The sequence below is a fragment of the Erithacus rubecula genome, assembly GCF_903797595.1.
Source record: "Erithacus rubecula genome assembly, chromosome: 20".
NCBI classification, from domain to species: Eukaryota; Metazoa; Chordata; class Aves; order Passeriformes; family Muscicapidae; genus Erithacus; species Erithacus rubecula.
The window spans coordinates 6,318,009-6,451,926 of NC_136672.1; the positions used below are offsets into that span (position 1 = coordinate 6,318,009).

Sequence of the window (133,918 nt, forward strand, 5' to 3'; positions counted from 1 at the left end):
TAAAAGGAAGACAGTCTTAAACTCACATTTATGGTTAAAAAAATAGATGGTGAGTAGACAGAATGTCAGCCTAATATTAGTCTCCTGACTTTTGGTAATTTTCTCTGTGTTACCTGATAATATTGTTGCTAAATTTTAATTTTTTTTTTTTTTTTTTACTAAATTGGGGTATGGAGCTACAAAAAATACATTTTGTACCTAATTATCTGGAACTACACTTCCTTTATGATCTCACTTGAGCAGAATGTGGTTTTTTTTTCCTGTACACTCTCAGTCTTTTCTCATGCTCTAATGGAGGTCTCCAACTTTCACACACATAGTGTCTTAAGAGTTTGACCAGCTAGGCAGAGAAGATCATTCTAAGTGCTTAGGACATAAGGAGTTAAGACAAGAAAAGAACAAAACATATCCCCTGTTTGAGAATTTTACAGTTGTTTTCCAATTTATATCAAGCTAAGAATACCCTATGGAAACAGAGTTGTTCCATGTGAGGGAGATGGAAAAACCATGATATTCAAAATTGCTCATTACTGAGGGCAGCAGTTCTCAAACTTTAAAGTTCAATAGTGAAAATACGATTTTATTTAAATATTTTCATTTTAATTCCTATACAGTCTCCTCTTTCCCCCCACAAATTCTGAAGAATGTAACAAACTAAACCGTGTACACTGTATGAACAAGATTTCCCAGGACTGAAAACAAAAGCTGAAAAACAGTTTGCTTTAGCTTAGCCCTCACTGAGTATTTGGATGAGTCTTAATAATCCATCTTCTAATTTGTCCATTTTTTTCATACTCTGGGAATAACTTTGCTGTTTCACCCAATGCATTATACAGTGAAATGAAGCTCAGTTGGAACAAAGCTGAACTCAAGTGAGACTAAAGAAGTGAACACATGAGATTGCTGTGGCACAGTAAAACTGTCTCAGCTGCTCACTGTGGTGTGCACACCAGCTGGAGAAACATCTGATTTCCTCACACTGTTCCATTCAACACGGGTGCAGTAAAACAGCACAAGCTAATTCCTGTATAGCTAAAGGTATGACAGGTCTGCAATATAAAGTTAAACAGCAAAGAAATGCTTCAACATCATGTAGTGAAACAGGTTCACAAAATAAAAAAAAACATGCAGAAGCTTTTTTTTTTTTTTTTTTTCTCCCCCCATTTTTAAGGTCTCCAACTGCATCCTACAGGCTCACTCACTGCCACACATGACTTGCCACACTATTAAGTGACTCCTCTCAGCTTTGGCTACAGAAGGTTCAAGTGGTAGAGCTTCTCCCAGGAGTTCAGATTCTCCTCCTTCATCACCTGGAAAAAACAGCTTTGGTTGAGGCAGCCAATAACCAGAACAGCATCAACACCACATGCACCAAGACAAGAAAAACACTAAAAAGACAATGTTGCCATATGTTGATATAAAAACATATTAAAGTGAATGTAAACAGAGTGTGTTGTAGAATTATCTCAGAGCCCAGCATACTGCTGGCCATATTCTTTATTTCTAGCCCAAAAAATAATGGCAGTTTCATAAGAATCTATATTTTACATGTTTCATGACTTATAACTCTTTAATGTAGAGAGACCTAATCTGCAAACTACCAGTTAGACACAGAGATACCCAAACATAAATGCCCTGGGACAAGAGCTGTAAATGAGCACATGTGAGACAACACCACATTCATGTCTATTGTCAACCTTTCCCACTCTTTCCTCCTGTTCCAGTTATTCCAGCTTGTCACAACTCCACCCACAGCAGCAAAGACAGCCTTGAGCATATTCTCCATTATTGCTCTTCAAAAAGAGCAGCTTTGTAGCTGCACTGGGCTCTGGGTGACAGGAGCTGACTGGGACCAAAGGTGACACTGAACTGCACAGGGACAGCCAGGACCATCAATCCAGGAGGCCACTTTAACCAGACAAAACAGGAACTGACCTCACCTTCAGGAAGGTGCCAAATCAAATTCTGGCTGCTGTTCTGGTTGGACTCCTTTGTAAGGCTGAGGGAACCAAACACTGAGTGGCCCCAAATTGCTCTGGTCCAGTTTGCTGGGCTAAGGCAGCACTGGCACTCAGCTCACAGGGAGAGCAAAGGGAGCATTTGGAATGTGGCTGTTCCTGCTGCCCTGCAGGGACTGCAGCACTTGAGCCTTACTGCACTGTGGCACAGAACTTCCTCCAGCCCTGCCTCCCACAGAAATCCAACACATCACCCCAGGAACCTGCTTGTCATGATTAGTGGGATGATAGGATTTGGGATGACCTTCCTGAGTTTTCCTTTGTAATGGTTTATGTGGGTTGTTTTTCTGTTTGGTTGATTTTGAAAGAACACAGACAGATTTAGGCAAAAGGTCAAAAGCAGGTCTAAGAGTTGTGACACTTTTTTATATCAAAGGTCTCCAGCTGCAGATTATAAACACAGAATCACAACAGCTCTCACTTTATTTTCCCACAGAGTTCAATTAAAAAAGGAGAAACATGTTTACACAAGAACTCTCTTATGGGCTAGATCATGCAAAAGTGCTATCCAAGAAAAGCAGTGATCAAATATGATGGGCATGCAGAGATAAGTAATCTACTTTATTCCTTCCCACTCAAAAATGAGTAAATTTTACACTGAGCATTCTTCACTTAACACGACTTGTTTTCAGTCAGGCTGCATATTTAACTAACTAAGGACATGTTTTCCAGAGGTTTGAGAAACCTGCCAAAGAAAGACTGAAAGCATAAACAGGAAAGTGGTGCATGACTCCAAAGCAGAATTTCAAACAAACCTGCTTACACAGTCATCCCAAAGGTCATAGTTTACTGGGAGGAGGAGGAGAAGCTGAAGGCATGTGTCAGAACAAACATGCTACAGTGTATGGTAAAGACTGCATATACTGACCACACAAATGCACTCATTGCAATTACAGCAGCACTAATTATGTGGTTAATACCCTTTCAGTATCAAGAGTGACTCATTTAAAGCTCAGGTTTCTTACCCATTCTGAAGTCAATGTATCCTTCTCCACCGCTTATCACCAATATTGATTTTAAGGGACTCTGGTTGAAGGACTCTTGGGCTTGTTTATCAGCTGTTAGATCTGTTCCACCACTACTCTGAGGACAAACAACCTGACCTGGGTGAAAAACAGAACATTTTTTTATGCCTTATCTCAGAGTAAAACCTTCTGTGCTTGGTCACTGGATGACAATGCCTAAAGCAGTTGAGGGCCTCTCAACAGGCTCACTTAGCACAGCACCTTTTTCACAGAGGGAAGTGAAGTCCTTGCCTGTGGTCAATCCCTTTTCCTCCCATTAAACAGGGCTGCACTTAGCAATCAGAGTCTTGTAATTAAAATACAGTACATTGTTTCTAAAAGTAGGAATTCATACTCTTGTTATCTTTGTCTAAACACTGTGTTTAACTAAGTGAAGAAAGGAAAAAAACAACAACAACAACAAACAAAAAAACCCAAACAAAACAAAAACCCTTTTCAAGATGGCAACAAAACCTCACCTGGTACTGCAACAAAGAATTTCACAGCATCCCGGTGGCCGTGGAAGCAGAGCTGGGCGTGTGCCATGGAACAGTAGGGGATGAATGTCCCTGGAGTTACTTTGTCACTGTGCTCATCTCCATACACACGGATCACACTCCCTGGACGGTTTCCAGAGCCTGCTGCTGATTTATTGGCTGTAAAAGAAAAGGAGATGTTTTCTACTTGAAAACATAAATTGCTGAAGTGGTTATTTGTTAAGAAACCTTATGGTACCATCTAAAAGCTAAAGCCAACTTAGATAAAAATGAAACAGGAGGGCAGCAATGCCAATTCAAGACAGAGCTGGAAAGAAAAAGATTGCATGCTTCGTTATTTTAAGTACATCAGAAAATGGAGCAGGATTCTTATTAGTCTAGCATAAACACCAGATTTCAATATCCTACTTTTGGGAAAAAATAATTTGTGACAGGACTGTACCTTTCATAGAAAATAAGTACCTCTGATGTGTTTCAGTATGAGCAAATTCCATGTACTTAAACATGTAATTAAATACAGTTTCATTCCAACTAATCATAATGTATGCCCCTCTAGAAACAGCCACCTGTGGGCATGAAAGAGCTACCCTATGATCATTCTACATCTAAATTTTACTGAGAAGTTTTAAAATACATTAAACCAGAGAAGTACTCATGCTAGACATACAAGCCATCTCCATTCCAAAGACTATCAAAGTAGTGAAAGAAACAGTGATTTGTAACAAGACAGCAAATGATGTGGATTAATGACAAAGTTATAAGATGTGGTATCACATTGGCTGGAAGAAAAACAGTCTATATGAGAGTTCAGCTGCAACACAGGATGATATGCTAAACTGCTGAGCAGATTGGTGGCCATTTAGCAAACATAAAACTGCTGCAATGCAGTAACTGCAAGTGGAAAAACATTTAGGAACATACAAAGGGTAAATCTATAAAGAGTGGGAAACAGCCTCAAAGTGGCTATTAGAAGCCTGAAAATAGGTTTTGGTTGAGGATCTGCACTTACCCCGCAGCCCCAGTAAACGTCCCTGGTGGAGGATTACAGCTAGTGAGAAAGGAGGAAAGGGGAAATGGATAGGTATGACAGTAGAGGAGAAGGATTAATGAGAACCCACCACTCATATTTTGGTTTTTGATAAGGTAGAGCTTAAAATTTTAGCTCCTAAAAAAAACCCAATAGATATTTAATTACAGAAGATTCAATCAAAAGTCACAAAGAACAGCATCTTGTTATAGAAGTTTCAGTACAAAATAGACCACAAAAGCACTGTCACGTTTTTTTTAGGTTTCTTATTGATTAGCAATGTTTCCCCTTTCTCTCTTTCCTTGGCAGGAGGCTTCAGAATAATATAGAACTACTCATGTTTTCAAGTACCCTTTTAGAACATCATCTGCTGCCCTGCTACTGAGACCCAGGGGACTGAGAGATGCCACTGCTCGTGCAAGGATGTAACTGCTTTTAAAAACCATTAATGTTTCTCACCAGGGTTCTCAGCCCCACTATAAGGATACTCCTAAAAGGCTGCTCTGACCCACAACCAACAGAACTGAAATGAAACTGAACAGCTTTAATAGGGATTTCTTCATGTTCACTTCTGGTTTAAAACAAACTCCTCTGGAAACATTAAATTAAGCTTAATGCAAATTAAGAGGTGTAATTTTTGAAAGCATGATTTAAAGTGTCTCAAAATCCATGACAGGAAGGCTGTCCTTCCTTAATACATTCATGCAAGGCAAAAAAAAGTTACTGAATGGATGGACAATGCAATGGAACAATATGAGAAACAATGCATGTGTTTGCTGTTCAACAAAGCAGATACAACATGAAGAGTTTTCACTATTAAATCACCCTAACACTTCACCTGTCACACTGCACTATTTTCTAGGTAACAACAGAACAATTAGGACTATCAAAGGTCTGCATTTTATTTTCTGAAACTTCTGTACACCTGTTATAACATCAGTCTCAGGCACAAGTGTTGAGGCTTTTTTTTATTGTTTAAATGCAATCAATTTACACAGAGATTATTCCCAAGCTTTACCTATTTAAGACTTGGTTTGTCCTTGAGCTGTTCTTTGCTCCTGAGATTCAACTGCCCTCAATTAGTTTCAGCCTATGACAAGAGTCTGGGGTCTGTTATTAAGCAAAAATCAGGATTTACATGATTGCAATTTGACCTGGATGTTAGTGCCCTGTTTGAAGAATGTGTTTACAGCTCCTATAACTCTGAATGTGTCCTTTAAAGCAGTCTGTGCTACTTCTGTTCCAGTCCTTTATACCACTTTGTGATGAATTCTCAAGAACTAAAGCCAATCAAATTATATTAGCAACAAAACCAACCTGCTCAAATCAAATAAAAATCCACTTTGTGATCACGTGGCAATCAAAAATAACATTAATTGGAAAACTAATGATGTCTTATATAAGCTATAAACTTCTATCAATGCTTCCAATGCTCAGAAGACCTCTAAGGCTTCGAGTATCCCTTTGATTCAAGCCAACCCTGCTCAAACAGCAGTACAGGAGGTTCTGGAGATGTGTTATTTTCTCAGAGTAATTGTAACCACATACACAGATTTAGGTGCTAAACATCACACAGTCCTGATCTGTTACAAAACTCAAAGAGTCAGACTTGGCAGTGAAGCTTTCTATCCATTAGCAAGCATCTGAATGCTGTTCAATACTCTTTTTTTTTATGCCTACAGCATATTGCACAGTGCTATGCATTGATATTTTACTTACTTTCTGTTAATGGAATGGAGATGATGACACCATTTCCTGTTCCTACCCATAAACGATTACAAGACACCATAAGTGCTGTGATTCTCACAAATGAGAATCCCAGTTTACCAGTACCTAAAAACAAAAGATGCTTTTCATCAAAAATTATGAGCAAGAATAATTTTAGTTCTACAACAGAGAACTCCCAAATCACACAGACAAGTAATTCCCTCCCACTTCAGACAGAAACACAGCAGGGGATAAAATTCAAGTTGTAAAGATAACCTAGAAGGTTACAGCACTGCAATTAAATTGAGAACTTAGACTCTTGTAGTATAACATTAGCCATGAGAAAGCAAAATAGATATAATAGCTCCTTAATGCTGCACAGTAAAATATTTTGGAGCTTACCAGCTTCTAAAACAAAAAACTGAGTTTACACATATAAGGCAGTGGTTTGTTATCCATTAAAATTAATTTCTCATTCATTAGCATGATGAGGGGAGCAGAAGGCAGCGACGTGCAATGCACAGCAGTGACTTGTGAAGGATTTCCCAGAGCCTAATTACTTGTATTTGTTGTATAATGTAGGTGGTCAAATTGCTCTTATACAGATATTAATGAAAAAAATCAGAAAGCTGACTAGACTCAACAGCAATAAAAATTCACTATTTTGAGGATTTTTTTTTTTTAAAGAAGCATTTTTCCAGGCAGGTAATGGATTCTTGCCATTTTTAGTTATAAAAAAAAGTATCAGTACTTAAAAAAAAGAGAAAGGTTGTAGTGTCTCTGTTGGTACCTGCCCAACTCAACCACCATTTTCCTCATTATTTCTGAGTTTTTAAGGACACTTTACACATTAGGTAAGGTCAAGACACAACCCATCACCCCCACCATGCTTCACATGACTTCGGCTTCTACTTCCAGACTGAATTTCGCACAAACTGACTTGAAGCAGCCTTTCCCCCCACCCTCCCACCCCAAAGCTGCAGTGAGAACTAGCAGGAGAAGGCAGCTGCAGGCAGCAAGAGCTCAGCAGTTTCCCAGGGGACTCACCAAGCATCTTGCTGACGTAGGGCTCGATGTCCACGTCCTGCAGGTGCTGGTAGGTGTGCGCGTGGTACAGGCGCAGCGTGGAGTCCAGGCGGATGGACACCCACACCCCGTCCCCCACCCACGCCAGCTGCCTCACCTGGCTCTCCCTCCTCGGGTGGGCATCAAAGGACTTCTAGCAAACAGTGGGGTTCAAATCACAAGGTAAAACCAAGGGAAGAGTAAGAAAGGTTTCTGTGTTACTCTCATGCGGTTGGAATTGGTAATTTAAAATCAAGCACAACTGTCTGATTTGCAAGATCGCAGAAGTGTTTAGCTCTGTCACAAATTGTATGTGATGCTCTAAAATTGCTGATTCCCTTCCCTTCCCTGTTCTCAAAGCTGTAATTTCCTACTCTGTCTTCATTTACACATCTCATCCCAGCCTGCTGCAGCTTCTGTCTCCCTTGAACCTGGAGCCTTTTTTTGGTCTGAGATCCTGCTGCCACAGCACAAGGTGGATATGTCCAAAATTGTCTTTCCTCCTTGTTCCATCATGACTGACTCTCATAAACAACTCCACCTGTGCAAAATACACACTATCCACCAGGAAAACAATCCATTTCACTTTTATATGAACTTCATTTCAGTTCTTACATATATATTTATAGTCTTCACAAAAGCAGGTTATTATTGGGTGATTGATATTTTCAGAAGAGCTGAGCAGTCACCCTCAAAAGCCTGGCCCATGTCTCAGGTCAATTATCAGGAGCTGAAGCACTTCCATTGCTCAAGGCTTGCAGAAACCTCAGCCACTTTCTGCTCTTCTGATGACAGACTAAACACCAACTCACACACTTTGTATAAACTATTCTCTAACTGGAAGGAGAGTACTTTCCAAATTGACACTTACAAACCTCTGCATGTGGGTGAACAAAATGAGGCACACAGAATAAGCTGGGAGCTGGCCTTGCAAGCTCTGCACAAGGACACTTTCCAGTTTCTGGCCAGCTAAAAGTGGAGAACTGGTTTCCATAAGTGAGAACTGTCTCATCACAGCTTTAAGTCTCCCCAAAAAACTATTTAGTAAAAAAAAATTTGCTAGGTAGCCTGTTTCCATATTGAAAACAGATGTTTCTGTAGTCTGAGCTGCAGCACTAAAACACAATTATTTTAATCACATTGGAACTTACCTCTATTTTCATGGCCTTTGGTTGAACAACATAGATTTTGTTCCTGTAGCCACACCAGACCTTGTCATGTACCACTGTCATGCACCGGATCGAGTGGTGCGGCCGGCCCAGGTCCAAGAGGTGATAGTTGGTCAAATCCCACTGACCATCTGCATGAACAGGAGCAAAACAAAAAGCAAAACTTGTGTTTACTTAAAGGAAAATTTAGAAGTACAAGCAACTATCTTAAAGGTCTTTTTCTTGAAGGAATTTGGAAGCCCCTATAAAAAGGGTGCCCATCAATAGGTTTAGGGTGTTGCTGCATGAACTCGTGTGTTCAGTCTCATGCCTGGCTCCAAAACTGAAATATCTTCAACAGCTTCCCACAGGCACCTGCTGCTGGCCTAAACATGGAAGTGTTCAGTGCAGAATTTTTTAAATTACACTGCAAGCCCTTAAAAAAGAAAATCTAAAATTTCTTAAAAAAAGAAATTTTAGTAGATCTGAAATCTACTAAAAGCATACTAAATTTGGTCATTCAACACCAAATAAAATTCTTCTGCAGACTGAACTAAGGGAACAAATCATCAATGGCATTCAGTAGAGAGGCTTAGGTATTGTAAGCCACTGCAGTGAGTTTTAAAAAAATAAACAACACAACAAAACCAAACCACTAAAAACAACTTCATCCCTGATGCACCTTTTCCAGTATTTGCATTACTGTTTTGCAACCTTTTAAATTATTTTAAATGCTGAACACAAGAATTTAAGCATCACAAGAGAAATGAACAGGATAAAAACAAGCTAATAGATAAGTTCCAGTTGCTCATAGTAAGACCTTCCCCTCTAGGTCCTATTTCAGGAGGCTGACAAATGGAGCTGGTTCAGGAATAGTTTGGGCAGAAGTTCTGAAGGGATGCTTACAAAATTCTCATTGAAGGACTTGCCCAGAGACAATGTTTAACACTAATAAAGCAGAAGACATGACTATTGAGCATAATGAAAAAATAGGAGAGATGATGATTAAAGGACTTTGAGATGGCTTTCCCCTATTTAGCTCAGGTCCATCCCATTCTCCATTTAAGAGTAAGAAAATATTCCATATGAATGCACCACACAGTGCAAAAACAGTCCTTGAATCTGCAACTGAAATAACAACAGATATTTCTCATGACAACCCAGAAAAAGGTCATTGGGGAACACATTATCAAAACATGGAAATGGCACATTTCTATCCTGACTGCTCCCTGGTTTCCAGATGCAACAATCCTTACCAACTCCCCGGTGAAAAATTGCCAGTGTCCCATCTGCCAGTGCAACCAAGACTATTCCTTTGACATGTCTGGGGAAAAGGAGCAACAACAACACACTCTGTTAGACTGCTCTGCTCAGAAGGCAGATTTCAACTAGGTATTTGATATTTCAGCATATTTTTTACAGTCACATTAGCCCCAGTGTTTTGATTTCTACAATATAGCTCAAGAGAAAGGATGTAACAAAGGGTCAAAATCCAGTTCAGAGAGCTTGAAATAAATCTGGCTTCAAAGCCTGAAGAAAACAGCAAAGATAGCAACCTATAACTGTTTTGCATAGCTACAGCTCATCCTTTGGGCTATGTATTTCCACCAGGTATACAAGATTCCTTTTATTTTCCTTACTCCCCAGAAGTTTTCCACTGTCCCTCAAAGAGCATGCAGGCAGTTATGGCAACTGACATTCCCAATATCTGAGGAGGAAATATAAAACTACTTTGGAAAGTATTTTAACAGAAATTCATTATGATTTACATGACATTCTTTCAGGACTTACACAATACTGAGAATAGAATCTTTAAGTTTAATGGCATGAACACATTTCCTCCACTGGGCCACTGATGAATGAACATACAGGCTGCAAAGACAAATCAGGAGGGATTAAAAGCACTACCATAGAAAAACAACCACAAGCAAAACCCTAATAAACTGAAATCCACAATCAAAGGGAAAATAAGTTCTCATCTTCCACTGGAAATTATGTATACACTGAAAGGAAGAACTACATGAGCTGCAGAATGGCTTTTTCAGAGGCCTAAAGCATTACAAACTCCCTTGCAGATCCATCTGCAGTAAAAATTACAATACATTTTTCTAGCATACTAAAATATTGAAAGTTATGGAATTAACAGACCATAACTTCTTTGACTACAAAAAACCCAGAACTCCTCTGCAGATGAAGCATTATCTAACAAAAAAGAGCTTGCTAATACTTCCTTTGAATTCTATAATGCCTAAAAATGCAGCAAAGTATTCAAGGTTTTGGTTCTCTTGAGATCATCCTATACTTAATCTTGTCTTGAGGTGGTTATCAGGCCTGTAGGCACAAGAAGCAAGTTGAAAGTAATTATTATATATAATGTAACAAGATTAGCAGTTCCTCACCATCCATTCTGTGCTCCAAGCCACATAGTTGGTAAAAGGCTACTCATTTTCTGTGCTTCTTCTCTCACTAGATCTTGCTCATTTGGCAGAACTGCAACATCCTTATATAACTCTGACTCAGTACTAGAAAAAAACACCAGCAAAAATACATTTAATGGAGTGCACAGATTACTCAGGCTATAACCCAGGTGTTTACTTCACTACTGAGCTCCTACACTGGCTTTTGAAGTACATGAGGTGTTTAAAAACACAGTAACCACACATGAAAGTACAATACAGATGAAAACCTTAATAACAATGAATTTCTTCAAGTGAACATTTACTTTTACAAGGAAAACCAGGTTCCATTCAAGCCTGTCAGTATTATTATCTCTGGTGAATGGAAGAAGAGAGTCACAAAGCACAATCTTGTACCAAGACTACTTATATAAACCTCAAGACACTTGAAAGGAAAAGAAAAAAAAAAAAGGAAAAAAAAGTAGTCCTTTTATCTCCATGCTATGTTCCTACAAACATTCTATTTCTTTTCTTAATATATTTGAAGAGGTATGAAGACTGAGACTAGGTACTTAGGCTGATAGACTGGAGATGCCTCTGTTGTATGCTGCACTCCCAAGGGATCTGTAAAGACATGCTCTGTGTAGACTCCAGTTTGTGCAATATCAGCTGTGTCTTCTCCTGTCCCTGCATTCACTTCTGTTGCTTCTGTTGCCTCCTCTGCTGTTGGAATGTTCTCATCTACTGAATTATTTTCAGTTGCAATATCTATGAAACAAACAAATTTGAAAAACTTTTTAACAGCTGTGATAGAATTGTTTAAAACAGCCAGAACTTGATACTTAAAACTAAAGTGACTAACTGTTATAGCCAGACAGTTAAAATTTCCATATCAGAATCAAGAACATCACATCAGGAATGCCCAAATTTTAGCAGGTTGGACTGTATAAACAAATGTGAAATGCATTTTAAGTATCAGCCCAGTGACTGATGGCTCAGATTGGCCATTAAATGTTTAACTAGGACACCAGTGATTGAGGCCAACCACCCCATACCCATTGACAATCATATCACCATACAGCTCTGCAGGGCATATGACCAAAAACAATAAAAATGTCTATGAAATAATCAGTTTCACTTAAGTCTCTATTAAGACTTGACAGAATCCAAGGCATTTATTTTAGTCATTATTTGGAAAGATCTGCATTTCAAATATTACATTAAAATCTTTCTCTACAGCAAGCACAAGAATTCTCCCAAAAGAATCTGCAAGAAGCAGCTGCCAATTCCCATTTCATGTCACCTCCACCACGTTTTCAGCTACAATTTACAGATGTACAGTGAGTTTGTGTTACCACAGCTTACACTGCTACCCTCAGTAGTTGCAACACTTATTTCCAGCAGCACCTGGAGGTGTTTGGCCAGCCCTGGCACACCTGCAGTGTTTATCACATACCTGACTGTTGCTCTGCCACAGGTGAGGCCCCATTGGTGTCGTGGGCAGCAGGAGCCCCTGTGAGACCCTCAGCAGTGCAGCCCACCACAGTGATGCCCCCCAGCAGGCTGTCAGTCTCAGCAGAGCTGTTGCTGGTCATACTGCCACACAGGGAGGATTTGTCCACTTGGCTGGAATCTGCTTCCTGGGACCCTTCTTCTCCTGCAGGGTAATCTGTTTCCCTTGCACCTGAAAGAGATTAAACTTAGAATAACATGATATCCTGAGCTCCAAGGGGACCCACAAAGATCCAGTCCAGCTCCTGGCCCTGCACAGACACCCAACAATCCCACTCTGTCTCAGAGCATTGTCCAAGCACTCCTGGAGCTCCTGCTGCCATGATCACTGGCCTGGGGAGCCTCTTCAGTGCCCCATCACCCTCTGGGGAAGAATCTTTCCCTGATATCTAGCCTAAACCTTCCCTGACACAACTTCAGGACATTCCCTTGGGCCCTGTCACTGGGTTTTTTTCATAGGGATTAAGCTGAATAATTTCTTTATCTCATAACTAAGCTTCAAACAGAATGAGCTCTCCAGCAACTGACAATAAACATGCAGACAGCCTCTTCCTACAAGGTTATTTTAACATGATCAGCAAGCACGGATCATGTTTGTGGATATTGTCACACAGCTCACAAAACAAAATCAAGATTGACATATGCTGCACTACAATGTCATTCACTGTATTTCAATCTGCACTTTTCCAAATAGCTTATTTCTATTTTCATTATATCTTCCTCTAAAATTAGATTTCATAACAATGCATGTACACAATGGCACCTATCTATATCTTTATGAATAATTTAGGTGCAACAGATCCTTTGTTCTGGAAGAAAAACCTTTTTCTCATGTTCAATCCTCTTATACTTTCAAGACTTAAAATACACTCAAATGCAACCAGGATTCCCTCTGCAGGGAGCTCCAAGACTTGCTGCTTAACTTCAAGAGTCTGAAGAGGTCAAAAAAGCAACCAATATATTATTCTTTTTGTGATGTTTTCAATTCCATCAAATATTGACACTGTTGCATAGTTTATAGTACATCAAACAAAATAGCTCCCCTTGGCTGCTGACATCTTTCTGATTTTTGGTTAATTTATGTTAACAGCCAAGTGAAGAGTGAAACAGTGGGTAGAAATGCAATACTTTAATGTACAACTAAACTCTTATTGCTGTGTTACAGTAACTTTTTATCACACTAGGTAACAAATCTATGTATTTTCATGGTATAAGAAAAGTTGAAAAAGAAGCATTTAAAAAGCAGAGCTGAACCAGCCCAAGTGTTTACCTGGCACGCTGGCAATACAAAGCACATGAGAATTGCAAACAATGAAACTGTCCAGAATATTCCCTGGTTGATTTGCATCAATAATGATAACTTTTGTAGCAGAATGTGTGCTAGTACAGATCCAAACTAGACTGGATAATTCTTCCTGATGTTTCAGTTCCTTCTGCTGATCCTGAAGGAGAACAAAGGCAGAAATGAACAACAGAAAGAGGGACAAGAATAGAATTATTACCTTTGATCTTTTATGGTCTTACATTTTCACCTACAGAAATATATATAAATATGTGGGAAGTTAAATATCTTCAATGCCATTGGAAAACTACACAGTTACTTGTTCTTTATGTATCTGAAGTATAAAGCTCCCTCATATTTCATACTTCTATTAAAAATATATAAAACATTATAATTACACTGCATAATTATACAGTCAGACCAGTATAAAATAAAAAGCATTACTGACATGCCAACTGCCACACTCAGTATCACCACAGGTCAATGTGACATCTCAAAACACTTCAAAATTAAGGCTTTATTTTTATGCCCTTAATATGAATTCCACTCATGGCAGTTAGAACATAAACAGTTCTGTCACAAATGGTTTTTAAAGGAGGCAGCACTGACATAAAGCAGTACATCATTTTGATGTAAAACTAATTTGCTCCTGAGATTTGCCAGTAAGGGAAGAATCAAAGTATTTAATAGCTGGATTCAATAATCCAAATATCCTGGGCTAACGACTAACAAAAAAAAAAAATCTATTTGTAACCAATGAACCTGATTAGAAAATACTTTATTATTCTACAATTACACAGTAAAGATATATAACTATATAAATTATTAAATGTGCCTTGCAGTGCTTACCTTGAGCTCCTGGTCTAGTTTATCTAAGCTGCTCTGGGATCCTGTTTGCTGCTTGTTGCCATCTGCATCCACACCACTCACATCATTGTAGAACACACTGGCACCAACCACAGACCCTCCATCTCGTGTCTTCCCTCCTGACAGGTTCACCCCTACAGCACACCACAGCTTGGGAAAAAAGAGAAATGTTTCACTTGAATCTCCAACTAAAAAAAAGAGATGCAAACATTGTTAAATATGCTAAGTGACATCAACATTATTATATATCCGAAATCCATTTTAAGTTACTATTTACAAATAAAGTCACATATATTTTACTGAGACATAAATTCTTCTTAACTGTGTTTTAAGAAGAAACAACTTAATTTAAAAAAGAATGCAATTGAATCCAAAACAAAAATATTGAAGATATAGTTTGCCCATGTCTCTCTATCACCACTGGAAATATCCTACCTTCATAGAGGTATCCTTCTCATCCAAAGGTCTCAGGTAAACAGGTACAGGCAAGTTCTTCATCTTATTTTCACCCTGTCCACCATTTGCCACCTAGGTAAAAAAACAAACAAACAGGAAAAATTTTACCTTTAAAAGAGGTTTACAATCTTTGGAACGAGTTGCTTGGAATTTATTAAACACACCTAAGAGTTTTGCATTGCTGTTTCCTTTAGAAAGATTCTTTACTGCTAAATCCAACAAAAAAAAAATAGCTGGAATCACTCAAACACAAGCTGTGAAATCATACCCTTATTAAAATATAACAAAAGATGAAGTTGTTATTACACTAGAAGACATCCTACCTGTTTGTACTTCTGAGGTAGACTCCAGCCAAAAGCCTGCACTCTGCCATCCTCCTTCTGGACATGAGCTTTGACCTGGCGGTACTGCTCCCTCTTCTGCTCCCGGCGTGAGGCCAAACTGGCTTCAGTTCTGGCCAACAACAGGACAGACACTGCTCATCTGTGCTCTTTAGAGTATCTTGTGCAATGAGAATTGCTGCTAAACTAGTAAGCAAGGTCTCTGTGGAAGCACTGGGTTACCAAGGATATCCCTAGTTTTTTTACCTATAAAACAGCAGGTTTCCTGTGGGCTATTTTTAAGGGATTGGTGAAAAACAGGTAAAACCAGAAAGTTTATTGCCAGCATTCTTAAAAGAAATTAATTTGGGTTGTGTAGCTTTTCTAGGAGCTTTAAAGGCTGTAACTCACAAGGATATATTGCCAAAAAAGCACAGGAGAAAAAAATATAATTGCAGATTCTTGTTACCCTGACTCTTAAGTGAACCTGAAGTACCTGTACAGTTATTGCCCACTACAACATTTGCCTATAAAAGTGTACCAAGTGTTGCCTCCTGTGCCTAAATGCAATAGTTTTCTGCAAGACAGTGGTATTTAGCAAATAGAATATTTCAGCCACTGCTGCACATTTCACTTTGCACTTGAGTCCTTTTGAGTCAACACTCACTTCAGGAGAGTATTATACTTCACCTAGCAGCATGCTAGTAATCTCAGAGAATTAAAGAGTAAACACCTGATAGAGCATATCTACTAGTATAAAACCAAAATGTCTTACTCTTCACTGAGGAATTCAAAGGCTTTAGATTTGTCACTGGGTAATTGAGATAAGGTGCTGCTTCTTTTCTTGACTGATGGAGTAATGTGTGAGGTTGGAGCATTGTATTTAACATTGACAGGAGGTTCTGGTTTCTTTGCTGTATTGCTGGATGAACTAAAGAGCCTGCTAAAACTAGAAGAAGAGAAAAAAGACAAGAGTCAAGATTTGTCAGATCCAAATTTGACTATGCAGGTGAAACACCACATATGCCAGCCTGCTCAAAACTTTAAAGTAAGAAACTGGAGCCCAACATAGCAGCAGCCACCACACACTCAGCAACACTCTCAAAGCACAAAAACTCATGTCTGTAAGAAAAATTCTAAAAGGATTATCCCATTTATCAAATCCAATGGAAACTTCATCTTGAATTAACACCTACAGGGAATCAACAAAATTGGGATGTGAACATCACACCTGGAAGACAGTTCTTTGAAGGACATTAGCTCATGCAGAGAGTATTTTAAAAACTCCACTATTTTCTAGGCAACAAGATAAAACAGTTATCAGCAAATCACAACATCAAAAGGATTATTTAACAAATATCTTGTTGTGAAAAACACTGGTTTAGATTTAAAGAGCTTGAAGTCAGCAAGGAGAATGTAACAATCAGTAAGTTGTACTTCACAGAAGGAAAAGAGCTGAAATAAATGCAATCCACACATGCTATTCAGGTTTTTACTTTTCATCATAAAAATGAATCCAGAAAAAATGTTCAGAACAAGAATCCTGGTGCACATTCAGCAAGAAAAAAAAAAATCCAGCACTTTGGTATTTAATGTCACAAAGTGCACAGCCACTCACTGCATGCTGCAGCTTACAATGCATTTTGTCTTCAGACCAGTCTTACCGAGTTGGTATGCTGGGCAACAAGAGGAGAAGGGTTAAGATATCTTCATCTGCCAAAAAATAATTAGCTAACATACACAAATGTGCCAGCTAATTGGTTAGGGTCTGTATTTATTTCAGCCAGTGAGTTGTGTTTCTATACTTACAATTGCCAAATGCTTGATCTTTTCTTCTCCTGCATGGCTGGATTTTCTCTGGATGCTCTAAAAGAAATGAATTTCAAGTTTACTGAGTAAGCAACAACTAAAAAAGGAAAAGGAATGGAAAAGTGTGTAACTGTTATTATTTTAAAAAGGATAACATCTTGAAAATAACAAAGACTACTACTTCTTTACTGATCAGAGCACAATATTGAAATTCCCACTAGAGAAAATAAAGTTACATAATAAACTTCATCCACACTTCTTTGCATCCCAAACAAACTGGCAACTTTTCAGACAGAAGACAAAAGTCTGCATAACACTTCATAATGAAAAATGCTCGAAGAAAGGAGCAAGCTGTTTTAAATTATTCTGCCCCCTATTTAATATTTTAACTATTGCTTTTTGTTTTAAAGCCTATTAATCTTCAATGCATGAGTAAATAATTGATAAAGTGAGCCACAGATAAGAGATATGAGATGATTTCCACAGCAGACAACAGCTAGAGAAGAACAAGCCATGGCTGTTGGGAATGTGCATTTTTCCTCCCCAAGGGTCACAGGCATGAGGACAATGGGAACAATTACATGTCACTGCTGCCCATGGCCAGCAGGCAGCACCACAGCCTCTGGTTCCTGTGGCCAGGGACAAGGATGAGCTGGGCTGAGGTCTGAGGCAGAAGACTTAGGTTTTTAAACCATACCTTCCAAAGAACTGAATATTCAGGATGCAAATGAGACCAAATCACCATCTCTACTGCTTATATTTAACACACCTTGCAGAACTTTAAACTGTTTTATCCTGAGCAACTCAAGTCCTTCCAAAGGAATTATGCTCAGCCAGGAGATACATTAACCCTATTTTGATATCACAAGGTATGTGTACACACAGTAATTTTTACTGCCCACCAGATTAACATTATTTACAATTATCAGCTTTGGTAACTGCTCCAAAACGAGCATCCCTTGAAAAAAATGTGTGCATTTCACATCATGTGAAGTAATACATCTTCACTGAGGTCTCACTCTGATAAATTATATCCCCAATACTTAAAAACAACCTTCCTCATGGGCACGAGGAAAACAAGCAGAAAGCAACGAGCCTGTTGAGCAGGCTAAAACCCACAAGGAGCTGCAGCTTCTGCCAGAGCCTTGTCACCTGATCATCTCAGTCCATCGCACGGCCTCCTGCAGCTCCATCAGCCTCTCCTTGTACTGGTTCCTCTCCATCAGCACTCGCGCCATCTCCACGCGCGTGAAGCGCTTCCGCTGCGCCGTGGGCACGTCGCTCTGCGCACAGGACACAGCTGCCAGCCAGCACCTGCACAGCCCCCCTGCCTCCCAGCACCTCTGCTGGCCAGGCTAGGGCACTGTTCCACATTCCCAAATCCATAAACTGTTTGAAATCTTTATTTTCCTCTCCTCCCATCCTTTGTATGCGATATAATGTGAATAAAAAGAGTTCTTCAAAAAAAGAGTGCGGTAATAGTGAGCAAACTAATCATTGTCAGTTTAAGTTTACTTGTGCTCTTTAGATCTTCTGTCATTTTTATAAAGGGAGGAACTTTACCACCGCTCATAAAGCAGTAAGTTTTAGTAGAATTCACTAAGCACATGGACTTTTAATGTCCCACTGAATTACACACACAAAAGCACACACACATACACTTACATCATCATCCTCTTTAGCCTTCTGTCTTGCTTCCTCTGCTTCTGCACGAGCTCTAAACACAAAGTAAAAAACAGCTGCATTAAATACCACAGTAGAGGTCTTATTTTCTCTTTATTACAATCACAAAATTAAACTTACTTTCTCAGCTCTTCTTCCAGTTCTTTATTCTTCTCTTCAAGCTTTTGTTTCGCTTGTTTTACAGCCTCTAATTCACCTTGTAGTACATCCTTCTCACAGGTCAATTCATCCACCTTTGCTATTAAATCATTCTTCACTACATTCAATGCATTTCTACACAAACATTGAAAACACATGGATATAAGGATGGTCTCAAAGTTCAGCTTCAGCTTTGTTTTATTTACACATTTTTATGTGTAACATTTATACACATTTTTTACACAGAGCTGCTGTAAAGGAGATACAGCTTTCTTAGAGGTCAAACCATCTCTCCCCAAAATCTCCAACATTGAAACACATTCACATTCTCTCTGTTAGAAAAAAGTACTGATAAATCAGTTTGCTTAGAATAAATTCCTCAACAGTGCTCCAGTGGATTTGATTTTGCACTTAAAGCTGAGTGTCTGATAGGGAGTTGATCTCATCAGGACACAGCAATGCATTTCTTGGAGCCTTACAAGGATAAAAGCATATTTTGCTTCTTAGGTCCTTAATTTCTAGAAGAAGACCAACTCAGACAAATACACCTACAAATTCAAAATACTCACACCCCCACTACTCTTAGAACTGAAAGCACACTTGTATAGTTTCAATTCTGTATCAGGATATTGAAGATATAATGAAGTAACTGGAAGTCAATATTTTTAACAAACATTCTCACTTACTTTGTCTCCAGCAGCTGAGTGTTTTCCAAAATAAGGTTTTCAACCTCACGCCCCATTCCTTTCCAAAGGAAACAAACACATGAAATTAGCAAATAAAATGAAAGTTTTCACAAAACTTATGTTTAACCATTGTCTAAAGTCAGCTAAATTTTAAGAATGACAAACTTGCCAGAAGAACTGTGAGCTATCTGAAGTTTCAGATCCAACCTACCTTCTACAATCTTTCCCTCCCACCACCTTCTCCCAGTCTGACTTCAATTAAAGCCCAAAGACATCCCTGATGAAGCACAGGCCAAGTAAATATACTCTGTATATTTAGATGATATTACAGTACTAAGTCAAAAACCAAACACAGCACATGTTGCAGAAATATTAGACCACCAAAAGTTAAGTTTAAAATGCTCAACTGTCTTTTACACCATGTTAGATACCAAAGTGTATCAGTTACAGACACAAGACATGCTGAATAAAATTCAGATTGTGAAAGCCCTGCAGATTTCCCCAGAGCAAATGATACCTTACCAAAGAAATTATGGTCTTTAAAGCCCATGCATTCCATGTAGAGCAAAAACAAGAACAAGAAACATTTCATGTGAGGTGTAGTATGAGCGAGGAGCAGTAAGAGATTTAGATTTAGGAAGTAAGAGCAAACTAAAACAAAGCCACCACCAAAAATCTGAAGTGGGATGTGATGTGATTAGAAGCAGGATTTATACAGAAAAATGATGTTGAAGAATTTAAGTTTGTCACAACCATTTCCATTGGTTAAGCCTCTTATAAAAATCAGTTAACTTAATAAAAGTCTCTCATTTTCTGTGAAATAATTTAGAAGCACAGTCCTTGGAAGAAATTCTAAACCATTCAGAAATTTCCAATTAATATGCTATTATAGGAAAAAAGTGAACATAACCATAACTTTTCAAGTAACTACTTCAGTGTTATTTAAATTTCTGGAAATTAATTTCTCACCCTATTTTTTGCATATCTAATACAATTTTCAGAATTTTAAAAAAGGTAATTTCAGGAGAGAATAATTATTTTGCATCTTGCACAGCAAAATAATTACCACAACAGATAACACCAGAAATTATGTTAATTCAAGATTAACATAATGAATGAAAAAGGTATCTTAATGGTGGAGGCCTTTTAAAATACTTTAGTAACACAATCTTCTAAGCAACTCTGGCAGCAGAAGACTTTAAAGATATTTGGATAACAAAGAAAAAAAAAAAGGTATCTATAAATAGACATGCAAGTCAAAGTTCCCTCTTTTGACATTTCCCTCTCTGGGTTTTGGATTAAAAGTAAATTACATTTACTGAAGTAACTTAGATCAGCCATATTTATCAATATCTGGAGAAATCCCCCATACTGCAGCCATCAAGAGATTTTACTCAAGTTGCTATTGCTTTTTAAACATCTGCAATATTCACAGATAAAAGTACATAGGATCATGTCCAACAGGTTTCAGGATCTTTTATAATGCAAGAACAAAAACTAGAAAGCCAGAGTGCAACAGCAATAAAAAAAAAAAAAGTTACCAAGCAGGGAAAAAATGCACAGAATGTATTTTATGAGAGCAGCAGCCAAGAATGCCTAACTGGAGAAGCAACAGATTTCAAAGATTTTTTGAAAAGAGAAGCATACACACCAGAATATTCCCCTGGGTATGCAGCCCAAGAGAAAACAGATTAGAGAATCCCAATTAACTACTTTTACATAACTCCATACTGAAGTTTAATGCTCACTTAGAACATGTCCAAATTTCAAACACACAGACTATCCTGGATGGAGGTGTGGCTTTTCAGGTTTTGGACTATAGTTGTTCTCAAAGTGAAATCACAACTCTAAAATAAAATTTCCAGACCAACACATTCTGCATAACAAATGCAGGTAGAACTCTAGGCTTAGTTTGCACACACTGGTGTTTCCAGCAATAGATTTACAGAAAATGGTGATAAACTAACTGACAAACCTTTAATAAGTTATACAAAAAGTTTATTATTTTTTGCCTATGAAAAACAAAGCATTAGAATCAGGACATCCTGACAAGTAGTTTGATTTCTTTAATCAATTTATCACAGCAAAGAGATGGATGTTGCTCCATGTTAATACTTCTCCAGTATCTATATTTTTGCATGCAGAATGTGTGATTAGTTGTCCCTGTGACAATGAAATGACATCCAAGAGTTTGGATGGAGTATGACAGTAAGGATGTGGAGAGCCTCAGAGTGACAATACAGAAAAACCATCTCAGACTGGAGATAGGCCCATTACTTCCAGTGAGTAACATCTGCAGAAATGTCATCTGTTTGATGTGAAACAGGGTTCTGGAGGAACACTGAACAATCAGAAATCCAGATTGCACACAGGAGTTTTAACAGTCCTAACAATCTGCATTTTTGCAGGCTCAGAGGACAGAAGCAAACAAGCTGCTGATTGTCTGCACACAACCCATTTTGAAAGCACCTGAGGCTGGCATCTGCATTTTACACATTCCACAGTACCAGCTTTCATTATTTCAAAATGAGGTCTGAATAATTATATAGCAAAAAATATCTTGCTATATTGTTTAAAGAAAGATTATTCTTCTGATGACCTTTTTGATCTTGCTCAACTCAAAACTCAAGGTTTTTTTTCAGTCAGCATAGAAGTAACAGCAAGCTGCTTAGGGGAAGGAGAAATATGGGTTTCCCCTCCCCTATCAATTAACAGTTTGATTCTCAAATTACCACCATTTCATTTGCTGCAATTCTCTTTCAAGTTAAAATCCCTAAGGAATGACAAAGCCAGGCCACTACAGATCAGGCATGACCTGAATAAAACTACTTAAAACTAGTGCAAGACAAAAATCCTTCCTTGAGATAAAAATCCTTATGTAAGAACATACAGGGAGAAATAGAGAATAGTATAAGAAGTGTCCCAAAAGATTAAGATCATTATACAGAGAGAAAGAACAAACACTTTCTTCTGCTTTTGCATTCCAATAACGACCTTAGGATGCCACTCAAACAATTTTAATGCAAATGAAGCCTGGCAATAATAATTAAGCACTTCCTAAAAAGGAAAATTGCTGTATACAGCATCTTTAAATAACCTTTCTTACCCAGTAAATCTGCACCTTCATCCACGTCTCCAATTAGGCCAGAACCAGCAGATGACAGCTCTTCAAAGAGTGACTCTGTGTTACGGTCAAATGCTTTGTTCTTGATGCCTTTGGTGGGAGTGCTGGCCAGAGAATTAAACAAGACATGAAAAAACAGGGAGATAACACTCTCACAACAAAGAAAAGCTTTCTCTGTAATTTTTACCAGTAGTTCACTAGTTCCCTCAAACAAACCCCACAAGCTTGCAGCTGGTTTACAAGTTCTAGGTTGTATTTTCAAATACTGCTTTGCCATCAAGATCTCAAACTTGAAGAGTTGCTGATACTGAGCTGGACAGGATTTTAATAAATTGAAGCATATCAAGTTTTGGCCTATAGAAATTCAGTTGTGTCAGGACTTAGTCAGCCCAAATGCCTGAAGAACAGACAGCTCAGCTAAACTGGAAGTCATTCAATATAATAAGAATGCAAGAGAACTGAATAGTAGGAGGTCAAAATATTCCTCTGGACAGAGAAGGGGCTCCTTTCACACAAAGCTCTTACACCCTTAAGATTCACCATGCAGGGTAATTCTACTGCTCTCATCATAAGAATGAAACAAAGACAGGAAAAAGGAAAATTCCCATACACAGCATCTTTAAACAACCTTCTAAAATTTGTCACCTTCATCCAATCACAACACACAACTTACCTGGAACCCTTATATCCACTGAGATCTTTATCCATATCCAACTCTGGAGTTGACTCAATGATTGCCTGAACTTCAGATTTTTCTTCATTTTCATTTCCCCCTGGGGCAAAGCAAGTGGTACATGGCCATAAACAAAATCATCATGACATATTAAATACATGTAGTAGCTCTTAAGCAATCACCAACTTATGACACTTCTGTTCAAAGACTTATCAAGGTAATTAAATGAAAAGACCCACAGATTTTGATACTCTAGTGCAGACACTGAAATTTCTAAGTGTCTCCTGAATTTAACACAAGTCATCCAACAGCAGTTATTTCCTACTATGTCTGTAATTGAAACCAAGATGTCCAACACTTAATGACTCTTTGTGCCTTTCCTACTGCCAAATAAATGTCATAAATAACTCTGATTCTCAAGAAAAAAGGACTAAAGTCACCAAGAAACAACAGACTTATCTCTGATTAATATTCTGTACTCCTTAAAATATTGAGTAAAACCCCCATTCTCATTTGTGGCACAACAAAAGATAATTAATAAGTGATCAAATATGAGGTCCAGAGTAACCCTACATTAAGAAGTTAAAGCAGCTCACCAGTGCAAATATTTCTTGTCTCTTGAGCTGCCTGTACTTCAATATTCTTGCTTACATCCAGCTTCTCATTTGACATCTCTGTGTCCTTTGCAAGCCCTTCAACATTTTCCTTTTGAGGGGTTTCAGCAGGCAGCACAGGAGCATCTGAAGCAGCTGTGGATGCTGGAGTAGTACATTTGGAGCCTGCCTGGCTAACATCAGAGAGCTCATCCTAGAATTGCACCATTAAAAGGGTTATTAGAAGATTTGGGCATATAAACTAAGGAACAGACAATAAAATCACTGTATTTTACTGAAAATTATGCAAATGCAAAGATAGATGAATAAAAATAATATTTGAAGCCAGTAGTCATCTTCAGCCTATGGCTGTTTCACTCTTGTTAAGGCAGTTATAGCTACATAAAAATGCCTTTATTTATAATAATAATGTTTGATTTCAGCTGACAATTTTAGGCACTACTTTTCTATTAAGTCTTCCAGAAAACAAGCAGCATTCTCAATCTAAGAGTCCTTCTAGCTGCACAATGAACTGCTTCATCTTCCCAAAGCTGTTATAAAATTAATGGTATGGAATATACATGGTACCTTAAAAAGCAGCCCTGAAGCACTGATGCAAACATGGATTTAACTGATATAAAACTGTAGTAATTAATACAATCATAATCACAGAATGGTTTGGGGTTGGGAGAGATTAATTATGGATTTAGTCCAGGTGCTGGACTCCAGACTGGGACCATCACTCAGAGCTGCATCAGGCACTGGGTGGGAGGGCAGAGTGGATTGTGTGTGACATAAACAGAGGCCACTACCTGAATATCCCAACAGCCCTTTTTTGGCTCTTCTCTCATCCCCTTCATTCACATTTTACCTCCCATTTATTCCCAGACCCACATCAAATGTCTGATTTATGACTTAAGCAGTGAACAACAGCTCACTGCAGAGAGGAAAGCAAGTCTGCCTGTTTGGGCAAATAGTTTCCAGCACACACTATTAGAAGAAAATGGTTGGGGAAAATAAAGATGTTGAGGCTGCTGTGTGCAAAATGAAGGCAAAATGATAACTTTTAATTAAAAGTTCTTGTAGGTCTTGTTTGGAAATCAGAGCTGAAAGCAAGGCTGCTGGACAAGTCTATGACATTTTTAAAGAGAATGTGACTGAACTTGTCAAGAACAAAACAGGTTTAGATTTTGCAAAGCACAAATTCACTGTGTGCCTTTTTGAGGAGGAAATGAAACTGAATTTTAAGGTTATTTTAAAAAACATAGAAGAGACTTGCATGTAGATATACACTGTCTCACTTGTACTTAGCATAAGATTGCTATGAATTGTAACTTACAGAGTTCTCCTTTTGGAACTTACTAAGGCAGAATTTTTATTTGTTTGGGAGCAGGGAGCAAAACACACATTTATGTATATCAGCATAAATGTAAAGTTTGCATCCCATAGTAACATCTCCACATTGAATTTGCAAGCCCTAGATACAAAAAAACCACTTAATGACAGTTCTCATTTTTATAATAAATTGCAGAATAACCAATTATTAATATTTGATTTTCTGACAAAAGTATTCAGAAATATAGACACCTCAAAAGGAATAAAAGAAAAGAAAAAAACCACTCTGCAATTTACCCAATTGCCTTGTGAATGGTGAAGTTGAGGCACTGACTAATGGTTCATACTCCAGTGAGCAGATACAGAAGGGAGGAAGTGCTGCCCCTCACCAAGGGCATCCACAGCTCACACAAATGAGGAATAAAACCTCAGCAGAGCTGCTGGCTCTGTTTAAACATTTCTACATCTTTGTATTCCAAGAGCATCCACTAACTGATGCAGCACAAACTCATCACTGACTTTTGCACACAAAGCTCAAGGAAAATTGCTTGAAAGCACACAAGAAAAAATAGGGAATAGAATGGTCCTTTCCTTAAGGGAATTTCAAATCATCCCATCTACTTTATATCTCTGACTTTATTATCTATGGTATTTTTTTTAGCTTACTCTTGAAAACCATGAAGATTAAACTATTATGAATGTTTGTTCTTAGAACTAAAGAAAAGCAAAAGCAATTTCATTAAGTGACACAGAGTTAATCAGAATATCTCAAAGCCTAAACATTTGAAAGTCAGTGCTGTGTTGACTTAGCAAAATTGGCTTTTTTTGGTCATGTTGCCAAAAGACTCATCCTGAAATAAAAGAAAAAAATAGTTTAAAAATTCAATCATTATATCTGAAGGAACAACCCATCTGCAATGCTGTGCAGGAATGAGTAGAAAAGAATGACTGGTACATAATTATCTGTCATCTTACAATGACATCCAGCAATGTCACTATTGCACAAGCTACAGAATACCCAGATTTTTTCATCTCTGTCACCTCCTCTTTGTGATACTTTTGGAGGAAACACTGACCATTAATGAAAGGTTCAGGCATTAATGGAAAATAGATGCTAGAAAGCAGCAGAACCTTGTTTGTGCCTTGCACTGGATGTTGAAAATATTCAGAAGTAATAGAGAAAAAAGTTTCAAATGCTGGTTTTGACTTCAATATATTCAAACAGGTTCTGACTTCAATATTATTCAACAGGTTCACTCCAGAAGTACTTTACATTCACAGCTACTAAGTAAATATGTTGTTTTGGACTAATTAACTTATTCTGAATAAACAGATTTGAATAACTACAGTCTGTGCTATTTTGTGAGTTCTCCTTTTAGCAGTGCATTATTTTTATAAGAATTATACCAAGAAGCCTACTTTGACAATATGGATTAGTCAATTTTCTGAGGGGAAAGTTACAATCAGAGCCCTTCCACCTCATCTCCACTTACTCTCATTCATAACTTGCATATATTGTACAGAATTTATATTTCAGTCAGCTTACCCAAAATCTGCCCATTTAATGATGTTAACACCTTAAGACAAAGGGAATTGGACATAGTCAAGATCCAACCTCTTGACTAGCATCCTTTTTAAGTGACAAATTTTTAGAAGCAAACTCATATTGTGACTCTGATATCCCTATAATTAACCACTACTTACTCTTCCCATTATCTCCTTATGACCTCCATGGTAAGTAAATGGATTCCTATTACCTCCAAATAGTTTGTGTAGTTCTGATCAGGTAATATTCCCCTGCTAGATAGGTATTAAGTTCACTTAAGAGAAAACTCTTCTCAGCTGTATGCCTCTCCAGAAATAACAGTACATCCATAGGCTACCAAAAAAACCTCATCAAGAAACACATACTGGGAGGATTTACACATTCCTGAGTTCTTCACCCTGCAGATCCTCCTCCTGCTGTGCTGTGAGTGCACCCCAGACTGCCAGACTCATCACACTCCAACACCACTGCACCCATTCCTGCAGATGTTTTATTGCACCCTCTTACAGCTGGAACATAGAACAATTGCAGGAATTATAGCCAAGCTACCACTAAGGGAAATTATGATCACAGACTAATTTAGGACACTTAGGTCATTCTCAGCTTTGTGTCTACCTGTACCATACACCTGGGAGTAGGCAGAGGTTGCACAAAGAGCACTGCCTGTGTAGCAATCAAAGCTTTCCTTCTAAAGCAGCATTAATAAAGCCAATTAGCCTGTTCCCACTACCTAGTAACATATCTAGTGTAGAAAACCAATTGAGACCTTTGGACAGAGTCCTTAGCCAGAAAGAAAAAGACCCAGTACTGAGAATAAGAGGAGAGCTAACCTGTATCATCACTCATTTGGAAAATGCCCCCAAAACTTTATTTCCTGTAGTAATAAAGTTCCCTCACAGCTCAGTGGATCACCCAGCTGTGCTGTGGAGCTGTTGCAGCCACCCAAGGCAGGCAGGCTGTGCTCACCTTGAGGCTGGTGTGAGAGCGTGGCTGGCTCAGCTCGTGGAATTTCCAGTGCTCTGCCGCGGGCGTTTCTGCCGCGTCCCTCTGCGCCTCGGGCGTCAGCAGAGCATCTCCTGCAGCCAGGGGAAAGATGCCCAGGGATATTGGACGCTCCTTCCTGTTGGAAACACAGGCAGGGTTCATCAACCATCTCACATCTGCCAGTTAATTTTTCCTGCAGGCTTCTGAAATCGGCAGGGAAGTGGTGAAATTCCGGGTTCAAACATCCAGACAGTGCTCAGTGCAGACGGTGCCACAGCAGCCAATAATTCCTCGTTTCATAATTGCCAGGTCAATTCCACGGCTTTAAATAGTAGTTATTGATTTACACTGCAGCTAATCTGCAGCAAACAAAAGTTTTACAGACACAAAACACCAACAGAAGCATAAAACAAAAGTGTTTCCTTACTTCAGATTGAAAATAGTTTTCAGCAGCCACTATTAAAAATACTGTTTTGCACCTTTTTTCTCCAAGATATAAGCACATAATTTCTACAACAGCAAACAGCTCAATCATCAACTGAAGCATTTGCAAAATCGTAAACAGCAAGCCTCTTCTCAAATCATTGGGTATTTTATTCCTGAAGATCACAGAAATTACATGGATTTGTGTAAGAGAAAAGAACTGAGTCAGGGAATTACCAATGTTACAACTGGCTCAACTAAAAATTGTGTAGTTTTACCCAAGATCAGTTCAACACTCTACTTCACCCTAAAGCTGCACAAAACCTTGTCCCAGCAAAGCAAATTATTTCATCTCAAATTTTCGCTTCTTCACTCTTTCTACTTCCCTATGGCAAATAGCATTTGGAGATTCCAAAGGTTTATGTAGTAACACTCAAAAGAAACAAAAAATCCCCAGGTCAGTAGCGTGCTAAGTGAACAAAAGGATTCATTCTTCCTGCTTCATTTGTCTCTGCTAGCAAGAGACAAAACCATTGTGTGCAATGCCATTCATAGGATGCTGTGGCCAGCCCTGAAAAGGAAAAATATCAGCCAGGCCTAGAACTGAGATAAGCAAAGTGTTTGTTCAGGCAGAACAATGTAAAGCAGAAAAAAGTGATTGTAATCAACTAGCACAGTTTTAAGCATAGTAGAGGCAGAAGATAAAAAAGTGTGCAGAAGTGATGGCATAGTTTTCACATTTTAGCACTATAAAAAGTCAAGTCACAACCACACTGTGCTTTCTTTCACAAGGCCCTAAATTAAACATAACCTAACATAACATAAAGCAGAATTAGTATCTGCATGCAAAATACATGCAAATAAATATATGAAAAGAAAGCTAAGCATTTTTGGACATATTTTTTGTTTATTGACTTTGAAGAAAAGTTAGTGAAGAAGGGATTTTATTCACCAATTAATCAGTAAACTCTATTTGGTAAATTTTACATTGTCAAAATCACAATGTTCAAACAGCAAACAACTGTAGTTGGCATGAACCTTTCCAGTTCAGGTGCACAAAGATGCTCCTTGTCACAAAAACCTTTGCATCTAATTCTCACATTGGAACTATCTTGGCCTTTCAGAAATATTATTCCAAATTAAGTCATTAATTGTGAAGTAGTTTAGCACAACAAAACAGGCAGCAAAGTGAGAAAAGCAAAATCAGTCTGGGTTACAAAATTCAAAACATCAGATAATGCTCCAGCATCTGCAACTGCTGGAATGAGAAACCCCACAGTGGATTCCAAGGATTCCCACCATTGTAACAGGTCCTGCTTTGCTTTAGATTTCCCACAACTCTCAGGCATGTGGGAACAAAAGACAGGCCACAGAAGCTGAGATTGTGTCAAAAGAGGGCTGAGAGCATTTCATTGGGTAAGAAGTGCAGGAATAAAAGGAAGAAAAGCTGCCTTCAGTGGCTGCTGGAGCTGCTCCATGGGACCTGCCCCAGGCAGAGGGTGCAGCACATTTCCCTCCTGCAGGATTTGCCACAGAGCTGATCTGCTCGGAAATCCTCAGAAGAGAGGATATTACATGGGTAACAAAACAGTTCACACATAGCACTGCTTTTTTTTTTAATTAGTTTGAAATAAATTTTATAATAAACATATTTTGATGTGTTAGAACAGAGGTCAGGTGCATTGCAAGGCTGTAGAGTGAATGAAGTTTGCAAAAGAGGCTCAGTTTGGAAATTCTTATTATGTGAGTATCTGCATTAGAAGAAAAGATCCAGTTAGACTGAAGCAATTTCAATTTATTTCACTGCTTGTTGAACAGAAAGTAAAGAACCTCTTCTGCTTCCCCAGTGCCCAAAAAATATCTGGAAATGCCACAGTGAGCAGAGTGGAAGCTCTGAAAGCCTAAACTAATGTTCTGAAGTGATGCACTGAAGCATTTACAGGAACCTCTAGGAACTTTTAGATACTCACTTCTAAAATCTGACTAGTGTAAAAAAACAAACAATTCTTCTACAATTAGATTCCTTCATCCTATATTTTTATCTCTTTTTTTAAATGAGTAAAGACTCAGAAAATGAATTCTAATTCATGTAATTCCTAAAGCAAATTAGAAGGGCAGGAAAAAGCATAGCTTCCCCAAACCCCTCAAATCCCTTAAATACTCCAGGGGAGAAAAAGCACATTACAAAAACAAAAACAAAAAAACAAAAAAACAAAACACCTACTTTTTAAACAACCTGACTGTTTAAAATGTAAAAATATCTTATAAGGTATTTCTTAGTTACTGAATATGAGGTTCTGTTTTGGTTTTGTTTGGTTTCAGAATTAGGAAATATTTGTCCTGGGTTTGTGTTTCCCTCCCTTTTATACGAACAGCCTTCCTAACTAGATGAATCGATAGAGTTTCACTTGAAATTTATTTTATTTCTTCATATTTAAATATTCATTCAAGTTTTTTATAAGCTACTGGTATAAATTGGTAGTTCTTTCATCTATTGATTGCCTTTAACCTTTGGAACAACACTTCTGTACTTACAGACCCAAATTAAAAGCATAGTACCATACAAAGTCTACATGCACCAAGAATTAAGGAGGAAAAGGTCACATAACACCAATTTCCAGCATTTTTCCCATTTAAAATAAAGTACACTATTAAATTTATAACCCCAGGTAAAACATATCAAGTTTTCAGACCAGAAAGCTTCATTTTAAAACTTTTCCAGCTGTTTTCCATCTGGAATTATAGCATTAAAACATGTCAAGACTACTTCTGGCCACAATATTCTGATGCATTTCTGTCTGCCACTGCTCCAGGCACGTAGGACAAACCTGGGGGGGGGGCTGGGGACAGACAGCTGGCAACTTGCCATACAAGTACAGAAACAGAGGAGAGGATAACATTTGGCTGAACAATAGTGAATAGGTTTTAAGAGCTCTAATGCTTAAATAATGATTTTTTTTTTCCCACACCAACCAATAATCAGATTTTTTTGAAAATAACATGATCGACTAATTACTATGGTTTTAACATCAATTAACTGATCTCGCATAAGCCTTTTGATTAAAACAGGTGCAGGTTGATAGTACAAAGCCTCAGGCTGCACACAAGATCAGCCAAGTACCTGACAATACACTGAACGTGAGCTTTATCTCTGACATTAACACTGCAGCAATAAACTGATCTCAAGAGCTTTGCACACAAGAGATACATAAATGACCTTTAATAAAAGGCAACGAAAAGATAGATTGCATCTCTGTGCAGCCATAGACACATTTACAACAAAACCTGACATTTATACGCGATTTATTTCTCTAATTGGTCCCCGTTTGAAAAAGCAGGACAGAAAGCAGAGGAGCAGCAGAGCACAGGCAGAGGGGGTTCAGTGGTTCAGAGTACCTGAGGATCCTCGGCAGGTTCTGTGTCAAAGCCGGCACCCCAGTGGAAATGGAAAAGTGCACGAGCAGCAGCACAGAGAGCGACACCAGGATGGCCGAGTTAATGACCACCGCCCCGCCAACGAAGCCAAACACAAACAGCAGCATGCAGCCCGGATTCATGGCGCTGCGCTGGCATGGTGGAACGCCGGCTCCGGGAAGGCTACGCAGGGGCCGAGGGGGGATCTTTGGAGGCAAAGTCTGTCATTCAGCCGCCACCACAAAAACAATGCCATCAGCAGCAGCGGCGGCGGCGGCAGCGGCGCGTTCCACTCTTCTGCAGCAGCTCCAAAGCAATGACATCACCGCTCTCCTCCCCCTCGCCCTCCTGCTCCTCTCAGCAGCGATGCAGCAGCGCAGAGCTCGGCCAGCCCGGAGTGCTCTCCCTCCCTGCACGCAGCGTACAGAGCTCCACAGCTCCCAGAGCAGCATCGCCTATTCGCAGCGAGCCCCGAGCAGCTCCGAGCAGCCCCGAGCCGCTCCGAGCAGCCCCGAGCAGCGCCGAGCCGCCCCGAGCAGCGCCGAGCCGCCCCGAGCCGCCCCGAGCAGCCCCGAGCCGCCCCGAGCCGCCCCGAGCAGCCCCGAGCAGCCCCGAGCCCCACGCGCGCCCCTCCATCGCTCCGCACACAAAGACGCGGCCGCGCCGCGCCCGTGCCGGGACAGCCGCTGACATTTTCCCTGCCTGCCCCAACACAAACACCTCAAAAACCTCAAATTGTTTAAGGCTAATTAATGTTCCAAGTATATCTCAACTGTGCTTAGCAGCACAACAGCAAAAGCCTCTTTCCACGGATTTCTACGCTGTTCTTTTACCGCATTCTAATCACGCAACAAATCTTTCTGATTCAGCCGAACCGTTGTTGTAGGATTAAAGAACAAAGTCTTGCAAACACAAATGAATGGAATTTTTTTTTCTCATTTCAGGGTGAGAGAGCAATAAATAGCTTACCTAATTCTACTGTGTGTTGTGGATTCTAGTTGATCACCCCCTGTTAGCTGATGAAGTTTGGTTCTTTCCAAGTGCTCCATATAATTGTGTATCATCTGTTTAAAAAGACAGAAACAGCAAGAAATTGTTAGTAACATTTCCTTGTACTACAACTGCATAGCTTTTGACTAATATATTCTCCCCTGTAATGCTACATAGTAAAAGCATTTAGAAACATTAAAGAAATAAAGAAAGAAAAATTATACAGTGTGCAAAACCACAAACCAGAAGAGAAGTCCATAATAAATTAAAAATACTGGAGAAACTTCCTTGTACATTCATGCACAGGAAATACCCTAAGGGTAAAGAAAGTGCATGCAATATTTCAAACATGAGTTTGGAAAAGAAGTACCATGTTCAAATCCATTTTTGAGCCTGAAACCTCTATGTCCAGCAGATATTACCATTTTTTTACATGATACATAATAGGCTCAATAGGCCTAATTGCAAAGTACTGTGAAGGTCAGACAATATGCCCCTCAAATATTAAACACTGAATCCACAGGATAATAATGAGATTATTTCTGTAGGCAGAAATATGAAGTCCCCATTTCTTCTCAAATACAAATAAGCTTTCTATATTTTCTACAAGGGAAGTTTGGTTTTAAATTATCTAGACTGACATCTCATTAAAAGGACAGAATGGCTGTGGATTTTCAGCACTCAAGACGAGCTCTGCTCTCTTTTTCCACAAGAGACAAGTACAGACCAACATGGTATTCCTGCAGTTATGACTTATTTAATGAGCCCTAGTGCTGATGGGGAGAAGGAGCAGCTTTCACTGCATCATTCCAAGGGCTTCATTTGGACACACATCTCTGAACTTAACACTGGGAAAGCCTGAGGAAAAGCCTATGTGCAATTTGGTATTTTTAGCATTTCCAACATTCAAGTTCACAGATGAACAGGGCTCTAGGAACAATAAAGGAAGAAAAATCACAGGTGTACTGAAGAGAAATTTAATGTACTTTTTCTTCCTGAGACATATTCAGGTCATATTTTAACATCTTCCTATAGGAAAAAAAAACAAACAACTCTTTTCTTCTGCTATTCTACTCAAAGTATACAAACACTTCAGAATAGTGGTATTACCAGGCAATTGTACAACTGGTTTATATAATGTTTTCTTTTAGGGGCAGCTGCACACATGACTACTGAACTCAGCAGGACCTGGAAACCTACATTTATGTGCTACTCTCAAGACAGCTTTGATGAATCTGAGTTTGACCTTCAGGTGCCACTAACCTCAGCTAGTGCCAGCTTCTCCTCAAATGCTGCTTGCCAGCATTAGCCACATGGGAATAAATATTCCTAATTTCAGATTTTTCTGATCAAACAAACTGGCTTAAGACATGCTGACTGATGGATGTGGTACAAATCAGTAACTTATGTTAAGTGCTGGTTACATAGAGATGTTTGTCTTACCAGCATTCACCTGAACTAATAAATATAATTCAGACCAGAACAAAATATCATGCTATTTTCAGAAAAACATTATATAATATACTTGGACTGCTGTCAAAAGCTTACAACATTTATCCTCCAACAATATGCAGTTGCACCAGGCCATCCCATTTGTTTTCTGATTTTTAATGCTTGCTCACACAGAGGCAAACAAAAGGACTCAAAGCTCCACCTTCAACTATCCACATTTGGTTTTTTTTCCATTTTCACCAAGCAGCCAGGTCTAGGTATTCCAATTGTTCCTTTGTACAGTTTTACACAAATTTATTATAATGCAGACAGTTTAGAAATTCTAGGGGGGGGATTGGTCGGGGTCATACCCCAAGAGTGCCTAACTTTAAAATGCACATTTAAGATATTACCTGCCTACAAACACTCCTATTTGCAGCACACCATTTGGTCTCTCAAAATAAAATTTTAAATAGAACAACTACTGTGTTTTCAGCCAGTGAGCAGAAGATGAGTGTCTAGTACCTCTCCAGGGAACTGCTAACACATAGGAAGAAAGAATAGGGTCAGTAAAACCCACACAATTTTCATGTTTTGCAAAGGACGTGGTTTTAACCTACTCTCTTCCCTCCTCCCAGTCTGTTGTTTTGTTTACTGAAATGTCTCATCACATTTATTACCCACAGAGGCTGGAGGGCAGGTCAATTTAAAGGATTGTTCAGTTTATATTGTTCTGCAGCTGAAAACGATGCTGATAATAAAATAAGCAAATTCCTAGAATCACATACTTCAGCACAATGCATATAAGCTATAGGAACTCAAAAATAAAATGAAAATGTGTAATGCTTCATGGTAACTTAAGATTAATAGAATCATAAGGTTCTATGTGCATATGCAGTTCAGCACAGCAATTTCCCCACAGATCCAGGCTGTATGTGCTTGTGGTGTCCAAAAAAATCAGAACAGTGGCACCACCATGTAAAGGCCACTCTCTGCCTTAACCCAAGGCTCCAGGGATAAAAGTTGACAATACTGGAATAGTGTCCACAAGGAAAAAGAGTCCCTCACTCTCCCTCCCCATGGGATTGGGAGCCCCATAGCTGGTGCTGTAGAGTCCTAAGATATGGTATGTGAATTCCCAACTTGCACAAACATCATTTGAAGGGTAAAGTAATAAACACTGCAGCTTCTTGGGAAGTAAGCCCACTCTAACTGCTCATGGGCAATAAAACTTTGAAGACTCACTCCAAAACCACTGGGATTTGAACCAGATGACATTCAAAAATCCTTTTAATCTAAATGACCCTCAAGCCTTGGAATATCCATGAAGTGCCATTCTGATCCAAAAACGTGTAATGAATTAATGCACTAGAATTCTGAGGACTCAAAATCTGATTAGAAGTTCTGCTGTTTTGAGATTATTCAGCTGTTGAAATAAAAAGGTTTTAATATTACTGACTTAAAAATAGACCTAAATGGATTGAATTGCTCTCCACTCAGCACAATTTTTACTGAAGTTATGCTGGAGGGAAGATGATAAATAATTGAGTATGTCTACCCATCTTCTCTTCAATACAAGCTGCAGTCAACATTTAATCATCCATAACCTTTCACTACAATTTGCTCTGCTGCCCATGAAGTCCACAAGCATTTTGAATGCAACCAAGTTGTTCCAAGGGCACATATCATACACACAGAGCATTTCAGCATAGTTGTAATTAAACATTGCTCAATTACCATTAGTTGAGGGGATTAGAGATAAACTCAGAACTTGGAAGAATTATCTTAGTTAACAGCATTTCACAGTTTAGGTGTTAATGATTTTAAGGCACATGTACAAATCAACTACAATACACTTTTGAACACATTACAGTATGAACATGAAATCCATTTCCTTTGAATGCAATGTCTTTCCACCTCATAAAAATACTCAGATTGGTTTCCTCACATGGTATGTGACAAGTTTTAAAACTGCAGAAGTGTTACAAGGTTTTTCTACATCTTAAACTTCAGCACTCAATAACAGACAATGAACATCCCAGCACTTATTTCATTTCTACCCTTACAAATACACAATCACAGAATAATGAGGTTGGAAGAGACCTCTAAGATCACTGAGTCCAGCTCCCAGTGTATACAAGTCTGGCAATTGTCACAAACAAATGTGGATATGCCATGTTGGGGATATTGTTACCTGCACCTTTGCCTTAACCAGGTTGAGAGCATCTCCTTTATACCTTCCTTGCTCTTTCACTCCTCCTTCCTTTTTGTGTCACTGTTTTAGCTCCCCCAGACAGGTTTTAGTAATTCTTTAGCTGTCAGACCAGGCTCAGTGCTACAGCCCTCACTGCTTATCCTGCAGATCCAATCAGGCTGGGCACAAGCAGCTCCTCCCTTTGGGAATGTGCACCCAACTGTGTGCCTATAGATCTTTCCCTGTCCCACATAATCTAGATTTATTGAGGTAATAGATATTTCTACAATCTCCTTGATTCAGTATCAAAATCCTAAACATACTTCCAGGTAAGTACCTTTTTCCTTTCAGGGTGTGTGGTGAGTTCCTCACCCAAGTAAAAGCACCAGTCCCACTGGAGAGCTTGATGCATCTTTATCCACACACAAGATGGTGTTGCTGGCAGATACATTAGTATGTCAAGATGTTAAATCCAGGTTTTATAGATCAAGCTGTTAATGCTCAGCATAAGGCTTTAAAAAAACTATTTGCTTGAACTGATATCCAAAGTCTAATCTCACAGACAATGTGACAGCTGCCCATGCTTAGCTATAATTGTAAATAGACACCTCCACTAGTCTTCTCTTCCTGTCCCCTGGCCAGGGACTTGCTGGGGATATGTTGATCCTAATGAACCTGACAAAGTCCATTCCCAATGCCAGAGCCAGGCTCACTGTTCTGTCACGTTGTATCAGTGCACAACACTGAGAAACTTCCATGGCCCAATTATGCTTCATTAAACTAAGCCCATATTCTGTGTCAGGGAAAGATATTGAACCACCTCAGCCTGGTGTTTCCCAAAGGAGAAAGAGAATAACTTCCTAAGTGGAGAAAAAAGAGGTTTATTTTGGAAACCTGTGCAGAGAGACGCCACAGGTATTAGTCAAATCACCAGGAAATCTCAAGTATTGCTTTGCCTCAGTTTCCCAGCTGAGTAATAAACATAAAAGCTTTAGCCAAGCCCTTAAAAAGCCAGAGCCACAGTTAACAAGTTATGCCCTTTAACTCTGCCGAAAAAAGAAAGATTCTCTACCTCTGACTCAGCAGGCAAAACCACACTGAATGGTTTGCTCTGGAAAGGCACCAGCAGCAGAGCATCATCTCAGCAGCAAAGGCAAAAAAGTCCTCACAGGTACAGAGAGCAGACAGGGCTGCTTTTATCCAGGCACAAAAACAAGCCAGATTCTATTAAACAGAACAGTATCTGACAGAATTCTTTTCTAAGTCAAAGAGCAGAGATTTTCAGATGTTTGTGTTACACCACTGTCAGTCATTCTGCTTTCCAGCACACTGCCCCTGGCATTCATTGCTTCCTGCATCTGGTCCTTGACAGTCAGAAAAAGATGGAGAGAAGATTTTGCATAGTTAGGTTCCAACAGTCCCGCCTCAGGAACTCCAGCACACTGCTCTGTCCCACGATCAGCACAAGATCAAAACCCACTGCAAGCACAGGGAAGACAAGGAACCAGAGCACAGAAGTCAGAACATGCTCAGGCTGTTCCATCCATTCTGTTCTGACCAAACATTTTATCCTCTTCACCACCTGCTACACCCCACCTTCCAATGTGCCATCTCAGCTGCTCAGGTTCTCACACCCTAATCCATTTAAAATCAAGCCAGTTAGCCCAAGGGCAGCCTTAGTGGGAAGGAGGCTTAATGGGAAATCCTGCACTCACAGCAGGCAGCCCAACTACCTCCCCAGAGAGCAGCAAGACAGACACTGATTTAACAGCAGGGAGATGGAGGGTCAAACCTGTCCCCAGAGCTGTCCCCTGCCAGGGCAGCCCTGCTACCTCTGCAGCTGCACACACCTCAGTGCTGGGCAGGCTAGAGCTGGAGCTGCAATGCAGACCCTGCCTCTGGCAGGCTGAGCTCCAGGAGAACTCCCAGCTCTCCACAAGACACACACTGCAGAGATTGATTCAGCTCCCTGCTCCACATCCTTGGGTGCAACTCCCCAAGGAAACTCAGTTTCAGTAGGTGTTGGTCCATTGTAGAATGACTGAAAATGGGTGACATTCCCTGGGGTGCTGAGCCAGTACTTTGCTGGGCACTGAACTCCAGCAAAGGCAGCCACAGACAGGTAGGGAGGGTTCAAAGGTGGGTATTGTGAAGGACATGGATACAGAACCTCAGGTCAGGAGTCAGAAGAGAGAGACATTCAACTCAAATATTCATCAGTGAAAGAAAGAATAAGGGGGAGTGAGAGGTAGAAGGAAACAAGTAACAAAGACAGGAGAGAAAAATTGCTAGAAATTAAGATTGCACAAAATGCAGTCACATTGCATCTTTAACACCACATCTGTCAAAGTAAGCTTCTTAGACCTAAATTTTAAAAAATAGATATATTTTTTTAATGCTTTGTTCATTATTTGGTCAATTAAAATAATTGCCATTTCAGTAAGTACCAAAGATGGATCACTTGTAATCCAATCCAAGTGGACTCAGAAGGAAAGAAATATCCCTTCCTAGTAAAACATAGAAGAAAAACATTTAAGAACCAAGTACTTGACAGAAACATTTGATCCAATAAAATTGATAAACCTAAATGCTGAAAATAAGTTGGATATCTGCCAAAATATCTGGCATTAAAAGAAAAAAAGTTACTACACAGACCTAAAGTGTTAGAATTTGTTGGGAGAAAGGGAAGCAAGAAATCACAAAGGGAATGAGAAGTTGGGCATTATTATCAGCCAGTCCTTTCAGTTCCCAGGGATTTCTGCCCCTGGTCTCAAACATGCACCAGACACAGCATTAAAATTCTGAGATGCTCTATCCTTTAAGGAGATGCATCTTTGCAAGATTCACTATGGTCTGAAAAAACATAAAAAAAACCCCAAAAAAATAAACTCAAGGAAGCAATCATATTGAAAGAAGTACAGAAAACAGGAGATCTGATTTTAGGAGAAGAGAGGTACACATACACCATGGTGCACTACAAATTATTTCATTATGAAGAAAGGATAGTCACCCCAGTAATAGTAAAGCCCAAGGAAACATGTCTCCCTACACCAAAGAAAGTGAATTTAAGATGTAAAAGCATTTAATAAATTGGAATCAAACCAGCAGAGGCTGTTGTCCATTTTGGAGCAAAACCTATGTAAAAAGATATTCAGAACACATCATTAGCATTTCGTTGAATTACAATACATTTCATCTTGAACTCCATTTTTTTCAATAAAAATCTGCCAATTCTACTGTGACAGAACCCACAGATTCTAATTACAATACCCAGAATTCTGCAAGCACCCAACACTCTGAAGTACTTCCAGATCAAAAGGATGCCAGAACTCTGTGGGCAGCACTAAGATTTGTCACTTCTCATTTTACTTAGATTTCCAGTTTTTAACAGATGTGCTATTCTAAAGCAATTATCTAGTAGCAAATGTGATTTTTAAAATGCTATGATTTCAGTAAATACATGAATATTTTTAAGAGCTTCAGAAGTCTTATCACACAAATGCTACAGACTGGTCCTGGCTCCAATTCACTTTCCAGCTGCTGTCAGAATAAAACACTTAAGGCTGCTGAAAGTATTTAAAATAACCAAATCTGACATCTGTATCTGCTTCCCCTTTCTCCACATGGGCCTTTTGGACTGGGAGCAGTCACTATGGCATTGCTCTCTTTGGTAGAAAGATCTAAAACCAGCTCTCTGACCTTCCAAAGGCAAAGCAAGGAGGCTGAGGAGAAAAACTGTGCTCAAGTGGGACTCCAGATTAATCAGAATAATCCAGAGGACCTAGTGACCTTCTCACTAAAATATATCATTTAGGCACAACCTGCTACTGAAAACTGAAGCACTGCAAGTCCTGTTTATATGCTTTGTACCCAACTTAAGCATTGTGGCTCTTGTTTATTTAAATTAACAAATTCAAACTTGCTTCATCTTCATCAACAAATCCCATTTTCAATAGCTATCAATAAAGTATGACAGGGAACTCTTTCAATTACAAATCCCAGTAGGCCAGGTTTTGAAAAGTTTTGTTCCTTCAATGGTACAAATAAAACCAACACAGAAAATTGACAGAAAGAGTATGAAAATGTAATTTCATTTCTATTTCTTTGAAGCTTATTAGTATGTTTTGAAGAATTGCCTTTGAAATATGGAAGAACAAATTCCTTTTTAAAATTTCTCAATACCTGATAAAGCTATAAAACTAATAGATGTGTAATCAAACACTGAGAAATAGAATATACACTTAGATGTAAATGAGGACAAATACATCACCAAATGAAGTCTGGTTATAATGTAGTGTACGAACAGAAATATTCAATAATTTTCTCAATTGCTCACAACACAAGGTTTTCCACAGATTGACATTTTTACAGATATCCCAAAATCATCCTGGTGTAACAGCCTACCTCTGTATGTCTTGAATGAAGTGCATTGTACTCCTTCTTGAGCTCTGCCTCCCGCTCCTCGAGTCTGCTAACTGGAAGAAGGAAAAAAACATAAATTAAAACTAAATTCATCGTTTTAGTGAGTGAGACTGACTTGCCTGGGACTAAGCAAGCAGATCAGAGTATTCCTAATAGTGAATAGCACAAAGCAGGATAAAAAGTATGTCAGTGTTTGTGTTTTTAAGCTCTTACCACTGAGCTTTCTAAGTACATCAGCAGCACAATCTTGCAATTTGCATTCCCCTGAAGAGCCCAGGCCCTATTTTCCCTGCTGATTGCTAGGCCAGTAAGAGGGGATTTTTCTGTTCAAGGCCAGTTTACTGCTCACCCCAATCCAGATTATTTCACATGGAAACTGCAGGAAGAGGCAGAGGCCACATCACTCAATCCCAGATGAAGCCATGGGCTGCAGCTAAGGTGCTACATCAGATCCCTAAAACACTTTCACACCATTTCCAGAGGTGTTTACCCAGGACAAACACAGGTAAGGTATTCACTAAAACAGGTTCAAGTCTATGGGATACAGAATCAAGGTTTCAGCTGGTATTCACTCACACTCCACTGAGCATTAAGGCAATAAATTTAAAGAGAGAAAACATTTGAATACTTCTGTAGGTATTCCAAGAGATTAAAAATATATCAAGTGGATTTAGGAGGACTTTAGACAGCAAGTTCTTAATAAAGGGAGAAGAAACAAAGGGGCTCAGCTCATCTGTGCTGTGTTATGAAACTGAGCTGAAACAAACTGTGATACCTCAATGCAATTAATTTCCAGAAAAACTAACAGAATTCAGAACCTTCTACACACAACTTACTGTGTCATTCAAAGACAAAACATTTTTGCTGCTTAGATGTGAATTCCATATTTTTATTCAGCTATTTTTGAACACAATATTTATGTGACATAAGCATGTGCATCAAATCGTGTAACTGAGCTTATACTACTTGCCAGGCTTAAATATCCCTGAGAAAGTTCAAATTTATAGTTCCATGTTTCCAGAGACACTGCCAGACACACATTATCTGAAGAAGAATGCCAAGATCTTCTCTTTCATTTGCATATTTTCATGTTGCCAACTGGGTCTTCTGAAAATTAATTCTCAATATACCATTTCTTTTTGATCTATATATCTGTATTTTGGCACAGTATTTCATAATGAATATGTTTTAATGGAAAAAAGTCTCTGCCTGAGTCAAATGCTGGAACCAAAATACATAATTGTGTACTCACTCAAATCTGTATAAACATTCTGAACTCTTAATCTAATCTTGCTCTTATAAGAACATTAAGTTCCTTGACACAACCTTTTGCAGTCCACCTATAAATATCTGGCCAAAATATTACATCAAATATTTATAACATTGCCAGATCGAATGCTTCCATTTCTGCCCTGTTATCAAATGGAACAAAAGCTCTTTGGATCAAATAGCAGCAGGGGAGGCACAAGTATCTGTAACAAAACATAGAAAAAAAAATGGACTTTACAGCACAATGCATGCATCTAAAAAATATATTTATGTGATGCAGAACACTATGGAATGGAAGAGTTCAGTTTACTGTTTTGAGGCACAAGGTGTTTTAAGTCTCCTTGTACACTTGAAATGCTGTTTTATGGAAGCCTTTGCTAAGAGACTACAGAAACAAGAGTCAGAACTTACAATTAACAAAGCTGTGATGTGACAGCCCATATTTTATCCACTATCTTTGCCTGATTGACATCCTAGTCATGAATTATGAGATGTTGGACAGCTGAGCTGCCCACCAGGGACACTCAGCAGCTCCCACGTGAGCACACCATGCCCAGGCTGTCACAGCTGCCAGAGGACTTTTCACATGGACATGTAACAACAGGACAAGGAAGGAATGGACTCAGAGTAGAAGTGTAGGTTTAGATTCTGCATCAGGAATAATTGTTCCCTGTGAGGGTGGTGAGGCCCTGGCACAGGTTGCCAGAGAAGCTGTGCTGCCCATCCCTGGCTGCTTTGTGCTGAAGTCACAGCTCCATCCAGCCTCACCCAGAGCTCCCACACAAAGCAAAGTGATGCACCCAACACTGATCAGTGAGTTTGTGTCTAGGGATGAATTCTACAAGTGCATTCTGGCAAAGTACTCAACAGCACATTTAATGAAGGTGTTACCAACACCCTTCCATGCAGCTGCCCAAAACCAGCTTCAGGAAATCCACAAAAGCATTTCCCACTGTTATGGATACAACACAGCCTACACAGGGGTTGAGGTTCCATAAAGAAGCACACCACTTTCTACATCTGTGAAGAAAGAAATGCTTTAAAATGTTTTAAAACTTTAATGGCCCAGTTATAATTGATAGCTAATTGAAGACAAATGTACATAGCTAGTGATGCTGTATAGTCAAGGGGGATATCTCCACTAGATCTGACCACTGTTTTCATTAGGTACAAAGGTTAAAATGATTAAAGGCCCAGAAGATGATATAACTGACATTAGCACCTTCTTCTGGCAGTCATTTCCAGCTGTGCAATACATGACACCCCTGGAGCTGGAAGTTTCAGTCAGAAGAGGATGCACACTAAGTGACATGTCCTCTACCAACACCACATCAAGTCCTCAGAACTGGTTTTTCCAATACCAGCATGATGAGCCACAGCACACCAGAAATCTATCCTACCCAAAATATGCCTCCTATCAAGATAAGATCTTGTCAAAACTAACAGAACACACTTTCCTCTTCCAACTAAACACTGTGCAAGAGACCAGATATTCCCTGAGGATCAGAGATCACCACTGACTTGAATATGGAGTCAGAAGAATTTAAAGGAACATTCCCATCAGCAGTAACAGGAAACTAAACAGGAGAGCAAAATGCCTTTCACTGGCACCCAGAAACACATTTCATACTGAATTGCCACCAGTTCCATTTTAATACACCAACATACAAAGGAGTGGAAGTCTGGCCCTGATAACACCCCAAGAGGAATGGAGCTGTGTGCTGGCACTGCCTGCCACATGCTGGGCCTGCCAAGTGCCAACCATAGTTCCTATCAGTTTGATTTAAGTAATAATACAAAAAGTACATCTGATATTTCTGTTTAAGACCTTTTTCCACTAAAATGTCAAATTCTTATAGGTGGATGAGAAAATTAGTTTGATTATACATATCCTAAAAGCAAAAGTATCCATTGTCTCTATTGGAAAGTGTCTTTACAAAGCCATTACAAAGCCTTGTTACATCAAGGAAGATCTTACATTGCAAGATTACATTGTTTAAGGTAATATAAGTGCAAAATATAACATGCAACAGAAAGCTGCACCACTCACTCTTAGAAACTTACATGGAAAAAAAGATAAAGATTCAAGCATCATAAGTATGAGCATAAAATGCAAATATTCTGGTGTTTTTAGGCTGATGAGAAGTCATCCCCCTGGAACATGACCTCAAACCCAAGGCCTAGTGCAAACTTCTCCAGCACTGTCAATGTTCTAACACCTTCAATGACCTGAGGTATCAACCTTGATCAAAGCTCTCTCACAGAAAACCAATTAAGCCTAAAAATGGGAGATTAAATATAATAGTAAACTAGAGAAACTGGAGTTTCTGTCTCCTGACAGCATTATGAGGAATTAGGCAGCCAAGCTGCCCACCCTGCCTGTTCAAAAGTCAGAGCTTACCTCCCAAGTCTGATGGCTTTTACCAAGTTTGGAACACCCTTCATCTGTATGTTGTCCTCTGCCTCAAACTCCTGATAAGCCTGAGGGGGAGAAAGAGAAACAGACCTGCTAGAATGGCAAATCCAAGCAGTGTGATGCCTTCAAGAGGAATTACAAGTTCCTCCTACACAAGCCAGGACAGAGATCCAGCTCATTAGTGAGCCTTTCCTGGCACCAGGACTGTCTGAAGACTCTCCTTGAACAGCTATCATCCAGCTCTATTCTCTAATGCAAAGTTAAGATGTAGATCCAGAAGGACCTTATGACCTCCTAAGCAATTTCCAAAGAGCACACACATCACTCATGAACTGAAAAGAGGACTGAGCTATCAGACAAGTGTTTAACCTGGAAGTGGTAAGACCTGCAAAACAAATCAGCACAGAAAACTGATTTGTAAAACAAGTGAAAAAATCAACCCCTTGACAAGACCAACATCTTCAAGTAGCTCTTACACTGTGAACTGCAGGTCTAGATCTCAGTTTAGTAAGTAGGGCACTGAAATTATGAAGATAATTTCACTGTCAAGAATGCTCTGTTGATAGCAAATATCAACAATGCAGCAGCAATGGTCTTACCCTTGACACTTCTGGACTGTTCAAGTCTGCACTATGGCTCAGGCACACAAAATCCCTGCAATTTGTTATCAAAAACCCAACACAAAACTTTAAAAAAGCCAAACTCTAACATTCTGCTGTAACATTTAATATAAAGACAACCACATATCAGGACATCCCTCACACAGGCTGAAACTCAAACAAGAATACATACAAGGAATTTCTACAGAATTTCAAGTCAAAAATCCAACTTCTTGCCCAGTCTCTGTACAAAGAAGTGTTTCACTGAGAAAATTTCTGATTGACTGCTTTGCAAACAGTGGGATGCTCCATTTATACACTTGGCTATTGACACGAGTTCCTGTCTGAGAAAATCCACATGAAGTCAGTGTGGACACAGAAGCTTTAGCAGACTGGATTTGTTTTAAAAGCCAGTGAAAACTCAGGAATGCAAGATTCTTATAGACATTTAACACCATTTTCTTAATTGCTGCAATATTTTGAGGAGCAGAATCACTATAACAACTAAACTCCAGCACATAAACTACAACACTCCCTTAATTTAAAAACACACAAGAGCAGTTAATCATACACTAGTGGATTTCAAGCTCTTCTCACCACTTTTGTATATTAACAGCTAAGCTTAAAGCAGGCCAACCACTGCTCTAATTTCCTGCTCCATTTTATTTTAGCCTTGAGTCCTGTAGCTTGGCTCAGTGCCTGCTCTGGAGCCATCTGTACCCCCTGCTCCATCTAGTGGGCTGCCAGCTCCCAAAACCACAGACAGCAGTCTTTGGGAATAGCACTGGGCAGCCAGGAAGGCACAGTCAGGAGGAAAACCTCCCCTTGCAGCACATCCTGATACTCACACTTCTTACAGAAGGATTTTTCAGGTGTACTGACTGATACCTGAGGCACAGTGTAGCAAAGGGCAGGGGGAATCTGCCTGGTAAACAAACCTGAGATAATGATGGACATTATCAGAGATAAGGAACACCCACACTGGGAACACACTAGCAAACAGTTCCACATCTGCTAATCAAAAAAACCCACAAGAACTCAAGCCATTCTGTTCCTCCTTTGCTGTAAATCAGATTAGTTCTGCTGCTGTCAGTCTGTGAAAATGGAAGAGGAACAATCCAGACCCCCACTGAACAAACCTGAACTTTTCAACTTCTTTCTAGGACCTACTGAAAAGCTTTCTTGTATTTCTTGAGATAAACAACAGTTCAACCATCTCTAGAAGCATCATTTATGACAGAGCTGTTTCACACCAATTTAGTTATTCACATCACCATCTGTGTAGATACACTAATCAAATCTCAAAACAATTCTCTGGGAAGTTTCTGTTTCTATTAAACTTCACAGCTGAAAGTTCACATCAGAGTCTCCCTGTCAAGCACAGATCCACATGAGCTGCATGATATCCCATGTGCAGAGATGTCTCAGACAGAGGATGCCTTCAGATAATCCATGAGTGGCTGTCTGCTGGGTGTACATTACAGCAACGCTGGTGTCCTGAGAGCTCAGAGCTCAAATATCAAATAACATTGGCAGAACATTTGCAACAAAACCTGCTCTTGCATTTTCTCTTGAAGGCAATGGAAGCAATAGCTCTGTTTAGCTTCTGAGGAAAACACATGTTTTTAGGTCAGCTTCCAAAGTGTCTATCTCATACCCCAAATAAAACCTCCACAAGCAATAGCTGTATGGTGTCACCTGACATGGGAAATACCATCATCCCAACAGTTGGGTCACAACATTTACAGCTCCAAAACCCAAGAGCTGTTTCTTGGGCTTATACTTGTTTGGGGTTTTTTTCTTTGCTTTGTTACAAATGTAGTTTTCCCCAAATGTAATATATCTTGTGCCCAAAGCTCAGGTTTGATAAACTCAAGCATGTAGATATATCTGTTGTCTTGTCAAATGCAGTTTGTTATCTAATTTAGCACCAGACAGATCCAGAAAAGGAGCCAAAGCTTTCAACTCCCACAGCCTACCACCTCCATCAGCAAGCACTTCAGTCATGCAGACATTGTGCTTTTCAGATTCTCTAATAAATAAGTTACTCCAAGAATGATTCCTCCAGGAAGCTTATGCCAAAGCTGTTCCATTCTTGTAGTAAGTCAAAATATACTAGACATTTTTTACTGCCAAAAATTTAATTAACTTATAGCCTGTAATACTTAAAGAAAACTGAAATTCCCAGAAAAAGAGGCAAGGAAGGAAACTAAAATAAACCTCTGTAGCCCCCCCAGAACTGAGTGGAACATCCCATGAGCTCTGAGAAGATCTTATCCCCTCCTGTAACTGGAAACTGAACACTATCCCAGCAGTATCATGTGCCTTCACAGAGCACTGCAGGACAAATGAGCTGTGTATTGCTATTAAAAGTTTTTAACAGCCCTCTATTTTCCAGGTCCAGGGTTGACATTTCAAACATTACAAGCAGAACTAGGGGGGTCTCACAACAGCAAAGACTTGAAATAATGTGGAAGCCAAGTATTTTCAAGTTCTTGTAAGAAATGCTTAAGATTGTATCAAAGACTGGCATTGGCCTCAGATACACCAGTGCAGAACAGAAGAATGTTATTTACTGAACACACAGCATCATTGTATTCACAGGTGCCCTCTGCTGCTGAGAAGGAAAAAATGACATGAATTCTAGGTAAGTCATAAACACAAAAACAGACATTTGCCAACACTCAGTAAAAGTTTACTATAGAACCACAGCCAGAACTTCTAAAAACTCTGCCTGTACCAACATCACTCCTACACAAACCCCCAGGAACTTTGTACTATTTAACTTATTTGACCTTGCACACAGCACAGACCCCAAGAGCACAGGCACTGCCTTCCCCCTCTCTGTCCAGGTACTGCTGAGAGCCAGGCCACACAAGGGACAGGGCAGGGAAAGTTACAGCCCAGAGCAGCAGAGCAAAATGAGATGAAAAGCTGGATCACAAGCCAAGGAGCTCCATCAGTGCTGCAAATTCCTGCACTCAAACAGAATCTGCAAACCCTTACGCCTCTGCTCTCCTTCAAGCAGCTGTAAAATTGAATTAATTATCCCAGGGAGACACATATTACACCATTTTTTGGCAACAAACTTGACTTGGGCAACTACCAGGACTGAGTGCTACACATCATGCAGGAGTGGCAGCTCCAGTGCATCTGCTCCCAACACCTGGGATTTCATCATCTGCAGGGCTCAGTCCTCCCAGCAGGGTCTTGTTATCATCTCCCACTCTTTCCACCTCCTCCTAAGAAAGAGCACAGCACCTCAGGGTGGTTCACTCATCTGGCAGCAACTGTTTCAATTTCTGATGTGGGGAAAAGTCAGTGAATTATGGAACAAAGCAAATTATGGACACAAAATAACCTCTTGATTTAATTTCTGTAATTTCAAACTTTATTCCAGCCTAACTGGTTGAATACACAGCTATGGATGCAAACCCACAGGGTAAATTTAAGTGCAAAGAAATACTTTTTTTTCTTTTGATTTAGTATAACAATCACTTAGACTGCACAAAAAAGCACTTAAAATTCAGGACAGAACAACCATAACTTCTTGAGCAATTTTAACTGGCACACAGGTTTAAGCACATACAATCAAGCTGAACTCAACAATGTAATTTAAGAGCTGCCCCAGATGACAGGGCTTCCCTAAATGATCAGCACTAACAGTGTTCAAGAGAATGAGTCAAAACTTTTTAACAGACAAAACTTGCTCTCTCAGGCTTTATTTGAGGAAAAACAGAGCACAGGCTCTTGTTCACAAGAAGTCTTGTAGGTAAAGTGTGACACAGAACCACGTTTTACCTGTTTTTCATTCTAATCTATTACTCATGTCACAAACTGATGTTGTGATCTCACTCTGCACTCCAAAGCCAGGTTTTATTTGTTTACTTGCTCTGTGCCAGACATTTGCAACTCCCATTACCAGTGATAAGACTGGCACTGTTTTGAATGTTGACGTGGCAACACAGTTGGCAATACCAAAGCCTAATTTAGATGCACAGGCAGTACTATAGGAAGTAGAAGAGAAAAAGAAATATAGCAAAAAGACTTGGAGCTGAATTAAAGTGACACATGAGTGATTGGGATTGTACAACATGCCAGCTGCCTGGTCTATAATACAAAACAAGGTAATGCAGAAAGGTTAAGCTGCTTCACATAGAATATAGACATTTGTATGGTTTTCATACCTTAGAAATTTAGAGCACTAAAAAAAACCAGTTCACTTGCATAATATTAATTAGATGTTCAACAAATGTGCTTATGTCCCCTTTGATCTTGCTCTGCATCAGCAGCATGTCAAATCTTCCCAGCAGTCTTTCATGTTTTCCCAGACAGCTTATCAAAGCCAAGCATAAGCAAACTCCATATTTAACCCAGCCCTATTGTTTTTCTCAATATACAATTTTGCCATCACAGAAGGTTTTTCTCTAATAAAAGGATTTTTTTTTCCCTCCAATAAATAGATTTTGGAACTATCTAAAAGTCATTGTTTTATCACTAGAGCTTTATGTAGTTATGATAGCTGTTTTTAGTAATATTACTTCTTACAAAAAAAGTAGTTCTAGCAAACCTCAGTGCTTCCATTGGAACAACTGAGTTTCTTGGGCAAATACTTTTATTATCACCATATATACACATACATATACACACAATACACAAATACAACTTTAAAATCATACATGTATTTGAAGGCTTCAAAGCAAAAATAGAATTTCACACCAAGAGATTCACAGAGCAATATAAAATGGTGTACACAATACATGGTAAATGCAATTTCTGCTAGGGAAACTCCAGGTATGCTGCCACATACATTGCCAGAAATCCAACTGATTTTTCTTTTTTGTGCAACCACTTTTTTTTTAGGATTGAACTAACAGAATAAAGCCATGGTTTACACACATCACACACCCCTGATCCATAATCCTGCCAGAGACAGGGTCTCCCATGAACAGCTGTTTGGGATGTGTGTTTAGAGCACAGGCCTTGTAGAAACAGTGTCTTTGTTACCAAAACAGACCACTTAACTCCTGCTACAATGTTTTATTTTCCCTCTAGTGAGGCTCTTAAATACAAACACACACACACCCATTTCACAAGAACCACAGGGTTTCTGGTGCAAGTCACTACAATTACCCATTTTAGCCTGATTTCATCTACAAAGAGACAATCCTAGGAAATAATCACCCTGGTCTTCACTAGGAAAGATTGCTTGAAGTGTTCCTCCACCCCTGCCTCTACAGAATCTGGGAATATTTGAACAGTGGATGTGAAGCAGATGATGCTTCTAAGATTTGCCAACACCATTCTGAACTGTCCAAATTTCAGTAAAACTCTGACCTAGATGCCACCAACATTTATCTTAACACTCTCAAACTAATATACTCCTGCCCTGCCAGAAACTCATCATGCCACTGAAAATTAAACTTTACAGGAACAGTGTTAGAGCTTCATCTGGAAAAGAGCTATAACTTGCTGTGTTAGGGACAGGAAATGTGGCTGAGCAGAAATAAAGGAAGAAAGAATAGTGAAAATGGGTTTTTTTGATGACTGGTACTGCTGTTAGAAACTGGTCATCTGTGAGCCTTGTCACAGTCTCACATTCCTGTAGGGTCCAGCAATAAAAGCTATATATTAACTGAAGAACACACCAACCTCACATCAACAGAGGTGGCTTAGAAGCTCCAAGTAGAAAATCTGATGATGAAATTTCATTCAATGCCTGTGTGGCTGGATAAGAAGCAGCACAGCAGAATGTCTAAACTACAACATAACTTCAAGCATTTCAAGACAACTGATTACTCTCCTCTTTTTCCAAAGCTTCCAGATTTTTTTTTTTAATTACACAAAACATCTCTAAAAAGGAAAGTGTTCTACCTAAACCTTTTTTTCCTATAAAAACTAAATGCCTCACAGAAATAAATAATTCAGCAAAAATTATATAAAAGTTAACGAGAATCACCATCAATGCTCCTCTCATCCCAGCTGTGCTTCCAAACCTGAAGATTACCTTTATTTTAGCACAGACAACTGTTTTATAGGAAGAAAATACTTATTTTATCATCACTAGCAAGGAGGAAATCTAAGCATCTCCTGAAAAAGATGCTAAATGTGAGAACAGCACTGTCTAAAAGGCAAACAATACAAGCAGCATATCAGAAGAATCAGATTACAAGTCACAAGCTCCTATCTGATTTGTTTGCCTAAATTCTAAAGAAAACAGACTTGCACAAGAGTTAAACCCAGTTATCTAAGTACAGGAATCAGAGGGCACAGATATTTAGCATATGTATTATCACTTTACAGAACAAAAATTAAAATGCACTGACAGCAGTTACAAGGAGTGCACCATGTTTTACTTACTTTGATCAGCATAGTTTTTTGCTTTTAGTTCAAGTTGTCGAGTTTGTGACTCTAATGCCTCCACTCTGGTCTGTAAGTCCTTTTTCTCTTGTTCTTGAGAATCTTCAAACTCAATGAATTTCTAAACAATAACAAAACAGTTCAGTTAGACTAAACAACTAATTATAGATTTTACAGCAGGTAGGAAGCAACATAGCAGCCCTTTACAGCCAGGAAGGTGCAAGGGGGTTTCCAAAATAACTGACTAGATCCACAGGCCACATTTCAACACAAAGAACTGTTTCAGACCATCAATCAAGAACCCAGCCTAGGTTAAACTGTGTAATAACTTTCAACTAAGTGCCAGCTACTCCAGAAAATCTGCTTGGGATTAGCATAAATATGAATTATTTCATTATTGTTTAACTTAATGTATAACAACTGCCAACAGTGCATATGAACACAGAAGTCTTGGTATCCTTCCTTTGACTGATCATCAGTGAAGTTATTTTCACCCATAAGTACAGACACTGCAACAGGGACACACCAGCAGTAGTGCCAACCAAAATTATTTGGTATCTTTTCCATTCCCACCCAATTCTGTTATAAATTCTCACAGTCATCATCAAATCCTTAATAACCATCTACAATCTGTCAACAACACAGAAAACTCTGTGCTGATCACCAACACCTTCTGCTTCCTTGATTTACCAACTTTGTGACTCCCCATACTCTGCAGTTCACTGATGAATGCATCAGTGTTTACACTCCTTAACATAAAAATGACCAACACAGCTTTAAAAGCACATTTTTCTGCTTATCTTACCCAAAAAATGAAGAAATTCAGTGTGTATTGCTGGCACAAAGAACACTACTAAAAGCCAGAGATGTTTTAGGTCTATGCTCTGATTGCAAGGAGAAGACAAAGCCCCCAACACAGGTTATGCAGAAGGTTCATAGAACAGGGGGGAGAAGATGACCAGAAACCTCTGCAGAAAAAATCCCAAACATCCACAACAGTTAAAGAGACATGGAGGAAAGGAGACAGTGAAGGCAGCAACTTCAAAACAGTAATCTGAGTTGAACATTTTTTCCTATGTATTGTTAGGAAAATTTAGTGGGGAAAATATTTCAAATGGTCACACATCAACTGTTAATGAACTATTACTACATTTTAGCCATTTTGTTTTAGAGCTTTTGTAAAAGCAGAAATTCATGACCTTATAAAAAGGGCTTCAGTGAACAAGGTCATCAGAAGTTTTGACTAAAAAGTACTTCAGATGTAGAAATGCATCAAAACCTATGAAGTGCAACAAGAGTTCCTTTCAGCAGAGCTGTCACAGGACTGGGCATGGTGTTCATGTGACTGTGCCTGAAGCTAAACCACGACACAATTGAGGAGCAGCTGACACAGCCCAGGTAGCTCTGCCATCAAAATCCCCTCTTCAAACACAGACAGGCAGAAATCTTTCTATTCCCTCCACAAGAATTTTTGGAATATTCATTAGGCAATATAATTTGAAAACCTCCATGTTTAAGCTTGTTTCATGTCTTCTTTGTAGTAACTGATTCAAGACTTTTGCCCCTTTAACATTCAAGTCATGTTGGCCTATTCTTGGCAGACTCCCTTTTCAAAAAGGGCTTCAAAGTCTGACGTGAATTTGGCACTGGGGCTAAAGACCAACATAGTTTGTTACCCTAAACATGGGAAAACATGAAAGAAGAATTATAAAACTGTAACATCTTTGTTTAATTGTTTCTATGACGTTTTCCCAAAAATGTGTCATAGCTTCCTAAAGGCCAGGGACAATTATAGTCATGAATAACAAACAGCCATTCAGAGCCATTACAGATTGATATAATTTTGCATTTCCTCTCAAGTTCTTCAATTGCAAGTGGTAAAACCGGTTTTGCCTCAAACAGTTTTGTTACCTTCCACTAGTTTACCTTTATTTTGTTAAGTTCAAATTACATTACTATACTTTAAAGCATTTCTGTAATTACAGCTGAGTATCCTCCCCTGCCCTACTGTAAACTATACCTGATCAGATCTTGGGATTGAGAACCTTGGACTTTGAATATTTTTATTTTATTTTACATTTCTCCTTCTGGTGATAGTATAATCACAGACACAGCCCCAGCAAATGGATCATCACATTCTGACTAAGACTGCACAAGTATGACAGAAGAACTAGTCAGATAAACCACTACAGCAGCCAAGGACAGGCTGAGCACCCGTCCTAAAATACTTTTTTTTTCCATTTACATTGACAATACACTCAATTACTGCATATCTCCTGCACTGTTTAATGTAAATCTAGCAGCATATGTAGGAACACATTTGGCATTTAACAGCCATCCTCTCATTTCAATCCCTACTGGTTATACAAAACACTGAGGCAGACAAAAATCTAGTTTTTCCCATTTTAAGTGATGCCCTATTTGGGCCACAAAGATGTATCTTACAACTCTAATGAGAAGTGTGAGAAATGAGATTTTTGGTAGTTTTTTATTTTAAGAGCAAGCTGAAGGACACGAACCTGTCTTTAAAACAATCAGACCAGCTGATATAAGAATACAGAAAATACAGCTGCAATGACCCTTAAAAGGTCACCTTGTTTCCAGGTTCTGATGCTCAGTGTTGGATGTCTGGATCCTAATTTTGATTAGGTTATGATGAGGTGTAACACAGGATGTGATGCACAGCTCCTCTTGCCTGCTACCAAAACCCAACCTGTGTTTGGCAACTCCCATTTAATCCTGTGTGTCATTTCAGACCTTTGTCCAGCCTGTTCTTAAAGATCTCATACAAAAAGTGTGAAAAAGTTCCTCACAAACTAAACTCAAAAATCTTTATGTAATCATTTTTAAACCTACTTGAAAGTTTTCAGTGACCTCTGGAACAAATAACTCAGACTACACAACAGGTCAGCATATCAGGAACCCTCTGCCCTGCACACAACCAGTCTGTAGCACATTATTAGCCAAATGAAATATCTCTTCCTATATTTATGTCATCTTCTGTTCCTTCACACTTTGGCTTGTTTTCCTGTCACAGGACCCAGGTGCAATGCTGAGCATATCTGATGTCAGGGTCCCACCCACTTGGCAATCTTTATTGCTCCATGACATGTCCTTCAGCAATGTGCATTGCAATAATGACAGATTGTCAGCCAATGGCAAGTTCTTGGAGCAGGGAGGAAAAAAAAATCACCTAAAAAGCCAGTTCAGATGGACTTGGGACACATAAAAACACATGAAAATGAAAACAACCTGATAGCTGTAAAACAGAGTGAAAGTTCTCTGTAAAATGCATCTTGGTTTTGTTCTCTCGAATGAAAAATACTTCAGCTCTTACAGCACAGTGTTCACTCAACACACAATCCTAAGGAAGATCTGAGAACAGCAAGAAGAAGCAGACATCAAGTTCATGCTATGACTTAAACCAATTTTAGTGGTGGCAAATCCTTTTTCATGCTTGCAAAAGATTTCAAAAAGAGCTTAATCCCACCAACAGCAGAAAATCTAAAAGATATCCTAATTTGGCATGGTTAAAAGGAGTAGATTTTATCCTCTTTCCAAGTGCACCCAAAACACATGCCAGCTACAAGTGCAGGTGTGAAACAGCACATTGCTGCAGAAGTAACTCTTATCAGGGTATAAAATAGCAGAAGCACAAATGCTGATTTCTCTCCCACTTCCCTTGGGGCAGTAATTGCTACCTCACAGTCACCAAGGGGAAGGTAAGAACTGGAAGTAGAACAGCAGAGCAGCTGCTTCCTCCATTATCAAAAAACTACCATGTTAAAAGTCAGACAAGTAATTTCACAGCAACTTCAAAGATCAAGACTGTGCCCAGAGGGTTGAGAAGTAGGCCCAAAATTTCTGTCAAGGTGACTTTTAAAAAAATTATTTCAGAAATCCACAGGCAACAAATTTTAAGATGTTTCTTTAAAATTTTTCTTTTTTAAGCACAGGAAATTAAGAAGGCAAATTACAAAAATGGGGTAAGGAGATCCCTACCCAAACAGTAAACTATTTAATGTTCATTAAGATACTGCTGCAAATAAATTTCCAACAACATAAAGTAAAAGAAAGGTGTGTTAATTGCCCAAAGAAGCTGTGGCTGCCTCATCCCTGGAGTGCTCCAGGTCTAGTGGACAGTGTCCCTGCCCATGGCAGGGGTTGGAGAGACATGAACTTTAAGGTCCTTTCCAACCTAAACCATTGTGTGATTCTATCAAGAGATGATGATCAGAAATATGGAACTGAGCAGCTCAAAATTCTCCATTTTGCCACCAGGTGACATAAGTAAACCCCACAGTGAAATAAATGTGCTAAGCCAGGAACTTTTTGCTTGAGGAAAATAGTGTTAAATTTCTGTTCCCTCCTTTTATCTCAACCATACTGCACTCATCAGATCAGCTCAGAATCAAAAAAATAATTCAACAACCATGGCTGACACTTGTCTCTCCTGAACAGACCAGGCTGTACCCAACACTTTCACACCTGTACAGCACAGTGACCTCAGCACATCACAGCAATGACCTTTGTGCTTACCAGGAAAATACAGTCTTTGGTCCAAGTGCACTTTGAAAGCACCAGGCAGCTGTTCTGAAGCATGAGCACTGGCACTTCAACTGCACAAAGCCTGTCCCCTCAAGTTGATTTAACATGACACACAGAAATGGAGATGGCAGTGAAGGACACTACCAATACAGGCACATACAGTTCCTGAAAAGCTACAACTACATAATTAACCCCATGCTCTGTTCCATCACATTGGTAGGGTTTCTGTCCTGCTCCCAAAGGCATTTTTTTATTTCAATCTGACAAATGCTACCCGTGCTTCAAGCCTGATGGATTAGTTCAGAAAGTATATATCAATCCCTTCCTATTACTCTCAATAGAAACATATTTTCTATAAGATTCTTTGACATCAGCTTGTGCTGGAAATAGTGTGGCAACACCAGTCTCCTGACTGGAGCCCATAAGGCACCATAAAACCACCACGTGTTTGACAGGAGGATAAGTGATCTATCAGTCCAAGGGTTGGGGGACACCCTTCATACTGCTGCACTTCATAACAAACTGAGTCCTGGAATAAACTGCAGACAGCATTTTGCACTCAGAACAGAAACAAATATTTGTACAGGGCTAATGTTTTTTAATTTCAGCTTTCACTGTCAATACTGTGTTCACCCTCAGCGTGGTTGTTCTTCTGATTTTTGGAAAATTTAGAAGGCAAGCACAACCAAAGAGATTAGCACAGAACAAGGGGTCTGGAAATAGACTTGTAAGAGGGCTTGTTCTATTACAGATAATGCTGCCAATCCAATTTCCTTCGGGAGTTTGGCAAGACAATGAGCTGGAGGAAGTCATCCTGCACAGCTGCCTCTTATTGTATTGCTTTATAACATCACATCATCTAATGCCTTGCAAGCTTATTTACGCTGAAGTGATTCTTGGTACAAAAACTAAAATAAAAACATCTACCATCCCAATCAGAGTCGATGTCACTGGAGAGTCCACACCACCTGTTGCTGCCTGCAGCTTTATGTACCAGCTCTGAAGGGCTTCAGCCTGGGCACTCTGCATTTGCACGGTTTTGCCAATGCACCGTCATTATCTCTGCCAAGATGGGCAGCGCGGGGCGCGTCCCGCGGGGCCGCGGCAGCGCAGCCCGCGCACGGCTCCGCGCTCGCCGCGCTGCCCTCCCGCGCTCCCCGCCGGCGCGGCGCCCCGCACGGGTTTGTTTCACCGGGGATCCCCGCGGGCACACGGAGCCGCACGGACCGGCAGCGACTCCCCGCCCTCCTCATCCTCCCGCCGAGCCTTCGCCACCCCAGCTCGTCCCCGGCGGCTCCGGGCGGGGCAGCGCCGGCTCCGGCTCCGGGCCGAGCCCCGGCCTAGCGCCGCGCTCACCTCCTCGGCCTGTTTGCGCAGCGCCTTCTCCCGCTCGTACTGCGTGAGCAGCTGCTCGTTGTCGTCCCGCAGCAGCTCCAGCTCCACGCTGGTCTCCTGGCTGTGCGCGCACACCGAGTCCAGGTTCTCCAACACGGCCACCACCAGCGGCATCAGCTCGGCCACCACCTCCTCATCGTAGCGCCCGATGAGCCGCTCGAACTCGCGGTAGATGGAGCCCGCCAGCCCCGACACCCGCTCCGACATCATGGCGGGGCCGGGCCCGCCGGGGTCCTCCTGGTACACCACGCCGTCCGCCAGCTCCATGGCGGCGGCGGGGGTTCGTGCGGGGCCTGGCGGGCGCTGCTCGGAGCGGCTCCCGGCGGCGGCGGCGGAGCCTCGGCGGGGCCGGGGCAGCGGCGCGCGGCTCTGACCTCACCCGCCGCGCCGGGCGGGGCCTGCCGCGACGGCGGCGTGGGGCGGGGCCGCGCCCGTGATGTCATCGGGGGTGTGACCTGCGCGATGATGTCATCGAGGGGCGGGGTCCGCGTGACGGTGAGGGGGTGGTACCGCCATTCGGGAAAAGGCGCTCGGTGCGAGCGGGTGGCTCCGGGGCACCGGGCAGTGCTGTCCTGCCGGAGACACGGCAGAGGGGCACAGAATCACCGAGTAGTCAAGATTGGAAGAGACCTTTAACAGGGCAGCAAGGCTGGGGAAAGGTCAGGAGCGGCTGGGGGAGCTCGGCCTAGAGAAAGGAAGTTCTTGTCAGGAGCCAGGTGAGGGTCGGGCTCTGCTCGCAGGAACAGTGACAGGACACAGAACACAGCCCGAAGCTGTGCCAGGAGAGCTTCAGGTTGGGAATTAGGAAGAAATTCTTCACAGAAGTGATGACTGGGTGAGGTGTCACCGTCCCTGGAGGTGTTTAAGGACAGACTGGATGTGGCACTAGTGCAGATTGACAAGGTGGTGTTGGGTCACAGGTTGGACTGGGTGATCCCAAAGGTCTTTTCCAACCTCGTTCATTCTGTGGTTCTGTCACCCAGTCTGACCATGGATCTGGCACTGCCACTGTAACTCCTGAACCACAGCACCCAGTGCCAGCTCCAGTGGGGTGATTCCACCACCCTCCTGGGCAGCCCCTTCCAATTCCTGGCCACACAAACAGTAAAAATACATGTTTATTATATTTAATCAGAATCTCCCCTGTATCAGTTTAAGGCCATTCTCTTTGGTCCTCTCTCTGCAGGCCCAGCAGAAGAGCCCCATCCCCACCTCACTGCACACTCCTGTCAGTAGTTCTGGAGAGCACTAAACTTCCTCTTCTCAGCACTAAACAAACCCAGCCTCATAAGACATTTTCTAGTCCCTTTACAAGCCTTGTTCCTCTTCTCTGGACATGCTCCAGCCCCTCATTGTCCTTTTTAAAGTGAGTGGCCCAAAACTGAACACAGCAGTGCCAAGAGCAGAGGGACAATCACTTCCCTGGTGCTGCTGACCACACTATTCCTGATAAAGGCCAAAATACCCCAGGTCACCAGAGTGAACATCAAAGGTTCTGGGGGCCCCTGACAGCAGAAGCTTGGTCCTTTTAGTCCCTTAGTGTGGGACCAGGGTGGGGAGCTGTGCTTGGCTTGTGGGATGGGGATATTCCATAGGCAGCTCCCTGTGTGCATGGCAGATGTGAGGCAGTGCAGTCTGACAGCTCCCAGGGTCTGTATTTATCACACCCACGGAGGCATAAATAGACCCAGTGATTCACTGGGGGATGGCTGAAGGAGTTAGGATCTTAGCTTCTGGATTTTGGGACTCTGCAGCTCCCAAACTGTTCTGGGGACTCTGTGTTGGCTGGTGTCCAGCAGCAAAAAGGCCTTTCCTTTCTAATAAGGTCTCCAGATAATATCAGAAATCCTGTTTTCTTAGCAATGATACAGCATAGAAGGCATCTTGCACTTGCTGAGAGTGATTGATTTTCCTAGGATTTGGAACAAGGAGTTCCATTCTGCACCATGTGTTCTGTCATGGGAACAATGGGAGCTGTTGGAGACATTTACAAAAATACCTACTGAGATAGAAATTTTACTGAGTTGTTTCATAGCTCTCATTTTATCATGGGGTTATTTAAGATGGAAAAACCCTCTAGGACCATCAAGTCCATCCTTTAACCCAACACTGCCAAGGCTACCACTAAACCATGTCCCCAGGTTCCACATCTGCAGATTTTTCAGGTGCCTCCAGGGGTGGTAATTCCATCAGGGCAGCCTCTGACAGGGCTTGACAGCACTTTCAGTGAAGAAATTTTTCCTAATAGCCACTCTAAACCTCCTCTGGTGCAATTTCTATTATACAAGTTGAAGTTGGGGAATTAATTTTTTTCACCAGGTAATATCACAGGTACAGCTAAGGAACCTGGTGGTGGAACAAAGAAATGAAAATGTGCTTTTAAAAAGGCAGAAAGCTTGAGAAGGGGTAGAATTTTAACTGTGGTGATTGCATTCAGTTCCACTGGAGAGCAGCAGAGCCTTGCACTGAATTTTCTCTCATTTGGACTGTTCTAAGGCAGGAGCTGTGCTTTAACTGCACGTGCTGCCTTGTCTGTTCATGCCCTGAGCCAGTGAGTCTGTGCAGGAATGACAAAGAAGAAAAGACTCCAGCCCTGTATATTGGATTTATTGTGAGTCCTGTTTAGAATCATCATCCTCCCAAGATAATATTTAACACGGTACAGGAAGGGCACAGGCAGTTGAAATACAATTTATAAATGTGGCAAAAGCTGTTTGACTTTTAATTATTACCTATCATTCCAGCTAAAAAATAATTTTTAAAAGACATAATGTATACTCTCATACACCTTCTCAAGTAAAATTTTTATTTAAATTATTGGAAATTATCTCTATGAAGGGATTATTTCTTCCCTTTTTCTCTTTGGCAGTTGTACACTGCCCTAACTTGAAAGACAGGTGTCTGTCAAGGAAGGAGGGAACCTCCCTTGGAATGGAAAGTGTGGACCCCTTCCCTCTAAATTATTATAACTTTGAAATTAAGGGGCTTTCAGGCAAAGAGATGGGAAAAGGAATAGCAGTTCTTTACTGATGGATATGGATATGGATATGGATATGGATATGGATATGGATATGGATATGGATATGGATATGGATAACAAGGCACAGAAAGAACAGCAATGGCAGCAACACTAAGCAGAAGCACAAACCCAGTCCCAGCCTGTCTCAAAAAGTGCCTGCAGCCCAGAAGGGTCCCTGGGCTCCTGTGCTGTTTGGTGTTAATGCTGCAGTTGTTGTTGTTTGCCTTGTTATACACACTAGTAAAGAACTGTTATTCCTACTCCCATATCTTTGCCTGAGAGCCCCTTAATTTCAAAACCATAATAATTTGGAGGGATGGGTTTTACATTTTCCATTCCAAGGGAAGCTCCTGCCTTCCCTAGCAGACACCAAGGTGTCTTTCAAACCAAGACACCAGCAAAAGCTCATTTACACAGGAACAAACTGCTCTGCTAATCATGGATTAATCTCAAAAGTGACAAAGTTGACCTGTATTTAATGAGGTTAAAAGACTTGGAGAAGATCACAGAACAGACCTATGGTAAAGCTGGAAGTTGTGCTTGCCCACCTTAGGGGAAGTATTAAGTTTTAATCATTAAATGACATAGATTTAACAAGGCTGTAAATAGATGTCCTATTGTCGCTTTAAACTTAATATTTTTAAAAGCATTCTGTTTCTAGAGACCTTTCTTCTATTTTTGTGTATTATTTTGCCATAGGGAAGATTACAGCCTTAGAGTTTGTTTCAGTAGTATGAAACATCTTAAATAAATCAAAGCAAGAGAATAAACTGGATTGACATTGTCAGGAGAATACTCAGAAACTCTAATTCCAAAATAAACTCAAGGAGGACTTGCTAGAATGTATGATACTATGATTTTTAAAATATCATCCATTCAGTCAGAGATCTTGGAAAATATGATGGGAAAAGACTCTAAATACAATAAAGCATGTTGGTTGAATAGATTTTTAGGTCATATCTGGAGTCTCCCACCAGAACTAAAATACCACATGGTTATGTGATAGATTGTGGTGAAGAGAAGGGATCCCAAGTGAGGAAATCAATGTTATCAGAAAGCTGAACTTTTCCCTGTCAAGCAGCAAAATCGTCCCCAGAGGGAAGCAAAATCTTCATTGTTTTGGTTTCAGGAATAACCAGGGAGTGGAGCCCAGGAAGTTCATCTCAGTTTGGAAACCAAAACGGGACAATCATGGATTTCCATTGAGATGCTTTATTCTCAATTTTCTCAAAGGAAATAAAATGCTCGAGGCAAAACAGCTCCGTGGTAAATGATTGAAGGGTCTTTTGACTCAGAGAGCTAATATAGTGTAACCAGAAAAAAACAAACAAAATTAATAACCTACTTTAAAGAGGAATTACAAGCAGAACAGTACGATAAGGAGATTTTTATTGCAATACCGTTGTGATCAATATGCAGCAGGCAGGCTGCAGGCTGGAAGCTGCTCCCGCCCCGCTGGAAGGAGGGGAGCGGCGCGGGCCGGGGCCGCTGTGACCCGGCGGAACGGGCCGGCGGGCCGGGCGCTCCGTGCGGCGGGACGGGCGGGCGGGACGGGCGCTCCGTGCGGCGGGACGGGCGCTCCGTGCGGCGGGACGGGCGCTCCGTGCGGCGGGACAGGCCGGCGGGACGGGCGCTCCGTGCGGCGGGACGGGCGCTCCGTGCGGCGGGACAGGCGGGCGGGACGGGCGCTCCCTGCGGCGGGACGGGCGCTCCCTGCGGCGGGAGGCCGCGCTGGAGCCGCGGCAGCCGCCCTGCCGGGGGGGCTAAGCCGAGCGGGGACCCGCCGTGACACGGCTTGGCAGAGCCACCGGCGCGGGACACGGGCTGCAGAGCCAGCGGGGAGCCCGCGGGGCACGCGCACCGAGAGAGACACCCGGGAACGCAGCGGGGTCTCCGGGCTGCGAGCCCCACCGAGGACACCGGCGGGGGACACCGTTCGCCACAGCCACCGGGACACCAGCGGGGGAAAGGGCTTAAGGTTTGCGAGAGCCATCGGAACACCAGCGGGTAAGCGCGGGGCGGGCAGCGGGAAGGGTCCCCGTGTCCCAGGGCAGGGTCACCGCAGCCCCCCGCATCCCTCACCTGCCCGCCCAGGTGTGTGCGGACACCTCCGGTCCTGCTGGTTTCCAGGTGAAAACTCTGCCTGTGGATTACTTTATTAAATTTTTGCACGGCACTGGAAGATGGATCAGTGCTGATCATTACCTTCCTCTCTGTTCAGAGCTTTTCTGATTTCAGTATTCACTGATTGTTCTTACAGTTGGCACATTTCCACTGCTCCAAACTCACTCCTGCAGCACTTGGGGAAACCTGTGTGCAGCCACTGGTTTGTCCAGACATTGGAGACCGTGGATTACTGACCCTCAGATGCAGCCAATCTAATTACACCGATAGCAGACAGGGCTGGGCTGGGCTGGGATCGCACAGCCCTGGAATAACAGACTCTGTTCTCTCCCTGCTCAGCACCATGGCTGCCATCGACGAGCGCACCTTCATCGCCATCAAACCCGACGGGGTCCAGAGGGGGCTGGTGGGGGAGATCATCAAACGCTTCGAGACTAAAGGATTCAAACTGGTAGCCATGAAATTAATACATGTAAGCTCTCCTCAACTGCTGTGTCTGCTTTTTTATATCACCTGTAGCCTTCAAATAGAGCAGCGTGCTATAACAAAAATGTAGCCTCTGTAACATTTAAGACTGAAATTGTGAGAAGTCATACTTGGGATGTTTTTTGGAAAAGTTCCAATTCCCAGCTCTGGCTAAATGCTTTAGACGTGCTAAGCACACTAATTTTAGTAACCTGATGCCCTTAGTCGGAAGAGAATATTCTTCCAGGTGCATCCTATGCCTAATAAATATCTTTGAGTATCTTTCACAAATCCCAGGTCACATAAACTGCCTGTATTGGTAACACAAACTTTTCTAAAATCAGTTATTGTTTAAGGAAACAGTTCAAATTTGTATTGACCAAAAGTGCTCCTAGGAAAGTGCTAAAAATACTGAATTTTGAAGTGCGTGCAAGTTTCAGGATTACCATCTCTCTGTGGTTAATCTCTGTGATTTCACTATGCTCTTAAGTTCTTACTGTAAGCTTTTTTCTCTGTCTGTCTGGTTTTTAACCCAGGCCTCTGAGGACCTTCTGAGGGAGCACTACATCGACCTCAAGGACCGGCCGTTCTACGATGGGCTGGTGCAGTACATGCACTCGGGACCTATCGTGGCCATGGTGAGTTCCTGGCAAGGAAAAACAACTGCCTGGGTGTCTTCCCTGCAATGAGATTGTGTCAGCTGTTGGATTCTAGTGTATTTTTAAAAGGATTTTAAAATCTGGATTCAAATATTTAGGATTAGGAAGATGTGCTGTTAACTCTTTTTCTTTAATCTTTCCTCATAATTTTTCTCTCCTTTGAGTCAGTTTGTTGAAGAAGAGGGCAGGGGCAAAAGGGAATCAAAACCAGGACCTTGAGAAACAGTAAACCTGCACAAAAGCCCCACTCTGAAGTGTTGTGTAGGAAGGAAGCTGAAAAAGGAGAGTGGAATATTTTAACTCTACTTATCTTTTCCTCCTTGATAATGTATTTGTAAAGTGGTTGAGATCTAGCTCTCCCAGTTTTGTGAGACTGACTTACTGAGACAGAAAATTGTTCTCTCCTCACCCTGGGTCAGGAGAGGGATTGTACAGAAGGGGATCGTGTGAGCAGGTGCTTCAAGAATCTGACAGAAGAATTGGAGATAAAATATGTCTCACTGTGACAAATATTCACATGGTGATTTGTGCCATGATGGACACCCCTGTGTTCTTGTGGGTGGTATAATTTATCTGCTGCTAAAATGTGAAAATCTGAATGTATTATTTTTTTTCCTTTAAGGTGTGGGAAGGTCTTAATGTGATTAAGACTGGGAGGCTGATGCTGGGGGAAACCAATCCATTTGATTCCAAGCCTGGCACTATTCGTGGGGACTTCTGTGTCCAAGTTGGAAGGTAAATTTTAAAATTTTTGTTATCATCCAAAGGCAGTAAATACCAAGTGTTATGTCATGATATTTGCAGGAACTGTGCTCCATCCTTCTCTGTCCTACACATGGAGCTGCCATTCCCTGTGCCCATGTCATATTAGGATCTAAGGATGGGGATCAAGTCATGGCTGTCCCCATTGACAAAAATGAGGAGCAAAGCTGGCACTGTCTAAACTGTGTCTTTTCCTACTTTACTGTTTCTTAAAGCTCCTGTCCATATTGGGAACCACTTCAAAACAAGAAGCTTAATTTACTTTAAAAATTCTCTTACTATTTTATTCACTTTTTCCTAGGAACATCATTCATGGCAGTGATTCTGTGGAAAGTGCTGAGACAGAGATCAATTTATGGTTCACTCCTGAAGAACTGGTTGATTACAGAAGCTGTGCTCATGAGTGGATCTATGATTAGAACCCAGCCTGCATCTTCTGATATCCCCATGTCCATGAGCAGCTGCCAGCCTCTAGCTATTCTGAAGAATTCCCTTGTAGAAACCTCAGAAAACAGTGAGATTGCTGTGTTGTGGATGTTAAATAGAGTCAGTGCTTACAGATGGAATTGCACATTTTAAAAGCTGCTTTTGGGATTGAGAGATATGAGGTGAAACACAGAGCAGATAACAGATTTTTGGAAGCACTTTATAGTCATAGAGGGTATTTTGGTAAGCATTACAAAAATAGGTAAAATTTTATTTTGTAAATGAATATGCAAATGACTCAGAGGTTAACTTTGCTAAAACATTCGAGGACAACTGATGGTGTGAAAATGCATTGATAATATGCCCAAATGTTGAGGATTTACTTGATATCAAGTCAAGTGTGTTCCATTCCTAAAACAGCTGCAGAAAAAAAGCCCATTTCTCCCCCCAGAACATGCTGTGGCCACAGAGAGCTCAGCTCTGGCTAAAATGACATCTGGCCTCCACATTGACACTGTTTCAATTGCTCTTTTTTCCTTCTACATGGGATTTATTTAACATTTTGAGATTAAAATTTAAATTTAATTTAGCATTTAAAGATTAACTGGCCAGGCTTTATGAAATGTCCTTTTATGTGAAAAGAAGATTAATGTGAGGATGGATGAGGGATATTCTACCTTCAGCCACTTCAGTGCAGCAGTTCTCTGACATTGCACAGAGCAATAAGTGGTGTTTGCTTTGCCAGTTGAACAGCTGATAATTTAGCTTTGTTCTCTTTTAGTGTCCTTATTGGGGGTTAGGTTTCTTTTCTTTTGTTCCTTCTTACCTGTAGAATTTTCCCCATGAGTTGCTGAGAAATGCTGACTGCTGGTACTTATGACTACTTAAAAAAACCAAACGGTTGGCTGGGCCCAGGTAAAAGAAGGGCAGGGGACAACTGCCCTCTCTCTCTGTGGCTTCAGGTAGGAGCTGCTGCTCCTTGAGAAAAGGAATTTGCCACAACCCAGCCCCGAGCTTCTTCTCCTTCTCCTTCTCCTTCTCCTTCTCCTTCTCCTTCTCCTTCTCCTTCTCCTTCTCCTTCTCCTTCTCCTTCTCCTTCTCCTTCTCCTTCTCCTTCTCCTTCTCCTTCTCCTTCTCCTTCTCCTTCTCCTTCTCCTTCCTGCTTTCCCTGTCAGACACCTATCTTTTCAAGACAGTCCTTTAGGAGCTGGAACTACAAAGCAAACAGTCCTTGGGTAGTTAGTTTCAGAAGTGACTTTAGCACTATTGTTTTGTATTTATTCAATGAAAGAAAGAAGTACAGTCATAATAATGCATAAGGTGTTTCAGTTTCAACAGCACAAGTTGTATTGGATGAGGAAGTCTGGATTGATATTATGTATTTATTTCCCTGCAACATTTTATTCACTAAGAACAAGAGTTTCGTGGAATCAGTTACTCAAGTTCCAGGATTTTTTCCCCACACTGAGTTCTTGTATCTGAATACTGAACTATGCAGTGAATGTTGAATTGAAGGCTTATGATACCTTATCATAATATTGACCTCCTAAAAAGAGATGGCACAAAATAAAACAATATTTGCTGTTTCTTAAGTGAAATAAAATTAAATTTTAAATATTTTGTCCTATATTAAATTAATGAGTATAAGGAGGGAAAACAAATTCTCTAACTATGAAGCTGAAGTTCTCTTCTGAAAATATTCAGTGTTATAGAAGATAAATTATTAGGTTAAAAGAAGTTGGAGAAAAGGGAGTATGTGACAAACCTGTTCATGAGATGAGTAGTCTCCAGTTTAATCTTTGCTTGAAAGGTTACTTGAGAATTCTTGATTCTACAAGATAGAGAAATGTGTTTTATCTGGAGGTGTGGGGGTTGTCAGGAAGCTGCTGCTTAGCATTTCTAATGTGAGGAGACTGGGAAGAGGGGGCGGCCAGGATTCCTGCATGGCTGAGGTGCCTGAGCAGCTCCGGTGTGAAACCACGAACTGACCCTGTGAAGCCACTAACTGGGCTCTCAGTAAGAGACAACACAGGGACTCCAGAGGTTATTTCATTGATATCCCACCTGCAGTGATGGTGAACGATTGTAACTTGCTCAGGCAAAGGTGCTCTAGCAACTAGGAAAGGGCCAAGTAGTAAATATTATAAAAAGTCACAACACACTCCCTGCTTCATGTTGTGACACGGGTTCAGGGACTGTGAGGTTTTGACCCAATAAAATCAACGATGATGTTCCTGGGTTACGGATCCCACATGGATTTCTGTGATAAATACACTTTTGAGGAGCCGCAGCCGTGCTGTGCAGTGCTGGCCACAGGAATACCTGAAAGCAGCCAACCCAGCCACAAATGAGTACAAAATTATTCAGTTGTGTTAAACATCCGCCGTCGTTTCAGTGCCTTAAAGGTTTAAGCCTTAAAGGCTTAAGCCACAGTTGCTGCGGCTGTAAATCAATTACCCGACAGGTGCCTGGCGCAGAGCGCGGGGCTCTCTCCGGGCCGCCGGCCCGGCAGTGGGAGCGCCCGGGCCGCCCGTCCCCTCAGCCCGGCCCGGCCCGGCCCGGCCCGGCCCGGTCCCGCTCGGCGCGGCGCTGGCGGTCCCGCCCCCGAAGCGCCGCCGGCCCGGCGGCTCCTCCCCTGCGCGGGGCGGGGGATCCGCGGCGCGCCCGCCCCCGCCTGCGCCTCTTCCTGCGGCGGCAGCGGCGCGGGCGGCAGCGGCGGCACCGGAGAGGTGAGGCCGGGCCGGGCCGGGCCGGGCCAAGCGGTGCCGGGCACGGGGGGTGCGAGCGGAGGGGCCGGCGGGGCTCGGGGGGCTCGGCGAGGCTCGGGGGGCTCGGCGGGGCCGGGGGTGGATGTTCCGCGGCGGTGCCGCGTGGCGGGGCGGTGCCGCCATGGCCGCCGCCGACCTTGAGGCCGCGCGTCCCCTCACGCCGCCTTCCCGCCCGCAGCGCCATGGCGGGGAACGGCGAGCGCACCTTCATCGCCATCAAGCCCGACGGCGTGCAGCGCGGGCTGGTCGGGGAGATCATCAAACGGTTCGAGCAGAAAGGGTTCCGGCTCGTGGCCATGAAGTTCGTGCACGTGAGTGACCGCGCCTTGTCCCCGAACCTCGTCCGTGCCCGGCCCGAGAGGGCTCCGCACACCCGGACTCCATCCTCACCCACACCCGCACCTCATCCGCACCCGCACCTCACCCGCACTCCATCCTCACCCACACCCGCACCTCATCCGCACCCACACCCGCACTCCATCCTCACCCGCACTCCATCCTCACCCGCACTCTATCCTCACCCTCACCCGCACCCCATCCTCACCTTCACCCGCACCCCATCCTCACCTTCACCCGCACCCCATCCTCACCCTCACCCGCACCCCATCCTCACCCGCACCCCATCCTCACCCTCACCCGCACCTCACCCGCACCCACACCCGCACCCCATCCTCACCCGCACTCTATCCTCACCCTCACCCGCACCCCATCCTCACCCTCACCCGCACCCCATCCTCACCTTCACCCGCACCCCATCCTCACCCTCACCCGCACCCCATCCTCACCCGCACCCGCACCTCACCCGCACCCCATGCTCACCCTCACCCGCACCCCATGCTCACCCGCACCCCATGCTCACCCGCACTCTATCCTCACCCGCACTCTATCCTCACCCGCACCCCATGCTCACCCTCACCCGCACCCCATGCTCACCCGCACCCCATGCTCACCCGCACTCTATCCTCACCCGCACTCTATCCTCACCCGCACCCCATGCTCACCCTCACCGAGAGTCCCTCTCCCCTGCGCCCCCGCCCCGCCGCAGCTGCTGGCGGATGTGTTGCAGCACGGGGCAGGCCCGGCCTCCTGCCCGCCACGCGGCTTCTCAACAAAAAAACCCGAATTTTGTTCAGAGGTTTAATGCAGCCCGATGGAGAGCTGGAATGGCCTTGGCTGAAAGGTTGTGTTGGGTAACGCCACCCCGGGATCCTGTACTCTGCTTATCGCTGAGGGTCACTGCAGTGCAAAGAAATCATATTGCCAATTCCCAGCGCTGCCTCAAAGAGCTCCTTTAAAGTTAAATCAGGAGATCTCGCTGGTAGCACAACAGCCCTGTGCCACAATAGCGCTGCAGCATTGTTGGGAACATTAATTATTAGCAAATCTAATCACTAACGCCATAGTCGTGCACCTCTAACACCTTTTGTTCAATGATATCACGATAATTATATTTAAAGTTACATCTGCCCTTTTAAAGGCCTCTGAAGACCTTCTCAAACAACATTACATTGACCTGAAAGACCGCCCCTTCTTCCCTGGCTTGGTTAAATACATGAACTCTGGACCTATTGTGGCCATGGTAAGTGGCTTGATTTTAGTTTAAGATTACTTTCTTGAATATATTTGTCTTGCTGTGTAAATTATTAAGGATATTTAGAGAGTGTTGCGGAAAGATTTTTTTTTTTTCAAACTACCTAGTTGTGATAGTGGCAAAAGAAAAAATTGAAATGAAGACAGTGAAATTACTGTATAATGAGAAAAGTGTGTATATAAAATGGGTATTAAAATGCCTAATATATAAATGTATAAGGCAAAATTCCTGAAAGCAAATCTTCTCCACCAAATACCTGTTTTGGGCAAAAAAAAGGTCAGGATCTGTGACACAAAACCCAGCTTGTGTGTCATTCATTTTTACATTTCCCCCAAAACAAGGTGCTTGCTCCAATATCAGCTCCTGGTGTGATGATGAGAGCAGAGAACACTCAGCAGGGTGTCCCTATTCCACCACCACACAAAGGGTTGGCAGTTGGTTTGTACATGACCTCTGAGGCTTGGTAAAGTATCTCCTTCACTGCAGTAACAGTGTTGATAGTCCTTAAAATCACTTCTAGTTCCTGTGTTTTTTTCCCTTGTCACCTTTACAGGCCTTAGAGAGAATCTAGACTCGGTTCATATCTTTAGTGTAGAGCCTTTGTTTCTTTGCAAAGTTTGGTAAAGATCAATTGTCAGTACCTTGCATATGCAAGATTAACAGAATGTTTGTTTTTTACCTTAAGGTATGGGAAGGACTCAACGTGGTTAAAACTGGCAGAGTAATGCTGGGGGAAACCAACCCTGCAGACTCCAAGCCTGGCACCATCCGTGGTGACTTCTGCATCCAAGTGGGAAGGTTTGTCTATTAATTGCTACTAAAAAATTAACAACTCCTACTCACTGTTCATCTGCCAACACAAAAGTGTTGGCAGTGTTTTATTCTGCAAAGGCAGAACTGGTGGTAGAGACCTTGGTGTGATGGTGTTTCATTTGCAGGTCACAGTGCCTAGCTGCAGCCTAGGGAAGTGGCACAAAGCTGACTTTATTTGCAGTCCAGCTCCTCCCAGAGCAGCATGTAAGCTCAGGCAGGGGCTGGTGTAAAACAGTAGCTCTAGAGTAGCCTTGAGAGCCACAATTAGCTCTTGGGGGAGTGGGGGTGAAATAACAGCAATAGTCTCCCCCCTCTAGATGCTTCATCCAAGTTTTTGCAAATTAAAAACAAGGTTGCTGAAAGTGTATTTTTATAGGGAACAATGTTTGTCTCCTCCCACAGGAACATCATCCACGGCAGTGACTCTGTGGAGAGTGCACAGAAGGAAATCAACCTGTGGTTCAAACCCAATGAGCTCATTGACTTCAAGCCCTGTGCCCACGACTGGATCTATGAGTGATGGGTTCCCACAGTGATTTGTGCCTTCCAACACCTCATCTCATTCCAGCTGCTGCCCTGGGAGCAACCACAGTTATTTTAGTGCTGAAAGTGACTGTCAAATAAATGGGTGTGAACTAATTCCTTGTGGTGCATTCATTTACAACTGACTCCATGTCAAATTTTCATAAAAATCATTTTAGTCACTCAGGAGCCACTGACACATGAGCCTGGCACAGCTGCTGGGCTCAGACAGTGGCAAATTTGCAGAGCTGAAGGGAGGCTGGAGTTACCTCCAACACAGCTAGAAGGAAAAAAGGAACAGCACAAATTTCCCTCCTTACACCAATACTTAATGAAATGAGACCAAGTGCAAAGCTTGGTTGATTCACTCTGTCTTATCAAACCTTGTGCTCAGGGTCTCACATTGTTTCTAGTCACACCAACATACTTCAAATTACTTAAAATACTCATATTTTTATAGATTGTAGATATTTTTAATAGAGCTAAGAAGGTGTTTTAAACAAAACAATCCCTACTCAGAAAAATCTTTTTAATCATTTTTATTTTGTGTAAAAAAGGCAAATTTAGTGAATTATTTTCATCTTGTACACAAAGTTATAATTTTAATGTTTTTCACATCCATGCTGAAAATCTGCAGTCTCGTAAAAATGAAAGGAACATTAATTTCTCCAAAAGCATTTTTTCACTGAGTTATGTACATTGCATGAGAAAGCTTTAAATACTCTCTCACTGACCACACAAATTACCAAGAAAATAAAAGATTAAATTTGTACAGATATTGATCTATATATCAAATACATACAGAAATGATGTAAAAACCCATTTGTTTAATCTTGATTCCCGCCCCAACATTTTCCCAGGGGCCAAAGCTGATGCCTTTTTTTGTATAAATGGTTGTGGCTTTTTATTTTAAATATGAAAAAAAAATCAAAAGGAAGAAAAATTCAGCTGAAATCACAGTTTTTAAAAATCCCTTCCCAATAAAGGATTGTTACCAAATATATTAGCACCATCGTACAAAGATCGAGGGAGGGTATTCACATCACAGGAAACAACAATAAAAAAAAACCCAAAACAAACACTGAAACCCATGTTAGTATCCGTAGAACAAGGAATCAATAACTGCTGTAGCTCTCCTCAGATGCAGCAAGGAACAGGTTAGAGAGTTCCACTGAAAATAATGAAATAAAGATCAGCAGAGAGATCTGGGATGAGAAAAGGCAGCAGCCAAGTCAGGGACGGGCTTGGGCTGCCCCATGGTCAGGAAAGCCTGCTGTGCCAAATGCCAGAATTAGTCCAACCCCACTGAAGGTTTTAGGTGTCCAACATTTGCTGCTCCTTCAGCCAGGTACCACAGCTTGAAAGCCAGGAGAACCATCCCAGAGGCACAGGAATGCTTTGCAAAGCCAGGGAGCTGCCACAGGGACACCCCACAGGCTCTCTGGGACCACATCCCTGGTAGCACCTTGCTCAGGTTTTCCCCAAGCTTCTCCTCAACAAGTGACTTCCAGCAGCTCCTTCCATGGTTTGCTCAGCACACATGTCACTGTACTTGACAATTACACAGTTGAGGCATTTGATGAACTCAGAGACACAAAAGTTTCACCAACTGCTGAAGTCACAGGGGTACCCGAGAACATACATCACCTCAAAGACTTTAGTGTTTGATGAATAACAGAATATTATAAAGACTGACAGACTTTAGAACAGATTCTTACATTTCTCCCAACACAGGAAATATGTTAAGGATTAATTTTCCCTCTTGACATTTGAAGACTTGACTCCAAACTCAGGGATGAGCCTGGGCAACACTCACTTTAGTGACCTGGCAATGCACCTCACTCATTAACTAGCCCGACCTTCTCTATTATGACACACTAATTAATGCACCAGTTTTTCTACTGAAGTCAGAAGCTGTTGATGAAAGAAGAAAACAAGACTGTGAGAACCTTGTTCCAGATGATGAGACAATCTACAAGTTGTTGCATTAAAAAAAAATAAATTAAATCAATAGTGCCATACTTACCAAATTAAATCAATGCTTGCAGAGCTGGATTTTACAGCAGATTAAATTGAGAACACAGGAAAACAATCAAGGCTCAAAGTGTCACTACAATGGTCTCTAATTCTAGTTCTCCAATCTAGGCTGTTCAAAATAAACATCATGGGTGGGTCAGAATCTGAGATAAGGTGTTTGAAATCTACCAGGTCCAACAAAATCCTTTTTATGGCTGTTTTAAGAGAGCTAAAATGTCTTTACCACCTGAAGTTATAGATTCTTGTAATCAGATTAACAGATTCTGTCAATAGAAGAAGCTGTTGTTAAAAACAGGTTAATATGGAAATTTTACCAGTAAGGGAGAAAAGAATTCCAGACATTCCTACACTACACAGGACATGTTTAGCTTCCAATAGTAAATACAAAACTTTACATAATTAACCCCTCTTGCATAGAATGAGGTAAACCTGTGCATATCACCAATACTATGTACCCAAACTTGGAACAATATTTTAGAAAATAATCAAATTGCTGGTTTTCAACTTTCTATGCATTTTTTTTTAAGCTCAAACAACAATACACAAAAATGGTCTCCTGGGGCTCTGTGGGTTGATATCCTTAAAGCATTTCTTATGCTGTAGGAATACAGATGTTAATTTCTGATCAAATTTCCTTTTTTAAGCCCTAATTTATGGTCAAGAGTCAGATGATCGTTGTACTGCTCTGAAGGGGACCTGTGAAGACCCAGAAGCACTTAGAACTTATGAGATAATTCCTGAGAGTTTAGTTAATGAACCTTACTTGTAAAAGCCAAAGCTCTTGATGCACATTCCTCCAGTCACAGCTCTGCAGGGCTGATCAACCACCTCACTCATCAACACCATTTACAAAAATGCACAAAGGTTAAAACTATGGAAAGATAAAATCCAAATTAAGACCTCCTGCAAAAATACCTTGTGTTTTTTGCTGTCATCATTTTCACCTTTTTATGTGACTTTTGCCTTGTAAAGATCTGGAAGCTGACTAATGGGACATGGGGCTAATGGGACAAGAATTCCAGACAACAGGCAAATCCAGTTTATGAATTACAGACTAAAGCCATGTGATTTTGATGCTGTTCTCAAGTCTCAGTGTCTATGTTACATATTGCAGCAAGACATGAATATTGCAGGTTATGCAGGACTGAACTCATTTTTAATCCACAATGTCGGGCTCCTTTCAGCTCACCTGAAACCATGTGGCACATCAGTTAGGAATGGTCACAGATAAATATTTAAGATGGTAAGGAAACAATTAGGGCTTTCTGAATGGAAAAGCAAAACAAAACAAAACAAAAATCACAAGAATACTCACAAGTTCCTTCCCACTACCAAGGGGGTCCTTAGTGACTGTCCATCTAAGCTGCTTCTTCAGTCAAAATCCAGAGCTACAACTAACCTTCCAATGAGAGAATTTCCCGAAGTTCCAGTTTGGCATAGGGCTCTGTAAACATTTGCTGAAGCATTCCAAGACTACAGACATTCATATACAGACAAGAGTTTTCTAGATCCAATCCAATGCCCACTGCAGTCGATGGAGACAAGGCTACTGATTTTAATGGGCACTGAATCAGACCCTAAGGAACGTTAAAAAACAAAACCTTATATAAAAAAAGGATATTTTAAACTAAATAAAAACACCTTGAAAAGTTAAAATCTTCCTCAGGCGATGGCTCTGTTGCACTTGGGGCTACTCACTGAGTAGAGCATTACAGGACTATCTTCCACATATAATTTATGCCTCTAAATCAGGGCTTTAAAGCCTTATTTTCACAATTAAAAAACCAGAGGCGTGACCAGTGCAGTTCACAAGAGTCTAAAAGTCTCCCAACTTGTACCAAAAAGGTTCATTTGTTATGACAGTTCGTTTGTATTTGCAGCTATATCTTCCTCCAACTGCTTCCCACAATCATGCTAAATAAACTTTAATCTTACAAAAAAATTAGAATTTCAGTTCTTGTTAACAATGCACAATAAATCTGAACTTGAAAATATTACAAAATTCTTTCAAAAGCTTCAAGTACAACACAAAAGTGTCCTTTGTTTTCGTTTTTAATAAATTGAAAAATCTTTTTTCACTAAAATAGTTTCCCCGCCCTTCCAAAAAATTCGGAACTGAGTCTAGTTCATCTACATGTCTCAAAGCCAGGCACAGTCACCTGAGCTGCACCATCCAAGTGGGAACAATATCAGTCATTCTTGGAGAAAGGTTCTTTTCCTATCAGCAGTGCTGTGCCCCCTGGCAGCTGCTCAGGGCTCCTGTTTGATGTAGTAGCTGGCAGAGCCGTTGCTCTCGTGGTCAGATGTCCCCTGCAGGAAGCTGTACTCCTCTCCATCCAGCAACTCCTCCTTCAGCTGTAAGGAAGTCACTACAAAGCAAAAATGCACATTAAACATCTGCAGCATTTTCAGTGCAATTTTTGCTTAAATTTACTTCATATTCTTGACATTGGGAGCATCCCAGATTTCCCCTGTTCGTATATTCCACATTTCAGCAATGCTTTAATGCTCAGGATCTCAGAGAACAGACACTTTGTGAGTGCAGATGGAGCCTTATGTTATGCTCCAATATTAACAGATTTCAACTTACTTACAATAATATATTCTCTACCAGATTTTCTCAAGAACTGAGTATTTTAAGCCACTTTGCTTTCTATTACACAAGTGAAAATCAGATTGAAAATGGCCAACAGTTAACCTACAATTCACATTATTTAGCCCAGTTACTGCAAACAGTTTGTGAGACAACAAAATATACTGACAAAGATTCTCAATCCATCATTAAAATTTTAATGATCCCAGGAGGTAAGTTTTGTTAAAGCAAAACATTTTCTGTAGTTTTAATCTTCCCTCTTCTTTTGTCAAAATTAAATGGAAATGAGATTAAGACAAAGATGTTTTGAGTATCAATGTCACAATTACTTTTCCAGTTTTATTAATGGAGATGATTATCAAAATATGAGCACAATGAAAAGAACACTGAAAACAAAACATGTAAACGTTCATTAAAGGTGCAGTACCCACATTAAAGGGTTGATTATAAAAAATAAATGCTTCTCTATGACCAAATGAATGAGAAAAATATCAGTTTATCATTATTGAATATAAAGTTTATATACATTGTCAATGTGCCTTGAAATGCAGAAAATAAGCAGTGAGAGGAAAAAACCCTAACCCAGAGCCTGCTACTGATAGCCCTGCAGTGATTTATAAACTATCTAATTATTCTTCTATAAATATTCTATGTTGAAACAATCTCTTGAGCTAAATAAAAATAAAATTTGAAAATTAAAATAGTAGAAGATGTCAAAAGTTGCTGCAGCATAATGCAAGCTCTCCTCATCTATCTTTAATAAATTCTTCCTCCCACCTACACAGCCCACAATCCCTTCCCTATTTTTTTCTCCCAAATACTTTTCCCCTGCATGATACCCAACTCTGACCATGATTCCTGGTCTCTGGGGGTCAGGGATACAACCCAACCCACCATGAACCTTGTGTTCCTTCTGTCTCCCAAGCAGGGAGCTCCTGCAGGAACAGCAGTTGCCATGGTTTGGATGGTCTCTGGCTTATTTGAACCAAAGTCCTGACTTTTAGATATTTAATGATATCTTACTTCATTTGTTGCTATTATACAGCTTTTAACTACAGTTCTCCATTAGAAAAGCTTAGTTACAGCTACACACCAAATTACTTGGAAAAAGAAAGAAGAAAACTAATGGAAGTCATTCAGCTGAAGGAAAATGAATACAGATGGGGCAGGTACTTCCTTTTTATATTGTCCCAGTGATCTGCCAGGGCACAGGGATAGACTGTGTCTGATGCCATGACATTCAGACCTCCCAAAACCAACACAAAACTCCAGGGTTGGGTGAATCTCTGGGAACAGTCTCCTCCTCTATCAGGTTTGCTGTAGGTTCTTTTTAAAGATGAAGCAGTTCAACAGGTGAATTTCAGTACTTGAGAGATCATTTCAGATGACTGAAAGATGCAAAGGACTCATGCACCCTAAAGCAGCTCCAGGAACTTGCTAGAGAGCAAAAGCACTTCATACAAACCAAGGTGAAGAAGTGCTGAACCTTTCTCCTGTGCTTATGACAACACAAAAAGGGAAAGAATTGAGTTTGAACCTTACTGAGATCCCCCATGCACAAGAAGTTTCAGAACAGATGCTGTTTTGTTACTAATCCTCCACTGGCTCCATTGAAAGCCACACAAACATTCTGCACTGTGCAGAATGTCCTACAGCTACAGCAATACAGGGCAATGAATGATGCTGAGGAATATGCACATAATTAATGAGTTCTGGCCAATCTCAAATATGTTCTAAACTGATTAGATGGTATCAAGGTGATGCCTCCTTCCAAGAGACTGACAAGGTATGGTCTTGCTGGCTACAATATAAACACAAACATCTTTGGACAATGACAAGGCTACACTACAAACAAAATTATTTCAGATGTGTATGTCTTTGAACTAAAGAAATACAATGCAGGTGTAGGTTTGGCACAAAAAAAATAACAATTGTGCAGAAATAGATCCTCCAGAACACTCTCCCCTAAGCAAGGCTCCTCTTTGGCACCAAAGACTGTTAAACACATCATGTACACACCAGCAGGAACATGAAGTCAAACTAAAGGGGGCCTTGAGAAGTGTTGAGAGGTGAGCAGAAGAGAGTAAAGGTTTTCCTCAGGTCCTAAAGGTGGAATGTGGGTTCCTTTTCTCCCAGTCTGTTAATGGCTAACACATGGCCAAACAAACAGTTCTGGATGTGTTCCAGAGTCAGCAGAAAGTGCTGACAGAGCAGACTAAGGCAAGCTTAAGGGAGTAATCAAACAAATCTGAAGTTAAATCTATCAGCCTGGCAACTGCCCTGCAGGGAGAGCATCATCCAGCCTGGCAGCTCCTACTGCCACAATGTATTTGTTAGCAGAAATTTGCTGCATTATGCTGCCAGAGATACCAGAAAAAGGGAAGAGAAAAAATTACCAGATCCTTGAAGTGAACTTGTATGATTGAAGATTGATTACATTATGTAAACTATACTTAAAGTTCAAAATTTTATTCTACTTCAATATTACTGATAGGAGTTTTTCTCTGCTCAGTTATATAGATGCACAATTATACTGCTTTAAATATATTTTCCTGAGTAATCCACAAAATTTCACATAACACATTCCAAAGATATTTTCCCAGATAAATGCATTTTTCTGATAAAAAAACCCAAAAAATGTTTATTTACAGCATATTTTCTCTGCAAAGGAGAGTACACAATAATGACCTACTTACATCCAATATTCTCAGATCCACATTACCATTCAGTTTTACAGGGTGCATTTTTGTTTTTTTAAACACTCTGCAGAGCCCCTCTGGGATTCTCAGTAACCCACACCACAACCTTCCTCCTCAGCAGTTCTAACCCAGCTGCAATCCTCTCCTATGATTCATTCAGTGACATGGTGCATCAGTGAGAATGAAAAGCTCTCCAACAGAAAAAAACATTGAACCAACTAAAAATTTAAAGGAAAAAAAAAAAGGAAAAAAGAAAGATTGGATGAGTCAGCACATGACACCCTGGAGCACAGCTCCCCACTGTGCAGTGAGACTCTGCTGTGAGCAGTTACCTGTTTGGAGGCTGGGCCTGAGCTCCTGGCTATTCCTGGGAGGCTGGAAGGCCCCAGGGGCTGTCTGTGCTGCAAGGGCTGGGTTTGGAGGAGGAACCAACTCGTCATGCCCAGAGAAGCTCCTCAGCACCTCCCCTGCCATGGCTGGGCTGGACAAACTGACAGGTTTCTTCCCAGCTCGTCTCTTCCTCTCTAAACATCAAGTCAAACTAAAATAAACGCTCGGGTTAAAGTGCATCAGGCAACTCTGACTGTTCACTGAGAAATGGCTCTGACTGACATTCACCCATTCTCAAAATCCAGGGCCTCTACAATGGCACCATTCACTTATTTTACAGGCTATGGGTAGGACTTCAAGGGCATTGTTTAATGCCATGACCCATTCATTTCATGCTCTACCCATGAAATAGAAATGCTGTGAATGATTTCTGCTGTAGCTACACTGCACAGTCACACACATTCTTCTGCCTGGACACCCAAGACATCTTGGCTTAGTTTCAGGCTGCAGCTGTTTCAGTGTGTGTGCCTAAGAAACAGAAGGATGCTTCTAGGGAAATAATCCTCTCTAGACAAAGTTTGTCACCTCTTAAAATATATGCTCTTAATTCCCTTAGAATGGCATTTCCCATTTTACAGTGCCTTACAACACAACCATTTCAGCACAGAAAAAAACCTTCCAAAATGCCCTCAAATTATTAAACACTGCATTATTGAAAAAATGTTATTAAAACATTTCCCATACAAATGGCCATGTTTCTCCTTTATCACTAAGATGCTCCCATTCTGTGCTCAAGGCATGTTCTCTGTAGTACTGAGGGTACAAGGTCTGTAACACAATCAGTGCTTTCAGCTACCATCAAAACTGTGGCTGCTGATGCTTCAGTCCCTCAGCACTGTCAGACAAACAAACAAAAGCCCAGCCCTGAAAAGGTGACTGATTATGCACATCCTAAAGATACCACCCTGCTTAAACATTCTTCTTATAAGTCAACTTGAGGATGAGCCTTTTAGAGAGATTAATGAAGCAGAATGGTGTCAGCAGAATCCCAACTTCGAAAATATTGAGGTCAGACTATTATTTCAGTAACTTTACTCTGATATATACACCCAAGAGGAAGCAGACAATACCAGCAGATATTGCATCCTTCATTATTAATTAATTACCCAGGCAGGCTGGCATGTTAGCCTTCAAGAAGTCACTTGCACAGCCTTCTGAGCAGCAGGCACACAGCACAGAACCCTACTCACTGAAACAAACACTACTGCAAAAGGAACTGGGGCAGATTCTCAAAGTGTTTACCCTGCAATCAGCTCTGCTTCCCAGGGAACACAGGCACTCCCAGGAGCAGGGGACACTGCAGCAGAAATCTGCATCATTACACACAGCAGAATGACTCAGTGACAGCCTGGGCTGTGTTGGGAGCACATGAGAAAGATGTGTGGAAATAACCCTGCCAAAACCAATCTAATTTAAGACACAGAATTTCTTGTTAATCATCTGTGGTGACTTTACATGGTACCATAAAAACATGGTGGTTGCAATTCATGGTTTTCTGACTGAAATCCTTTACAAAACAACTTGCTATTTTATTTACAAGTGCTGAACAAGAAAAAGCTTCAAAAGACATTTTTTGTGTTATTTCCTGTGACTCAGCACTTCCATTGCTGTAACCTACTTAGAAAAAACCCATAGGAGGCAGCCAGCTCTAACTGTTCCTGATCTTGTTCTCTCATCTTCTGGTGATTAAGAGGATTTCTTGGTATTGAGCAAACAGTCCAGAACACAATCAGAAGTTTTCCTTGCTTCCCCACACATTTACCTTAGGTTAGTGAGAAATCAGGAACAAATTTCCCTAGCCCAAGTTTTCTAAAGCTGGAATAAAGCTCCCTATGGCACTAAGTAAAAATAATTATTTTTTCAGGTTTGGGTCACATTTACTGTAAGACAGGTAGCAGAGGCATTAGAAAGGGGGTAAGGTAAGGAGTATGATCATCTAGAACAGCTTGCTAAACAAAATCTGCTCAGACAGTGCAGAATTACACAAAAACAGGTCCTACACAAAGGTAATTAACCATAGAGCCACATTTCCCTAGCTTAAAGCAACAGCACTCACACCTCTCCCTGGATATTCCCAAACCAGGAGTTTCCCAGTACCTGAATTCTACTGTAAAAACACTCCTGAAAGATTCTGGATTTTACTGTTTATTTCCTCCAACAGCAGAAAGGAAAACCAGTGCAATGTCTGGGGCACTGAACAAGAGGTTCTAAGAACTTCCCAGACATTTGTTTTATCTATGGCACCCACCAGCCAACTTCTTCTCATGCCCACAGATCAACAGAGCAAAGATTGTATTCTCAATGACTGGGGAAAAAGGTTCCAATTGGCCTTAATAGCTTCATTCACAAATCCACCAGGAAAATAAAGTTTGAATTCCTCACATTAGTTCTATACAACAACAAAACACTCTGGAAACAAGACTAAATTAGGCAAACTAATTTTATATTTTAACAATTCGATTCCAAGGGAATCAATTACTGTGGAAACTACCTGAACACTGCAGATTCTTAAAAATGTCATTACTGTGTTTTACTGTGACAAGAACAGCCACACACAGCAATGCTGTTTGTTTCTGAAAGTAACAACACAAAAGCTTAATTTACATAGATGCCTAAATCAAAAAATCTGGCAAACAAAAGTAGTATTTTTATTTCAAAGAGAAGCCAGTTAGATGATAATTTACATTTTCTACACCTCATTCTTTCTGATCCCAGTAACTTGTTTCTTATTCCTTCACCTGTGTTACAGAGAGCAGAGGGAAAACTGTGTTAATACCTGAGTATTCTGTACAAAGCAGTACAACTATCAATATAGTACACAACCAATAAATTATTTAACTGAAATTATGTCAGAATACAAAACTATTTTTACCATTGTCCATCTACAATTCATAGATTATTATTAGCAACATCTACCCTATCATGAGTTATAAAAAATATTCTCAATGAAAAAGTTCCTTTTGTGGCATACTGCACCTTTAAGCACAACACCTGTTTAGACACAAACATTTGCAAATAGAACAGGGACTTAGGTAGAGACCACAAACTTTAAAACAACAAGTAAAGTGCAAACACTATTTTGTCACCCACTTTTCTTATGTCCTTTGTACTGTTGTGATTTAGCTTTTTTCTTCTGTTTGGATGAACTTGACTGGCTATCTCTTGATGCTGCAAAAAATGAAAAATTCAAAATCTAGTCTTATTATTAAAAAAAAAACCAAACCACACTTTAGAATGTGTCAAAGCTGCTACACACTTACAGAATTTTTGCTTAGTGACTGAGCAAAGAAATTTACTGTGGAAAACCAACTTGCATTAAACTACTTAACATAAATGCTCTCATAAAAGGAAGTTCTTGGAATGCATTTCATCACTTATTATCACTTGATCTGACAGGACAAGTTTTGATGTAATAAATTAGAAAGAGCTTCTGAATTTGGTGGAACTCAGCAGGAGGAGAAACAGATACACTGGCAATCTTAAAGCAACAGAAATTCTCAGTGAGCTCCTCTAGAACTGACAAGAGGCTTCTCCCCTGCATCAAATCAGCATCTTCTGGCATTGAAAAACAGTAAAAAACACTCAGAAGTACTTTAGAAATCCAAGTGTGAAAGATTAGAACTTCCAGGCATTAAAGAGTTTTTTTCTATTTTTGTTATACCTAGGCACCTAACTTGAAGAGATGAGAAAACACGAAGCCCCGTGAGATCCCAACTGAGAAAGCAAGACTCACACTGGGGTGCAGGAGGCTGGAGCTGGTACCCAGTGAGCTGGCACCACCCCACAGGATACAGGTCAGGGGACTCACAATCCACCCACTGGTCGTACTCCTCCTCCCAGCCGTCGAAGTGGATGCGCAGCAGGCGGTGGATGATGCGCGTCACCGTGGCCACGCACACCAGCCGCGGCTCCATCAGATCCACGGCCTCCAGCTTCATGCCCACGTGGAAGCCGTGGTTGGGAACCTCCTGGGGGTATCAGCAGGGACAGGTGTGTTCATTAGGATAGTTTAATCATAGTGTTGAAACTGGGATTTCAATCAATTTGGAAAAAAAAACCAACCCCCGAGTATCGTTGAAGTTTGCCATCTGTTTAACGTTTCAGAGATTGTAACCTCTGTTTACTCAAATCTCTGGAAGTTTTAGTTTTTCAAAACCGTGCCATGCAGTATGCAAAATGTAAAGGAACTAATTCTAGTAGAGAGATGTATAATTTCATTACCTTATTGAAGAGCTTTACTGGTGCTGCTATTGAGTCAGTTTCCCTGAGGTAGTCAAACCATTTAAAAGGGAGTTTTGCATAACCTGTGAATTTTAAACAACATTTTCATACATAAGCTGCAAACTTCATGTGTAAGAACAACAGCAAAAATAGAACATTGGGAGTGTGCTACAGCTAAAAAAGATAACAAAAGTCAAACATTAGTATCAGAAACTTCCACTCTCTGAACTTTGATCTAAGTGACAAACAGCCACCTGGACATTGCTCATTTGCAATAAACAAGAAGAATGAAGCACTGGATAACACAAAAGGCATAGTTTAAGTTAAGATTAATCACTAAAACTGGAAGTTTTTTGTCCACACAGATTCTTATTTTTACAAATGCCTTACACAAATGACCCAGAATAGATGATGGAATTAAGAACATAATTTCTTCCCTATGGGGAAGCTGCACTACTGAAACACTTAAATTGTCAGGAACAGAATGGTAGGAATAAACATGGGTATTTTAAAAGTTTAATAAGGGTAAAAATAGCATTAATACGTAATATGGAAAAATTAGAGGATTTTAAAAAAGCTATTATAAAGGGAAGAAAATAACCTCTCAAAAATATATGCAGCTGCTTGCTACTGAATATGCATAAAGCACAGGAATATATTTTCCTTTGGGCAACTTCAACAATTGCTTAAAACTAATAATTCTCTAATTCTAGCTGGAGCAACAACAGCCTGGAGGATTTCTCTGCAGCAGTGTGCAGTGATGGATATCCTGAAAATCTGCATGCAGTGGGCATGGGATGGGAGCTGCAGGAAAGGTCTGGGTCTCACCTCTGTGGAGGCAGAGAGGTGCAACACTCAGTGCCCACAGCCCAAATATCAACCCCACCCCTCAAAATGCCCAAGCATCTTCATCTTCTACTGATTTCAACATGGGATGAAGATGTTTGGGAGGAATAAGCCTTGCAAAATCCAATGATTTCATAGCAACTGAAGTTATCCACAATGCTAAATGCAACTTGGATAAGAGTGCTCACACTGGCTTATGGAATATCTCCATGAACATATGCAGCTGGAGAGCTAATTAATAATGGCAATACTATATCAGTTCTGCATATTAATACTTTTCTTCTCAATGTAACATTCCTCTGCTACACTAATATATTTGTACTCAAGATCATGACACTCAGGAAATGTGCATGTGGGCCTTGTCAGACCAGGCAAAATTAAGAAACTGTCCATTTTCCAGCCCATAATTTGGAAAGCAAAATACCCTCCTTGTTAGAGCTAAGGAGCTTTGATCACTTTGATCCTATTAAAAATGCTAATGCACATTATAGCCTGTATTTTACTGCTATTAATTCCCTTCCAAATGACTTTTAGATGATTGCACATGTGATTGATAATCACCTCTCACTGATGACACAGGACTTAGGAAAAACTGCAGTAAAAAGGAAAATGTACATGGAGGCAAAGAATTAGGTTGCCATGATACAGGAAACACTAAATATCAGAAATGTGCTAACAACAAAATCCACATTCTGAAAGTGTTTCAAGAATGAAGAGGTAGTCTCATCACCAAAGGCAAGTTTTTCTCCTATTCTGTCTCATCAGTTTCATGCATATATTTCTAAATTGACAGATATATATTGGTACACAAGCATTTCCTCCCATAAAAAACTTCTATTGCAAGAGTCTCTGCACATCAGATTTTTGAGGGATGCTGGTGCCTAGGAATTTCTAGGCAATAAATAAAATAAAATAAAATGAGCTGACTGAAAAATAAAACCGAATCTGTCTAACTGCACTTTTCATACTCTAGGGTGACAGAGTTGTTACTGTACAACAACAAAAATGACATGAAATTACTTTCTTCATATTGCATTACACTAAAGTTATTACCTAGAAAAATAGTCCTTTAAATAAAAATAGAAGCCTGCAAGAATGAGAATGGAGGGGAAAAGCCACAGAAAATCATTGTCCTCTGCTGTTATACAACTATGATCCTCTTAAAAAGTGCCAGATCAAGGCAAAAAATGGGAAAAGGGAGATAAAGTCTTCTGTAGGAATATGTACTTGTGAAAAGACAGCTTTTCCTCATAGAAGGGTTTATTCAGTGTATTACTGAAGTCAAGTTTGTGTATAGCCTTCCAAAAATTGGCTGGTATATTTGTGAATTAGCTTAAGATTCTTTACAATCCATTGTTCATTTTGTTTCATTGTTCATTGTTTTGGTGGCCAGGATTTCCCAACCAGTGACACTTTCTGAAGAGCCCTTTTAATGACTCCCCCACTTCCCACTGACAAAGTGGAATCCTTAATTTCTGACAGCAAATACAAATTGTTTCAGTCAATAATTAATCTATTTTCTTCCAAATGAAGAGTTGGCTACCTCTGGTTTAAATTACTTCAAAGTAAAGCTGTTATATTTGTTTCAGACTTGACAAAATCCTAAGAAGTGACCTGAATTTTGTAGGCTGAGTTAAGAAACAAAGCATATGGTACATGCAGTATCACTGAGCAATATTCACAATAAAAGGTGTCAGAATGCTACCTGTACCTCTCGGTGGAGTTAGTTCAATCATGTTAATTTCACAGAAACCAACAGGGAAAATAGAAGGGGAAGTGGCATGGTAACAAAACCAATCAGACCCATCTGCTGCTTCTGAGCCATCAATCCCAATCATGAGATAGCCATCTGCTAACACCTTGGTAAAGAGAGAAAAAATTCCACATTAAATACCTTCAGCTGGGTGAGAAAGCTAGAAAGAAAGCATGCCATGTTTCAAGAGTGAAAGCAACTCAATAATAATGGAAGCACACTTAGAAGAACATTCAATTATAATAAAAACCCTCCAAATCATGCCTGTCTCCAGGTCTGTAAATAAAACTGTTACAGGCACCTTTGATAACTGCAAAGTTATGAGATCAACAGCTCCTTTTTCTGATCTCCAGTTTATTTTTCTTGTGAACATCAGCTCTACTTCTAAAGCTAACTCAGTCTATTCTTCAGCTTGCAAGGATATTCAGTACACCATTACTCAAAATCATAACCATTCTGCTCTTCACTGGAAAGGTTAAACAATTCAGCTAAGCTGCTTTTTACATTTTTTTCTTTTAAAGCAGATTTCACATGGATTGGCTCTTTTCCAATCAAGCCAATAAAGGAGGACAGCTTTAAAATATCTTAGACTTCTCCAAGTCAGCAAGATGAGGTTTGGTTTTGAACAGTTGCAAAACAGTTGGTATAATTAGCAGAATATTTTTCTGCAAATTCATCTCACAAATACATTCTAATTAAAGGTAAGGCTGAATTTCCAGAGATTAATTTCAAATTTACATGAGCACATTTTCATAACAGTTGTATATGAACAACTGACAGACTTTCCCCATTCACTGTGTGAAGGAACTCCACTAATTTTAGTTTTGAGCCTTTTGTTTCAAGCCTGAATAAAGGTTAGGGAAAAAAGATTCCTCCCTGCCTCCCCAAAACACACATTTGCTTTCTTACCTTTCTGATAGTTGCCACACATATTGCTGAAAGGTTTAGGGGGTCTATAGCTTCCAATTTCATTCCTTCTTTAAACCACTCTCCAGCTGCATCAACCTCTTTTACCTAAAAAAATTACAGAACAACAGCAGAAACAAAGAATGTAATGAGCCTGGAACAAAACATATCACACTGCCAAAGCAACAGACTGAGGTATCTGTTCTGCTTGTATCAAAGAGGTCAGATTGGATAATAAAAGCAGAAATGCTTGTGCTGGCCCAGGATGTAAATAGAGTTTCAGGTCTGGTTTACACACAACAGGAACTAAGGAGCTCAACTCTGCAAAGATTGTTGTAGCTACTGAACTCACCTTCATAAATAAGTGTGGGGGGTGCATCAAAATGTCCATCCTGTTTCTTTGTAATATCTACAAGGAAGAAGAGTAATAATAATACTATAATATTGTTCAGAAGTTTTGTTCACAGAGCAAACAATATGTTTTTCTGAATATGTTAACCAACACCACACAATCACTGGTGTGGGAGACCCAGAGTTCATAGGAACACTACCACAAAAATCAGGAGGACATCATCCACCCATTTTCCTTGCTGACTTCAACCTGAGCTGCCTCTATAACACAAACATCATTGATGGAAAAAACCCAATATCCAGTATTTACAAAACCATTTGATTATGTCACAAAATTGAAAGTATTACATAGAAGCTTTTGCAAAAAATTGGCAGGTAAACTACTTTGCACTATGCTATGACACAAAATTACATATGTATTTATTTAATTACATATAATCACTTTAAGTACATATATATATGTGTGTGTGTGTGTGTGTGTATGTGTATCCATATTTATCTGTTTATAAATGGTTCCAGTGAAACTTGAAGCATTAGGAAAACTGAAGGCTGTTCCCTGAAGGGAGCCCTTGTGGAATGCTTTACAGGAATTCTGTCTGTGACAAGAGATACCAGCTCTAAGACAAATAATAAAAAACCAGATTTTTTGTTGTTGTTTAGAAGCCTTCACTATTTCAAATTACAATTTCTTTTGCATTTTAGGTAGCAAAGGCTTTAATTGTGTCCCTTCTACCAGATTCACTTGATTTTCCCAGCCCATTCCCTAATACCCTCTAAATCACATATATATTCCAATATAAAATACTAGACAGTTTTTAAACTTGCAAGTAAATAGAAATTCTGTATCTACTAGGATACTTGTCCATGTTGTACTGTACAAAAGAAGGAGTTAGATGTGAAGAAATTAGGAGTTTGTGAAGCAGGGCTGTGACTCCAGGTATCAGCACGAAAAGTGAAGTTTATCATGCTTGAATTGGTAAAGCTTTTTCTGCCTACAGTTTGCTGACCTCTGTTAATCACTGAATTTTCCAAACACTAAAAATCAACCTATAGGTTATTGTGGCTTTTCCACTGCTATATAATATGTTAATTATAATTCTAACTGAAACTGAGTGTAATAAAATTAAAACCCTGGGCCATATTACACTGCCCACAAAACACCTCTAACCCAACCCAAACTTACCAGATCTTTTGAACCTGTGTCCTATACTTCGAGACCAGCCAATATGATGAATGAGTGGGCTGTACATGTGGCACCAGAAGTCATCAGTTTTGTCCTCACTCTCCTCGTAGAGCAGCCTGAGGCGGCCCCCGATGACGCTCTCCACCACCGCCACCCTCGTCCGGCACAGGTGGGTCTTGTCCACCACCTCCACCCTCATGGAGGCTTTGAAGGGGTACTGCATGCTCTCAGACACCTTCAGGCAACACAAACAAACACAAATGTTCTGTGAGAACACCCTCAAACACACACACACATTCTGTGAGAATAGGCCCTCAAACACACACACACTCTCTGTGAGAAAGAACACCCTCAAACACACACACACTGTGAGAAAGAACACCCTCAAACACACACATTCTGTGAGAACACCCTCAAACACATTCTGGGAGAGAGCACACCCTCAAACACACACACACTGTGAGAAAGAACACCCTCAAACACACACACACTCTGTGAGAAAGAACACCCTCAAACACACACACACTCTGTGAGAAAGAACACCCTCAAACACACACACATTCTGTGAGAAAGATCACCCTCAAACACACACACACTCTGTGAGAAAGAACACCCTCAAACACACACACATTCTGTGAGAAAGAACACCCTCAAACACACACACATTCTGTGAGAAAGATCACCCTCAAACACACACACACTCTGTGAGAAAGAACACCCTCAAACACACACACATTCTGTGAGAAAGAACACCCTCAAACACACACACATTCTGTGAGAATAGACCCTCAAACACACACACACTCTCTGTGAGAAAGAACACCCTCAAACACACACACACTCTGTGAGAAAGAACACCCTCAAACACATTCTGGGAGAGACTACACCCTCAAACACACACTCTGTGAGAAAGAACACCCTCAAACAGACATTCTGGGAGAAAGAACACCCTCAAACAGACATTCTGGGAGAAAGAACACCCTCAAATACACACTCTGTGAGAAAGAACACCCTCAAATACACATTCTGTGAGAAAGAACACCCTCAAACACACACTCTGTGAGAAAGAACACCCTCAAACACACACACTCTGTGAGAGCACATCCTCAAACACACACTGACATTCTGTGAGAGCACACCCTCAAACACACAGTCTGTGACAAAGAACACCCTCAAACACTCTGAGAATATCCTCTGGTTTTCCATTTCCTGTCCATTAAAACAGTGTTGATGCACTTGTCATTTAATTGAAGGACTTGTTAATCAACCTGGAGAAATTATTTCTCTCCTATTTCATTGTAACAAAGTATTTCAGAAAACTTACAATAGATGCTACAATGCTTTAATTGTTTCAAGGTCATCCATTAAGATGAGATACAATTCTCACTTAAGTTCAAGAAATTTTCCACTGACATAATGAAAGTTTGTTCAGTTGTTAACAATGGGTGAAGTTACCTTGAGAAATAACTTAAACAAGAAAAACTTCATTAATTTTGTTCTTGCTTTGTCATCCACTCAACAGAAAGCATTTTAAAAACAGGATTAAAATACTTCATTTTAATACTTCATTAATGGAAAACAAACCTTCAACATAATTAAAGCTGGCCATTTACAAACATACTTCTTCAAAATACACAAAAGAAAGGAAACAGATGTTAATCTGCTTTGTGGAAATAGACTGTGTTTAAAAATCAGTATCTGTCACTTGCCATTTTCATTACCAGCTCTCCAAAAGAGAGATCTTGCCAATTTAATTTGGCTTTTAACTGAAGGAATTTTAAAATAAAAATTAACAACTGCAGAAAGGCTTTTTGTTTGTTTTTTAAGCATTATATACAGTGTAAATCAACAAATTTAGTCTCATATTTCTACTAAGAACTGTATATACCATCATCTCAATATTGGTAAGTAAGCTTACCAATACAGCACACTGTACTGCCACACCTAAAGGCATGACTAAGACAGAAAGAACCTAGTCTAGAGCAGGAAAAAAAATAATAATATTTAAAAGTATGATCTTTATTCCTTCCACATCCATACTACACTAACATAGCCTGTTCAGTTTTTTGAAACAGTCCATGACAAAAATCATTCCTGAATCAGAAAAACCAGTATAGACATAACTGGAGAAGGGATTCCAAGCAAAACTGTATCTAAGGGAAGAAACAACTGCATCTCCTTCACTGCAAGAGGAGTTAATGTACCACTGTAAAATATTTCAGTTCTTCACACTGTGCTGCAGCTTTCTTCACAGAACATCATTGCTACTGCATCAGCCTTACCTTTTGAGAAAAGTCAGGAGGAAGTGTTTTGGCACCAGTAAGTCGTTTCACTAGAAAAGCTTTCCAGTTTGTGTATTTGTGCTGGATGGCTGTTGCAAATGAAGGGGAAAAAAATAAGCCACTGATTTTTAATTGTGCCTGTTAAGAGACAATACTAGAGTCTGGAACATGTAAAGAAATCCCAGATGACTAATAAAAGGCCTAGATGACAGTAATGACAAAAAGCTTCTCTAGAGAAGGAATGGTACCCAAGATTAAATTTATGGACCAGGGTAAAGAATTTAATAACAAAGTGTAAATAAAATCAGTGCACATTCCCATTACTGATTAGCCAGCTGCTGCCACCCTGACCTCAAAAGCTTTGAGTCACATCAGATGGGCTAATCCAAGAAACACTTCCAGCATCAGCCAAGCCCTCATTTTTCCACAAGTTAAAATTATAAAATCCTAAGTGTTAGAGTCCTTATGATAGAAGAATACTTTGATATCTGGGCCATGAGCAAATTCAGTTTAATGAAGAGATTTGAAATCAGTCAATAAGGCTACTGCTATTTACATACTTCGAGGAGGAACTAAGGGCTTCCCACTGGTTGCACACCAACCAACTGGGTGGATGTCAGGCCCACAAATGTTGCACCAGAAGTCAAGACTTGAATCATTTTCAAAGCCTTCATATCTCAGCAGAGCATTGTAGCCTGAAAGAAAGCATTTTAAAAAAATACAAGAATTAAACAGGATTATAAAATATGTACGAATATTTCTTGATCAATCATCATGTACATTATATTGGTTTTCTAAATATAATTTTTAATAGCTGAGGTTTTTTTACTGCACGTTTCTGGATGCTATTAATGCACAGAATGGATTACTTTGATAAATGGGCATGTATTATCATATAAGTAAATTTAAATAAAATTTAAATTCTTGAACTATAATCCTTTACAAATTGTACATAAGAGGACAAAATTAATTATGCACAGTATCTGCTTTTTAATAACTTACATCTGTGACTTTGAATTTGTAACTTTTTACCAAGGCTGTGATTCACAGAATGAGTTTTTTTGACAACTCCTATCTGCTCTGCACTGCTCTTACTGCACTCTGAGGCAATATTAAAAAAACCAAACCAAGGACAAACATTCTCAGGCATCACAGCAGCAAGTGCAGAACAGTGAAAATGTGAACAGTGTCAGAATTACACTCAGCAGGTGATTGCTGACTATAGTATTTGATCCCTTCACATTATTTTAATTTCAACTAAAACACATCTACCTGCTAATTTTACAATTCCAGCTATCCAGAAGACTTTGGTAGGTAGGTTGCAGTCAGTGTTTGGAACCTCCACTCGAACTCCTTCTGCAATATCACCCCAGCAAGTCCCCATGGGTGCCTGTCAAGTTTGGGGTTAAAAAGTCATCAGTTCACCATGTGAAAATATTAATTTTTTTATCTCAGTATTCTACAGGCAACTTAAGAAGACATAACATTCCATATACATATAACAAACATATGGTTAGAAACCACTGTTTCTATGAGAACCTGCTTTGGTTTTGATTTGACAACTGTGTAATACTGCAAGTGTATCCAATTATTCCTGTGCATTTACTGAAAGAAAACCTATAGCACTCCAAGTTTAGACAGCAGTTAAGCACAAGTACAAACTGTACATTCCCAAAGGTCAGTTTTGTTCTATGATGTTTCAATTAGGAAGAAACTACTGCTGTTAGTAAGAATGGTTGAAATTGCTGTGCAATTCTACTTGCAAGAAAATCATGGTACCTGTAGAACAGACATGAAAACCTTTAAATTCTGCAAGTCAGGCATGCTGCTGGAAGAATGCCTAAAAATTATTTCTTTAATCTATTCTGATGATTTATTATGGTGGAGTTTATCACCCACTGGTTCCTCTCAGAAGAAGAGGCTTTCACATCACCTGCAATCACTCCATTGAGCAGGCAAAAAGAACAGAAGGCTCTGAGTGGCACCTTTTTAATGAACACCAGAAGAAAAGGCACAGCAAGATCCCTCACACTGTCCCATGTGAGGAATATGTTAGGAACAAGAAGGAATATCTGCCTCATGAACTTGTAAGGGTTTGCAGAAGCTGGTGATAGCAAATTAAATGTAATTTCTATCTCCACAAGAACATTTTCTTGAACAGAGCATCATGAAATGTCAGTCAAAGATATTGCAGATACCAGAAATGCACAGTACTGAAGAACCTAAATTCTTAACAGTAACTCAACCAAAGTTACATTGGTAACAAGCCAGAAAATTTCTCAGTCTGCATTAAATTTGAGACTAGTCAGGAAAGAGGGATTCAGATTTTGGCTGTTTTATAACAACAGTCGCATCAACTCTGATAATAACAAATTCTTATCAGTTCAGAGATGACCCAGCTATCACTGGGAGAACTGAAGGAGAGATCCTCTGGCTCTGCACTGTCTCATTTACAAAGCACTTGGCAAACCCAGAGAACTGAACTACTCAGTGGGAATAGTGAGCAATTGAATAGAATTTTTGCTGAAAGCTACAAGTAAAGAAATGTGGATTAATCCTGAATGACTGGAAATGACAATATGAGAATTTTGCTGGCAATCAGGAATTGCCACTAGCAGCACCACAAGCTAAGTTTATCTTAAAAAGGGAATCCCTTCACTAGTTGAAGTATTTGAGTTTATACTAGTTTTAACTCTTACAGGAAATGTAAGTATGCCAGTTTTCATTCTTGAAGCCTGGTCTCTTCATATTCTGCTATGTCCCATCTACACCAGTCTAGACCAGAGAGTTCTCTTCTGCCAACTGGCAGTCAGAGAAAAATCCAACTGAAAAGATGGCTTATTTTCACACACAAAATATGCAGGTACAACTTAAGTCCCATCTCATACTCACTTCCCTCTTTAAATTGACCCTCTCTAAATTGAGATGTTTGTTTTTAAAGTGAATTGGGAAGTAAACTTTTCAAAAGGAGTATTTTAGCAAATTCTGTTGCCTGTATAGATAGAAATGAGGCCAAACAATCAAAAAAATAACAGTGCTGAATAATTTCATAATCCAGCTGCACTCAATTGAAGTACATTTTACTGCCTGCTCATCTATTCAGTTGATTCAGAGAGAAAAGTATATCCAAACACTTCTCCTGACATCAACCTGTAATGGAAATTTCATTTCTAGAGTGTGGATTGGTATAGACGGAAATAGCAGAAAGTTAAATTTGTCCTTGTCTGTGAAAACATTGGTTCTGCTAGTTCTCCTACACCAATCCATATGGCTCACCCTTTCAAGAAGGAAGCCATCCTGTGCAGCAGCACTGCTGAATGTCAGACAATGGTACTGTCCTGAGGGATAGTTTACAGCACACCTGCTACACTGCACCATCTTAGTCTCCTTCACTCAATAGGGATATTCTTGAAGCAGGAAGACCTGGATAAACCAGGGCTGCAACAGCCATCTTCATCTCTCCTCTGTCTCATCTGATTAATCAATGTTTGAAGAGTGCTTTTAAAAACTCCAAATGCACTAGAGAAGTGGCAAGCCTCACTTATCCTGGCTGGAAGGTGACTGCAGTCTGGATTGGCATAGTGTGAACTAGCAGAACCATCATTTACAGGTAAGAACAAATTTACCTTTCAGACTCATGGCGAAGAGATCCACTTCACATCACTCCCAAACAAGGAAGAGCTGGTTCCTGGCTTCCTGCTCCGGGACATGACCTGGGAGGGCTCTATCTGTGAGCACCAAGGGCCTTCTCTGCAAGGTAAGGTGCAGTCAGGAAGGGCCTGTTTGACAGGAGCACCTAAAGGCCAAGTATTCCCACATACGCACCTGAACAAAGAGCTCACATAGCTTAAAGCTGTGGTTTCTGAAGGTGTTGGATTCCAAACTTTTAATTCTATCAGGATTTTAATGGCAAATCCTGATGGTGATGCTACCAATTCCTGATTTGTATGGAATGCTGAAACCTCGTGTGTGAGCAGTGCCCCAACATCAGTGCCAGAGGAGAAAACATGAAAAAGGGTTTAAACCAAAACCTTCAAAGCAGAGCACTGCCACCCAGTGTAACATCCTGGAAATGCTCCCTTAAATCACTGGATATAGTTTAAAAACACAAGAAACCAAGAGAATGGAAATATTTCGACTCAGAATAAAAGCCAGCAGGATGAAGAACTTCAGGAAATGTGCCTCTCACTAGAAACAGAATGAAAATCAATAATTGCTCTTAATTGTGCATCAAAGTGTCCAGTAAGTAATACTGAAAAACAACTCTAACCACTGTAATTTGCTTTCAGTTGTAGGAATGGTTTCAACTAATAAAAGCAACTATAGAAAAGAGTTTAAGTGTTTAGAGGAGAAAAAGTGAAATGTAGGTCAGCAATGAGCTCACTGTATGTGACTAAGCCATTACTCAATATTAAAAACATTAAATTGAGATTTTCTCCTTGCAGCAGCTACTGCTGTGTGCCTGATTAATGCAATTAGAAAAAATAAAAAAAGAGGTTGTAAGGTGCACAAATGGAAATTGTGGCATTATCATGGGCTTCCTGTAGGAATCAACCAAAGCAGTTCTCCACTTCAGTTTCCTGAATGCTGAAATCATGGGCATGGCCACTCTATTGCTAATGAATTTCATTGGTGTTACTGAATACTGAAGTCTGGAATAAAGGTAACATGGAAGCACAAAAAGCACATCAAAATACTTTGAAATTAATTCTTATCAGAAAGAAAGAACTTTCCAAGATTTAGATACTTTATTTCGATAACTTTTAAATTGAAGAAGAAATAACTTCCCAGAAAAAAAACAAAACCAGAAAAATGGATGTGTAAAATCTGCATCACACCTGAGATACTGAAGTATGCCAGGTTATTAGAAAAAAAAAAAATTAAAAAGCCAAATCTCACATCTCATAATTCCCTTTTTTTTTTAATTTAATATTGATATTAATGTCCCCTATCAAATACCCATATAGATACACTAAGAGTAACCAGTAAATTCAATACATTTTATTGAATAATGAATTTAAGGGTAGGTATGATTTTACTGCCAATTCAAAACTTTGGTCTTGAGCAGAACAAGCTTTATGCATTCCATCACACACACACAGGTGTATGAAATCCATAATATGGATGGTAAACAAACTAATACAAACTTCTATGAATCAAAGCAATACAACACAGAAAACAGTAATAATCTTCCAAGCAAGACAAAAAGAATATTGTTTAATTGTCAGTGGAGAGTGGAACAAAGAGAAGGATCTAACAAAAAAAGCACTGATGTGTTTTTCAGATTCTGATTGGTTTACATAACATATTTTTCAAATAAATATTTACAGTAAAGTTGAATACAAATCCTACCCTTATAACCTTAACTCACATCCACCAAAGAAATGGAAATGTCCACAGAAAACTGCAGGATTTACATTTTACTTGTATGAAAAAGTAAAGTAAGGACAGAAAGGACTTGGTAGCACTGTTGCCATTATCTTGTGAAAATTTTCGAGGTACAGTGTGGCCATGAGGGGGGTCTTGGTTCACATTATTGGGGCACTGGGCAGTTGAATGAATGAAGCTGAGAAAGGAAGATACAATTCCTTTTAATAAAATGTAGTGTTGGAGCATAATTTACAAGTGAGCTGACAACTGCAGCTGTCTCTAACAGAGGATGCCACCCATCCAGAGACATCTGTAGATACAACAGCACAGCCCATGCTATCAAATGATATATTTGATATGGATTTATGAAATCCCTTATCACACATACATAGCTGTGAAAGCCAAGTGCAAACATGCTGACCCGAGCATGGGGAATTTGAGACAAATTCTCCAAGTTCTCCTAAGGCAAGGCTCTGTTCTGGGCAGTAGCTGAGACCTCTGAGCATAAAGGGTACTATTCACAAAGTGCCAACTGCCAGGAGCCCTCAACTCCCCCAAGCTGAGAGGGCTCAGCAGGAATTCCTGAGCTGGACAGAAAATATGTCTCTTCTCCCTCATGGAAAACTTCCATGAAGCAAAATGTTTGTTTTGATTACAACTTTCAGCACATAATTTCAAGCAAAACAAATTTTTGTAATATACTTCAACTTCTCAAATGAAAAAATATGCTGAGAAAATACCTTCTGTCAAAGCTTTTACTTAAGAGACAAAGTACTGACAATATTTTAATTGTCAGTCTAATGTCTTATTACTGGAATTTTATACACACAATAAAAACAGATGGCAATGAATATTGTCCCCAATCCCTAATTTCCTCAGTCATTAAAGAATGTCTCTTTGTCTGAAACTTTTTCAACTCTAAAACAAAGAAAACTAACATTTTAAATTTCTGATTTGTAAACAGCCTTCATTTTTGTAACTGTTTTCAGTACAGCTTGACTTGGTTGGTTTGTTACTCTGCAGTGCATGGGATGATTTGGTGACTTGAACATAATAAAAACAATTCTCAAGTATGTAAGAGCCTTCCTTTTTATTTATGAGAGTGTATGCATCAGGAAAGTAACTGATGGTGTGCAGAATGGTTTAAAAGGATAGATATATTATCTAAAAAGTAGTCCTACTCACAGTTATATTTCACAGATCATGAAAAATATTTAGATAGTAATGTTTTGGAAAAATGAATTCAAAAACTTCCACAGACTCACTCACACACACACAGAGGAGGAGAGCACAAACTGAGAAATACTCACATGTTTAAAGCAGGTAACAGGAGCTGCTGTAAAGCTATTACTATTGATGTAGTTACCCCAGCTGAAACCTTCCACAGGGACAGCTGCTAAGGGAAAGTTATTTTAATTAGAAAGCTGCTAATGAGGCACAAATCTTTCAGTATTTTTGTCTCAGCTCTGTTTATATGATGTACCTGCTTTTGTCTTTGCCTGGTTTTGTAAAGTTGCTTGGTACTGAGCATATGCTGCTAATTTAGCCACTAAGGGCTGTTTTTGTAGAACTTTAGACTTCTTTGTTGGAGGCTTACCCTAAAAAAAAACAAACAACCAAAAACCAACCCAAGTAAATAACATCTTTCCAAACTCCCATCAGGAAATTTCCACAGCTATCTTTGGCAGATTGAAACTAAAATTAGAACTACACAGAGACTAAGTATCACACAACTACATGTATTATAAAATAAATTTAAAAGTAAGTAGTGTCCAAAAAAGTAGTAAGGAGTGTCCAAAGGATGACTTTTGTACTACTATCCCAATTTGAACAGCAATACAGATTCACTGTTGTTTACCTGAAAAAAAGATCTCTTAAAAGCAGTTCAAAATGAAGAACTTTTAGTTAAGCTTACAGCAATGGAATTTCTTGGCATTTGTTGCAACGAACTTGAAACAGGGTATAAAGATATTTCTTGACATTTCTGTCTTTTTTTGACTATTAAACACGACTATTTGATTAATATTTGAAGTCAACAGCCACGTACCTACTTTGCAATTCTACAACGAAAACCCTCAAACCCAAGAAACTGAATTTAAACATCTGTTCAACACCCAGCAGAGAGTCAAAGGATGGAAAGAAAATGGTGTCTGTACCACTACCTGAAGCCTGGCCAGAATGCTGGCCTTCTTGGAGTTGGAGGAGTAGCTTCTGGAGCACGAGACGCTGCAGAAGCGCTTGGTTTTAGAGTAAAAAGCATCCCGGACACCAACCATGCCACACATCTCACATGTAGCTAATCAGAGGAGAGAAAAAAAGAAGCCAAAATGTTAAAAATTGTGGGAAAGATTCAGATGAAGAGGACACAAAGTCCTGGTGGTGGTACTGTTAAATAGTTTCTGAGGGTTTGAGCCCAAAGAAAATTGCACAGGAAAAAAAAATATTTAGGACACTACCACTAATATCAGTGAAACATCAAGAAACTCAAATTCACTGGTGAAACAGTGCCTCTTTCTGCTCCCTATTAATTTCACCCTCAGTGCAAGTGAATGACCCAACTAAATCAGCTCAAGCTGATTTCTGGTTTTTCACTGTTCTGAAGGAAGCATCTGCTTTGAATCTGGGCCTGCCAATCTTGATTTCCTCTAGATATTGAATACTTCCAACCTGAAATAAAACCAGATGTCTTGTTTGGTTCATAAATTAGTATAGCCCAAGTACCCCAGCCCACCAATGTTTCTTTCTAGCTAGAATCATGTTTCAGAGGTGGACAGCATCACCCACAAAGTAATTCATGATGAGCAAGACTCAGAGACCAAATAATGCCAGTGAGATAACAATCCAAATTCTGCCCAGAGAGAGCTAATCACTAGGATTTCACATTAAATGTTTTTCCCTGATAACAAAAGGAATCTTTCCTTTTAGATTTATTTTCCTAGTATCCTCCAGCTCACAGCTAGGGAAGAATGAATAGGTACACATTAACAGGTTTATGCAGTTTTCCTAGTATAGGGAGAAATATATTTAAGCATATTGTATATGTAACATGAAGGGCAGAGAGAAGGTATGCCCTGGCACAGATAGAACACACTGACAGTGTCCTGAAAGCTCTAAGAATAAAACCAATGCACACGAGAACACACACATGCATGTGCAGAGACAATACATTTGACAAAGGGCAGATGTTCCCACACTATTTCTTCCCTATCAGCAGGGTTCAAACCCTCTCTTATTTCAGTTTAAGAGAACCCAAACAACTCCCCCTTCCAAAATCAACCAACCCCAACCCTTTAGGTGCTTTGGTCCCTTTTCAGTTGGGACCAACATTTGGGATGGGACCCTCACAACCCAGCAAAGGCTAAAACCCATCAATATCCACCTCCTTGCACTCACACAGCACATACTTACCCATGCCAGATTTGCCATCTGGATAAGTATAAACTTGCCCATTGTTCTTGATAATTGGGAGACTGGATGGCAAAGGAGCAACCTCCTCCTCACTTTCATCTGAGCTGGAGCTGCTGCTGGTGTCCTCACTACAACTATCATAACCGTCAAACATCCCGAACGAGTCTCGGCGCTTCCTTTCCACACGGGAACTATGTTCTGTCTAAAAATTAAAAATAACCAAACAACAAAAAAAACCCAAAGAATAGCAGAATGATCTGAATGTAAAGATTTCAAAGTCAAGCTTAAAAAGTTTCACAGGTCAAAAGCAGGTATTTTTAGGCACTGCTGTATCAGGACAGACATAAGCAATGTATTGCCAATTATATGAGCATTGGTATAATGAAAATTGGCCAATTTTTGGTGTTGCGATATATAGGAAGAAAAAAAAAAAAAAAAAACTCATGATCCACTGAGAATACACAGGAGCCATCCATACATTTAATTTCCTTGATATCTTTAGGGTTCATTAAGCCTGATGTGCTGAACACTGACAGCCACACGGATCTTATATGCAAATGAGCACATTCCAGATGGCTGCAGCCAATTCCACTAAAATTCATTCATTTGAGAAAGCTGGGCAGAGAAAAGACAGTTCAATCAAGAGGGCACTTATACCACAGGAACAGGAATGAGAGGCTCTTTGCTCTCATTGGCTTGTGGGGTTATCCATAAATCACTCAGCTCCCCTATGAATCCGTGACTCCTGTGTGAAGCAGGAACACCTCTCCAGCTCACAGGGCTGTTCTGAGGATTAATACATTAACCATTATGAAGAGCTCAGTTACTATGGCAATAGGGTCTGTACAAATGCTGAAAGAGAGAAAGGTGACTAATTTGCCACTGTCATATACAAAAAACATATATAATAGTTTAAAAAAGTCTGAAGCAGGATAAAACCACAATTTTGAAGAAGGCATGAGAGTTAAGCAATTTCCAGCAAAGAAATTAAAGAAGCAAGAGATGAACTGATGTACTTTTTCTGAGGCACATCCACCACATGCATTTGGATACAGTGACAATCTTCACTTTATTAATAATATCTTACACAGCTCTACTGAAACAAGGCTACTCCTATGTGAGCTGCCCTCATTGAGCTAAGAAAATATTTTATGCTTCATATTATTTCCATAACCTTACACAGTATCCACTAAGTTTGAGAAGAAATAACAAATAAAGAGAAAACTAAGAAATTCTACAATAAAAGCACAAGTTAGGGGAATGAAGTACAGACAAGCAAAGAGAAGAAAAAATAAGAAAGCCTTTGGCTCAACTTCCTTTTCCAGGAGCTAATTTTATTTAAAAGTCAGTGTAGACAGAAAAGCAATGTGATTGGGGTTTTCCTTCCTAAATTGCATTTGAATTCACAGCTTCAAGATTTCATCACAATTCCCTAAATCCCTTTCCTTGAGCATATGCCTGAATATCTTTATTGTTAGATCTCATTCAAGCCTTTTTCTGCCATGCTATCCCTTTATTATATTATAGTCTCCTTTGCAATCTAAATAAATCATATTATGGAAGAATTTCCTAGTAGGTACAAAGGAAAACTGATTTCCACACTGACCCAATCCTAGCATGCAATTATTAAAAAATCCAGTTCTCTAAAAACCCAGTAAGCACAAAAGGTTATGCAACAAGGCAAACACTTTTAACACACTTACAGTAGTTCTGAAACAAAACAAAAAAAAAAATCAGTGTAATGTTAATTATGAATATACTCTTCAGAAAAAAAAAATTAAATCAGGGTGCCCAGGGGTTGTTTGCCAGAGGAAGTGCTGAGCCATGGCAAAGCCCAGAGCTGCCCTGTGCTGGCAGCAGTGTCACTGCCCTGTGTCACCTGTCCCTGTGCCATGAGCAGTGACTTGTTTGAGTGCACATGTGTGCAGCTGAAGGCAGAGGATGAGTGCAATGTTGCCATGGATACAGTGTCCTGCCAGCACTGCCAGGGATTTTCAGAGAAGATGAACACTAGTCATCTTCCTCAAGATTTCAGGAGCTCCTTCTTATCTCACAGCATTTAAGCTCCCTTGACCACAGTCTCTGCTAAGATACAAAGTGTGATTCCATAGGAACCATTCCCAGCAGTACTCCCAGAGCACTTGGATGCTTACAGGATTTTATGGACAGACACTTGTGGTGTTTCAGAGCCCAGGGAGGATCTCCCTCATCCTCTTCAAGTCAGCTGGTCTGATTTCACTAGATTAGGGTCTCATCCCATACCAAGGCATGATTCTATGGTTTCAGCCCTCTTATGGAAGCTGCAGTGCAAGCCAGTCTCAGGATATCCCACCCCAGAGCTGCAGGGGGGTAACTTGGCTCATTTCAGTGGTCTGAAATGCTGCTGGTACTCAGAAGGAATTGAGGTGCAGCCCATTCCCAGTCCCTCCAACTGGCCATGCCAGCTCTGCTCCCACTGCCAGGGAAGGTGGGAGAATTGGGAAGCTGGGGGCAAGGTGAAGGACCAGTAGCTGAAGCACAGGGCAAGGTGACCACCACAACAGGGAACCCCGGGCTCTTTTTGTTGCTATTTTGCATCAGTTCCAATTCAGAACCTCAATATTACTGCTAAGCTCTCTTTGCCAAAATAGGAAGATAGGAAGGGAAACAGTTTCTCTTTGTAAATGGAAAGTTGGGTGCTCAATTTGGAAAAAATAATTCTTCAGCATTTTACAATTTCAAAAGTTGCAATCATCAAGTTTTTAACTACACTGTTAAAATAAATTTCATGTATTACCTTTCCATTTACTTAATATTTAGCCAAACTGTTCCAATTCAAAACTACTGAACATCAAATCTGCAATTCAAACCAGCAGCTTTGCTTACTGTTTTAAAATAACACTGTAGCTTTTATAAAACATTTATATCCCTATTTTCACCAGATGACCACATTTACCAGATAATTTATGCAGGAAGTTATTAATGTTAATTTGTAGTTATTACCTGAAGTGCAATTGAGGAAACTACTCAAAATGTTTTATGAGATTTCAAAAAGGCAGAGTTTGCAGGAAAGAAAACTCCAACAAAATACTTTGTATGCAAAAGTAGGTGAAAGTTAAGGAAGATGATATACAAATATCTATGGTGGAATTTTATTAGAGCAGATCAAAACACTTCTATTTTGATAAACACCACAGAGGTTCTTTTTAACCCATGTTGAAAAACAGCATTTGTGGACATAAGTGAACATGAGGAAGTTTCAATAACTCTTCCTGCAGAATACAGATGAACAAAAAAGGAGCTCTAACATCTGGAAGTGAAAAAAGTTGGAGCATTGCTCTGAATTCAAAGGTCAGAGATACATCCTTATAAAAAGGACACACAGAGTTATAAACAAGATAAAGCAGCAGCTTTAGTACAGCAGCAGCCTGCAGTCCCTGCTCAGTTCTTGCTAACTGGTTTCACCTTTTTCTTCTGAAAATTATGAACAAAATTTCCCCCTTTCTGATTTTCTAGGGCCTCAGTCTTTTTCCAGAAGTTCTCAACCAGAATCTCACCAGCAGTTCCTGAAGTGCTGGTGGCCCCTAATGGTGAGCTTCATCAGAGATACCAGGAAATTGGAACCATCTACCTTTGGCACACATTCCCTGTCCCTTTGTTGTCACCCCTCCTATCTTTGGAAAAGGCAAAAGGAAAACCCAGAACATGACAGGTCAAAGAACTTCATCTCATCCCTGAGGTGATGGAACAAGCCATGTTGGGAGTCATCTCTAGGCATGTGAAGGACAAGCAATTCTTGATGAGTCCATTGAGGCTCCACAGACAACAGCAACACCTTGTCTGTCTGCACCAGCCTCTCCTCACAGCACCTGCAGGGTCTTGGATTCAAAAATGTGCAAAAAACCCCCACCAACCCTCAACTCTACATCAAACCAGTTTCCTACTCTTCACAGCTGGACTTAGCACCAAAAATGATGCTGAGGAGATTGTCTTTTTTCCTCAAAAGACAATCTGATCAGTGTTCAGCCTCCTGTCTATCCACAGAAACTGCTTGGAGCAGGAGCCTGGCTTGCTATAAAACAGAACCTGGCAGCTGGTTAATGCCAAAAAAGCAGCAGCTTGAGTAACTACTGCACTAATAGAGTCTATCTGTACATTAAGCAGAAGTAATGCACAAACAAAAGAACAAGACAAACTTTCAGGCATTCTGGCTAAGGCTTATTTTCCTAATAAGATTACTGGTTCCTCAACAGAGGTTTTTAGTCAGAGCACTGTGAAACAGTGTGAGCAGCTCTGGCAAATTACCCTGTACTATTTGCTTGGGGGGTTTCTTGCATACTTTTCTTTTTTGAAGGCATGGGTGGAGAAAGGAACTCATAAGAACTGCTTTCTTATTCTGCCCAACTTCCCATTTTCCTGTTCTTCCCCTCCTCCCTGTGAATACTTGACAACAGAGTATTTTTAAGAGATACTCTTAATTAAGCATTACATAAGGCAAATGGTATGAAAAAGAATATAGTTAAGGAAACTGGTTTCCCTGAGAGTAGGAAGACAATTCTTAACAAATAAAAAATAAACAGTTTCTCACTCTCAACATACATTTTTACATATATATACATACACACACATTGAATTTGACCAACACATTATAGCATCCATTCTTTGAATACAGTAACCACTCTCGTAACACAAAAAAGTGGGCATCAAGAGTGAGAAATCCATGGGAAAAAAAACCATTTCATGTTATTTAGAAATCAAACACTCAGGGAATGGCTTTAACATCTTTATGAAGACTGTGCTCAAGTATTGGCAAAATTTATACAAAATACTTTTGAAGGTAAAAATTTTCAAGAAAAACGCCCCATTATTATGCAACCAAGCCTCTTGCCCCCAGATAAGTGCAGCTGGCCAACAGGAGGATGATCCAAAACAGCCACAGAAAGGTTTCAAACCACTCCAAGTGGTTGCTGCTACTTTTGAATTCAATCTAGAGCTTGAATTCAGAATGGCAGCAATTTGGAGCTTGGAATCCAAGAGATGTAGCTCAGCAAAGGTACAACAGCACTTGAACAGAGGCATCACTTCCTATATTCAGCTCCAATCCCCCAAACAGGACAGAACTATGGACAGATGGGATCTGAGGCCAAGGTCAACAACACAACCTTCAAGCCAAGGGTCTGTCATTAGACAGATTTACTTTAATTGCATATCCTTAATGGATCCAAGAGTATTTCCAAGTTAGACTTAAATGTGATGAATTTGTTTCCAGAAGTTCACTAATGCTTTATGCTACGAACTTCATTTCAGCTCTAGATGTTAATGAAACACTACAATGAGACTAATTTATTACAACTCTTCTGAATGCAAGTTGGCCAAAATAATTTACAGTAGAATAGTAGCTTGTCCCTGTGGAACTGAAGCCTAATTGTACCTCAGAACATGACCAAAAAAGAAAATTCAAGTATGGTACCAATTTAAAGAAAACACACTTTCAGCTTTCATTAAAAACAAACAAACAAAAACCCCCAAAGCTAAACATCTTGGGATTCCTGGAAATCAGAACCAACCAAACTTACTTTTTTTATATAAGCAACTCACCTCTATCTGGAAATGTGCCTTCCACTCTTATTATAAGTAAAATCTCTGCTGGAAAATTACAGAAATGTTTTTTCCTGTCTCTTCATTTGCTATGTATGACAGCATTTTGTCTGAAGCCAGTTTCTGCTGTTTGCCAATGGTTTTGTCCATAGCCTCTTCCCCAGGGGGTTTCACACAAGAGGGGAGACTCTTTCATAAAAAAATATATCACATTAGCAGGAAATTTTGGAGGGGGGTGTGATGATTAATATGTGAAATATCTGAGTTTTGATAAAACTAGAAATCTTTTACAAACTCCATTATGTTTCTACAAAGCCCTTACAGGAGTATCTGGAAGAGGCAAATATTTTACTTTAAACACTGTGTTACCATTAAAACAAACAAACAAACAAAAACAAGAATTCAAATAAAATAACAAATTTAAGTGCAAAGAACCCCAAAACCACCACCAACCCAAAACCAAAGTCTTCAACACCTGAATTCATTTCACGTGCTCAGAGCCAGGTTCAGCAAATAATCCCACATGCCCAGAGTGTACCAACTTACCTGAGAAATGAAGGAATGCAGTAGTGGTTTTCAGAAGATATGAAAAGCCTTGCAAAATTAAATCAAATTTTAGAAGGGAAGAGAAATGAAAGCCAATGAGAGGGAACTTCTGTGCATGTCACCACTGCTGCCAGAGGCACCTTGCTCTTTAGGGAACAATGAGGAGAATTCTTCCAGTTTGCAATATTTCTGCACGTGCACAAGCCCACATGTTCTCCAGAACAATACCTGAGCTATTCCTGGAGACAGGATCCCTCTGCAGAGTTTCCTATAGCCTGCATCACACACTTGCTCAAACGATGCCTAAGCTGAAGAAATGACTAAAGACAAACGACCTGCCAAGTTTTATTGCCTTCTTAAGAGAATACATTGCTTTAGCTCGCATTAAAGGCTCCAGATTAGACTTATTCCATTCCTTTTAAGTCAAAATCAAACTGTCGAATACAATAAATAGGTAAATGCAGGTAGTCAAGCCTGCAAAAGAATTATTTTATTAAAATAGAAGAGATTGCCCTGCAGCGTTCAGTTTTGACTAGGTTTAGATTTGAAAAATCACAACAGTTGCCAGCTATATTTTAAAATAAATTGCTTTTTCACACACAGATTTTTTTTACCATCATCAGCATATGCTTTGTAGTCGGACTTTTAATTTTCAAGACCACGCGGGGCAGAAATTGCTACACTTTCAAACATTTCCAGCAACAACCTGAAAGTGAAACTGGTTTCACAAGTTTACTACTCCTTACAAAGGGAACAAAGTCACAATATCAGAAGTCATAAAAATTGCACGGGGAGGGGGGAAGTGGCCGCGAAGAACCCAAAACTTTTGAAGCGCTGATATTAAAGAGAACTCTCCAGCACTTAACATAAGAGCGCTGGAAAAGTGAACTTTAAAGGCTGGAAGTACAGGAGGAAGTTACTGAAAAGCCGCAGTACAGCGGAGCAGGGGGAGAAGCGGATCCGAGCGCGTCCGCGAGAAGCTCAAACTTTTCTGGGAGGAAAGAGGGAGGAAGGACAAAACGCGGCCCCGCAGAGCAACAAAGGGGCCCGGCCGTGCCGCCCCCACGTGCCCCGGGCAGACCCTCCCCGAGCGGCAGCGCGGCCCGGCCCCGCACGGCACCGGCGGTGGCTCAGCCCGCGCCGCTCCCCCCCTCAGGCGCCGGGGATTCCGCGGGGCCGCGCCTCCCGCGGGCTCCGGTACTCACCAGTTCCTTTGTGTTTTCCATCAGGGCCCTCATGGGCAGGAGCTGCTCGCTGCCTCGGCGCGCATCGCCCAGGGCGCTCGGGCGCTGCGGGTGCCCGCGGTCGGGGCCGGAGCCCGGCGGGGCGGGGGCGGCCCGGGCAGTTCAGCCGCTCCGAGCGCCGGGGAGCGACCGGGACCGACCGCGGCCGCCGGGACATCAACAACACGGGCGCACGGCTGCGCAGGCGCGGACACGCCCCCGCCAGGCTCGGGCTGCGCGGGGCGGCCCCACCGCCGTATCCCCCCACTCTGGGCGAATTCATTCATTACCGGGGGTGGGCGCTTCGCACCAAGGCGGGGAACGCGGAGGGGTAAGAGCAGCCGGGCCCACCAGCAAGTGACGGTGCGCGGGGAATGTCCCGGTGAGCACCCGATGAGCGGCCGCTGAGGGACGCGTGTTGCTCCACAGGTCGGGCGTCCCCCCCCGCGAACACGCAATGGAGCGGCCTGACCGTGGCCGCGTCACGTGGAACTCGGGATGGGCGGGGGCGTGGGGGCAAAGGGAGGTGAAGAAAGGAGTCACGTGACCGCGGGTCGCCGCCGGGGGCGGGGGCTCGGTCACATGGGCGGGGGCGGGGCGCGGCGGGAGCCAATGGCGAGCGGGGGTGGGGCTCGGCGGGAGTGACGTCACTCGCACACGTGTTCCGGTTCCGGTGCGCGATGCGGCCTCAGGCTGCCGCGGGGCGGGAGCGGGGAGCGGCAAAAGCCCCCGGAATGAAGGCGGCGAAGAAAGCGCCTAAAGCGGCCAAAATGGCCAAAAAGACGAAACCCGCGCGGAAGGCGAAGCTGGCCGCGGCGAAGCAGACGGTGGCCGCCGAGGCGGCGCGGCGCGCCCGCCACCTGAAGGCGCTGAGCTGCGCGTCGGGCGCCGAGCGGGAGCTGGAGGAGCTGGTGTTCGGCGACAGCCTCCACGTGGAGGAGGACGATCTGCTGCGGCGGCTGGCCGGGCCCCCGCGGGTACGGTACATCCCGCCCGGGCCCTGCCGGACCCCGCGGCGGCAGCGCCGGGCTCGGGGCTCGGGGCTCGGTGCGGCTCCGGGCCGGGCTCGGGGCTCGGTGCTCGGTGTGACCCCGGGCCGGGCTCGGTGCTCGGTGTGACCCCGGGCCGGGCTCGGGGTTCGGGGCTTGGGGTTCGGTGTGACCCCGGGCCGGGCTCGGGGCTCGGTGCTCGGAGCGGCTCCGGGCCGGGCTCGGTGCTCGGTGTGACGCCGGGCTCGGGGCTCGGTGCTCGGTGTGACCCCGGGCCGGGCTCGGTGCTCGGTGTGACCCCGGGCCGGGTTCGGGGCTCGGTGCTCGGTGTGACCCCGGGCCGGGCTCGGTGCTCGGTGTGACCCCGGGCCGGGCTCGGGGCTCGGTGCTCGGTGCGGCCCGGGCCGGGCTCGGGGTTCGCTGTGTCCTTGTCCTCCCCCTTCGCTCCCCGGGCTCCCAGCTCCCCGCTCACCCTGCGCTTCGCTTGTTTTCAGGTTTCTGCCGCAGAGGGGAAAGACAAACAGGAAGAATCCAGCGACTCTGAGGTAGAAAATGAAGCTAAAGGTGACTTACTGCCCAAAAAGCCGGCGTGGGTGGATGAGGATGATGAAGCCGAGGAAAAGTAAGTTCAGGTTGGGAGATGGGAATTACCTCTCACATTTGGGAGTGCTTGTAAGTGACCTTGGTTTGAACGATCTTTGTGTTCTGTGTGTTTTTCTCCTCTAGTGTTGATATGACTCATAAGTACAGGAAAGATTTAATGAAAAGTGATGCCGAGACAACACTTACTAAGAAAAAGCTGAAGAAAAGGCTTGAGGAACAGTGAGTTTCACTAATGTTTTTGTGGCTGACTATTCTGAGATGAGATCATTGATCTCCAAGGTGGGTGCCAGACTTTTCAGTGGTGCCCAGAACAGGAAGAGGAGCAGTGACCATCAACTAAAACACAAAAAGTTCCATCTCAACATGAGGAAGAATTTCTTTCAGTTTAAGGTGGCAGACCACTGGAACAGCTGCCCAGGGAGGCTGTGGAATCTCCCTCTGAGATATTCCCAACTCACCTGGACATGTTCCCATGTCACCTGCTCCAGGTGACCCTGCCTTGGTGGGGAGGATTGGAGTGGATGGTCTTCAGAGGGTTGATCTCCCTTCCAACCCAACAATTTTGTGAGCTAAAATACATTTATTTGACATTCAAAGTCACTTTGATCTTTATCCTCTGTGCTCATGTGGTATCTTCAAAGCCAGTGTTTCCTGCAGTATTTGCAGTGTTTTTAAATCACAAATTATACTAAGAATAGTAAATAAAATGTGTATTAGCATTGTCTAGACTAATTTGTTTAGTATTTGTATCAAAGTGCTCAAACTAATTTGTCTTTTGGGGAGTATACAAGAAAGAGTGAAATCTTAAAAATATTTTGAAAAGATTAAAAACTTGCATAGTGTTCTAAGTGCAAGTAATCCTGCAAAATTCTGACTGTGCTTCTTATAAGTACTTAACTCACAGAAGGAAATTACTGTCTCACAAAATCTATGTTTTTTTTCTCTACCTCTTTTCTCCTAAGGTTTCAGCAAGCCATGGGAGGAGTTCCTGCCTGGGCTGATCTAGAAAACAGGAAGAAATCCAGAAGGACTTCGAGTGATAGTAAATACATCCAATACTCTTCTGACAAGTGTTTCTGTGATTCCCTGTTCATCTTGCTAGAGGATAATTACTTTTCATGTATTCTCAGTTTCAGTAGTGTGATAATAGGCTGGATATGTCAGCTTTGTTGCTTCAGTGTGCTTTAATTTAATTAATTTCAGTGAGGAATATGTTGATTTTGTTGTGGTGTTTGTGCAATTAGCTGTTCCCATGTGCTTTGGTTTAATGAGGTGATAGTGATGAAGATGATGATCTGCTACGCAGGACTGGCAATTTCATCAGCAGCTCAGAGTCTCTGCCAAGAGGGATTTTGAAGGTAAATACAGATCTTTTCTTTCTTTTTTTCCACTTCAGTTAGACTTAAGTGCACACTTTGACTCTTGCTGTGTATAACATTAGTGATTCTGTGAATTTGTTTCTGCAGCTAGAAGCTCTAGAGGATAAGCCAATTGGACAGTTCATGTGAAAACATGAAACAATAAACTGAGATGGATTGTTTGACATAAGAATTTTTTGCACTCTAAATACCATCTTCTAGTAGGATTTCAATTTCTGCAGAGGGAGGATGGAATTCTGCCACAACTTTGAAGCTACTGAAATGATCTTTAAAAAATCAGCTTTAAATGAGTATTTCTCACTCTGTCTCCTCCAGCTATCTCAGATGAGTCAGAATGCAGCTGGTTTTACACTCATTTTTAAAGCAAGTAGAAAGGCTGCTGAGTTCAGCCTGTGTTTGCTTTGGAGCAGTTCCCTGAACAGGCTGTGTGTGCTCTGCTCACCTCACATTGCCCAAAACTTCATAACAGTGCTTGAGGTCTTGTAGCATAAAGAGTAATTGGCTTTTTATTCAGCATAAGTGATTTGTTGGGGTTTTTTTAACTGTCTGATCTGTGTTGTAGATGAGCACCTGCCCTCCTGCAAACCAGGAACGTTTTGCCAATGGCAGACTGGTGACAGTGCAGTTTCATCCTTCAGCTCAAGTTGTGATGACAGCTGGGCACGACCGCTCCGTGTCCCTCTTCCAGGTGAAGAGCTTCAGTTTGTGCTCTGCTAATGGTCATTAACACAGAACCTTCCTTCAGTTTGTGCTCTGCTAATGGTCACTAACACAGAACCTTCCTTCAGTTTGTGCTCTGCTAATGGTCACTAACACAGAACCTTCCTTCAGTTTGTGCTCTGCTAGTGGTCACTAACACAGAACATTTCTTGAGTTTGTGCTCTGCTAATGGTCACTATCACAGAACCTTTATTTGGGTTTGTACTCTGCTTATTGTCACTAACACAGAACCTTTTTTGAGTTTGTACTCTACTAATGGTCACTAACAGAACCTTTCTTCAGTTTGTACTCTGCTTATGGTCACTAACACAACCTTTTTTTTGAGTTTATACTCTGCTAGTGGTCACTAACACAGAACCTTTTTTTGAGTTTATACTCTGCTAGTGGTCACTAACACAGAACCTTTTCTTTTGAGTCTACATTGAGTGACTTTGTTGTCTCTCTTCATCTGCACCCTGGGTGTAATGTCAGTGGTTGCAATGAAAATTCCTTGGTTAAAGGCATCTTCCACCTGTGACTTCACACCAAGTACAGGTAGAATACTGGCAAAGTTTCTGTCTCAAGAGATTTTAGCTGAAGATTTGTGTTCAAAAACTTCTGGTTTGAAGGTTTGCAATGATGAGGACTAACAAGATTTTTTGTTCCTAAGTTGTTTGGAGAGCCTGCAGTGGGGGGAGCAGTCCACTTTGCTTTGAGATTGTAAAATTGCTGTGAAATCAGGTTGGGGATGGAGAGGCTGTGCTACAGGAAGATGGTCATCCTGAGATTCTCCCCTGCTTCTCTGAAAACTAAAGATCCTAATTTTACTTAGGATGTCTCAGTATCACTGAAATGGTCACACACAAGTGCAATGTGATATCCCCACAGAGCTGCAAGAAAACCCAAACCAAAGCAGATGTTTCCATTTAGAAAAAGCACAAAAGAAGTGATGATTTGAACAAAGCATGGGCAAGATGAGGAATGGAAAGAGGTGTGAGGTCTATCAGAAAGGCAGAGAGTGCCTGTTACATGGGGTGAGGAGCTAAGAATTAGATAATTTGTAGGAGAGAGGAAGAGTTTAAGGTCTCACAGTGCTGTACCTTTTACTGCTTGAGTCTCAGCTGAGAAGTTGATCTGATTTTTCTCTGTAAAAGTATTTGATATATTCCTCAATATAACAACCTGGTTTATTTCTTTCTTTTTTGAAGGTGGATGGTATAAGGAACCCAAAAATACAGAGCATCTATTTAGAGAGTTTTCCAGTTTATAAAGCTCGTTTCAGTATGGATGGAGAGCAAGTTATAGCCACTGGTACTCACCACAGAATGTTCTTTGTGTATGACATGCTAGCTGGGACTATCATCCCTATCCCAAAAGTAAGAGGTATGTGTTGCAGCTCTGAGTGTCTGGGCACAGTTGAAGCTGTCTCAAATAGGGATGGCACATGAATTTGCTTTAAAAGAATGTGCAGTGTGTTGTTGGAGGTTCTATTTTTAACTTGTCTTCAAGGAAATTAAATACTGTTAGTGTTAGTTTGTCTGGGATATTCATTTTTACATATGAGCAAGGTTGAGTTCAGCTTTTCTGTGATAGCATGAAAAGCTGGAGTCAGGTCTTGGTCATATTCATCCTACCTCTAAATGTTGTATCAATTACAAAAATCTCAAGTTTCAAATCTCTTTTTAAAGGTGTGGAGGAAAAATTTCTCAGAAACTTTGAACTGTCTCCAGATGGATCATTTATGTTGCTGATTGGGACTTCAGGTTACCTTCACTTGCTGTCCATGAAGGTACTTTCTCTGCATGGTTCATGTAGCTTCACTTCCTTGCTGCCTTTTCCCTTTTGAATCTGCTTTTTTTCTCCTCTGCAAGGCAATTTAACTTTCAGCTGAAGCCAAGCTATGACATGTACTGTGACAGCCCTCAAAAATGCACTGCTGAATCAACCCACTGCAGCTTCAGGGAATTATTTTGGACTCTCAGACTTTGTTCTGCAGCTCCATGGGGCTGGAGGAGCTCAGGGCAGTTCTGTGGGGATTTCAGCTGGAAGAAGTTATGTCAGTGCTGTATTTCAGCTGCTTGCACAAGCACTGTGCTGGCAAAAGGAGTGGAAACTGCATGGGAACAGGCACCTGGGGGTGGAAGAAATATAGGTTTGCTTTTTTGGGAGTCATGCTGGTGCTTGCTGCTGTACCCTGTTCATGAATCATGCCAAACACTGATTCATAATGCATAGAGCAATCTTTCAGCTGAATTTTAAAATGCCTTATGGTGGCAGGTGGATTTGTTTTAAGCTTTCAAAGGGAAAAATACTTTTAAAGGAGGAAGTTCAGCTTTGTATAACTCAGGCCCTTCAGTGAGGGGGCAAACAAGTGTTGGTTGATGCAGCTGCAGTTGGACTCAGGAGCTTGTGCTCTGCTCTGCAGGCACTGAAAATTGGTGCTGTTCTCTCAATGTCAGGGTAGCTAACTGAAGATTTTTGTGGGGCAGGAAACAGTTTTTCTGTAGATTTTTGGTAGAATCTCTGTCAGCATTGTTGTTCATCCTCTAGACAAAAGAACTGATCAGCACTATGAAGATGAATGGAAGGTGCACTGCCTCTGCTTTCACCCCAGACAGCAGTAAAATATACAGCTATTCAAGTGAGTATTCCAGTCATAATTCCAGTGAAATTCCATGAGTTCTTACAAGTCACTTATTGTTTTAGAAAAATAATTTTAAAGATTCATGCTAGTATCTCTCCTAAAAATACAACCGAGTGATCAATCATTAGAGAATGGAATTAACTATTTTAGTATGCCTTTAATTATTGGGTTTTTCAAAAATACCCTGTATTTGATAGTTGTAAATGAGTTTCTAGTTGTCATCTAATTAAATTTATTTTACCAAAATGTACCAAGAAAGTGATGTGTATGTGTGTTTTCTCTAATATCCTTCATTCTGCAACCAGAGGAAGGTGAAGTTTTCATTTGGGATGTGAAAAGCAGAAAGTGTCTACATAAATTTGAAGATGAAGGTTCTTTAGAAGGGAAGTGCATTGCTCTTTCAAAAAATAACCAGTATGTGGCATGTGGGTAAGTGATTGAACTTTGACAGCTTCTGCTCTCATTTTGAAGCTCTTCAGTGAACTTAGGGTTGGCTGGTGAGAGTGTAGGAACATGGTTTGGTTCTAATAAGCTTAGAGTAGACATGAATAGATGAATATTCTCTATTATGTGATCATTTACTTTTTTTCTGTGTACATATAAAATGCCATAGTACACTTAAAGCTAAGGAGTGATACTGGCATTGCTATTGCCATGTATGGGTTCAGTTAATTTTGAAATCACACTGAGTAAAATCACAAATTCTGTAACAGGAATGTTGATTGAGGGTCTTATCCCTTTTCTAGTTCTCTTCCCTGTGCTCTGAATTTGGCTCCTGCAAGGCAGCATTTTCAAAATGGCCTCAACTCAAAGCCACAGGCTGGAACTGTTACTCCAAATTTATTAAGATGCAGTTTCAGCCAGTGTCTGGATTCTTTAAAATGAAAATAGCAGATAAATGCAGGAGTACAATATATATGTTCCTAGCTCACTGTAGAAGAGGATTTTAAAGTGAGCTTATGCTACACTTATAAAAAAAGCCCCACAATAAAAAACTTGAAGTTATTTCAGGATATTTTGATACCTATCTCTCCTTGCTTTGAATTCATCCTGATAACAGGTGATCAAGGCTCTCCACAGTTGAGTCTCTTATTATATAAAGAAAATCCAAACTAGCAAAATCCTAAACCCCTCCACTAAATACTGCTATAAACTCCAAAGGAAAATCAAGCTCCAAACAAAGTATTATTACAAACTCCAGTAAATAATTGGAAATTTCATTTTCAGGTGAGAAGTGGCTATAGATAACAAGGCAATATGTACTGAAATGTTACTTTTGATTATAATCTTTGTTCATTTTGTTCTTTAGTTCATCTTCTGGAGTTGTAAATTTATACACTACTGATACCTGCCTCAAAGAAAACCATCCTAAACCAGTTAAAGCCATAATGAACCTTGTAACCTCTGCCACCTGTGTGACCTTTAATCCCACCACAGAGATCTTGGCAGTGGCTTCCCGTGACACTGATGAAGCTGTCAAATTGGTATGTTCAGCTTCTTTGTTGCAATATTTCTTTTATATCTTGTTAAAAGTACTGCTGGTGACATAGTGAAATGATATGAAGCAGGTACTGCAAAAGGTGCTGGACCAACCAGATCAGGACATGGCCAAGACACTCAGCATTTACAAGAATATAATTTTATTTTCTTTGGTAAATTTGCTGTGAGAATAACATTTTGTAGTTTAGTTTACCCTTTTAAAATGCCCTTTGGAAGTGTTTGAGGCCAGCTTGGACAGGGCTTGGAGCAACCTGGTCTAGTGGAAGCTGTCCCAGCCCATGGCAGGGGGTTGGAACTGGATGAAAAATGAAAACTTGGAGGTCCTTTCCAACCTAACCAGCCTGTGATTGTATTTCAGTGCTGTCAGTATAGCTCAGCAACAAATGGAAACTTTCAGCAGCTGGTAACTGTAGCCATCTTACTATTATTATTTTGGGGTTTTTTTGCCAGCCTTTTCAGAATTCTGGCCAACAGTGGAACTGTTGAATTAATCTGAGGATTTGTAGGCCTGAGAATTGCAATAATTGGTTCCATGGTGTGTTCCCTGCTCCTTTTCTCCAATTCTATATGTAAAGTCATATAGGGTAGCAATATAACTGAACATTTGAACTTAAATTATTCATGTGTAGTTTATTAATTTTTAGTGGTTTTTTCCCTAACTTTAAATTCTGTCCTATTTCTCAATAGGTGCACCTTCCTTCATATACTGTATTCTCAAACTTCCCAGTGTTCAGAAGAAAACAGATTTATCTTGCTCAATCAATGGACTTCTCTCCCAGAAGTGGATATTTCTCTGTAGCCAATAACAAAGGCAAAGCTTTGTTATTTAGGTAGGTACTAAGTTAATTAATCCCAGATTACATGTTTGTGTTCTGTAAGATGGGGCAGATGACTGTAAGTGATAAAGTGATTCCTGATCTGAATTTCACCTGGTGAGTTACTGGAGGGTGGAGTTGGCTTTCCCTGCTGGAGAACAACCCCTGCTCTTTGTTTGATTATGCAATACACTCTGTTTCCATACTTTTTTATTTTCCTCCCCTGCTGGTGTGGTCAGGGGCTAATTCTAAACAGGAATGTTTATTTTTTCAGCTCACAAGTTCATGGTGCTTGAAAAACTGCTGAATTTTAAGATGAGATTTTTAATGATTTACCAAGAGCCACAGGGAAAATTTATAGAAATATTCCTAAATATGAATAAATCTAGTGATTTGTCCTTTATTTGAACTTGAACTGCATATTATAATGGCACTTAAGTGATTCTAGCAGGTGGATGTTTCTATCTTTCACTACATTGAAGTTTCAGATCAGCTGAGGATACTCAGTGACACTGCTGAAGAACTGTTCCTTCTTGGTGTTGTCCCCTCAACAGATTACTGAGTTTTACATCTCTCATTTTTTTTTTCTTTAGGCTGAAACATTATTCATCCTTCTGAAAGAAGATACAGCAGAAAATGAATCAGTAACTGAGGTAAAAATAGCATTAGAACTGTTCACACTCTTGTCCTGTGGAGCCTCAAAATTTTCATTTTGCTGCCTCCACTTCTTTACAGATGGCAGGAAGAATTTCTTACCTGTGATCTGTCCTGCCTGGGTCACTCATGGGCTGGGGTAGGACTGGCCTTGTCACTCTCAGCTTTTCTGACAATGCAGCAAGTTGATAGTTCAGATAAAACCACTGTCAGCCAGAGTGAGCTGATTATATTTAAATCAAACTCAGCAATGCTGATAAACAGCTGCAGCCTGGCAGGGGCTTGGCTTGATCCTGTTTTGGAATATTGTGAGCCCACACAAGTCTGTATCATTTCAGATTCCCATTACCTGAATTTATTATTCATGTATATAAAATTACTGAAATTTGAAGCATAGTTTATGTGCAGATATGATTTTATTGTGCACTTAAATGTCTACTTGGGAAACTGGAAAGACTTGTAGCCTTGACAGTAAAACAGTAGATTGACAAAAACTCTGTTAATGAGGGGAGGCTGAACTTGTTCTGACTGCTGCATGTTTAAACTTGCATAGAACTTTGTGATGGCTCAGTGTTTGGAAAATACTAACAAAATTATCTCTACTGGTCTTTCCCCAGGTGTAGTAACCTGCAGGTACAAGGATGCTGATAAAATCAATTTTTTTTTTTTTAATATGGAAGCTACAAAATATTAATAGAATATCTATGTTTTTTTAAAGAGTTTATTTGTTTGTTTGTTTAAAATAAATATACCTGGTAAGTTTCCTGGCACCTTGTTTCAACTTATTCCAATGCTTTCATGTAAGGTCACAAATAAGATTTTATTGCTTTATTGTCTCTTGCTGTCACTGAAATTCCCACCAGGCACACAGGCAGGGGAACACTGAGGTCACCCATGGCCAGGCACAAGTTGTCATGGAGGGTTTTGCCAAGATCATTCAGACCTTTTGCTTGGGTTGAGGGATGATCCATCCAGTGGTTTTGGTAGGGCAAGGAGCAGCCAGGGGTGCAGGTCTGGGTTTATTTGGTCAGTCTCTCTCTTTCCAGTTTTTCAATATACATTTCAATGGAGAGTTTGGAATATCATCTCTCACTTTGGCTTTAGGAGAAACCTGTCCCATATTCAATAATTACAAATATACCTCTGAAAGTCATAGGGGTGTTTATGGGGAGGGGGAAATGGGGAAGAGGAGACTGCCAAACCAGCAGTCACTAAAACTGACACAAGAGGGTGCCACCAGTCCACAAATGGGATCTCAGCCCCTGACACAAAATTAAAGCAGCTCCAAAACCCCAGCAAACAATCATGCTCCAATACTGTCAGCAAAAGAATTGCTATATTGTGGGCATCCCCATGTTGATATGCTGGAAAACTCAAATCAACCACCACTCTCAAATGAACACTCTCAGAATTCAAGAAGAATTCAAAGGAATTAACTAAACTTCACCACAAAAGCAACTCCAGGTGAGGCCAGGGCTGGCCTTCAGTTGTAAATGGAAGCTGTTTGTTATTTTCTTTCTTCATTCTTCTGCCAAAGTCAAGATGGTGGCAGCCTGTGCTACTAGAAAGTGGTGCAATGATTTTTCTTTAAACTACAAGCTTAGCTTGATACAAGGATTCCTGATACCTCCTGGGACAACCTCTGATACTTTCTAGGGGACTTGGGGAAACTCTGACCATTGGGAGACAGGAGATGAGCCAAACCCTGGGAGATGCTCCCACCCTGGGATGATGACTTCACCCAAACCCACCCCAGGGGTCCTCCCTGGCCTCCCCCTCACCTGGGCTTCTGCAAGGTGACACTGGGTGATGTCAGACAGCTGGATCTCCATAGTCTGCCCCAAGAATTCCCACATCCCAGCACAGCATTTGCTGCTCCACAGGGGTAAAATCTCCTCCAGTCTGGGGTTTACTCAGGGATGATCTTATCACTCTCTACAGCTCCCTGAAAGGTGGATGTGGTCAGATGGGTTGGTATCTTCTCCCAGGCAGCCACTGACAGAACAAGAGGACACAGTCCTAAGCTGCACAAGGGTAAGTTTAGGTTAGATGTCAGGAAAAAAATTTTCACTGAAGGAATAATTGGCTGCTGGAATCATCTACCCAGGGAGGTGGTGGAGTCACCATCCTTAGACATGTTAAAAAAAGGACTGGACATGGCATTGTCAGTTATTGTTCCTTGTCAATAAAGTGAATTCCTGCAGTCTTGAGGGGTAGGTCTGATAATTACAGGCTGTGACATGCACAAGGGTAGAAAGATCACCCAGCAGCTGGCAAAAAAATCTAGAAGGAACTGTCCAAGAGAATTTTCATCTGCAATGACTTGCAGGCTGCAAAACTCAAATGGTAATTTGAAAAAAAGTGTTCAATAGCATGCATCCAGCATTGGACCTGTTGCTGAAATAATTAATTAATGCTGTGTTGCTTCTCTGAACTTGGGATGTGGCAGTAAAAAGTGTCTCATTACAATTCACACAGAGCTGTGCAGTGTGTTCCCTCCTCTCCTACCTCTGCCTGAAAGAAGCTGAATGAATACCTCTGGAACTTGCACTTAAAATTAGCCAGAGTAACTCACTGATTTGTTTGAACATATCCTCCAGCAAACAGATCCTCCATCAAATCATGTCTTCACCTCAGAGCAATTAAACCAGTGGAACAGGACTTCACCTGAATGTGTTTGCTGCTCTAATCCTGTCTTTGCCATATGCTGATTTCCCCCAGAGGGAAGATGCAAGATTTTCCAAATAGAATAATAAATGAGTGGGTGTTTGAGCTCTGAAAGGATGTGAAACCCTGAAGCTGGAGTAGCTGATTTGGTATTTTACTTGCAGTGAGTAGCCCAAACATTTCCCAGCATGTTTTCAGCTGGGAACCTGTGTGTGCTTATGCACAACATCACCAAGAGCAAATGAAGGTGAAGCACAAATGACAAATTAATGAAGAGGTCAGGCTTCTGCTATCCCACTCTCCCAGCTGTGGAAGGTTTTATTAACTTTTAAATGCAGTAATTAAGGTGTTTCTGGCAGGAAGGGGAACTCATGCCCAGATCCTCTTGCCCCACATGGGCAGTGTTTTTGGCAGCCAAGGCAGATACTCCTCACAAGGACACACAGCCCTGCTCCTGCCATAAAACAGCTGCTTTATCCTGGTCAGATGCAAGGGGATGTTATTTGGATGCATTTCTGTACAAGGAGGATGCAGAAGGGCTGGCAAAGGTTGATGCTCCACCAGTGATGCACCTCAAGGCTGCAGTTCAGTGTGAGGAAATGCTCAAGGAGAGGGGAAACCTCATTTTCTTCTACTGCTTATAGATAGCAAGATTTCCAGACCCAGGGTGTCTCTGGGCAGCAGTATTTCAGTTATATATTCAGCATATAACTGTAAAAATGGTAGAAGAGCTGGTCCCAGAGGCCTGGGGTGGTGCTGAGTGTGTGTCCAGCTCCTGTTTCAGTAAAACCAGCATGGCCTGTGGCTGCTCCAGGATGATGCTTTAAGGAATCCCCAAATTCATAAGTTTTTTCAGCCTTTTTCCCCAATCTATCCTCTGGGAACCCCTCTGTGCTTTCAGGCAGACTCAGAGAAGGCTGCAGGAAGTCTCTGGCTCAACAATGCCCTTAATCTAAAAACATGAGGCACATAATTCCTGTTACCACTCATAACAACCTTAAACCTGTGCAAAGTTAACCAGTGGCTTTAATGGGGCTACTCTCCATGGAGATTATGTTCCTGATGAGCTTGTCACTGCTTCATTACTTTACTCTCTTCATAGTTTTCCTGCATTTTGATACCAAATGATCCCTTGCTCTCAAGGACACAGAGCACATGTTTCTTTGAAGCATGTGACAATATCACTTATAGACACAATTTGCTTTATAAGAGAGATCAGCCTAGTAGGGAGGACCAGATGAGAAAATATGTAAAAATTTAGTTTAGTAAATTTTTATGGTAATGCATTCATATATATTGTGATGAAAGGGGAGAGATTGATACACTCCAGCTAGTAGCATATACTTCATTAACTTTATTAGGCAAAATTACTTTAGACTTCACTGTTTATTCCCTGCCCAGAGAAGTATCACAGCACTTATAAGCACCATTAATTGCCAGAGGATATGCTTGCACACATGCAGTAGAAGTGAGATCACTCTAAAGAACTCAGATGTATATATTTATTTTATACATGGGAGCTGCTGCTGCAAGTGCTGAATTTGGTCACTCTGCATGCAGCCAGTGACCCTGCAGGTCCTGTAGCCTGGTTTTAGCCCTGCTGCATCCACAATGTGCTTTGAGCTGGGATGTTTAGAATTGCACCTGGGTGCAGTTCTTTCTGGCAGTATTTTGGTGATGTGGTCCCTCTAAAGCTAAAAGAGCAGTGGATGGTTTGTATGCACAAAAAAGGCCTCCTACTTTGTCAGAAGAAGGCTTGTCTTAGCTCTGCAAAGGAGCATTGTGATTTTTTGTGCAAATAACTGGGAAAATTTAGTTGAAAAACACCCAAAACCCATGTCAAGTTTTTAATAAAAAGAGCCTTCTGGTGCTCTTACTCAGAAGAACCATATGCAGAGTAGTTGGTGTGGGTAAGTGCTCTCTGTGCTGCACTCTGCTACCCCAGAGAACAAGATGTTCTTTGAGGTTCAAACCAAAATTTAAATACTTCAGTTGTTCTCCTTGTCTAATACTGTGTAAAAACACACAGCTCTGATATGAGGCATTCCTCCCCCACCTTTTCCCCTTCTCTGCTCAGGCAGAGATTCTAGTAAATCTTGATCCAACTGAACAGAAACATGATTTTTTTTTTTTTTTTTTTTTTAAAGGGAGGAGGGAAATAGTTAACAGACCTTGTAACAGAATTTTGTTCTTATCTGCACTCCTGTGGGATTGGGCTGTTGGGGTTCCCTGGTCCAGCAGCCTCACCCAGGGGCTCTGCTCTGCCATTCCTGATTGTGCCAACTGCTACAAAGAACTCATTTGCAGGGCTAAATCCTTTTCAGCATGATAAATTCTATTTCCCCCCTGCTACATCATTACTTTCCAACCTCACTTTTTCCTTTTTAATATAACTAAGCCAAGTGGGATAAAACAAGGAGTAGGTTTCTACACTCCAGGTAAAATTTAGAGCTTTTTAAAAGCTCCTATGGCTTAGGATGTTAATTGTAACCTGGGACTAGAACTAGAACTAGTAAATCTTTAATAACCTCATGTGCTGCTGCTGGAAAAGGGGGAAAGATTGAACAGTCTGTTCCCCTGAACAACCCACTGTGATGTCCCTTGGCACCAGCTTGGTGATGTCACAAAACTCGGGATGTAAAAAAAAAAAAAATTAAAGCAGTGCAAGGCATGCATATATGGGCAAGGACTGTCTCCAGATTTCTCCAGTGTTCAAGCAAAATTTGATTTTTTCATGGTGAGACAAATGGGAGGGCAAGAGTCATGGATCATTCTAGGAAGGGGTGGGGGACCTCAGCTGGGGAAAGAACTCTGTTCCATGGCCGGATTTAATTCTCCTCTGCTTTTCCTGGGGCTTATCTTGTTTGTATGCACAGAGACAAAAATCCTTTTTCAGCTTCTCCCCTGAATTCCTTTCCCTTGTATAATTTTACTGTGTATTTAAGGAGCATCTGCAAATCCAGCCTCAGACCAGAACTCCTTTGCTGTAGGCAAGCACAAAGAAAAAACAAGTTGTCTGCCCCAAAAAGATTTGCAAGGTTATGTTTTTGTAAAAATAAATCCATTTTCCTTAACTTTGTTTTTCATTCTGAGGTGGTAAAGTAATATATTCTGCTATTTAATAGTTAGATACTAGAGTCATTTGAAGAGTATGAAAAGGGGTTAAAAAATTGCAACAATCTTCTAAAAACTGAAAATAAGCAGGTTTCATGACCCAGCAGAATAATTCAGAGAGAATCAAGTGATACATGGCAGAGATAAGACATCTGATGAACAGCTCCAGTACTGGAGGGCAGATGATGTCAGCTTCATTTGCAAGTAATTGTTTTTGTACATGGCTGGCATGAAATCTGCAGCAACCTGGCATTTCAGCATGTACAAATGGACAGCAAAAGCAGATGTGTTAATATTCAACCAGCAGAACTTCTACCCTACCTAATTAATTTATATAAAAGTTCTATCTGTTGGAGATATAGAGCACAAAAATCTGTAAAGATGGAATGTGCTAAAAGCACTAATCTGCAATTCTTCTGATTTTTCAAAGTGTGAGTTTATTGCTGGACACACCAAGATAGGGCAGGCAATTCAAAACTGGCTCAGGAGATAAGGCAAGGCTTAGTGGACTCCAAATATTTTTAGTTGTATGAGGCAGATTCTAGTTCATGGACAGAAAATAATCACCTGATGGCTGCTCTCACCCTGATGTTGATCTCATTTTGTTCTTTGCAGACAGGTACACTCATCATCCAAAAATTGCCTATCAGATTTAGCTCTAATGAGCTGCAGCGCTGTTGCATATATGTAAAGCTTTATAAAATAAAGCTTTGTAAAATCATGGCTTAGGCCTGTTCCTTCAGCTCAGTATGGCTAACAGCTGGCCTGACAAATAACCATCAGGGAGGGATTTGGAACTGTGAGAACCATCCTTGTACCCATGAAAAAAAAATCTAAATATTTTTAGGGAAGAAAGTTTTTGGTGAGCACGTACTCTAGCAACTGCTAACCAATGAACTGGGTAGCAACAAGTTACAAACCAATTAGAATTAAACACTATGCTTTTAGAAAACCATATCAACAGGAGCTGTGAAGAATAAAGATGGGCTATTGCTGCATGAAAAAAGGTGTCTTGTCCATCTCTAGTGTGACACAGTGCTGACTGCTGTTGTCCAGATATGTAAATGAGAGAGGAACATCAATGTTGAAATATCCATTTATCCTCAGATTTTGCTCATTTTCTGTAGTTTTTTTTTTTTTTTTTTTTGTCCTTTGTTGTACTTTCTCTCACACTCTGTTGTCAGTTTTGTCTGTGCACTGTCAAGATTAAGGAATGTGGCCCTTTGTCTTTTGGAAAAGTGATTTTTGCAAACCATCACTATTTTTAAGAAGCCTTGAGAGCAGCCAATGTCCTGTCAATGTTTTGGCATGAGGCACTTTGGGGTGAAGCTGCAGGTGGGGATGATTGAAGCTCTGCTATGCCAAAGCACATCTGAATGATGTGCTGTTCACTTAGCAAATGTTTGAAAGCAAGCTATTTATGTAAAGGTTAAATCTCTATTTGATGACCTGAATGAAGAGCCTGAGAATTCAAATCTCTGTGTCTCTCTTTACATTTTCTCTGGCTGCCAAATGATTCTTATTGTATTTCATTTTATTCAATAACCTCATCACAGACTTGAAATTAATTTATCCCCTGCTTTGCCTTCTCAGACAGAAGCTGATGAGGTCTCAATTTTCCAAACAGGCTTCACTTACAGTTGCAGAAACCTCTGAAAATTGAGGCTGTTTCCTTCCCCCACCTGCAGCTCCAGAGGGTAAATGGTGTGCCGGGGTATGAGCAACACAGCCCAAAGCTTTTCAATTTATCATCCCTATTTCCAGAGCTGGGAGAAGTCCTTTGTCAGTGGAACAAGTGCTTTTCATTTCCTGTGATAATCTGAGGCTCAGTCCCAAGCAATGCCCTTGCTCTGCTTGTGTTGTTGTTCACCACTGCAGCATCCACTTCCAACCTGCATGGAACTGGAGCTAACAACACAGAATGGGGAAAGCACATTACTGATTTCTGGGGGGATGTATCCTATTTTATATAGCTCTTTTGAAATTATTAAAAGTGAAGAAGCACTGAGTGTTAATTGGGCACTTTTTGGCAAAATATGGACTAACTTTGTTTTCTTTAGTGGGCTGTAAATTGTGTATCCATGTGTTTCTTTGCTGCTACTTGGAAAGAGTCATATTTTTACAGGAACATAACCCATTTTCCCTTTATTGTAATTGTTTTTGGAATAAGAAGTAATCATCCAGGACTGAACAACTTGCTCTACCAAACATTTTGTTCTCAATCCTAGTAAATTGCTTTGAGAATTGAACAAAGCTCTGCTCAATCATGCAAGATATCCATTCCAAAGAACTCCAGGAAAGTAAACCTGCCTTAGCCCATTGAAATGATCTTTTTTACTTCTCAGAGATAAAACTGTAAGAGCATGATTCCAAATGCACAGGAATCTGCACTCAGTGAAGAAATTAGTTTAATAAAACAACTTCATGTTCCTCATCTAAATCCCCCAACCTGATAAGTGTTTAATTTCTAATTTATTACTAATAGAGCAATTCTGCTCTGATAGAACCTTCCATCTGTGAGCATTGGTGTTTTGCAGTTGGGAATGAAGGTGTTGAGCTCTTCTGGAGGGACCTGCATGGGCAGGCAGAGAGTGGAGGGAATGTGAGACAGGAATCACCCACTGTGCTTTTATTGATAGTTTGCAGATATTACCTGCACCCCTGTGCTCCAGACAAAACCCCACAGGAATATGATGTCCAGATAACATCATTACCTTCCCCTCTCCTTTTTTTCCTTGTTTGCTTGTGGCCTTTTTTTTTGTTTGGGATTTTTTTTTTTTTTTGCCTTTAAGTATGAAGTAGATATTTGTATGGATGGAAAAATCTCATTTGACATCTTTCCTCTTATGTGCAAGCACATTCCCTCTAAGTTTGGAATTTCAATATTTCCAGTTTTTTCCCCCCCTCCCTGCCCATATTACTTGTTGGCTTTATTTGTTAGTTAAGGCAGAAATTGGGTGTACAGACTGCACACTATGTTCTTGTACTGGTCACAGTGCAGCCACTGGCACATGTGCTCACCCATCTTCTTAGGGGAGGAAAAAGGTAATAAAAGATTTTATGGAATAAGAAAAGTGATATTGGTAGTAGTTATTGTTCACAGAAATGCAGTGTTTTTCAGAGTTGTGTGAGGGTTTCTTGTACTTTGTCATTTCTATTTGTAGCTATGGGAAGTTGGTAGTGACTGCTTGAAAGAAACCATCCCCCTATTGAGTAAATAATATTTTACAGGTTAGTAAAGAGTTCCTTTCCCATTTCTTTTAAAGATTATAAAATAGGGAGTATGACAGGAGCACAAAGGGTTTTGAAACCACTGCAGTGTAACAAGCTCATAATGACAGAGCCTTGGAAAAGGGCAATGCACCTGGGCATTTTCAGAACCTATGTAAATACAGGTTGGTGAAACAGCTAAATAATGTTCATTTTAGTAAGTGTCTTCCAGCTCTGGGCTAAGAGCTGCTCTGTCTGCAGGCTCCTGCTCCACGAGGCTTCTGTTGTGAAGTAACTTCTCCCTTAGCAGTCAAATCTGGATTTTGGAATGTTACAGAAATGACAGGTGAAAATACATATAGTAAAATCTAATGAAAGGCTTGTGCTTTTAAATAAATCTTGCAAATAAAAGCTACTTTAAACCTGAGACACCCTATCAAATGCAAGGACTTAAAGTTCTCAAAATGTGTCTCCACACACTTGGAAATTGAGCTGATTTTTCTTTATGCACTGTTTGTACATACAGAAGACTTGAATATTGCAAAAACAACCACAATAAAAAATGTGAGCCAGGACTTAGAGCTTACAGCACAGTCTGGGAATCCATATGGCCAAACAAATAAAACTTGAAGATTTTCAGTAATTTGTATATATTAATAACATTAACATGTATAAATTGGAAGCTGAGAGTCCATCCATTTTCTTTTGGATAATAGAAAAATAGACCATAAAAATAAACAGGTGAACAATATTGTAATATTTTCAATTAGCACCTTTTTTTTTTTTTCTTCTTGCAGTTAAAATTAATTAATTGCTATCTGTTCAAAAAATTGATTGATGAATCATTTATTACTGTTGAAGATTTTTCCTTCATAATCTATATCCTTTTTATGTTCATATACAATGCCTTGCTTCCAATTCCCAGCTAAGGTGAGGGAAAAATGATTATCTGTCAATATCCATGTTATTAATGTTGGGAATTTGTGCAAGAAAATGGAACTTGAGTGGAAAATGAACATACAGGGCTGCAGAGAAGCTCTGGTGTCTTGAGATTGTGATGGGCTGGTGCTGTCCTGGGCACCCTGTGGTAAAACCCTCTTAGAAAAATAAATAAATGTGGTGTCCAAACAATGATGGTGCAAAGAAAAACATATTTATCCATGTCACTGTTTATAGAAAAATTTGAAAGAAGAAAGATATTTGTAATAGTTGATGTGATGAGATTTGAAAACAATCTTCCTTACTTGGAAGGAAGAAATCTTATCTGGTTTTAAGATAAACCCTGTGGTTTGATAAAAGGGGTAATTATGCTGTGGTTTCCCATCACAGGAGGGGGTACAGTAGGAATACAAAATCTGATCTGGAGCAAGGGAGGGAAAAAAATAAAAGAAAATGAATTTGAAATGTGGGGGTTTTTTTAACTTGATGTAAATTCAACACTATATTTTCTCATTTGAAGTCTGTTCAAAGTTAGAATTGCTCATAGTTATGCACATAATTGACTCTTGTTTTTTGTGTCTAGAGAGGCACCTATTCAACACTGCTTCTGGATTGTTGTCTCTTTGCATAAAAATCTTCAGGGAAAAGATAGCACTTTATGCTGAAATATTCTGAAGCTGGTGGTAGAGTGGGACTACATTACATTTCTGTAATACTTTACATCCAATATTTCTCAGCTCACCAAATTGAAGCAGAGGGAAGTTGGGGAGGCTTATTTAAAGTATTTCTGTGAGAGGCAGAAGGAAAAGCAGAGACTGTAAATCCCTATTTCTTCTGTTTACATGGAGCAATGCTGCTTGGAAGTGCCACATGGTGCCTACAAAAGCAACTGGAGGTTCATTCCCAGTTCACTCTGAGTTCCTGCAGGACTGCAGGGAGAGTTTGTGTTTCCACCATCCATCCCCAGTGCCACACACCACTGAGCTCCTCCTCAGCTTCATGATTTCTCCAGTTAGAGCCCTTGTGGGTCTGCTGCTGGAGATGCAGAGGACAAGAACAGATTTGGGGGAAAACAAAGGAAATTACCCATTGCCACACTGCCAAGGTCTGCTCTGTGCACCTGCATGGGGGACTGAAGGAGTTAATTGAAAACAAACATAAACCAGGCCAAGATGTTGAATTTTGAAGTGATGCTTGTATCTTGATTTTTTAAAAATAGGAAATGTGATACAAGATACAGTGGATGTCACCAGCTGCTGAGAAATGGCTGGTCATTAAATGAAACAATTCTAATTTTGAAGGATTTTATGAGGTTAATAACTATATTTAAACTAGTTATTAGTGTGTGGGAGGCACTGATGGAAATGACTTTTTTTCTAGTGAGGCACATCCTAATCCTGCAAAGAGACAATTTAACCCTGTAACCTTCCTCATTACTACTCATTAAACAGGAGATCTCCTTCTTCAGGTTTGAGGGGTCTTGAGATATAATAACTGACAAGAGCTTGGTACAGGATTTTCTGCATTTATTTCTAGTAAAGTGATTTTGAAGCATCAGCCTTGATTGACATCTCCCATCAGAGCCATGGCTCATGCAGCATCCCCTTATTATTTCTGAGCATGGCCTTATGATGCACTTGAGTTGTTGTTATTATTATTATTATTATTATTATTTTTAAGCAATGGACAGTTGTCCAGTACAGCAATTTCTCTTTGAGTATGAGCTACTCCTTCTCCATTCAAATTATCCCCATACAGTTGGTTTTATTCCTTCCAGTAATTTCATTTTTTGTTCCTAATTTACATGATTTTCATAAGCTATTAATATTTTTCTTTAAGTAATGATGCATCAGAAATTCTCAATCATGTCCCTTTATCTTTTAACATAACATTATTTAAAGAGGGTTACACTGAATTAATTGGGGGCTAATGCTTCTGAAATTTGATTGACTTTTTTAAGTTCAAAGGATTTCTGGCAGATACAGATTTTTTTAATTATATGAGTTTTTACTATGTGTATGCATTTAATAATGCTATTTAGAGAAAATAAACACAAATTTTACACACTCTGGTGCCACATGATGGCACTCATCTTTTTCCTGTTCATCTTAATGAACTTTAGAAAACTATTTCTCCACTGAAAGTATTCTGTTGGGAGTTTGGATATTACATGATATAAAAACAAGGAAAGAAAAAGAACCCAGACCAAACCATTTTCCTTTCCCCATTATGTGGTTTGTGGGTTTGGGTCTTGAATTGTTGTTTTGGGCTTATTTTCCTCCACAGACCAAAGGGAGCTATTAGACCCTTTTAGAGAAATTTTGGTGAAGTTTTTTTTTTGATGTTGTTTTTGTCTGGTTGGAGTATTTTTGTTTGCTTGGTTTTGTTCTAAGGAATAACAGTCCTTATGTGATTCTTTGGAGTATTTGAGATAAGAGTGTGCTTCATAATGAGAAATAAGTTACTTCATGATGAGAACTCCATCCAGAGCCCTTTGCACATTGATGAGCATCAGTGGCTGTTGTGTTTGGGGCAGGGCAGGGATGCTGTGAGTGATGGGTGCCCCAAATCCAGCTCTGGTGATGTGAGCAAGAAGTGGGGGCTGTAAACTCAGCCTGATCATAGAGCCAGTGAAATATTTTTCTTCCATTTCTTTTCCATTTCACTTTTATTTCTCGTTTCTGCTGGCATTTCCGAATGTACTGTTTGTTCTTACTCGTTTTGCCTGTTGTACCACAGCTTCACAGTTTTGTGTTCTGTATTTTTAACCTTTGTAGAAAAGACATGTGATGTGTTATGTTCAGCACGTTAGACATTGATTAGCCATGTCTCTGAGAACACAAGCTCTAGGTGTGCTAATTTTTGTTTTAAGAGTGGCATTTGTTCTTTATAAAGAGATTTACATCTCAGAGGAAAAATATTTTAATTGCTGCTGGGCTACATAAGGGAGATGAGTACCAGCTCAGTCCTTTGAAATTTAATACAGCCACGACAAGGTCTGTTTTAACTAGGTAACCAAATTCAGCATAGACTTTATCATACACCAATACTGAGTTTGAACAAATATGAACACGTGGCAGTCAAAAAGTTGAGTGAAGAAAATGCTACCAGGTGGTATTATGGATGCTGTAATCAGGAGGAAAAAAAGCCTTCTAAGTAATTTCATGTAAACATTTCCACTTTCGGTGATTTATAGTAACCTGGTTTTCAAGCATTGCAGTTTTTGTCTTGTGTGTCAAAGATCTGCAGAAACAAACTGATCACACACTCAAGAAGCCAATTAAAATAAATGCTTTGTTTGATAGGATGTGTTACTAGTAACAGCAGTAAACATCACTGTCAGAATACTGGAAGTTCATTGGGGTGGTTGTTTTGTTGTTTGTTTGTTTGTTTTTGTTGGTTTGTTTTTTTTTTTTTTTACCCTGAAGATTTTAAATTATATTGAAGCACTTTGGCTGAGATTAATCTAACCTAACTTCAAGTTAGTCCAGTCCTAAAGAGCTGCCCAGACTCCTGAACTTCACAGAGATGGTGACAGCCATAGAGGGCAGTTCATGTCACCTGCCTGAGGTCCTGGATGTGTGACCCAGGTGTCTTTATGAGCCTTGGCCCCAATCTCTCCTCCTCCTCTCCTCCTCTCCTCCCTCCTCTCCTCTCCCTCTCCTCTCCGGTCTCCTCTCATTCCTCTCCTCTCCTCTCCTCTCCTCTCCTCTCCCTCTCCTCTCCCTCTCCTCTCTCTCTTCCTCTCCTCTCCTCTCCTCTCCTCCCTCTCCTCTCCTCTCCCTCTCCTCTCCTCTCTCTCCCTCCTATCTCCTCCTCTCCTCCTATCCTCTCTCCTCTCCTATCTCCTCCTACCCGCTCCTCCCTCCCTCTCCCTTCTCCTCTACCCTCTCCTCCCTCCTCTCTCCTCTCCTCTCCTCTCCTCTCCTCCTCCTCTCCTCTCCTCTCCTCCTCCTCCTCCTCTCCTCTCCTCTCCTCTCCTCTCCTCTCCTCTCCTCTCCTCTCCTCTCCTCTCCCTCCTCTCCTCTCCTCCCTCTCCTCTCCTACTCCTCCTCTCCTCTCCTCTCCTCTCCTCTCCTCTCCTCTCCTCTCCTCTCCTCTCCTCTCCTCTCCTCTCCTCTCGAAAAACTACATCAGTGTATTCAGGATTTCTTTTGCTTTTCCAGCTGCTCATGTTGGTTTTGGCTCATATCACATGTCAAAGTGCTGGACATTGTTAATCACACTTTAGTGCTTATCTTTCTTTGGAGTTTTATTGTTGCATTTTGTATTTCCTCGAGAAAGCCAGTTTAGGATTTGTGTAGTTGCCCCAGTGGGAGACCTTTGTGTTACCTTTTTAAGCAATGCTCATTGTTGGAATTATTAATGTGTCCCTCACTCTGTCTATGGTATTGCTGGGGTTGACTCTGTGTGTCTGTGCCATTGCCCCCTTGATGTCTGACTGCCAAAACCACTGAGATGCAATTCCAAGATCACCATTCCTTGGGGAGAAAGTGAGGTTTGAGGGTGTGTGCTCCAGCTCCAGCCATCCACAGCCTCCAAGGCTTGATTTTAATTACAGCTTCCAACCCAGAGCCTTTGCTTTACTTCAACTTGAGGGAACCTATCTGAATAGAGCTTTGATGGAAGATATCAGCTTTATTTGCTTTGTGGTTTGTGTGTTTGCTTTCTCATAGGGGATGGGGGGACTGAGCAGTGGAGGGGAAGATTTTTTTGGCTTCTCCTGGTTGTGCTGGCAGAGGCACTGTGATATTGGGGTAGGGAGCTATAGGGAATAAAGCTTTATGGGATGAAACAGCCTCCTCAATTGTGTTTCAGGGAATTTCTGAATTGGCTCCTGGCTGTTGTGCAGCACTGGGGCTGTGTGGAGCTGGGTTTGCCATGGCTCAGGGCTCCCCTCTGCCCTTTGCTGCTTTGCCCCTGGATTTTTGAGGCACAGCTGCAGGCAGATCTGGGGTGGAATTGGGAGTGCCTTTTTTGATTACATCTGTTATCAGTTGCCTCTCTTAGTTGGGCTTTGCTTCATTTTTATCTAATGTACTGTAAACCTTTATTTTTCTTACAATTGAGTTCCTTTCTCACAATGAGGCAAATCTGCCTTTTTTTTTTTTTTTTTTTTTTTTTTTCCTGCAAGCAAATTGAGTCTGATCTGAGTGTTATGGAGTATTTGTGCTGCAGAAGGGAGATGCACTAATTGGGTGGGTTTGGCTGGATATTGAAGCTCCAAGAGTCATAAGGAAGATGAATAGAGAGCAACTGAGATTGCAGCCCAAGCTGGATGCTCTCACTGCTTGTAGAGCACATTTAGAAGAAGATAGGAAAAAACTGTCAGGCTGAGGATTTTTGTTTCTTCTCTGTGAACTCCCCCACCCAAATAATTAAACCAACGAGTCTCTTCTTTGTGTGTGAGCCTCGGGTGGAATAATTAAGCTGGTTTTGTTCTGAAAGCACTTACATACTGATCTGTGCTGGGAGACTGCAAATGCCATTCCCTGGCTGAAAGGGTTTGGTACCATTAGCAGATATTTCTGTTTCTCCAGTCAGTTCTTTTGAAAAGGGGAGGCTGAAAAAGCCTGGCTGGAATATCTCAGAAAGGGGATTAAATAGGGAAAAATATCTTGTGCTATTATGATATGGACACAGAAGGGGTAAAATGCTGTAATTTATTGCAAGAACTGGCATAGCTGGAAGTTCTGGAGGACACAAGAGCTGGGGTAGAACAGAACTCAGGAGAGACAAAGAAAAAATGAAACAGATATCTGTTATCTGCTTTAGCCCTGTTCATGTAACAAGGCCTCAGGAAGATTTTAAAATAATCTATTTTTTCTGTATAAACAGGACTTCTCAAAATAAAAATCTCTTGTGGGTGGGTAAGGTGGATTCTTTCAGAAAGTTGCCCTGTGCCCCTTTGTGCCCCTGTGCTCCTGCAGACAGTCCCACAGCCCTCAGCTCAGCTCCATCCCATCTTTCCCACAAGGGATCATCAAATTTCAGATCTAATGGTGCCCAATTTAGAGGGCAATTTGTAAGGGAGAAGTTGCTGTTGGGTTTGTGTGGTTTTTTTTAATTATTATTTGTTTGTTTAATGTTTCTTATTTAGGAAGCCTCAAGGCTCCCTTTCTGTTGAAACCTGTGCAGGAAATTTGACTGAATTACAGTTGTACCTTTAATGAGCATTAAAGAGTTTGAGCAATTTCTCTCCCTCACAGTCCTTGCTGGGAACCTTTCCAAGCTCCTGTCTCTGGGTTTTGTGGTTGTTGGAATTACAATGTATTCATATTTCATGCTGGAGATGTGCTAAACTACACAATGAGTCTGAGAGCAGGGATCAAAATACTCACTTGGTGGCATGGATAAAATGATGTTTTGCATGATAAACTTTATAACCATAGCAGAAAAGTCTCATTTGCCTTCAGATTTGTGGTGTCTCACTATATGAAATACCCTAAATTCATGGCAAGATACTCTGTGGGTGGTAATTTTAATAATTTTTTTTGTGCTTATGCTGTGTAGTAGTGTGTGAATTCTAGCCAATACATTCTGTAATGTATATATTTGAAGAGATGTATGTTTTTAAGATACCCATCAAAAATAATATTTGGTGTTTGTTCAATGAAGAGATGATAAATTCCATTTAAACCAGCATATGTGCACTTTCCCAGGTGGGTTGAAACAAGGATAAAAAGTGTTATGGCCAGAATTGCTGAATTCTTCTATTGTAGAGACTTGCTGTGTGACCTCTGCTGTATTTCATTAGTCACAACCCAAGGAATAGCCAAAAGGGTGCTTCTTCCAAGGTTTGGCAGCAGGACATGGAGCAGGACAGGTTTCTGTGGCCACAAGATGGCAATCACAGAGCAAACATCCACCCTCTCTGCAAAGCAGCTTTTAAATTGGCACTGGGCTCCTGGGGCTGCAAAGATCCCCATAAAATATAAATGGTCCAGCAGGTAGAGAAGGTGCTGTGCCATGTGTATGTAAAATGTGCATGTGCTTGTTTAAATGGCATTTCTTCCCTAAACCCCACAAATGCCCAGTGCAGTATGTAAATACACAATTCACTGCTCCAGGCAATTGCTGGCATAACTTTTTCTGGTTTATCTTTATCACTTTAGGGCTGTGGCAAGAGGAAGGCAGCAGCATTATATTAATATATGTATGATGATTCCAGCATACTATAGTTACTATAAAACTGTTTAATAGCAGCCTTTTTATTTCATCTCTTTTACCAGAAGCTGCAGAAATTGTCTGGTTACTTTTATATTTCAGTCCTGAGGGCAAAAAAATAACTGTAAAAATTGGTTTGGAATGTTCCCTGTTAAACTATTTTCACGGGTCAGAGGCATGACATGAAATATTTCTACAGAGAAAATAACAAGTTCTGCAGTACGTCACTGCTACAGGCTCCATTTTCACATTCTGTAAAATAGCTCCTCTCCTTTCTCCCCATTTTTCTTGCTGTGTGAGTGGATATGGAAGTGTTATCAGAGTTGGCTGCAGTACTGTGTGCTGATTTTGATGGAACTATTTCAGAAACAACAGTTAGTGTGAGCCTCTTGTGCAGGGATTCGAGCAGAGAGCCCACCCAGTGTGATCACTCCATTAAAACACCTCTCTCTGCACCTGGATCTGCTTCTCTTCATCTGCAGGAGTCAGGCACCACTTCATGTGGCTGCAGTCAGGGGAAGTTGAGCTTGGGCTGCAGAGGATGATATTCCCTGGAGCAGGGCATGCTGATCAGGGTGGGATCCTTTTGGGAGAGCTTGGCTGGAAATCCTGCCTGAGCATCAGACTTCAGCTATGTGCAGTGCCTTGGTGCCTGTGCCCATCTCTTTGGAAGGCTCTGATCAGGGTTTTTGCTCCTTTAGACATGGGATTCAGGCTTTCCTAAGTGCCTTCTACAGGGGTGGTGGTGGATCTGATACTCTGTGGTTGCCCTGGGTCATCTGCCAGAAGAAATGATTGCAGAAGAAGTTTGGGAAAGCTCAAAGGAATACAGGAACAACAGGCTGTGCTTTACCCTATCATGGGGGGAAAGATAGGAGAAGATAAGGTTATGAGAAAGTAATTTGGGTCCAGATTGATTTCCAGGTACAGCACTCTGGGGTCCTGATGTAACTCTGTGTTTGGTACACAACCATCTAATACACTGACTGGCAGTTATTGGGTGACTTTTTAAACTTGGGGAATAGCCTGACTTACCTGTGTCACCACTGAATCTCAAGGCACCCAGTGGGTGTGTGTTTTGTTGTTGGATGGGGTGAACAGTGGAATAATGAGGACATGATGGTGCAATTAACTGGGCTAGGCTTGTTTTAGACAGCTGCACTTCCCAGAGTCAAAGCAGGGAGGGAGGGGTCTCTCTCTCAAGCACCATGATTGCAAACATCACCATCACCTTTTGAGGCTGGGACAACAATTAATTCTACAAATAAACCCATCAGGAGGCAGTCCAGCTTCTTCCTCTGGTGTTTCTCCTGGCTTGAGCTTGTGCTGGGGTCTAACACCACATGAGGCTTTCTAGATCCTTTCCTTTAACTGTTGTCATGGCATTGTTATTTCTGGGCTGATGCAGTTTGCTCATGCCAGACTGAAATCAGGAAGAATGACATTTTCTGCTGATATGTGGAGCCTGTGTGATATTAGTAGGCTAAATATAGGAATGTTTTAATGAATAGCTGGAAAACAGAATCAATTGATGGTGTTACTGGCTTTTTATTCCCCATGTGGGTCTTTCTATCTGTAGCCATGAGCTTAGTGCTGCTTTCTTTCCTTGACCCACCACTTGGATGTTCTGGTCCAGGTGTGGCCAGGAAGAACATGGAGTGGAGTAGGGAAGC

At 40.8% G+C, this 133,918-nt stretch overlaps 5 protein-coding genes across 7 annotated transcripts; 3 read left to right on the top strand and 2 right to left on the bottom strand.

The window, feature by feature from the left end:
* Positions 1-268: 268 nt before the first annotated feature.
* On the bottom strand, positions 269-57,730 carry SPAG9 (sperm associated antigen 9). 3 transcript variants are annotated; one of them, XM_079323842.1, is made up of 30 exons: positions 57,293-57,730; positions 51,389-51,509; positions 40,727-40,797; positions 32,677-32,771; positions 27,853-28,006; positions 24,009-24,219; positions 23,413-23,512; positions 22,722-22,843; positions 19,616-19,673; positions 18,912-19,064; positions 18,774-18,825; positions 18,261-18,391; positions 17,109-17,165; positions 16,075-16,248; positions 15,303-15,432; positions 14,959-15,051; positions 14,506-14,673; positions 13,645-13,816; positions 12,319-12,546; positions 11,435-11,630; positions 10,866-10,988; positions 10,258-10,338; positions 9,723-9,790; positions 8,470-8,618; positions 7,301-7,472; positions 6,266-6,379; positions 4,529-4,567; positions 3,502-3,678; positions 2,984-3,121; positions 269-1,310 (listed from the first exon to the last, which is right to left on the bottom strand). In XM_079323842.1, exons 1-30 carry the CDS (start codon positions 57,596-57,598, stop codon positions 1,195-1,197), a joined length of 3,969 nt encoding a protein of 1,322 aa, XP_079179968.1. In that variant the 5' UTR covers positions 57,599-57,730; the 3' UTR covers positions 269-1,194. The 3 variants fall into 3 exon arrangements, with proteins under 3 accessions (XP_079179968.1, XP_079179969.1, XP_079179970.1); XM_079323843.1 differs by lacking the exon at positions 4,529-4,567; XM_079323844.1 differs by lacking the exons at positions 32,677-32,771; positions 40,727-40,797; positions 51,389-51,509; positions 57,293-57,730 and adding an exon at positions 31,690-31,865.
* Positions 57,731-62,117: 4,387 nt separating this feature from the next.
* On the top strand, positions 62,118-64,910 carry LOC306810543 (nucleoside diphosphate kinase-like). The gene is made up of 6 exons (XM_079323238.1): positions 62,118-62,284; positions 62,321-62,357; positions 62,814-62,946; positions 63,476-63,577; positions 64,221-64,333; positions 64,662-64,910. Exons 3-6 carry the CDS (start codon positions 62,818-62,820, stop codon positions 64,777-64,779), a joined length of 462 nt encoding a protein of 153 aa, XP_079179364.1. The 5' UTR covers positions 62,118-62,284; positions 62,321-62,357; positions 62,814-62,817; the 3' UTR covers positions 64,780-64,910.
* Positions 64,911-67,356: 2,446 nt separating this feature from the next.
* On the top strand, positions 67,357-70,597 carry LOC306810542 (nucleoside diphosphate kinase). Its single transcript, XM_079323237.1, has 5 exons — positions 67,357-67,515; positions 67,733-67,865; positions 69,032-69,133; positions 69,831-69,943; positions 70,361-70,597. The coding sequence occupies exons 2-5, from the start codon at positions 67,737-67,739 to the stop codon at positions 70,476-70,478; spliced, it is 462 nt and encodes a 153-aa protein (XP_079179363.1). The 5' UTR covers positions 67,357-67,515; positions 67,733-67,736; the 3' UTR covers positions 70,479-70,597.
* Positions 70,598-71,004: 407 nt separating this feature from the next.
* On the bottom strand, positions 71,005-106,022 carry MBTD1 (mbt domain containing 1). Its single transcript, XM_079323576.1, is given in 17 exon segments — positions 71,005-74,886; positions 81,290-81,367; positions 81,933-82,167; positions 82,421-82,503; positions 84,978-85,125; positions 85,929-86,033; positions 86,278-86,298; positions 86,300-86,334; positions 87,460-87,694; positions 89,742-89,830; positions 90,302-90,436; positions 91,014-91,131; positions 96,422-96,504; positions 96,595-96,709; positions 97,274-97,407; positions 98,520-98,721; positions 105,848-106,022. Coding segments are annotated over 17 exon segments (1,968 nt in total). The 5' UTR covers positions 105,881-106,022; the 3' UTR covers positions 71,005-74,767.
* A 477-nt stretch (positions 106,023-106,499) lies between these two features.
* On the top strand, positions 106,500-115,932 carry UTP18 (UTP18 small subunit processome component). Its single transcript, XM_079323795.1, has 14 exons — positions 106,500-106,842; positions 107,349-107,476; positions 107,581-107,676; positions 108,420-108,499; positions 108,730-108,815; positions 109,399-109,524; positions 110,744-110,918; positions 111,224-111,324; positions 112,086-112,176; positions 112,485-112,608; positions 113,489-113,663; positions 114,367-114,509; positions 115,088-115,147; positions 115,766-115,932. The coding sequence occupies exons 1-13, from the start codon at positions 106,546-106,548 to the stop codon at positions 115,110-115,112; spliced, it is 1,647 nt and encodes a 548-aa protein (XP_079179921.1). The 5' UTR covers positions 106,500-106,545; the 3' UTR covers positions 115,113-115,147; positions 115,766-115,932.
* Positions 115,933-133,918: the final 17,986 nt, after the last annotated feature.

What these genes read in the sequence shown, in the direction of transcription:
- SPAG9 (XM_079323842.1), bottom strand. Translation starts at nt 57,598, where the DNA reads ATGGAGCTGGCGGACGGCGTGGTGTACCAGGAGGACCCCGGCGGGCCC. An exon ending in ACTCAGCTGCTGGAGACAAA is followed by an intron (nt 19,065 to 19,615) that starts GTAAGTGAGAAT and finishes ATGTTTGTGTAG; the next exon opens with AAATGCATTGAATGTAGTGA. An exon ending in AGGCTAAAGAGGATGATGAT is followed by an intron (nt 18,392 to 18,773) that starts GTAAGTGTATGT and finishes TCCTGTGCGCAG; the next exon opens with AGCGACGTGCCCACGGCGCA.
- LOC306810543 (XM_079323238.1), top strand. Translation starts at nt 62,818, where the DNA reads ATGGCTGCCATCGACGAGCGCACCTTCATCGCCATCAAACCCGACGGG. An exon ending in CGGGACCTATCGTGGCCATG is followed by an intron (nt 63,578 to 64,220) that starts GTGAGTTCCTGG and finishes TTTTCCTTTAAG; the next exon opens with GTGTGGGAAGGTCTTAATGT. An exon ending in TTCTGTGTCCAAGTTGGAAG is followed by an intron (nt 64,334 to 64,661) that starts GTAAATTTTAAA and finishes ACTTTTTCCTAG; the next exon opens with GAACATCATTCATGGCAGTG.
- LOC306810542 (XM_079323237.1), top strand. Translation starts at nt 67,737, where the DNA reads ATGGCGGGGAACGGCGAGCGCACCTTCATCGCCATCAAGCCCGACGGC. An exon ending in TGGCCATGAAGTTCGTGCAC is followed by an intron (nt 67,866 to 69,031) that starts GTGAGTGACCGC and finishes GCCCTTTTAAAG; the next exon opens with GCCTCTGAAGACCTTCTCAA. An exon ending in TTCTGCATCCAAGTGGGAAG is followed by an intron (nt 69,944 to 70,360) that starts GTTTGTCTATTA and finishes CTCCTCCCACAG; the next exon opens with GAACATCATCCACGGCAGTG.
- UTP18 (XM_079323795.1), top strand. Translation starts at nt 106,546, where the DNA reads ATGCGGCCTCAGGCTGCCGCGGGGCGGGAGCGGGGAGCGGCAAAAGCC. An exon ending in GGCTGGCCGGGCCCCCGCGG is followed by an intron (nt 106,843 to 107,348) that starts GTACGGTACATC and finishes GCTTGTTTTCAG; the next exon opens with GTTTCTGCCGCAGAGGGGAA. An exon ending in GATGATGAAGCCGAGGAAAA is followed by an intron (nt 107,477 to 107,580) that starts GTAAGTTCAGGT and finishes TTTCTCCTCTAG; the next exon opens with TGTTGATATGACTCATAAGT.